This window comes from Antechinus flavipes, chromosome 3, assembly GCF_016432865.1.
Source record: "Antechinus flavipes isolate AdamAnt ecotype Samford, QLD, Australia chromosome 3, AdamAnt_v2, whole genome shotgun sequence".
NCBI lineage: Eukaryota > Metazoa > Chordata > Mammalia > Dasyuromorphia > Dasyuridae > Antechinus > Antechinus flavipes.
In genome coordinates, this window is record NC_067400.1 from 25,830,931 (window position 1) to 25,975,109 (window position 144,179).

General features: G+C 38.1%; 1 protein-coding gene across 5 annotated transcripts; it reads right to left on the bottom strand.

The window, feature by feature from the left end:
* Positions 1-14,518: 14,518 nt before the first annotated feature.
* On the bottom strand, positions 14,519-116,080 carry GOLIM4 (golgi integral membrane protein 4). Of its 5 annotated transcripts, none has more exons than XM_051983130.1 (17): positions 115,819-116,080; positions 51,527-51,601; positions 50,153-50,202; positions 47,949-48,002; positions 46,443-46,593; positions 43,755-43,837; positions 41,015-41,098; positions 36,700-36,861; positions 33,524-33,871; positions 29,416-29,657; positions 28,263-28,345; positions 26,462-26,565; positions 24,407-24,574; positions 24,016-24,084; positions 19,247-19,327; positions 17,882-18,021; positions 14,519-14,950 (listed from the first exon to the last, which is right to left on the bottom strand). In XM_051983130.1, the coding sequence occupies exons 1-17, from the start codon at positions 116,003-116,005 to the stop codon at positions 14,890-14,892; spliced, it is 2,142 nt and encodes a 713-aa protein (XP_051839090.1). In that variant the 5' UTR covers positions 116,006-116,080; the 3' UTR covers positions 14,519-14,889. The 5 variants fall into 5 exon arrangements, with proteins under 5 accessions (XP_051839090.1, XP_051839092.1, XP_051839091.1 ...); XM_051983132.1 differs by having other exon boundaries at positions 17,874-18,021; XM_051983131.1 differs by having other exon boundaries at positions 14,519-18,021.
* Positions 116,081-144,179: the final 28,099 nt, after the last annotated feature.

Genomic DNA, 144,179 nt, shown 5'->3' on the forward strand with positions numbered 1-144,179 from the left:
AAAAACAAAAAAACAACCCACAAAAATCCCCAAACATACCCACACAGAATAGAAGTGAGACTTGCTCCCAGCTCTCTTATTATTAACAACAACAAAAAGGCATAAATATATCCCTTTGTTTCATTCAGGGTCTCAGTTAGCAAGATTTGCAATGCATTGGATGATTATATTCAAATAAAATATGCACAAATAAATCTAACATTGCCATGGAAGACTTGATTTACTTCAATTCCTTTTCAAAATTGAGTATGATGTGGCTTTGAAAATAAAGAACACCACTATATTTTAGCCAACAAAACCGATATCCTGGGCTGCTGCTGTTGTTTTTAAATTATGGGAAATGATATATATTTTTTATATTGGGTATATACTGCATTGGGTATTTTTGTCTCTCAAAGATTTCTACTTCAGGAATATAAATATCCTCCTAGGTTATGATGGGGGAAAAGATCTTACTTGACCTAGTTTGTATGTATTTTTACCTGATGTTCTAACTGCATTACCACAGTGGGAGAAAATGAGTAAAAATTATTCCATCAAAACCTATTCTGAGAGCCCCATTAATCAGATGTTAAAAGCTTCTTTTTAAAAATAAGGATTGTTTTAGTGAGGGAAGAAGGAGATGATGTTTTTTCAAGTTTTTTTGTTTCTAAGAGAAAGTATATTATCTATAAGAACAGCATTTTTTTCTTTAATGTATGGATTTTTAGATTGAAATCAACATCAGGTATGTCCTTTTATTTTGTATTTTACTTAGTCTTAAGATTGAAATAATTAATCAGGATTTGCTATTGTGTTAGTTTAACAAGGATATTGCTGCTACCATTCATTTCAATCTTGTCTTACTCTATGTGACCCCATTTGGGATTTTCTTGGCAAAGATACTTGACAGAGTAATGTCCCTCTCCAGCACATTTTACAGATATAGAAACTGAGGCAAACAGGATAAAGTCACTTGTCCAGAGCCCCAAAGTTAGTGTCTAAAGTAAAGCTGGATTTGAAATCATAAAGAGGAATCTTCCTGATTTCAAGTCCAGTGCTCTATCCACTGCATCACCTAGCTTCCCCCTTGAAAAGAATACAAAACCAAAAATGAAACAATCCCTGGTCTCAAGGAGCTTACATTCTGTGTCAAGAAGAAAACATGTACATATGTGAAGAGTAAAGTTAAAATCTGCCCCAACTCCTCACCTTGGTTCTGGTACCTGATTCTTTATAGATACTAATTATACCTTCCTGCATCAGTCAAAGCCATTGTGTGAAAGGATGGATTCTATCCAAGCAATTTGCAAAAACAAAGAAGGAGGAAGTTGTGCTGATTTTGAAATAAAGAAGATTCTGAGTATCTAGACTTTGAGAGTTTGGAGCAAACATGATTTTTCCAGCCCATCTCTAAGGACCAAAAGGAGGACTGAGCTGTCCTAGAGAAAAGGGATTGCCAGGGGAATTACTAGTATTGCAGACATTTCAAAAACAAGAAGACTCAAAGCTGAAAAAAAAGTCTACAGGTAAATTCACCTTTCCCCTTAGCTTCCCCCTCTTGATGCTTGTCTCTCCAGACATTATAATATAATTTGCTATTTCATTATAGAACATTCCCAGCAAACTGAATTTCCCCTCAACCACAAAGTGCCGGAAGTTAACTGGGAATTGCTATAAATATATGGTTAAGCAGAGAATCTATCCTCTGTCTAGCTGTTAAGTATTTTTCTAACTGGGGGCTCAGAGTAATTGTGAATGAATACATAATTTTTCATGTAAAATAAATCTTAGGAAATCAAAGGAGAATTAAATGGTCATTATATTGCTTGCTTTAAAATAAGCTAATTATTGTAATAGATATACACAAATACAATTATATATGGAATAAATATAAAATAAAGCACTTGTGGAGATGGGAAAATGCTTTTTTTATAAAATATGGAGCTTGAGATCCATTTGTGGGTCATTTAGCATCTTAAACTCTGAGCCTCCCTCCTCTCTGTCAGTCTTAATACATTTTTTTTGAGTTAGGATATTTGGAAAGTGATGATTGTTACAATTAAGTAACTCTCCCATAGTAGTATTCCATCCCTAATTATCATATTATGAGTCAGCATTATGCTATAAATAGCTGTCAAGATCCTCAGTGTCGGATATTGCCAATCTTCAGAACCAACACTTAATACTGTGCCCAGGGTTTAGCACAGAGCTTGACATAGTATATATGCTTTATAAATACTCATTGACTTCCTCAACATGCTTACCAGGAGAATTCTTCCCTCTAGACCTGTTTGAATCAAACATTAAGTTTCTAAAATATACGGACAGATTGTCCACTGCTATCCATAGTCCTCCTTCTTAGACATCCATAGACCACTCTGATCATCTGTCTACTGTAACCTTATAATTAATTGTGGGGGAGCACTCAAAGTTCTCGCTGAAATACCATGATCACAAATCTCTTTCTCTGGGCAGGGGAATATTTCCCTGAAATGCAGGCATTAGGTCATTAGTCCAATTTTACATGGTGGCAAGGGGATTCCATTTCAACTTCACATTCCCAGTGTATTTCTAAAGTAAAGAATTATGGCTATATGAAATTTGTGCATTTTCCCTTGCATTTTATCATGCTTCGATGAAGCCAATTGAATATATTATACCAATGAATCATTTAACCTGTGCTTTAGAACAGTATTTCCAGATGAGTGTGTCAAGGCACATCAGACGAAGGCTTTTTAAATTTCTTCCACTCGTGACCCCTTTTTATCTGAGAAATTTTAACCTGACCTCAGAGATATATAATAAGCATACAAATCAAATATTTACTGATAATAAATCATAAGTTCATGATTCCCCACATTCAATTATGAGACTGCATATGGGGTCACAAAGTACAGTTTAAGAAGCTGTATCAGTATCAGAAAGAGCTAATTGGCTTGTTATTGTAAGTCACGTGGACTTTTATTGTAGTTTTGGCTGCTCACTCTGTTCACACCGGCACTGATAACACTCCTCCTCATACACTCTGAACAACTCTCCTTTTTGTCATCTACACCTCTTCCTTATGCTTCCCAAATATAAGAAGTCAAGATCCAGAGCCATAACTAAGATGGGGCAACAAGGCCTTTGCTCAGACTATGGAAATTTAGATCATTTTGCTTACTCCTTAATTTTTGGTAATAATTACCTAAAATAAAAAAACTAATAGTCTCCTTCCACATTTGGTGATTCCGAAGATGAGAATTTCCTCTTCCTAGAAGATGACAGCATTTCTATTAAATTTCTTGAGGTTTACTTGCATGCTTGCCCCAAGTTCTGTTTTATTTTGCTTTAAAAATTGCTAGTCATATTTTGTTCAGGTCTTTCTGTGACAGTGCAACAGCTTCTTTCTCAATAGCAGAATATTCTCTCCCTCATTTTTCTTTCCTTTCTCTGTTTTTGCAATCAAATATATTATTTTAAAGAGCCTACACTCCCTCCTAAGACCCAATCCATGGCTCTTTTCATTTATGTACACTGGGAGCTCTCAGAAATCTGGGACTTCGTAATCATGCTCTGGTACAAGAGGTTGGCAACTAGTGGTTTAATGTCTAATTGAACATTTCAGAAGGGGAATTGAAGAGTTTATCTCTCAATTCTCTCTTATTCCCCTCCCATACACTTTACCTCAAGACAAACCATAAGGACCTTTGTCTCTAACAACTTGAGAATCATTAATGGATTTGAGACTACAGAAGACCATTCAATTACAATTATCATTTTTTGCAAGACAGGGGACATTCATTCCTAAGTTCTTAGTTCTACAAGAGCAAGAACTCTTTCCATAATGGAAAAATCCATAACTGAACAGGTCTTAAAATCAAATATTTTCTTGAGCTATCAATAAAAGACTGTAGCCAATAGAAATCATCAGGAAGAAAACTCAAATCAAAAAAGCAAAAATAGTGAACATCTTTCAGATGTACTCTAGTTCTGATCTAATTCCTCCCCATGGTATTATAATATCATTAACAAGTTAATGGTATACCAGCCATCCATTAGCACTCCTTCACCTCAAGGATCCAAAATGACATAATTAAAATTCCCTCCATTGATAAGTACACCTTCATTCATCGGTCCTACAATTTATATTCAATTCATTTCCTTTCTTTGGTTCTTCTGTGACAGACTTCCAAAGGGAATAAAGAATAAGATCATCTTTAATGCTTTCAATCATTCTATTCCTTATGCATGGCTATGAAAATCTGACCTTTAGCAAGGGTGTATATAATTTCTAATCCTCCTTTATCTTGAGTTATTGCCTATTAGTGTCAATGACCACCAGCCATAGGCACATATTCCGAAATCAACAGACTGCAAAAATTAGACTTTACTGACATTCACATCTGAACTTTACTACCAGGCAATTAGGAAATATGAAGAGTAATGATGGATGTTAACAATTGCTATGCTTAATTAGGAGGCATATTATTAGGGAGGATCCATGGTAGCTGTGAAGCCATGGGCAAACCACTTCACCTTCAAGTGGTCCCAGACAAGTTACAGATGAATGGCCAATATGCGTCAATAGAGGGCACTTTCATAAGAAGTCTCCATACTATGAAACCTGGATATCCTCCATTCCCAGAAACGTAACATGCAAGGCAATCTATGTACCACTAAGCTAATGTTATAAAGTTAAAAAGAATTTTTGAACAACTTTGATTTCCATATTGTGAATACTGTACTAATGCTCCCCTTCTCAATTCTGACCCCAGCGCCATTTTGAGAGTGTATTGAAGCACAAATTAGGTCATGGATGGAGAGAGAGCCATATGCAATCAGAAAAAAACTGTGGGAACTGAATGTGGATCACAACATAGTATTTTCATATTTTTGTTGTTGTTTGCTTGCTTTTTTTCTCTCATTTTTTCCCTTCCTGATCTGATTTTTCTTGTGTGCATCATGATAAATGTGGGACTATGTAAAGAAGAATTGCACATGTATAACCTATATTGGATTATTTGCCATGTAGGAGAGACAAGTGGGAAGGAAGAGAGGAAGAAACATTTGGAACATACAGATTTGCAAGGGTGAATATTGAAAACTATCTTTATATGTATTTTAATAATAAAAAGCTATTATTAAAAATTTTAAAAATCAAAAAAAAAAATTCTACCAGATCTCAACTGCCTCCAAAATAAGATGTATTTAATGCCTTTTACCTGGATCTAGATTGCCTTTCCAGTGTAATTACACATGATTCCATTTCTCATGTCCTATGCTCCCACCAGCTCCACTGTTTGCTGTTTTCTGACAATAGTGTTCCATCTCCAATCACTAGGCTTTTGTATTTGTTGTACCCCTTGCCTGGAATCAAATACTTCTCCATACTTCTGTCTCTTAAGCATTTTTTTCATTTCTTCTAAAGTTCAACTCAAGTGGTATCTCCTATATGAGGTGCGTTATTTCCATCGTTAATGCAAAGGCAACTAAGTGGAATAATGAACTATCAGAACTCTAGGCCTAGAGTCAGAAAGACCTGAGTAAAAATGTGACCTACTTACTAGAAGTATGATCCCTGGTTAAGTTATTTAAACTTTGTTTATCTCAGTTTCTTTACCTATTAAATACAGATAATAGTATGTACCTTACAGGGTGTTATAAGAATAAAATGGGATATTTGGATAGAGCTTAACACAGTGCCTGGCACATTGCAGATGCTATACTAATACTTATTCCTTTCCTGTTCTCTAGTAACTTTTCCCTTCAAATTACTTGGAGTATGTGCATGCAATTTCCTTACATATGCACATATCTCCCCCAATAAAATGAAGCTATTTGAGTTAACTATCTGTTTTATATTTGTCTGTGTATACCTAACATCATCCTGACACATAGTAGGAATTTAATAAATATCTGTTGATTAATGATTCTAAGAAAAATTTTTTAAAAAGTCCTTCTATCCTGTGGAGTTCCTTTATGTTTGTCTAGCGATGGTCATAAAATCATAGAAAAGAGGGAAGAAGGTATTAAGATCTTCACAGTTCTTGAATAAGCTATAACTGAACCACTGCTATTTTAAATAGAATATCTTTCTCTAGTAACCAGTGTTTAGACAGTCTATGGCAAAATGGCATTATATCCATATTGACATTTTTGCTAGAAGTGAAACCAGAACACAAAAAGAAGTTGCATCTAAATAGAAGGATGTGATGCTGGTTCTTTCTGGGAAGAAAATTACAAGGGATTAATCATTTCCTATTTATCCTGTATATGATTTGGTTTATAATTGTTTGCAAGTTGTCTCTCCTCTTAATTGGAAGCTCCCTGAGGGGAGGAATTGCCTTTTATCTCTCCAGAAGTTGCTAGAGTGCCTGGCACATATGGATAACCTCTAGATGGTTGCATTAAGCTCTGGTTCAAAAGTAGTTTGAACAAGTTCTTCAGCCATTGAAAAGAGTTTGATCTGACCATCCACACAAAAAATAAAATTGATATAGAATAATTATTTTGATAAGGCAAAATCATTTTTGAAAGACAAAGAAACTCAAATGGAGTCTATGACCAAATACAGTTCAAGAAAATTCATACTGGAAGATGCTGACTTCTTCTTGCCAGAGAGGTGACAGATTCACAGTGTAGAAAGAGATATAAGCACTGAGGAGGCAAGGCACATAGGAGAGAAGAATTTTTATTGATTGAGAAAAAAAAATTCCTAAAAGAAGGGGAAGAAAAAAATGAATGCCTATTTTTCTAGATGATGGCCTGAAGTTAGATGGATAACCTAAAGAGCTCATCTACAACATCTTGAAAAGATGCTGAAAATGAACAAGCTGGAGCCAAAAAATCATTTGGTTAAGGGGCAGGGCAGCTAATATTACCTTTGTGAATTGCAAAACTTCTTTAAGTTTCTGTATGAAATAAAAGCCCATCTTCTTAATATTAATCTATTACTAATGATGCTTGTTTATGGCTAATGAGTCACAGAACACCAGTCTCTGAACAAGTTAAAATGAGCAAAGATTGCTTGGAAAATACTAATGAGTCATACAAGTAAGTGTGAGGATGCTTTCAATATAACAAAGAAGGAATTATCAAGATATAGGATAAGATATACTATCAAAGAAATGTATGATGAAAAAAGGCAATTGATGGGTTGGTCATGCTAGGGGAGAGAGGAATTATGTTATCTACTCTCCTGGTATCTTCTTAATGTTATGAGAAATTGAGGAAAGTTCTTAATAAGTTGAGTTGTCCTCAGTACAAACTGATATGATAGGAGGATATGGGCAAGACTCAAAGGATAGAAGGTTATGAGTGGATTGTATCCATTTCCATCAAATCACAGATCCATTTGAGTGTTAAACTGAAATAGGAAAGTTAAATGATATATCCATGGTCTCAGCTAATATTGGAAACAGCATTCAAACCCATGTCTTTGCCGCTTTTGAATCTAGCAATCTTTATACATTCTCTATCTCTGCAGTTTTTCAAACTTTTTAGATTCTGAAACTTTTTCTACTTCTAAAAATTTTTAAGTTCTCTCAAATTTTTGTTCAGTTGGAATATGTCTACTGAGATTTATCATATTGTAAATTAAAATATTTTAGTAGTCAGTCTTGACCCCACCTTAAAAGGGCTGGGGATTACTCTGGAGATCCCTAAACTTCCTTTTGAGAACCACTGTTCTAACTCATGGTGAGACCTTAGGCAAATGACAACATATATTTTAATTATAGGGAAGGAAGAGGGGTGGGAGTGGGACTTGTCTTCAACTCTTTTTCAGGCTGGAAGTACAGCAGCCAGATGTGAGCCCAATCCTTATACTGATTGGCATGGAATCTTTCACCAATTCCATTTTTCTGATAGGTCAATTCACTTCTCTGTGGGCATTTTCATGGCCCTCCATTTCTAGGGATTCATCTCAATGAGCCTAGATATAACAAAGACACACAATAGTCAGGCCTACTGAAGCTCAGAACCCCTGAAGTCAAGCAATTCAATGTCAGCCTCCTGAGCAATAGGATTTATAGGTCTGTGGCAACACATGTAACAATTCATCACCCATTATGAAGTGACTACTAAGTTCAGAGAATACCAAGAGATATACAAAGATCAATAAAACATAACTTTAGTCTCAGCATTCATCGTATTTATTATCTTGTAGGGAAAGCACGAAAAATTAGAATACCAAATATGACAAGATGGATAGCTGGGAGGGAAAGACAAAGACAGTTCTCACTGCCCACCAGATTATCTTCTTGTCATCTGTCCTTTTAGCTAGTGATCCCTCTGGACCATTCCTCTGGATCCTTGGGGATGCCTTGGGGGTCTTAATATACTCAGTTCTGGAACCTCTCAAGATGAATCCTGACATTGCTTCTGGAAAGACTGTGTCAATAGACTCTACTGTGTCAAGTGGCCAGAGAAAACAATCCTTTCTCTGGCCCCAATCCATGAGATATGCTTACACACACACACACACACACACACACACACACACACACACATACACCCTTGCCCTTAGAATGCAATTCCTTTGAGGGCAGGGACTACATTTGTGCCCTTCTTTCTATCCACAGAGCTTAGCATGGAACTTGTTATTCAGTTGTGTCTGGCTCTTCATGACTTCTTTTGGAGTTTTCTTGGCAAAGAAACTGGCATGATTTAACCATATCCTTCTCTAGCTCAGTTTGCATATAAGGAAATTGAAGCAAACCGGATTAAGTGAATTAGCCCAAGTCACACAGATAGTAAGTGTCTCAGGGAATACTCAAGTATTTTTAACTCCAAGACTGACACTCCAGCCACTGTACCACCCAGCTGACCCTAATTGAAACCAAGGTAGTGTTTAATAAATGCTTAACTTTCTCACCTTTTTAGTTGTCCCCCTAGTTTATAGGACAGAGAAAGTAAGCCCTTAATAAATGCTTATTGACTCTCACTTTTAAAAAAAATGTATCATCAGCCCTTAGGCAGAACTTGGTATAGAAAACTCCTAACAAACACTTTTCATTATGTTAGGTACAAAATGCTTAATTTCCTCTTCAGGCAATAGAGAACACTATCTACGTCCCCAGCTGAGAAGGAAACAATAAAAGTGTTCCAAAGATATGGGTATGTGTTAGTATTATTATCCAAGAGGGAACAAACATTTAGAAGAGTGAAGTTAAGAAAAGAAAGGACAATTATGCAAGCAAGAAATGCATATGATACTAGGAGAGCCAAGAGCTGAAACATGGGAGATAAGGAGTATGTGTTAGTACCTTCTGGGGAAAAAAAAAAAAACCCTTAAGTTGGATTTATTACCCCATCATTATAGATTTAAAAACCTTATGGAGGAAGAAAAAGAACACCTCTAAATATCTGCCTACAGAATATAGCATGTTCAACTGGATAAAATGCATGTAGGAACTAAGCCTTTGGGATACAAAGAACACTCAGTAGAGACTAAGAGCTTGATTCAAAGAGGGAGGCCATCAGAGACAAAAAACCTGGTCTGAAGGTTTGGTCATCGATTATCCACCTTTGTCTTTGAGCAAACCACAACTTTTCTGGGATCTGTCCTCATCTATAAAATAAGGGAAAGTGGGGTGGAACTTCTTTTTGGGTTCTAAATCTATAATTTAAGTAGGAGCCAATATGAGCTTATGTTTCCATGAATAGCCTATTTAATCTTGTATGTATATGAACTCTTCTTTTTTAATGATAATTTTTTTTAAAATCCTAGTTGAAAATGGCTCCTTTTCTGGGGTAAATCCATGCTTTTTCACTAACCAATTCTTCAGATGATACTTATTTTAAGCAGAATACTGCATGTGTTAACAAATAAACAGGAATGACATTTAATTTCAAGCTCCATTAGAAACACGTCTAGATGGGTGAGAACAAGGTCTGCCAAGATGTCAAAGGACAAGAGTATTTCATTTCATTTAAAAAGGTTCACAAACATAGCAACTAAGCAACAGGTGATCGATCCTTGTCATTACCTCCTTGAAATAGAAGAGGTCGGGCCAAAACAATTATGTCGTTACCTACACATTTCAAAATGCTCTATTTTCTGCAGAAATAATTGTTTTCTGTAAATGTTAGGTCTATGTAGGTTATGAAAATGTTTGTAAAGGAATGTTTGATATCTTCATTCCAGCAATCTCTCAAATATATAATGCATGGATTATTTCTTAAGCATCTACTATCGATGAGATACTGTGCTAAGAATGGAATATCTAAAGGTAAAATGAAGCATTCCCTGCCCTCAAGAGCTTAAATTCAACTGGGGATGGGGTGGGGAGAAACATAAAGATCTCTTACATGACAATGTCGATAATTGGAGCTAAGGATGAGGAAAGTGAGGTTGAACTGGGCATAGAGAAAGTTGAGTTCAGGGAAATGACATGAGTTATACTTTGGAAGGAAGCTATGGAATATAAAGAGAAATGAAAAGGAAATACACTGAAGATATACAGTCAAATCCACAAGCATTTATGAAGTATCTATTATGTGTTGAGCACTGTGCTAAATATTAGGGCTACAAAGAAATAATAATAAAGAGTAGAAAGTAATTCCTGCTTCCCTCAAGTAAGTCACAACTGAATGGAAAAGAAAACATGGAAACTATGAATATTACCTGAGTTAAGTATGAAGTGTATACTTTGTGTAAAGCAGCATTAGACACTAGGGATGCAAATAGCAAAAAAGAGAGTTCCTAGTCTTAGAGGGCTCCCATCCTAATGAGGGAGAAAACACGTATAATAGGTTTAAGCTGCGAGTTCCACGGAAAAGTCCCCTGGTTCTTAAGGTAAAGTATTAAAGAAGACTGCAATTTCTCTTTCTTATCAGTAAAATAATCCTACTAGTTTCATATGTTGAACCATTTTACAATGCCAAGGATAGGCAGAGGTCAATATACATACATGTTTACTCTCTCTCTCTCTCTCTTTATACACACACACACACATACACACACACACACACACATACATATATATATATATATATATATATATCTTTCTGTATGTACTTATGTAGATCTGTATATCAATAAAGGGAGATCTAACTATCTATGCATATAGATCCAGCTACCTACCTACAAATCTATTTTTCTAAGGAATTATAAAAAAACCACTTGTGATGACCGTGCTAGCACCCAGGATACCTTAGAATCAACTGGAGTCAGGATAAGCAAACGTCCATAGTCTTTATTCTTAGTCTTTAGGGGTAGAAGTGAAGGAGATGGAAGCAGGATCTCTGCAACCTCCTTCTTACTCATCCATCTCCAAAGTGACTCTGGCTAGTCTTACTTCACCCCCTAGTCCCTCCTACAACTCTCTGTATACACCAATTATTGAGCCAGCACAGGATAGTGGTAAGAGCCATTCCCCAAGCACATGCCCATAGAGCACTGTCCAATTGGTAATTAGCCCTAAGTGTTTGAACCAACCTCAGTGCAACAACTCAAGAGTTTCAGCCCTCTACAACCACTGAGGGAAGACATAAGCATTAAGAGAAATCAGCACAGGTTTCTTAGAGAAGATAGGATTTTGGTTGAGACTTAAAGGCTGCAAAGAAAGCCAGGAAGAAAAAAATGAGGTAGGACAGAAATCCAAGCATGGACAAAGCCAGAGAAAATACCCAGAGGCAAGAGATGGAGTGTGAAATGTGTTAGTAGCAGCAAGGAAGTCATTGTTATTAGATTATTGTGGAGTTATGAAGGCTTTTGGAAGTCAAACAGAGGATTTTATATGTGATCTTGGAGGTAACAGGGATCCATTGGATATTACTGAATAGGAAGGAGTGGAGGAGACATGCTCAGAGCTGAGCTTAAAGCAAAGGTATGTAGAAGAAGAGGCATGTGGGGCATTTATGATTAGGGAAACAAAGGAAAATGTGAATTAATGATAATTGGCCCTTCATGCGAGACATATGTATGAAGCTGTCCAATAATACACCGATAGGTGAATGTGGAATTAAAGGGAGTGGGAGTAGTTATGATGGCAATTCAGGATCGAGTTACTGCCAGAGGAAGTTGGAGAAGAAAAGTCCAGACTTTCAACGTATCTAACACAAGTTAACAGAAATACCTCCCCAACATATGGCCACAGTTATAAAATTATCCACATACTACAGAAAGACTAAAATTGCTTGGAGAGCTCTGTCAATACATTCTATTGGGAACCAGTTGTCACAGAATATAATGCTACCTACACATTCACCTGGATTGAACATTGAATCATTAAAAATCCAAGAGTAATACTATTTTTAATCTACACTGCTACACTAGTCAATCTCCAAGCCATATGAAATGAAAAGCTTTCAAAACATAGAGATCAAAACCACATTAGAACATGATGTATGATTTCTCTCCTCTTGTCCACTACCAGAATTGTATTTAAGATGCATTCAACAAGCCTACAGAAGTTGTGTTTATATTCTAATATTTTATTAACCTAAAAAGCTATTATTTCCCCCATCTATGTAATAGTTTACAAAAATAAATATAAGTTAAACTTGTTTTGGAACTATTCTATCTGAATCCCATCGAAAAAGAGAAATGAAGCAATAAGACATTATGGAATATTAGATAGACGGATAGGCAGACAGAAAGTATGGGAGGAGAAAAACAAAGGAAGAGGGGAAAAGAGACAAATAGAAGGAGAGAGAAGGAGAGAGCAGGAGGGAAGGAGATTCATGTACACCCTGTGAGGTAGGTGCTGTTATCATCCTCATTTACAGATGAGGAAACTGAGGCAGAACAGTATCATGCAGCTTGCCCAAGGTCTCACTATGTCTGGGATGGGATGTAAACCCTTGTCTCCATGGTCACAATTGCAGTACTCCATACATTGTACCACTCTAATTTTCAATGTTGGTCACCATTACTTTAGTACTACAACATGACTGTAAAAAAAAAAAATTCATTTTTTCTGCAACATGGTTCTTCCCCACATTAATTGGAGGTTTGGAAAATTAGAAACAGGTGAATTCATAATTGTCTACTGACTGATAAGAGTGCATTTTTTACACAAACCCATTGCACCATGCTCCTTCGGAATATATTTAACTGCTTAGAAGTAATATAACCCTTCCTCAAAGAAAGCCCTTCAAATACTGGCCACACAGCTATCAATATGACTTCTTCCCACTTTCTTCCCCACTTTTCATCCCAGACTTCTCTTCAAGTGATACATGCCCAGTTCCTTCAACTAACTTTCATATAGCATAGACTCTAGATAGGTCCTTGATTGCTCTCCAAACCCTCTCTCCAGCTTATTAATGTCCTCAAATGATGGTCCCCAGGCTGAAGAAAATGTTTTACATGTAGTTTGGTCGGGGTACATTGCAGAAAAGGAATATCATCTCTTTATTCTTGGAACCTAAGCCTTTCTTAAGGGCAGCTCAAAATGGCACCAATACTTTTGACTGCTACAGCGATATACATGCAAATCATGAAAACACCTAGATATTTTTCAGATAAACTGTTAACCGTGCCTCCTCCAACTTGCATTTAATTTTTTTTCTTTAAACCCAAATACCTTTAATTTGATCCCTATTGAATTTTACCTTATTAAATTCAACTAAATCCTAATCTGTCAAAATTGTTTATTTGGATGCCAACTTTCCAGTGGATTATGCTCCCCTACCTCCCAGTTATTTGCTGAACATGCCATCTAGCAATTAGAGCATCTAGGTGGTGGTAGATCTGGTACTACAGGAAAACCTGAATTCAAATCCAGACTCAAGATGCTTCCTAGTTGTGAGATCCTGGGCAAGACACAATTTTTGCCTCAGTTTTTCTTTCTGCTAAATGGGGATAATAACATCTACCTCCTAACGCTATTGTGAGGATAAAATGAAGCAACTGTAAAGCACTTAGCACAATGCTTGGCACATAATAATGCTATTTTGTGATTGCTGTTATTATTCAAATTCCTGATAAAAATTATTAACTTCATGGTGACTTCTTTTGTAGAGGGCCTACAGGTTTGCAATGTTGTACATGTCCAGTTTTTTGTTATACTGATCTGTTTTATTGAAATCTAGCCAATATAAAAACAAAAGATATCAAAATTCTATTAAAAACCCTGCAGAATCCAGGTCTCAGTTGAGATTATTGGGGTACTTCACTGGAGACCTTCATTCTTGGTATCATATCATTAAACAATAACTCAGCCTGAACGTTCAATTTATTATCATCCCATTTTGAAATAGCAGAAATCCTAAGTGGATATGTTACTGCAATAAAGGCTCCTGACAATTATGGGACATTTGGAAGATTATTTATACATAAGCTAATAAACGGATTGATAATTTAATCAGGGATAAATTCCTGTGGTGGGAACTCCGATTCCCAACCCAAATTCAAACCTGTCCATGAGTAGATAAACCCTAGAGTTAGAAACCACGATTAGGGGACTTGGCCAAAGTCACAGAATTGGCAAGTTTCAGATGTTGTATTTCAATTGTTTTCCTGACTCCAAGCCTAGCTCAATATACCAAACCATCTCTTTAATTGTACCTGCTCTGTAAATATGTCAGCTAATTCATACTTTAGTACTTGAATGAATGAATAGGCATTTATTAAGTGCTCCACATCAAATGGGCTAAGCACCGATGATACACATAGAAAAACGAGATTGTCCTTGCTCTCACAGAGCTCACACTCTAATCGGGGGAGACAACACAGAGGGAGGGGAGTACGGCAGCAGGGTGGATGGAAAGAACCCAAAGTCTAAGGGTATGGTGGTGAAAGAAACGGCCAGGTCCACAGCTCCTTAGTACACTGGTAGGCCAGTTGGCAGTGTCTAGCATCTATCTGTTCAACAGCATAATTCAGGATAGGTGGTAAAGCCCAGTGATCCTCCATTTAGATGTATCATTTGATGGGACACTCCTTCCAGTGGTAAAGATTTGTTACCCATCCTTTCTTCATCCCATGAAGTTCTTGTGCACATTCTTCCTTATAACCTCCATTGTGGTTTGCAGACTCCTAGAATATAAATTCAAATGGAATTCTTACTTTTCTAACTACTCTTTAGAGAGTTGGTACCCCAGGGGCTTTTTGGCTCCAATCTGTCCTCAAAGAACATATCCTATGGTGGTGGTGTGATAATGGAGAATAGACATAACAGTCAAGTAGATTCACGATCCTCTGAGAAGAAAGGGAAGATAAGTTGGGAGAGAACTGAAAACCAGGGGCCTTTCCAAAGTATGTTGCTTGCTACTAGGGTCCTTAACGAAATCATTTTTCTTTGCTCCTTTGGGATAAAATTAGAATACTGTGGCTTTGTCTATGTCATAACGGTAGAATTTTACAGAAGCTCTTTCACCATCAACATAGAACTGAACCAACAAATGGTGGCCCGAAGAGAAGTGAACCTTCAGTTTCTGATAACCACAGAAATGTGACCATAGATTTCAGGCGTCTGGTTCTGTTACCAATTTGCTGCCAGATAGCAGATGGAGTCTGGGTCTTGCTGTGGTTGTGACACAGTTTAATGGTTATGAAAATTAAGCCCCTTCTTAGACATATCACACTTCAGAAAGATGTACCATCTGTCTTTTGATTTTATTATCTGTAACCAAATTCTATTACGCCTCAAATAATTAAATATTGCCACTGGGACATTAAAATACAAACTAATTTACCAAAATAATTGTATTCTGAAGATTATGTACAATATTATACATTTTACATTACACAGAGTTTTTATACATAAGGTAAAAGTTGATTTATGATTCCTAGAAAACCTCAAAATACATTTGAATGAAACCTTTCTATGCATAATTATAAAAACACTCAGCCAGGAATAGTCAAAACTAGAAATGAACATAAAGTTAGGCTTGATTGTTTCTTAAAAAGGATAAATTACATTAATATAAAAATTGTAAGAACAGAACATTTTTCGTACTTTGAAAGGATTAATACAAATTATAAAAGTATATGTTTTTTTTTAATTTTTTTATGCTTTAACCCCTTATTGCTGGTGGCGTTCATGTCCAGCATCCAGCATTGAAACAAATATAGTCCTCTATGGAAGAGAAAACTTAATAGGAAATGAATTGGGAAGAGGCTCTTAAATAGACGGTTAATTTTTTTTTTCTTTTCTGAACTAAGTCAACATTACCATTAATATGTCACTAATAGTTGACAATCGTCCAGGAGGAAAATAATAGCTCTCAAGCCTCCCTCCCTTTGGCAATTTTTCCCTCTTAGAAAGTGCCTTCTTTTCAATCCTCTTGGAAAAAAAAAAATCTCCACAGCCATTGGGCATAGCCCACAACCAAATTCAGGAAACACTGACCCATGCATCCTAAAAGGATGATTCATTTTATGGCAGGATGTATGTGTTGAATGTATAAAACACTCAATTTCCAAAACCTAGAACATTCTGGGAAATTCTGACTTTTTTAATGGGCTTCATTAATTCAGAATTACCATCATTCCTTATGTATGGGGGTCAGAGGGAAGAGAGAAAGCAGACCTAATTGTTGCCAACAAAAGTCATGAGTGTATTATATCTGAATATATAATGCTTTGCTATATATAGTTCCATGCAAAATGATTATGTTAAATGGTCTGCTTAGGGAAATCTATCTTCAATGTGATGGACTACATTTTGACAATGGGTTCTTAAGGAAGTGATAGCAAAGCGGTTTTAAAAGTGGCCAACATAGAGTGATGAGCACAACCTTGATGATCCTGATGCTACCCGCTAACTCCAAAAAGAACGAAGTCAAAATGCTTAATGTGAATACTGGAACAAAAGAAAGCTGTGGTAAAGAAATGCATTAAGCAATTTTCTAAAAAAAAAACAAAAGAAAAGAAAACAAAAATCTCTAAAGTGCTGTTTGACTCTGCCTCACCTGACCATTGAAATCACTTAGGTCAGTGGTCTACAGCGATCTCCCAGCAGTCTAGTGCTGGGATACTCCTGCTGTTTGGCCCAATTGCTCCTCAGGTAATTTTAGCGTTGCACATTCTCCAGAAGAAACAAGGGGAAATCACATACACATACACATACATACACACACAGAATATGAATCTGATTGTCCAAAACCCACATTGGCCACATACAGGAATTAAAGACTTGGTAAAAATGTATACTACCATGCACGGGCATCTGTTATTCGAATGAGACAAGAGCTAAATAAAATATTCTGAAAAGATTAAAGTAAAATAATACAGATGTCATTGGTGTATGGATTCCCAGTAGACCAAATACTCTTTACCAGTAGAGGCCAGCAGCTTCCTTATAACTTAGAAGAGTCTTCAAATTCTTGCCTAGTTGTACAGAGGAACTTGGCGACATGATTACTAAGTTGACCGTCTATGATCTACGTGCCACAGAGACACACTAGTTTTTCTTATAGATTGCTTGTTGGAATGGAATACATGTTAGAAGAAAGATGCCTGGAAAATAATTTGACAAAAAAAAAGTACAGAATTGAAGCAGCTAGTGGGTAGAGCACCAGCCCTGAAGTCAGGAGGACCTGAGTTCAAATCTGGTCTCGGACACAACCCTTCCTAGCTCTGTGACCCTGGGCAAGTCACATGACTCTAATTGCCTTGGCAAAAAAAAAAAAAAAAAGAGTACAACATTAACAAGCTTGACAGTGTCACCCACCCCTACTGACCACCCAACAAAGAAAGCAAGGAAAACTTGAGTCAGAGCCCTATGCTTTTATCTTGAATGTGTTTCTCTTTCTTTGTGTTTAGCTTGAATACAAAAGAAGCACTAAAACCTAGAATATCAAAATATTATATTCGTATAAAGGAATGAGGGCATCTAATACAAAAGTTAAAAAAAGTTGCAGCTCTGAATTGTCATTAAATACCCTAGAGTTCAGTAGGCATATCATTTGTGAGCAGCTTAAAGAGGAACCCTCGGCCGAAGTCTCCCCAGAGCTACCAAATCACATTTCTGCTCGTCCATGAGCCTTCTCCACAGCCCCGCCTTCCTCTTCCTCCTCTTCCTCCTCATAGTTTTCTTCGTGGTCTTTTCGGGGGTTTACTTCTCGAGCTGCCTGTTCTTGAGCATCATTGTTTTTATCATCCATCTGAAAGTTTCAAACAAACAGATAAAAAAGGAGTGGGAACAGAAATATAGATGGTAAGGTAAGCAAACTCCTTGGTAAGCTTTTAAAAAGGAAACACTAAGTGCTACTAATAATTAGAATAATCTGTTCACCCTGAGGAGAAAATAAAGAAATGAAGTGGGTAGTAACTGAGGACCCACCATTAAGTTAACAAAAAAATAAGTAAAAGCCACCAAATTCAAGTTTATAATTTTTTTTTGACAGCAATCTGGTACTATTTGGTAAGTTATCAGAAAGATCATATGCTTTGATCAAATAATCCCCCCTTGCTAAGACCTAATCTGAAAGTGTTACCAAAAAAATAAAAACAAAAACAAAACATAAATAAATAATACAAATAAAAATAAATAAATAATAAATAAAAATAAGCTGTTTGTTCAAAGATTCTCATAGCAACTTTATATGTAATTGCGACAAAATTGATAACTACTCACAATAGTGGAAAGTGAGCTGAGTTGGGATACGCCACTCTAATGCGCTAATGGCCAACATATATAAGGATCACAAGTATTATGGAAATAGCAATGGGAAATAATAAAGGAATTCTAAGATCCTTGGTATGGACATCTCCCTGGAGAGCAAATACTCTCCACCAAAGCATATCAGCACCTTCTCCATAAGCTCTAGTCCTTGAAAGTTCCCTGGAGCACTGAGGCAAAGGACTGATTTGACCACCAGCTGGCATATGGAAATAAGAGCAAGTGGTGAAAAGTGAGACAATGAAAAAAAAAAAAAAAAGAGTATACACTTCTTGTGAATATGAAAGGAATCCTAATGGGAACTTAGAATAAGGGATGGAAAAGTTGATAGGCTTACTTTTCCTTTGAAATTAGTTAGTTTGTTAAACAGTAGTAATAAAGAACTTAAATTTAAAAATTACTCCTCAAAGAGAAAGGCAAAGGCAACAAGAGAGTAGGGAGGATTTCAAGATAGGATTTGCTATGGTCCTCATCTATCCCCTATCATTTCTCTTGATGCTGCTCTTCTTTTCCAAGATGATGATCAATCTGTTAAAACATGACAAGGCAATAGAGGCATTCTAGACAGCCATGAGCAGCCAAATTGCATCTCGCTGAAGCTATGCTGGCTCTTGATTAAAATGAAAAATGAATTTTTCATATTCATAATTCAAAATTCATAAAAATGAAAAAAAGATTATTATAAAAATGAAACATGTGAAACATACATTTTCATCATTTTCCCCATATGGCTCTTCGGCATTATGCTCCAGCTCTTGTTTCTTCTCTTCAGTCAAGTCTTCTTGACCCTAAAACAAACAAATTAAAAATACAAATCCAGTATGACTGTTCTCATTTTAAAGCAAACCAAAGAATATGATGCACCTCCCTATGACCCTAAAAACCCAATGAGACCTAGAGGGATCAAGTGTTACCTGTCCCAGACCACAGAGATTTGCAAGTGACAGTAGTGAGCCGTCCATTGGATCACACTACCTCTAACTGGACCACTTACAAGATATGATGTAGAGGCAGATCTGAATGGCAGTCACTTTAGGCACTTGGGGATTTTCACTTGACTAACGGACGTTTATCACTGTGCCATCTTGGTTCAACCAAAGTCCGTTAGTCAAGTGAAAATCCCCAAGTGCCTAGATTGACTGCCATTCAGGTCTGCCTCTACAGCATATCTTGTAAGGGGTGATGGACTTTGGTTGAACCAAGATGGCACAGTGATAAAATGCTAAGCTTTCAATCTGTAAGATTCCTTCTTGAGTTCAAATCCAGCTTCAGACAGTTTACTCGCTATATGATCCTTAGCAAGTCACTTAACCTGTTTGTTTCAATTGCTCATTTGAAAAACAATCTGGAGAAGAAAACCACCTCAGTATCTCTGCCAAGAAAACCCCAAATGGGGTTATGAAAAATCTGAAATGACTCAACAATAAATGGATCTCATGAAATCCACCTTAAGGCAAACTATAAGCCAGAAATGGTAAAATATTTCTTTGTCAATCTTCAACTCCCAAATGAGGGTAAAGAAAAGGATTTCTTCCTTTTTTTTTTTTTTATTCCAGACCAATTCTCAGTCTTCATTTATAATAACCAACTACAAAAAATGTATTTATCTGGGAAGGTAACTAAGCCTAAGGCCTTGCTAGTTTTAAATATATATATATATATATATATAAAATTATAGAAATTAGAAACAAATTTGTTGGAAAGGCAGATGTGGATTAAACCCCCAGGCTGATTAAACTGGCATGAAGAGCCAGGTGTGAAATAAATGATTTAATAAAAATTAAATTATAAATGAAATAGCTTATGTAACAAATTTCTTTTGTAAATCTGTGCAAGAAGCAGTCACCAAGTTCTAGTGTGGTTAGTTCCTAGGTGGCTGAGGGCAAGCTTTTCCAGCCCTGCAATCACACATTCATGCCATTTCAGGGATGAATAGGGGCTAAGAACCTTAACTATCTTTGTTCATGGACCCTCTTTCATAGTTGATAAAGTCTAAGGTGAAACTTCTTTTCAGAAAATTTTTAAATGAGTAAAATAGATGAGAATAAAATGAAATCAACTATAACATAATTATCAAAAGTTTTTTTTTTTTTTAAACCCCACAAGTTCACAGTCCCCAAGGTTAAAAACTCAGACCTAAAGGACAATTTTAAAAAGCCTTAAAATAAGAAATGAGCTGAGTCAAACTCCTACATTTTAGTGGGCAGCTGGTCAATATTTGAGGCACGATTTCAATCCAAATCTTAATTCCAAATACCACACTCTATCCACTAGATTAGGTTACCTATAATTTCCCCAGTGTAGGGACAAGGAGGCAAGGATTCATGAGTTGCTGTGGTCTCTCTGAATTCTTCACCCAGCATCACCCATCTGAGTGAGTCAGTCTCTGTATAGACAAGATTTCAGAGGGCTTTGGAAAATAGACATACAGCCTACCAATGGATCCATATTGGAAGCCATTCCAGCTTGGAGATACCTGTCAGAACTTGTGCCTCCCTGGCCTGGCCATCAAGAAACCAGAATGCTTTCTGTGCTTCACTGAGATGTTACAGGAAAATGATGGTGGAGGAGGCCAAAGTTCATAGTCACTTTAAAAAATCCAGTACAATCTACTCATACAAAATCTTACTTCTCTGAACTTGTCCCATGTGTGAAAGGCATGGATGATATACTCCTTAATTTTTTTTTTTTTAAAGAATGGAATCACTGAAAATCTCTTAATAAAATTTCAAAATGACAAACTAATTGGGAAATTGAGAGGTTAGGAGAATGATTAAAAATATAAAATTGGAAGAGCATATGAAGGAAGAAAAAACAGAGTGATGAATAGAGGAACTAACCTTGGAGTTGGGAAGAGCTGGCACAATATCCTGATTGCCCCCCATTCATTTTAGCATAAAAATGACCTTCTGTGACTATTTCTCTTTTGCTCTATTGCCACCATCTTGGTGCAGGCCTTCATTACCTCATGCTAGACTAGTCTTGTTACCTCAACTCCCTCCCACTCCAGTCCATTTTTCATTCAGCTGTCAAACTCATCTTCCTAAAGGAAGCATGGGTCTGACCCCCTGTCAGGGATCTAGAAAACTACAGTGTCTTCCTATCATTCCCAATATCAAAATCAAAATCCACATTTGGTCTTAAAATCCTCCATAATCCATCTTCTTCTCCACATTTTCAGTTTTTTTTTTAACAAAAATCCACATTTAGCTCTTAAAATTCTTTATAATCTGTGCTCTTCCCTACATTTTGACTCTTTTTTACATCATAGTCTCCCCCACCTACTCTGCAATCTAATGACACTGGCCCACTTGCCAATCCACAAACACAATCTACTATCTTTTTATCCTGTGCATTTTCTTCAGCTCTTTTCCAGGATGTATATGGACGAACTAGAATTTGAACACAGATTCTCTATCCATTTTTTTTCTATTTTTATAGAAATGTTTTTATATAAATAAATTTTTACATAAATAAATGTTATGTATACATGCATACCTATTTACATTTGCACAAACTATACATATTGTACATATATATTTTATATATGTATTTATACCATTTTTAAACTAAGAGCTTAATAACTTGAGGACCTCCAATGTTCATTATTAATTATATATTTCAAAGACTTGATTACAGACCAAACTTGTCAAGAACTGTTGGGCCATTTTTTCCATTTTTCAGATCTTTAGTACTTAGCACAGAGCCTTGCACATAAGTGATTAATAAATGTGTCTTTATTTGACTTGACTGACTTTATAATGACTAACAGAGTAATCAAATAAAAACTGGGTCATAGCAGACATGTAGATTTAAGCTAAAGTACATTTGACTGGCGATTCCCTGTGAATGACTATGAGGACTTGTGTTATTTTCTCTTTTCAGAAGCTCTGATAAATTTTTAAATACATATAAATATTATATTAAATATGAGCATATGGCCTATAAATTTATATGCATGTTATTTTATATTTACATTTTATGCATATATTTACTTGTATAACATATATATATACATATATATATATACACATACATATATATATATATATTCTAAACTCAGATTAAGCTGTGCAACATTACCAAATGAAGTAATATAACCAGTGGAGTTGTGAACACTCCAAAAGAATGAGTGCTTGTAAAAATTATGACAAATAACTTTTATCCAAATAAAAAAATAAGGAAATTAATCTTTTTGTTTTAAATCTGGACCCATCTAATTGTTTCTCTTTATATTTAAGTTTAGTTGTATCAATGATTTCTTCTGTATGGGGGGATAAGTTTCAACTGAAAGGATAGGAATTTAAAAATGTCACTTAAGGGACTATTCAAGACCTCCTTCCTTATTAAACTAGATTGTATTTTATTTTATTTTTTTCTTTCTCTTCTTTTACTTTTTCCTTTATTTTCTTGGAGAGGGAAATAGACACACACCCTCTTCATCAATATGGCTACTCCCATATAACACATCATAATATATAATACAATACATTATATTTTACATATATCTATCTAATATATCAATCTAATTTTTTACATTTTAAGGTTTGCAAAGGCCTTTTTAAGCCTTACTTTCATTTAAGCCTCACAAAATCTTGGGAAGTAGGTATAATAACCCCATGTTCAGGGATATTACATGAATTAATAAGAAAGAATATATAGTATTATAAAATCTGCAAAACATTTGGCAAACACAACCTCATCTGAACTTCACAATACTTCAATGAAAGGGAGGTTCTAGGTACATTCATTTCAGAGATGAGGAAGTCAAGGAGAATGCTAGTCCATGGAAACAGAAGCAGGAAATCTGAGGGGTGGGATCCAAACCTTAGTTTTTCTGCCTCCACCTAGTAACTTTCACTGTTTATTGAGGACTTTAAGCCCTTCTCTAAACTTTCCCAGATATTCTCACTCTCTCCCAGGATTGCTAAGAGTTTATTGGATTTCTAAGGGTTAGAAAGGACCTGGATTTGGGATTCCAATGGGAGAGGATACCCTTCTTCCCAATGCAGATCAGGCCCATCTTTCTTTATGTGTTACCTCTCCCAATTAAAAGTATAAGCTCCTCGAGAACAGGGACTCTTTTTTCTCTAGCATAATAAGCACTCAACAAATCCTCTTCCATCCCTCTTCCCTTTATACCCTCCCCTCTCCCCATTTGTTCTCTTCAAATTATGAGTCTTGGAGTTGCAGCTCAGAGAGGCTGACACCTTTCCAGAGTCACAAAGATATGTGTCCCAACGTCCCTGGAACTTGGGTCTTTCTGGTCAGCTCTATTCACTGTGCCTTGTTGCAGAATGAAAGCTGAAGCCACCATATGACTGCACACTCTCTGAATTGTTCATGGTTTTCTCGCCCATCCCTTAGGATGTGCGTGAAATCTCTACAAATATGTCCAGAGCTTTTGGCTTCAGCAACACCTGACATCCTCATAAACTCAATCCTCTGACCCAAACCTGGCTCAGAACATTCCTACCTCCTCTTCTCCTTCTTCCTGGTACTGCTCATCAACATTATCTTCCTGCTGGTCTGGATTTCCTGCCATCTGTTAAAACAAAATGGGGCGGCTAGAGCAACTGTCCATTTCAGATGCATCCTTTAGTACTGTGGGATCTCAAGCTGAGCCCTCCATCCCTAGGAGAGAGCGTTTTTAATGGCTCAGTGACCATGAAATGATGAACAATAATTTATAACAAGAAACACTGAATGCCAGTATCTCTTATGGTCCTCAGGCAGCTAAGTGAATATTGCAAAGCCAAGCTGAGACCCTTCTGAATGTGTGGCTGACTCCTCCCCCTTTGGCCTCTACCCATCATCCACTACAAAATGCGGGTTCCAACAAGACTCAGTCCCTGGGAGCTCCTCACCACCAAATGCTCCTCCACCTCAGCATTTCCTTGCTTCTGACTGCTCTGCTTGGGCACCTCGTTCTCCTCAGCCAAGTTCTCTTCCCTTACTTGCTCTGCTTCCTCAAACTCATCCTCTCCTTGATTGTTTGGATCGTCTGCAGGATTGACATCCTCACCAGCTGCTTGCTGTTATTCCAAAGAAAAATAAAGAAGTAACATTTTAAAAATTCTCAGGTCAAAAGGAATTATGATTGAGAAACTATATTTTTCCCTCAGTTACATTCAAAATATATATATTTTTTACATTTGTTGTTAAAATTTTTGAGTTTTAGGTTCTCTCCCTTATCTCCACCCACAATTAAGAAACCACATGTGAAGTTACACGAAATATTTCCACAAAATTCAAGTTGTGAAAGAAAACACAGGTCTCCCACCTTAATGAAAATAAAAATGTTCAAGAAAAATTAAGTTGAGAGAGAGACAGACAGACAGACAATGAGAATGAGAATGTTTCAATTTTATGTTCAGACATAATCAGTTCCTTCTCTGGATAAGGATGGGATTATTTTTATCAGAAGTCCTTCAGAGTAGCTGTGGATGATTGTACTACTGAGAATAGCAAAGTCATTTACATCTGGACATCCTAGAACATTGCTATTACTCTGTATATACTATATTTCATTTTGTTTGAGTTCATGGAGGACTTTCCAAGGGTTTTTCTTTTTTCTTTTTTTTTTTTTTCTGAGAGCATCCTGTTCATCATTTCCCACAGAATAACATTTCATCACAAACACATACCAGTTTATTGAGCCATTCCCCAATTGATGAGCGCCCCCTCAATTTCCATTTTTTTTGCCCTGAGAAGAGAGTTGCAATGAATAATTTTTGTACATATGGGTTATTTTCCTTTCCTTTGTTTTTGAATCTCTTTTGGTATTCATGCCTAATAGGAATATTAGAGAGATCATAGTTTTTAAGAGAGAAAGGTCTCTAAATGACCATTCTGTCAGCACAACTTTGCCCTAGACAGCAAACTTAAATGTGTATCACAGAGATCCAGCTGCCTGGAGAACTTTTCTCCCTGCTTCACTCCCCAAACGGAGATGAATCAGGCTGAGGTGAAAACAATGTTTGACTATATTCAATTTTTTATACAGCTCGTTCAGTCATGTCGAATTCTTTGAGGCCTTGTGGAACACATCATACTAATGTTGTCCATGGGGTTTTCTTGGCAAAGATACTGAAATGTTTTGACATTTCTGCCTCCAATGGATTAAGTGAATTTCCCATGCTCACACTAGACTGGTAAGTGTCTGAGGCCAAATATGAACTGAGTTCAACTTAAGAGAGTTAGGCTGAAAGGAAAAGGAAGGAGGAACTCCATTTAATGACTGAGTATAGAAGAGCAGCTAGAGGAAAGGGGAAGGAAGGGGAACTGAGCTGGATCTCTGGAAACTCTGTCCTATCATTCACTAATTTAGGCTCATGTGACTACACATCTTGGTTTATAATCCAGTTCCTTTTCCTCCAGTTGCTATCTAGGAAAACGACAACATTTGTGTCAATGACTTGATATCCTGACTTCCCATTTCTTTGAACTTCTGGCACTGAGACCATCTTCAAAACTGATCTGTCAGCTCCTCCTGCAGCTGGATATCTTCACTCCCTCTTATCTTTTCTTCTTGATGATTAAACTTCCAACTCAGTTTCCCAATCTTCCAGGCTTCAAGTCCTGGAGTCATTTTGAACACCAGGACCTGCCTCCTTTTTTCCAATAACTAATAAACTTTCAAGTCCTATTATGGCAATCTCTATAAAATCTCGTGCTACTCTGGCTTCCTTTGGGGATCTTCTAGGTAAGGTCTTATCAGCTATCACCTGGTAGTTTCCTAAATAGCCTTCCTTCTCCTTCTTCAAGCCATCTGTTCCACCAATGTCTCATTGTCTCACTGGGAATATATCTTGATCTCATCCGGGGCACGGATCAGTTGATTTCCCACTTGTCTCCCTAGGATCTTCCTAGGGTTCTGCAGCTCTGCCTGTGGGACAGAAATGGACAAAGAGGGTACTCACGTCTGGTTCAGGGTTATCTGCTTGCTGTACTTGTCCTTGGGGCTCATTCTCTTTATGTGTATCATCTTCAGTTTCATCTTGGTGCTGGTTGTCTCTTTCATAGGCTGGAAAGTGAAACAAATTACAAGATTTCTCAAACAGTCAGCCTAATTTTTCCTGGTGAGCCTTCAAGAATGGTAACGCTCTCCTTCGTGTAATAGTGCTGCCCACAATCCTCCATCAAGTCTATGGGATCATAAATAACAATGTTTCCTCTTGTCTAGCTTCTTTTCTAACCACAACACTTTTCAGGCTTGGTAGCATGAGAAACAGAAAAGGAGAAAGGGATGGAGAAAAAAGGAGAAAGACAGAATGCAAAACAGGTATGGCATAGAAAAACAGGAGAGAAGAGAAAGAAAGAAAAAAAGTGGAAGGAGAAGGAAAAAAGAAAAGAAGAAAGAGTAAATTAATTTATCTTCCTTCTTTAAATAAAGATATTTGAGAAAGACAAAATTTTCTTTCCAAGTTTTTTTTTTTTTCACTCCAGAAGACCAATAAAAACTGGAAATGAATAAAATTTAAATTTAAAAGTGACAATTAATGAAATTGGCAAAAATAACAGTTTAGTTTTTCCCCCTATCGAAAGAAATACCAAGAAACCCAGAAAGCTAAAAATGTCTCACAAAAATCAAAGATTAAACCTCATTTTAGGGGGTTAGGGACCAATTTATATATCCGGAACATGTTCTATGATGTGATGATAAAGACGCTGGCAACTTATGGCATAAAATGGGATTGAAGAAGATTTCTCCTAGATCTCAGGCTTAGTGAATATAAAGAAAAGATATAAGAGGATTAAGACATCTGGGGATTAGTTAAGCTTGAGGAACAGAGAACTATGGGATAACAACATTAGTCTTCAAAGTACATAAAATGATGGGTTGATCAGAGGGGGGTAATCAACTCTCCCCTATTCCCAATGATTTAAGAACAAAGGGACTTCTAATATCAGAGAAGGATCAGAAGGAAAATCATTCTTAACTATAAATAACAAATTCTCAAATACTGAAATATATTGATGAGACAATTTCCTTTCAAGGTGCAGGAGATTAGCTTACACAGCAAAATTAATGCCATTTGAAGACTAAGGGACAGAAGAGCTGAGAGGCTACTCTACGGTCACTTTAAGGCAATGTGGAATTGGCTATGTTCTAGAATGCTATCTTACTAATAACTAAAAAGGAAGAAAAAAATAACTAAAAATGACTTAATCATATTTTTTTTTCATATACCCAACCAGAAAAAGGCTACCTTGAAATGCATATGAAAATTTTCTAAAAGTACAATTTTTTTTAATAAAACTTTCCATAAATAATTAATTTAGAGAATAACCTAAAAGTTGTGAAGGGAAGAGATTTCTGAATAATTGATTGCTAATATCTATTAGAGAAATATATAGATATAAATATAGATACATATATACATCTAGATATATATGTACACACACACATATATAAAATATGACTTAGTGCCTAGTATCTAACTAGGGCCCTGCTTCTTATATTGTGGATTGTAATACCATATGGAATCTTGTTACTGAATGTGGGGGAGTTACAAAATTATGATTTATTATCAGTGAATATTTGATTTATATACCTATTATAAATACCTACATACCCAGAATTACATCAAAATTTCTCAAGTGAAAAGGGGTTGTAAGTAGAAAATGGTTAAGAGGCCACAACCTAAGATTTAGTCCTATTGGAATCTAGTCTTTTAGCAGGGTGATACAAAAAGACATTGGCCATCTATGAGTCCTCACCACCACCTTCTTCCTCTTGGATACCCTGTTCCTCTGCTCCTTGGACGATATCATTATCCATCGCATCATAACGTGCTTGCTGCCTGTGGGGGAGACAAGAATACATTTTTTCAGTAACTTCAATAGAAAACTCAAATTTGACACAGACTATTTTTCAAAGCAGACAAGCCTTAAACGAGGTTTGTCAACAAGTATAAAAAACTAATAAATGAAACCAGACAAAACGCATGTAGTGGGGTCTGATAAATATAGACTCCCCTAGGCCAGGGCATATCTAAAAAAAAAAAAATTCATAACAAAGAAATGTAGCCAATCAGAAGGAAAGGCTAACCAGTATTACATGGCTACCATGAGGCCTGCCAGAAAATTTAAAAAGATCTAAGGTACAATCTTTCAAAATATAATTCCAATTAGATCGCAAATCCCTACGATGGATAGTCTTGACACCAAAGGGTGAGGAAACAGACTTGCCTTTTTCTCAGGGCTGGGGGTAAACTGCAAGCATTCATTAAGGTGCATATCATCAGTTCTGGTCAATGTGTTCATTTGTTTTGCTTAACTATACCTTGTTACAAAGGAGGATTCTAGTGGGGGTCCATAATGGGATATTGGGAAATAACAGCAATGTAAAAAAAAAAAAAAGTAGTAATATCTAAGCATGGTTCTGATGGAGACAATTAAGATAGAGACATTTTTTTCCTGGCTGTGGCTCCCTAATTTGAAAATATGCAAAGGACCCTGCATTTTCATCAGTGTGTGGAAAACCCAGTGTGAGATCTCTCTCTGCAAATGCAGATCATAACCCACCCAGGCCATAGGAGGATGCCTCAGGTGTTGACCTGAGGCATACAAAAATTAAATGGCTTGCCCCAAGTTACACAGTCAGTGGCAGAAGTGTGTCTGCACTCAGGTGTTACTGAGTCCAAACCCATCTCCTTATCCACTATGCCACTGGAATTGTTCTTTCAAAAATAAAAAAAATAAAAAATGATGTATATAGGTGGGAAAAAAAAAAGATTTGGGAAATTGACTTTTCACTTTTAAATTCAATGCGTATATCTCTGCTCCAAGCTAAGTATCATTATTCTCCTGACTAATGGGCAGCAGGCACACAGTGACTGTCCCTCCCTGCTCCTCACGCTAGAATACCAACCGTAGGCGTTTTTGACGATGATGCTCCTCTTCGAGCTCGGCCTGCCGGTGCAAAGCCAATTCTCTTTCCTGAAGTCGCTGCTGCCTTAACAAGTGCTCTTGCAGCCTTTGCTTATGCAAAGACTCTTGTCGTTCTCTTAGCTGTTGGGCTTCTTCAGCCCTCCTGGCGGCCAATCGTTGCTGCTCTAGCTGTTCCTCATAAGCTGATTTAACCTTTGTCACAGCCTTTTCTGAAGGAAGTGCCTACAAAAAGCACAAGGTTATTTGGATGATGGAACACATTAACCATATTCTTTGTATTTTTCTATTTCCCTATCTATTGCACTTGTAACTCCCAATAAGGCGGCCTTGGCAATTTCATGATAATACCATTAATTTGTGATTCATAAAACTCCTAATGCCAGGCAAAAGGCCAAGATAGCAATCAGATAACCCAGATGGCGACAAGTTAAGCTAGCTTTAGTAATTTAAGAAGGATTTCAGATGACTTCTTATGCTGGCCATTTTGTACAATGTTTCTACATAAACTTAGCCCCTAATTGATCCTGGCAATATTGTTTCACTTATTAGCAACTTTTTTTTTTTCAGAAATAATGAATAATATTTGGTAAGTTATGTATCAAGCTATTTGGAGATACTCTGTTTCCCAGGGCTAAAGTAAGCAAGCAGATTGTACCCTGAGTTTGCATAAACAAAAATCCTTTACAACCCAGAACAATCTCACTCCTTGGCAAAGTATCACTAAGGAATTTAGCTCCCCTTATTTGTGAGGATTGTTCACAATCCCTGTTGCTTGTCACTGGCAGATATTACATTCCTGTTCCCATCACCCTACTTCTGTGTTCTGTGTCCTGTGTCTCCCAGGGTGGCCATGACCCTTAAGACTTGATTTGATGGCTGTTTCCACAAGATCCAAGAACACCTGTGTTGTTCCAAGAATTGTAACCATGAGACTTATTTCAAGATCTAAGAATGACTGGGTAGTTGATCGACTACTTCACGTATATGAGTGGTTCTAGCATCAGAAATATTAAGCCTTCCTTTCTGGAGAAGGGGGGACTTCCATTTGTAAATGACATTTTCCTCACTTGGAAATTAATAATACTTCTGTTTGTGTCCTAAATCTCTTGTTTCTTGCCTGCTTTGTGAAGTTCCTGTCACTCGCACATTAAAATCCAGTTCCAGTCCAGCTGACATATGCCTGCATTCAATTCAGAGAAACTCTGATGTGGGCCGGAAAGGTCAAGGAAAGCATTAAGAGTATCCATCTTATAAGTAGGCAAGTAAGAGGGATTTTACATGTTAAACAAAAATCATCATAGAAAGAGTTCTGTCTTCTAAATTATTCTGGGGCAAATATATTTTCATCTATCGTGAGGCTTATTTTCAGAATTTCCCTGAAATTTTTCCACATGATCATTTTAATGGGAGGTCCATTTACTTCAAAAGGAAATGTAGAGTTTAAAATCCTATCAAAAAAAATAATAAAAGAAGTTTTGTGAGCAGAAGCTATTGTTGGTCCTCAAGATGGCTGTGTATTAGGGAATGCTAATTAATTCTATTATTGGCCATAAAAATTAGGGCATAATCAGCTAAAAAAAAAAGTCAACTAGCAGTTATGTCTTGGAAGGAGAGAAGAAGAAAAGCAATCTTTTTTTCCCAAAAAAATAGGGAGGGGGAGATGATTACCTTCTACTATTTAAAAACAACACACAAAAGATCATCTTAATGTACCACTTTAAAGCTATTTCTCATTTCCCTCAGTAGAAAGAGAATGACTAAAGTCTTTTTAAAAGACTATTTAAAAATACCAGAAAAGTTGAAAAATCATAAGAAATTACTCCTGACTTAGTCTTTGAAGGAAGACAGTCATAGCAAAGATCTTTCAAAGCCAGGGACCGAAGACTCAAATTGTAGGTTATGAATCCCAGAAGGATAAGGAGTTATTACTAGGGGCTTATAAATCTATTACTATGAAAATATCACTTTGCTAAATGTAAGTATGTCACATATATAGGTATTGTTATTTTCCAAGTATATAAAGAATTTATTTTCATAAACATAATAGAAAGCTACTAAAAAAAAACCTGTATGGAGGTCACTCGCAGTAGCTTTTTATCAGTACTTATTTTTTTTTTTTTTTAAATAATGGATCTTCACAGTTCAACTACATTTGTGTAAGGCTGTCTGAATTTTTTTTTTAAAGAAGGATTCTCTTTTCTAATGTTATAACCCCATTAGTCAAGGGAAGAAGTCAACAAGAACTTTGCCCCCTAATCCAGATGAGTACACTTAGGGGTAGGCAAGTTACATCTTAGACATACTCATCTTACAGGCGAGAAAAGAGAGGTATGGGGCTTTTAAATGTTTTACCTAAGGTTACAAAGGATTAGAATCCTTATCTCCAGAGCTGTGCCTTGGTTCTGTTTAGTTTGATTATCAACTGTGATCTGAGTGCTTACTTGATTTATCTAAACTGCAAATAAGTCACAGAATGTTTCAGACACTACTGTGACAGATCAGTCTGAGTGAGAAGAGGGGATTGATAATCATTAAGGATTAGTGAGAAAGGTTAACTCAAAAGTTCTTATAGAATAGCATCTTTAAAAACCGAACAGCTACCATTGAAATTCAGGTGTTTTCAAAGTTATATTTTTTTACTACAGAAATTGATGAACCATTTAATCCTTTGGGAATGTCAATAAGCTGCCACCCATGAGTCTCGGGCAAATGCCTTTGCAGGTTATACTGCACTGATTCAAACTACATGCTCAGGGCCCCCCACCTGGTGGTGACAAAGCACAACAGCAATCTCAGCTCACAGAAAGCTTAAGTCATGATGGACAAAATAAACACACTGACAGCAAATGTTATTGGAAGAAAAGAAAAATTCGACCACATATTCAGTGATTTTTTGGATGATTTTACTGTTGGTGCGGATGATGGGAAATCATGCTATATCACTGGATTGTATGAGTATATGTAGGCTGACTTTGTAACAAGATGTAGGGCACTGATAGTCTGTGAATGCTGGCATAAACTAGAACAGAATTAGGCTACTAAGAAAGAGATCTAGGTACTATTTAATTGCTTAAGTAGATCACTAAGGCACAGAGAAATTTAATTTCCTCATCCATAAAGTGAAAGTAGCCCTTTCCATGTTCCCTTGAAGAGATAAAAGGGTAGATTTATGTGTTTAATGCAAAATGGGCTATTTCTTGCCTTTGTGTTCTCTTCCATACCTTCCTTCCATATCTCCTCTGGTAAGAAGCTCTGGTTTTCTTGGGTTTTTTCTTTTTCTTTTTATAAGAAGCTCTGATTTTCTTCAAAGCTCATCTGAAGTATCTTATTCACAAAACCTTTTGGGATCCCCTCAGCTGCTAAGGCTTCTTTCCTCCCAATGTCCTTGTATCTGTCTATCCAGGTATATGTTGGTGACTCCAGTCAGCCATAAGCAGGAGCTACCCCCGAATGGAGTCCTGACTCCCTGGTGTACCTGGCATGAAATTTGTGCTTATATATGCTTGTTCATGGATGGATCAGCAGCCAGAAGATGAAATTACAAATTGCATCTTTGCTACTTTGGCCCTCACTTTCCAAATCTTTAGAAAGAATGACTTTGACATACAAGTTCATTCCTACTTCCAATAATTGAAAAAGACCCCGATGTTGGGAAAGATTAATAGCAAAAGGACATGGGGATGGCAGAGGATGAGGCAGACAGAGAGTGGTGAGGAAACAATGAACATGAGCTTGGATAGATTTTGGGAGACAGGGAAGGCTAGAAGAGCATGGTGCACCAAGGTCCATGGGTCATGAAGACTCAGATACAGCTGACCAACCAAGCCTTTAAAAATAAAACTAAAAATAAAACTTCTGAAGATAAGCAATGTTTGCAGGCCAACATACTGTACCTCCCCCCTTCTCTGTAGAACAGCCTCCATCAATGCAAAACTGCAACAGACAGAGCTGCCCCGAGAAGAAAATGACTTGGCTAGGCTCACAGAGCCAAGATGAGACAGAAGCTGAACATAAACCCTGGGTTTCTGGGCTCCCACTACTTCTAATGCTGCCTCCCAAAGCAGATGGTCCAGAACAGAGGCTCTTACCTCCACATGAGCATGCTCTGTCAGCACATTGGTTTCCTCTTCTTGTTGTTCCTGTTGCTCCTTCCATGCCCGGTCCTGCTCATCTGCAGCCTGATCCTGTTCTTCCACCAGATGCTCAGCCTGCCCTACCTGCTCCATCGCCTCCTCTTCAAGCTCCCTCTTATTCTCTTCCTCCACCTGATGCTCCTGTTCTTCTTGTCTTCTGGGATCTTCCTCATGTGGCTGGTTCGGTGCATCTCCAGGGTGAAATTCCATCTCTTTTGGGGTGGGATGCAAGGGTTTGGTCTCTGCTATCCTCTCCCCAACAGCCTGCTCCTGGGCTTGCCATTTTTCATTACTGTGGGGACCCTAAGCCAAAGAAAATATGAAAAAGAAAACCATGCTGATTTTATAAAGCTATATTATGGTGGACACCACCATCCTCAAATTTACTCAATCAAATGAAGACACGTGCCCCGGGAAAGCCAAAACATCTACCGCATAGTTCTGCTGGGAAATTTCAAGGAAGTCAGAACACAGGGACTATGTAGCATAAGCAGAGTTCAACTCTCCCTAATCCTACTTATTAATCATGTGCTTTGGGCAAATTCTTGGGCCTCAGGCTTTTTTTTTTTTCTTGTTTTTCAATCTGTAAATTGAAGATCTTATATTCAATGACTTTGAAAGTCTCTTCCAAGTCTAGATCTATAAGCCTATAATTCTCATTAACCTCCTCATAAGCAAAATGGGGACACTTTGAAGATAAAATGCCCACTTCAGAAAACTATCTGACTGATGATAGAGGTCTAGTCCAAATGCCCCACATGACAGGGCTACTTTCATTTTATTTTGCAAAGTGAGTATTTCTTTACTCGCTTCCCCCTGAGATAAAAACAAAACAGCAAATTCTGAGAACAAAAAAGTCCTTTTTGTGTCTTTTTGTTCAATCCATTTTTTAAAAGGTTCTCAAATAATTAATGTTAAAGGAAATAATAAAAATTAAATGGAAGACACACTGATTCTCATCTAATGCGCTGGCTTAAAGAAAATAACAGCATTAGCAAAAATTTCAAGTATGAAATGAGATCAGCCCAGCTGCTTAAAAATCGTGGCTAAAAAAAAAACAATGGAAACAGTGAAATATCAATTCAATGTCAATGATTTCAAAGCACAATGTCCTTTTGTCTGTAGTGTTTGTTAGCTATAGCCAATTAGCTAGAGACTTTCCAGAATAATACACACTTTTAATCTGAAAAGGTTCAGGAAATGTGGAATTTGAAGTGGAAATGTGGTCCCTGTGGTTCCCATCCCTTCAGAAATGGCTTCATTTGAAGCAGACAGAGGTGAAACAGACATCTTTCATCAAAAGGGAGGAAAAAGGAAGAGAAAAAGGAACCAAAAAAACTTCTCATCACTCCCTCCTCTGCCAAGGATTCACTTTGCACATCTCTTCCCACACAGGAACAGCTAGATCATGTGCTTTGCTCTCTGGCTATTAAAGAGAATTTCTCCTCTGCCAACGTAAAGCCAATTTTCTCTTAAATCTAACAAGTTTTAAATGAACACAATTTAATCCCATTTGTGAAACCATAGAAATGTGTGAGGAAGGTATTTTGATACAGTTTCCTAAGAAGAAAGGAAGAAGACAAACTTTGGAAGATTCTCCCTCTTCACACCTAGTCTAGCTCTGACATCAGAATACCCTGGATTTATGGTGTTTTTTCCTTCTCTGAGCTCCAAGTGCTTTCACAAATATCTCATTTATCTTCACAAAATCCCCATGAAGTGGTTCTGAACAGATAATACTATCTCCACTTTACAGATGGAGAAGCTGAAGAATTGGATGGTTAAGTGATTGAACCAAGGTTAAATGGCAAATGGGGCCCAGCCTCCTGACCCCTATTTTGTCTCTATTTACTGAACTGAGTTGCCTTAAATAAGAAGGGGGCGAGGGGATGACAGAAAGCTAGACAATAATAATTGGGGTGAAGTGAACTATGTAGCTGGAAGAAAACTGTTTACTTCTAGTGCAGAGACAGACACATTCCCAAGGGAATCAATTACCCAGAGCACAGACTGACCTCTAGGGCCAATCCTGACCTCTGTGGATCTGCCAGGCACAAGCCCAGCTCATGTACTCTGGTAGAATAGAGGCTCCTTGAAGACAATGAAGGCAATTTTTGTCTGTTTTTTTTTTTTAATTTCATTTATTTATTTATATTTCTTCAAGCTAGCACATGGCTGTACATAATATCATAGGATCACAGATTGGAGTGAAAGATAATTCCAAAGCCATGAAGGCTAATCTTCCCATTTTATAAGAAGCAAATGGGGCACAGAGACAGTGAATTACTGCAAGGTCACAAAGACAATAAGTACCCAAGTAGGATTTAAACTCAGGTCTGTCCACTCCATCACTTTAGGATGTTAAATTTTAATTTTATTAAGATTAGTCCCTAATTAATACCCTTGAATGGTTGCTATACACCAATCCAAACAAGATTGCTAAAATCAATAGGGTAAACATCAATAATGACTACCATAAAAACTGCATCTCAAGAAATAAAAATATAAACATTGAGGATCAGCTCAAAGACCAACTGGATCACTCTCATGCATTACTTAATTATATTTTAGATAACTTTAAATCATGGCAAATTGATAGGAACAAAGGTAAAATCAATGGATAAAGATGAAACATTCTAAGAAACTATTCTTTTACCTTGTCATTGAAATATTAGTTTTGTTTTTGTTTTTTTTAACTTTTAGCTTGCTGGATTGGAAATGATAGGCAAACTTGGCAAAACTGATCACCTCACTCAGATGGCAACTTGATTGGTCAAAGATGGAACAAAAATCCATACATTAAGCATTTACCATTGAGGAGAACAATTTATATAAAAACCAGCAATATTGGAAAGAAAATCAAGTTGATAACTATGATCAAGGCAATGGCCAGGCAGGATTACAGTGTGATGAAAGATGCTACTTATCTCCTCAAAGGAATCAGAATGACACATGTATTTTTGGACACGATCAATGCAGGAACTTGTTTTGCTTGACTATGATTATTTGTTATGAGGATTTGGTTTTTCTTTTTCAAGAGTGGTAAGGAGAAGGAGATGGATGTAAGACAGAAAAAAAATAAATAAATGTTCACTAAAAAAATAGAATTCTTCAGGGTTCATCATTATTACCTCCTTTGGTTCCTCAATCATTTTCTTCTCCTTGGCAGTGAAATCACCTTGGCGAGAAGGTGCTTCCTGGATGACATTTTGTTCTTCGACCCTATCAGGCTTTCGGAAGCTCGGAATCTTATTCAGCGTATCTTTCAGTTGCTTATATTCAGCCACTTGGGTCTGGATGCAAATTGTAGAATTTGAGAGGAGGAAAAAATATGTCATTTAGAGGCAGCTTATTATGAATCTGAGTTCTCGGCATCACACACATAGCATAACTAGACTCCAGTTTGGCAAAATATGCAGATGGTTTCCATGCATTAGACAGTCTTATTTTGACATGCTTCACCATTATAGAGTACATGCAAATTAGAAATTAGAACTCTAAGGAAAACATGGAAAAATTATTGAAGACAGATGTTAATTTCCCAAGCTATATACAAAAGAAGCCAGAATTCTTGCTATTTTTCTCGATTTTCTAATAAACACCACTTTTATAAATGAGCCAGCTGTATAATTCTTATACTACTACATAAAAATCTACTGAAAAGATGCTTAGCCAAATGCCGATCCATTTCTATCATCCATAATGGTCTTTTCCTCAATTGAAAACAATCAGGTATTTTAAAATGTGAATACATTTTATGATATCAAGTCAACTTGTGCTGAAAGGAGGTGGAGAAGGGATGAGAGACACAGTTGGGAACATAGGCAAAAGGAGACAATGAACCTTAGCCTTAGGATCTTAAAAACCTAGTTCCTGCCCATTTTCTCCTTTTTTTTTTCCCTTTTACTGTTCCTGAGTCACTGTCAATTATATATATGCCCTTAATTCCCTTTCCTTCTCACCTATTCTGTGAGCATGAGCCTTAGATGATCTCCTCTCTTTATAAACTCCAACCCCTCTTTTAACCACTGGCTCCTATTCTGTTGTCTGTAAACATACCCAGAACATCTCCATTTCTTGACCTTGACATTCCCTCAAGTTACCCTCCTCTTTTAGCTTTCATAGTCAAACTTCCTAGAAAAAGCTTAACTATATTCATTTTTTCATTCTTCTCGCTTCCCACTCACTGCTCAACACCTTGCATCAGCCTCTGAATTAACCACCCTAAGGTGATTCATCATCTCTTCATTGCTAAATTCAGTGATCTTTCCTCATACTCCATTCTCTTAGAAATCTTCCCCTGGGTTTATGCGATAGTGCTTTCTCCTGGTTCTCCTCTTGTCTGTCCAGATGCCTCTTCTAGTTTTCTTCTCCCCCCCCCCCCCCGAGGCAATTAGGGTTAAGTGACTTGCCCAGGGTCACACAGCCAGGAAGTGTTAAGTGTCTGAGACCAGATTTGAATTCAGGTCCTCCTGATTTCAGGGCTGGTGCTCTATCCACTACACCAACTAGCTGCCCCCTCTTTTCACTTTCTTAACTAGAACGCCATCTTCATTTGACTCTTTATATATGAATGTACCTAACCAAGGGCTCTGTCCTGCACCCCCTCTTCTCTTTCTTTCACTATGCTCACCTATCATGACTTAAATTATTCTATATGTCTATTCCAAATCTACCTAACCAGCCCTGGTCTCTCTCCTGAGCTCTGGTCCCCATTACCAAGAACCTGCCAGATATCCCCAACTGTATGCCATGTCAGTATTTCAAACTCATCACGGTCAAAAGAAAATTCATTACTTTCCCTTCCTGAAACACACTGTATCCTGACTTTGAAATTTCTGTGAAGCAGTCCACCAATCTTCAATCATTCACTTTCCTAAGTTTTGCCCTCCACATCTAATCAGTTTTCAAATTCTGTCACCTCTGCCTCCATAACACCTATTGCCTTTTCTCCTATTTCAAACTCCTATTGCCTCATCCCTGGACTAAAGTGATCATCTCCCTTCCTCTAATCTCTCATCACACCAACATAGCTTCTACACGAGGGCCAAAGCAAGGGTATAACCCCTACCCTCTTCTTTTTATGAGGTTTCTGGAGTCCTTATTTCCTTTTAGGATAAAGTACAAACTCCATTCTTGGCTTTGCATAACATTACTATATATTGAATGTTTATGACCCCCAAATGAATATAAGCTCTTGGAGGTTGGGGACTTTTTCATATTTCTCTTTGTACATTCAACAATTATGCGATAGTGCTTTCTCCTGGTTCTCCTCTTGTCTGTCCAGCTGCCTCTTCTAGTTTTCTTCTCTCCCCCCCCACCCCGCCCCCGAGGCAATTGGGGTTAAGTGACTTGCCCAGGGTCACACAGCCAGGAAGTGTTAAGTGTCTGAGACCGGATTTGAATTCAGGTCCTCCTGATTTCAGGGCTGGTGCTCTATCCACTACACCAACTAGCTGCCCCCTCTTTTCACTTTCTTAACTAGAACGCCATCTTCATTTGACTCTTTATATATGAATGTACCTAACCAAGGGCTCTGTCCTGCACCCCCTCTTCTCTTTCTTTCACTATGCTCACCTACCATGACTTAAATTATTCTATATGTCTATTCCAAATCTACCTAACCAGCCCTGGTCTCTCTCCTGAGCTCTGGTCCCCATTACCAAGAACCTGCCAGATATCCCCAACTGTATGCCATGTCAGTATTTCAAACTCATCACGGTCAAAAGAAAATTCATTACTTTCCCCTCCTGAAACACACTGTATCCTGACTTTGAAATTTCTGTGAAGCAGTCCACCAATCTTCAATCATTCACTTTCCTAAGTTTTGCCCTCCACATCTAATCAGTTTTCAAATTCTGTCACCTCTGCCTCCATAACACCTATTGCCTTTTCTCCTATTTCAAACTCCTATTGCCTCATCCCTGGACTAAAGTGATCATCTCCCTTCCTCTAATCTCTCATCACACCAACATAGCTTCTACACGAGGGCCAAAGTAAGGGTATAACCCCGACCCTCTTCTTTTTATGAGGTTTCTGGAGTCCTTATTTCCTTTTAGGATAAAGTACAAACTCCATTCTTGGCTTTGCATAACATTACTATGTATTGAATGTTTATGACCCCAAATGAATATAAGCTCTTGGAGGTTAGGGACTTTTTCATATTTCTCTTTGTACATTCAACAATTAGTACAGTGTCTCGGGCACAGAACAAGTTTTTTAAATGTTGAATTGAAAGAAAGTTTTGAGGAATGAATGTGAAAGGGCTAAAGTGATAGGATGAACAAGCAAAATTTCCATAAGACCCTTTTGTTAGAAAGAAGTATAGGAATAGAAAAGAGAGAAGAAAAGACTAGAAGTTAGTGGGCCTTGGTTTTACACCAAAGATGACATATATCCATCCCTCTCCCATTCCCCACTAGCCTTTGCAAGATTTCCCTTTCTGAGGACTTAAATGAGAGGCCCTTTTCTTAAAGTCAACCTAATTTAACTTTTAAAAATTTCAGCACACCCAGATAATTTCTGGAATGAGAAACCCATTTCATGTAGTAGCATCTTCTGCTTCTCCCTTATCCTGCCTACATTCTGAAAAAAAGTATAAGAAAAGCAAAAAGAAGCCTCTCTACTGTAAGCATGATCTCCATATTTAAAAAAAATATATATTTTTCTAGTCCCTTATCCTTTTGTTGGCTCCTTCCTGCTTCCGAGAGGAGATCAGCTGACACTCCTTCCCCCTGTCCCCAGCCCCAACATTCTGCTTCTTTCTTGAGCTAAGTGGGAGATGCAAAGAAATATTGCCCCTCCATTCAGGTACATTTCTAATTCTTGCCTATTGAGGAGCAGCAGCCTGCCCCTCACTGCTGTACCCCACTTATCTTGCATGGCGACTAACTCAAGCTTTCCTCTCAAAGCTAAGAAGTCTCTGCAGCTCTTGGCTTTTGCTTTCAAAGTTAATAGATTTACGAAGTCAGAACAAAGTACAATCCTTGAATCTAATAACATCAGTGTGCGTATTAATGATCATAAATCATTTCCACAGTAGGGAGAAAGCACCCCTCAAAAGGAGATAATTTCTCAGGTCTCTTGAACATAATAGATCTTAAAAGGGGAGTTAATGAAAATTTCACGTCTTGGAACAAGAAGTCAAGACAAGGGCTTGACCTGCTCCTCCTCCCTATCGATTCAGTGATACCCACAGCACCCCCAGGACAAAGGCACCGCCACGGGGGTTAGCTCCGTTCATTCTGCAGAGAGAGGGAGGCAGTGAAGAAAAGAGAGCTGGAAACCTTTACGCATGCATAATTCTCCAGGATGGGTACAGTGTTGGTCTGGCCCACGCTGCATCTCACCGGAGAGTCGTTGCAAGAGGTTACATGCATACAGGAATTCAGAAAAGGAAGCTGCCTTTGAAAAGAACCCATCAATTAGAGGCTGCCACATCCTAACCTGCGCAGCAGCTAGCGCGCTCTTGTGGTCTTCCAAAGTCACTACTAGTTGTTCGTGCTCGGTGAGTAAATTCTTATGCTGTTGCTACATAAAGAAAGAATTTTTACACATGTTGAGCTTTAAGATCTCAAAGCACATCTTTCTCCAGCTGATCGTACAAGACTGAACATTGTGCTCAACTCGGCAAACCCCAATACCTTCCCATTCCCCCAAAAAATTTCCCCAGTGAAAAAACTAACCTTTCTAGTTCAATCTGCATTGGTCTATACTTTTGTTTTAAGACTTAGAGAGTTCTGAATATAATCGGTGAGACTACTGAATATGAAATCAAAACCAAAATAGAAATGGCTGGGGATCCAGTTAAATGTGAAATGTAAAGACTTTGAGATCTCTCTCTAGTTCAATCTACACTGGTCTATATTCTTAAGATTTAGATTCTGAACACAATCAGTAAGACTACAGAAAATGAAATCAAAAAACAAAACAGAAATAGTTGGGGATATCAGTTAAATGTGAAATGTGAAGACTTTGAGTTCAAATCTCAACTTCACCATTTTATTAGCTGTGTGACCTCATCACTCACTTTGCCTCTGAGCTCCCTTATCCATAAAAACTAGAGATGGGTCTAGAGACGGGCTAACCTAGAGCTTCATGGAAGATCTATGGATGGATTTCTGAGGGGTTGATGAATTTCTATGGGGGGGGGGGATTATATCCTTCTTTTCACCAACTTCTGACTGAAATTCAGCATTTCCTTTAATGATGAATAATATGTTTTTTTTAAAGCAAGAGTCTGAGAAAAGATGCGTCAACATCATCAGATGCGCTCCATGACTCCTTAAAATTTAAGAACCTTGGACAAGATGGTCTTTAAAGTTCTTTCTCATATGTTGAACCCAGGAGCTTGTGATCTCTCATGAACAACTCTGGCTTGTTCTTAGGTTACTAACATAATACACTCCTAAAAAGCAAAGGACACATCAGGACCAAAGGACACATCCTTGGAGATATGTCCAAATGTAGGAGGATAATTTTGAGGTGAAGTTTCAAGCTGTCTGTGCTTTCTTCCTGAAGAAGTGCAGTGTAATGATCTAGATTTCTTGTAACATAGACCACGCACCTAGAACTCAATTCTGATTATTTTCACTGATGCTGAATTTTTCAGAATTTTTTTTTAAATATATAAAGCAAGGCAAGTCTGCATAAAACAGAATCATGTCTTTTTCTTGAATGGTCATGCATGGAGGACAAAGAGCTTTCCCCACCTCAGGATGTGGATATAAGCTATTGCTTTTACAAGAAGCTATTGCCACGCTCCCTTTATGCAATGCCTTCTCTCTGGCAGTAATCACGTTGATCACATTTACAGCTTGTTTCTACCTAGTTATTTGCATGTTGTCTCATCCATTAGACTGAGCTCCTGAAGAACTGCAACCGCCTTTTGCTTATTTTAGTATCCCCAGCACTTAGCACTGTGCCGAGCACAAAAGGTGTTTAATCAATGATTGAACTTAACTTGTAAAGCGTTAAGCAGAGTTCTCAATAATTCTTAGGCATAAAATACTGTGCAAAGTGGTCATAAGCCCCTTCAAAGAAATCCAACCAGTGCCTGCCTATCAACTGTGCTTGGGCACAAGACTTGAAGAATTGTTTCTTCCTTTCTCCCACAAGGACTGATTTGAATCCACCAGTATAACCTCGTCACTTCAGGAATGTTCACACTGATGTTGAATTTCCTGCTTAGGACATTTTTCTTCTGTATAACCAGAAATGACCATTTAGCACGACAAGCTCCCCGAGGCTCTCAAGCAATAAGAAAGCAATGATGAAACTCTACAGCAGAGACGAAAGAACCAAGTGGGTCTTGGCTGTATTGATCTCACCTAACTACAAAGCTCAGCCCCTAAGTCCTGGGATATCTGATGTTTTAGAGCTGAAAAGGACTTCTGCCTTCAACACAACCATCAAGCCAAAGTTACAGCTGAAAAGGAGGTCCCATTATAATATCTTGGATAAGTGGCCCTCCAGCTTTTGCACAAAATAGCAGCCCATGACTTCCTGAATCAGCCCATTCCTCTTGGACACTCCACAGTATAGGGATCAGGGTTGTAGTCAGAAAGACCAGGCCATCCCCACTCTGGACACTTGCCAATCCTATGACCAGGGACAAATTCTTTAGTATCTCTGAATCCAGCTTCTGCATCTGGGAAATAAAAGGCCTGGCCTTAATAGCACTGAAGTCCAACTCTAAAATTATGAGAATACTAATTGGGGGGAGGAGCTTTGTCTTTACATCAAACTTAAATTCGCTTCTTTGCCACTTTTACCCATTGTATCCGGGTTGGCCTCTGTGACTCAAGTGGACAAAAGTTCCAGGCCCGGGTCTGAGGACCTGCTTCTGACTCTCATGACCAATGGAAGGACCAAACTAGGACTTTCTTCTGTTGGGTGTCCTCTTCCTCATCCTCATCTGAGGGGCTGGATTGAGGACTTCTGAGCTCCCTACAACTCTAACCATATGATGACTCTTCATCCCCATGGTGATCCTTCAAGTGGTCACATCCCCCCAGGCAGTTGAGACCTCCCTGGTTCCTTCAGCCCATGATTGTGTAACATGATCTCTTGGGGTGCCTTCCTCTGGAGGATCCTCGGTTATTTAACAGGTGCTTCATGGGCGTATATGCTTGATAATGCTAAGAAGAAAAACAACCAAAAAACTCAAGAGTTTGATTGAACTTACCTTCACATCTTGAAGCTGCGTGTGCATGTCTTGGTGAGCTTTTCTTAGCTGTCTATTCTCTTCTCGCAAATTGTAAACAGTTTCTATTTTAGAAAAAAAAAAAAAAAACATGTACTTAGTGAGTTATGTCATGAAGTTATTTTAACATCTCATATAGCACAAAATTCTGCTAACTTGTTTTAAAATTTGATTTCTTTACAGAACTATTACACAGAGACATAGAAATGCTGCTCTTTACATAAAGATAACTGGCAGAGATTCACCTGGAAACCCAAATTAGGGGATATCTGCTGGTCTTAAATATGTGATCTTTACATTGAAGGAAGCAGCCATATATATTTTGTGAAGGGCATTTCTCACTGTCATCCATATATATTCTCCTTGGTCTCAAAATACAAGTTTCACACAAAGGGCAGCTAATAAACATTACAAAAACCAAAATAAAGGCTATGTTAAAAGATTATTATTCATATCTTGACTAATTAGATGGTCTTTCATTTCCCTTCAGATTCTGAGGTAATCTGATTCTGAGCAGATTCTTTAAGCAATTCTCAGGTCTTCTTCCCCCCCCCCCCCTTTTTTTTTTCTCTTAGTAAATAATCTGTTTTAATAGATATCAATTTATTCACATTTTGAGTTTTACCAAAAAAAAAAAAAAAAAAAAAAAAAAAAAACCTCAACCTGCAATTTCACAGGTAGACAATACTTCTAATGAAGAAATTCTGTCTACCGATACAGTTGGGAACCTGCTTCTCAACATACACAGAGAAAGAATGGCAAGGTGATAGGTCAAGTGCCTGGCTAGGGATGTGTCAGAGGTAGAACCTGAACCCAGACCAGCTTTTATTTACTATATTCCCATGCTGCTTTGCCCCTAATTAAAGCAAATTCTCCATCTCTACCTTTATAGATAAAGGAAAGAATTGTTATCAAGGCAGCCAAGGTCAAGTATTATCTGTCCTTGTAAGGAACTCTCTTAACCAACCTATATATCCCCTTCTAATGTAAAAATCTCTTTTCATGGCTACCTGCAACATGCACTTATGTGAAGACCAAGTTAGCACCCTAGATGCCTTAGAATCAGCCGGAGTCAGGATAAGCAAAAGTCCTTGGTCTTTATTCTTGGTCTTTAGGGGTAGAAGTGAAGGGAATGGACACAAGATCTCCACAATCTCCCTTCTCCTCATCCACCGCAAAAGTGACTCTGGCTTGTCTCACTCCACCCCCTAATCCCTCCTACAATTCTCTGTATACACCAAAAGATTGAGCCAGCACAGAATAATGGGAAGGGCCATTTCCCAAGCATATGCTAATAGAGTATTGTCTAATGGGTAATTAGGCTTAAGTGCTCGGTTGTCTGATTCCAGTGCATCTACTCAAAAGTTTCAGACCTTTACACACAAGAAAGAATTTAGAAATACATCAAGATCAAGTGAAGATGAGAGATAGAATATGAACTTGGCCACCAACAATCTAATCTAATATTAGAAAGGTGGATAGTTCCAGAAACTGATTCACAGGAAATACTCTGGTTCTTGTCTGCCAAAAATGAAAAGATCCTTGATTCAAGTATTTTAAATATATGTGTGTGTGTGTGTGTGTGTGTGTGTGTGTATTACATCATATTTATATACAATTTAAATCTATTTATTTGTACATATATATGTACATTTATATATACTTATGTTTATATATATATAAAACCATCTACATTATACATGTGTACATATATACACACACATATGTACACACACACACACACACACACACACACACTATGCTAGGCTATAGAAGTATATAAAAAAAGGAAGAAGATGTTACATTAAACAGAAGTGACCTAGTAGCAGGGATAATGAAGGCTAAACTTCAGTCTCTTACACAGGATGCTGGCTGTGAAACCATTAACTTTCAATCTCCTAACGATCAAAAATGGAACCTGAAGAGACCCCCAAAATCATCATTTCTAGCTCTCTCATTTTACAGATGACAGAACTGGGGCCAGATGGTTGGCTGAAGCGCCTGAGGTTCTCTAGGCAGGGAGTGAGCCGCACAGACAGGATGGAAAGCCAGAGTCGCTTCCCATGTCTTGCCCTTTTCACTGGACCAGGCTGCCCAGAAAATGCTAAGCTGTAGAAGAGGGGCTCCCCACACCATTGATATTTATCTTAAGGCCAATCAAAAAGGGGGGAAAAGAAGAGGAAAGGGAGAAATACATGGGAGGAAATGATAGGACCAAAGGAAAGAGAAAGTTCTCTAAGAAAATAAGAAGAGGGACAGAACAACTTTCAGCATTGTATTTGTTGTGGAAAGAGGCAACTGAGCTGAGCCAACACTTTTGCTCCCTACACTAATTAAAAATCTCAAGCTCTACTGGGTAACATAACCAACCTGAAAGACCACAGGAGTCAGGGCAGTCAGGTAGCCAGGTGGATAGAATGCCAGACCTAAAGTTAAACCCCAAATTCTAATCCTGTTTCTGATACTAATTCTGTGACCCTCAGTAAAACACTTAGCCTTTTCTCCATCTGTAAAATGTGGATGAGAATAATAGCACTTACTTCATAGGGTTTTTGTGAAGTTCCAATGATATAAATATGTAAAGGGCTATATAAATGCTAGTTATTATTATTATTATTACTAATATTAAAGAGCCCAGAATGAAGCAATTCCTCCTCCACTTTAAAATACCCTTTAGCTTGGACAGCTCCTGCTCCTTCTCTTGCTGAAGCTGGAGGTATCTCTGCTTGTGGTCACTAAAGGTTCGGCTAAAGTCATCGCCTTGTTTTCGATGTTCCTCCTCTAGATCACTGTGTTGCTTCTTCAGCTCCTCATGCTGACTCTGCAAAGACCAAAATGGAACCATGAAAAAATATGATGTGTTGAAAACATGGTGGGTAGAATATGGTGTGTTTCGGAGAACTTGTCCTCTACTGCCTTGGTTCTAGCTCATGGCAAGAGGGAATACAACAAAAACTACCCAGAATCCAATCCTTGGGAGAACAGCCAATGGATAAGGTTTTATCTTTCTGCCCAACCTTTCCCTTCCACATCTCTGAACCAGAAAAATATGTTGGAACTAAGGCCAATGAATAACTGACATGTGAAAACATAATTTTTGCTAAATCTCTGAAGTTCCTAGGGGGTGACTGGGGAAAAGTTAGAATCACTGAGATATATGGGGTACCAGAAAACTATCAATAATATAGAGTGAAGTCTGTGTATCCTCAGTCTCTCTTCATGTTCCACAGTACCTCCATCACCTTACCAATTCACTCTCAAATTCTCCTCCCCAGTCTTCTGCTGTATTTGGCACCACAGATTGTAAATGTCAAGGATGCTTCCCTTGGAGTTCATTTTCACTGGCAACACTGATAGGCTCTACATGTCTGTGAGAGCTTTTACTGCCCCAAGCTCTCAACTGATAGTAATCCCACTGCATTCAGCAATCCTCTCTGAAAGAATGGTGTGACTTAATCCACCTGATATGCCCTCAGGAAAAATACGAGATTTCAGTTTCAATAGTGTTTTTTGTACTTCTTTTCTGACCTTCATCATTCAGGTGAAGAGGAAATCTAATGGCTGCAATTCATGGTTTGTGTGTCACCAAGAATGTCCTTTGGTGGGAAAAAGGTCACTTCTATTGGTTAGATACACACAATTTTCCCTCCTGATGTAAAGGAATGAATTTTGCTAAAGGACTAGAGAAAGGGAATCTCTGAGCACAAATTAAGCATATTAGTAAGCACAAAGTAAGCATATTAATGACTGTGTACCCTGAAGTTCATTTTAACAGACCTCTGCATACTTTGCTAAATGGATGACAATTTTGTCCAGAAGAGTACATTGAAAACCCACCGTGGGGAACAATAAGTGAAAAACAAAAAACCTGAACCGATGCCAAGGACGGTAATAAAAAGGATGAGGGGACTCGATGCTCCAATTATGAGGAAAGATAAAATAAGCTAAATATGGAGAGTTTAGCTCAGCAATGACAGAGAGGAGGCTGAGGAGCGTGCAACATTTCCCACCACGTCCTATTTTATCTACCACAGATTCGTGCCCATTGATCTTCTCCAACTTTCCCTTAATCACTCCATGGACCAGCATCACTAATGATCTTAAGCGGCAGTTAATTCATTCCTTCACCCACTAAGAGGGGCCCTTTTTAAGGGCCATGTTTTATCAAATACTCACTTTCAGCATCTGATGTTGTACGTTCAACGCACTGTATCTACTGTTAGAATCTTGCTGTAAAATTGAAGAAGAAGAAAAAAAAAAGTCAATGCAAAGCCACCAGATCTGCTCATGTGAAACTCAGCCTTGAGCTGTTAAGAGAATGATTTTGCTTCTGAATTGAATTCAGGACTAGAACAGAGTGTCTCTTTATTTCATGCTAGCAGTAAAGCTCAAAGGGTCAGATATGGCTGTCATATTTAAGTGATAATAAAATTGGAGCCAGAGTCAAAGTCAGTATTGGATTTGAAGTCCTCAGAATACTTGGTTTCAATTATAGCCTCCATTGCTTGCTACCTGAATGAGTGACCTTGATAGGCAATGTAACCTTTTTGAGTCTCATTTGTAAAATGAGGAGTTTGGAGGAGTGGACGGCTGAGGTCTCTTGAGCTCAAAATCCATGAACCTGTTTTATGTGTGGAACAGGCCTAACCATTTCATTTCACAAGTGAACCAAATAAGGCTCAGGAGTGAAGAGCCTTTCTCCAGCTGAAAGAAGTGGTAAGAAGAATGACGAGGATTCAAACTCAGTTCAGCAACAAGCAATTATTCAGCACCTGCTGTGTGCCAAGCATTATACTAGACACAAGGAGGATATGAAGACAGGAAACGAACTAAAATTCCTGACCTCAAGGAAATGACATTCTATCAGGATGTACTGGAAACACACTTAATAGACAGTAATGGCCTTGCTAAAAATACACGGAAAAAGCATATGGCGATAATTGGCTCAAGACTCAGGTCAAGATGAGAATGGTGATGCTTGAAATCATTCCATTCTGTTGAGACCAGGGATAGGGAGGGAAGAACTGCCCATGAGCTCAGCCGAACTTATTCCCAGAACTGCCAAGACTTTCACATGATGGAAGTGACCAAGCCAACTTACATCTGGCTTCCACATTAATAGACCCAGAGTCTGAAAATAAAAATTTACAGCCATATAACTAAGATGATTCACACACTAAGTTTCCCCCTTTTCATTAATAAACAGAGATTGGAAACAATCTGACATGTTTTAGGGCTACTCTATCTTTAACAATGTCCAAGAAAATTCACATTTTGTGTTATCCAGGGAGGTTGAGCTTCCAAAATAGAATGATCCCAAATGTGTAAGAGTCAGCATCTGAGACTACCCTGACTAAAAATGGCACCTGAACACATTATCAACTTTCAGAACTTATTTTTTTATCTTGCTTTTTTCTCTCTCTTTAACCTAATTAACTCTAGCCAAAGCCTTTCATAACTACATCAATCAACTAAATCACACATTTCATTTTCCTCTTACAATTATTGCTCTGAGTTTGTTTTGTTTGGTTTTGTTTTTCACTTAATCCAAAGTGGCAGAGTGCATAAAAGGTAAAACCTGGGAGTCAAGAAAACTCGAGTTTAAATCGGCCTTTTAATACCTGTTGGATCATAAGCAAGTCTCTTAGTTTCCCAGAGTGATGAGTCCCCACACCATAAGTTCCTACACTGTGGAAGTCCTGAGCCCATGTTGCACAGAACTACCCATCTTTAATCACAGTCTAGGACAGGGGTCCTCAAACTTTTTAAATAGGGGGCTAATTCATTGTCCCTCAGACTGTTGGACGACCAGACTATAATAAAACCAAAAACTTTGTTTTGTGGGCCTTTAAATAAAGAAACTTCATAGCCCTGCATGAGGGGGTTAAACATCCTCAGCTGCCGCATCTGGCCCGTGGGCCGTAGTTTGAGGACCCCTGGACTCTAGGAAATATAGTTTCATTAGAACATTGGAACTGAGCCAGTTGAGTAACAACAGAGTACCTGGTAGTCTTGGACGGGATACTCCTGTGACTATCATTCAGCCAAACTACTAACTACTCATGAACTTCCAACACAAGTAGTAAACAAAGTTATTATTATTATTATTAATGTTTTTTCTTAGATTCCAAGAAAGTTTTTTTTTTTCCTTTTCCCCAAGGAAATGTTGAATATAAGCTTTTTAAGGGTGTGGACTATTCATTTGGCCACTTACTCATTTTATTTTTGTTATCCCTAGTGCCTTTCATATGGTAGGCACTGGAGAAATCTTTATATGATTGAACTGAAATAATTTTTTTGGCTTTTCCTGTACCAATGGCTGCATACCAAACATTCTTATTAACTGAACCACACACAGACACCCATACTCAAAAACTTACCCTTCCTTTATTTAGTGTTTCTTGTGCTTCTAATTTATAAACCAGAAAATCTAGGAAATAAAAAAAGAAGAGAGACATAGAGATAGGCAATGAGTGCTGGGATGTTTTATGATGCCAGTCTAAGTGGAAAAATGCTCATCTCATAAGACTCTAGAAAAGGTTCTAATTTTTTTTTTTAAATCACTTCCTTAAAGTAGTTTTGTCAAGCTAGCTTTGTTACTAATTTGAAGGAAACTAATTTTTTTTTCTTTTCTACTGACGTAAAAATCTGGGAAAAAAATCAAAACACACTCCAACATTAAAAAAAAAAAAAAAAGCAAATTGCCTCAGGAATTAATTTTCATTTTATTAGAGAAAGTGAAACAAAATGATTTATCAAGAGCCACTAGATGGCACCAAAAAATCATTCAAGATTGGAAGGCCAGCTCAGCCCACCCCACATCAAGCCATCAAAAAGTCCTTAACGGTTCTTAAGCTTTATTGTCCACTAGATGGCTCCATAAAATCATTCAGAATCTGAAAACCAGAAAGCTAGTAGATTGTTTGCCTCAAAAATTTACCGTGCACTTTAAACTTTATATTTAAAATGAAGTGAAGAATAATACCTACCTCCTATTGAGGAGCAAATGCTATTTTTAAACACCTTGAAAAATTTTTTTTAAAAACTGTTAATATTCAGAAGACAACTCGAGGCTTTAATAAACTATTCCAACTAATGACATTTGTCATTTACTGTTCCAAGTTACCAAAGAACAGCAAGGACCTTTGTGACCTTGACTCTTAGGCTGACCATAAGAAAATGGGAAATGCCAAGTGGCTGAAATGGCAAAACTCCCAAAGGGAGATATGCTTTCTGAAAAGTTTTCACTTAAAAAAAAAAGTCATTTATACAATTGCTTCTCATAGCAGAACTGTTTTGTGCATTTGAACAATAATGATCAGATTCAACTAAGGCACATATGCAATCAAAGGACACTCAAACAAAAATGCTTCTGCCAAAGGAAAAACTTATTACTTGTACTAAACATGACAAGTCAATTCTGAGCACAGATGTAATGATGGACTAGATCATCCAAAGGCCTAGCTAACAATGCCTTTGGTTACAAAACTGTCACTCCCTGTTACAGTAAAACTTTGAGAATTAAGTTTAGCCAGAAGGACTATATATTGGACTAGAACCCCACAGTTGTATATTCTAATCCTGATTTCTTAAATTTTTGGTCTAAGAATGAATATAGCAGATCTACTTTCTGACATTGACCTTGGGCCAATTTCAGATATAAGACCCCAAAACAAATGGAAAGCCAACATATCAAGTATTATAATACTCAGCAATACAACATTAGAGTCAAATTTTTAAAAAAGTGCTTTTACCTTCTTTTGCTTTCTTGTGTTCAAGTCTTTCCTTCTGTAAAGATTTTTCTAGTCTTGATCTGTGTTCATATACAACTGCAAAGAAAGAAAGAAAAAGCAATCCCTGTAAGAATAGTCCATTCTCAAACAAATTCAGTATAATTTCTAGAAACAGGAAATGTCCTGGGAAAGAGTGCAGGATTTTATATATTCTATGGAAAGTGTTCCTACTATAGATAGCCTATTAGTCCTCAGCTGAGTAAAGAGCTGTTAGCCATTAAGTTTTCTACTTGCTGTACTCTCACACACCAATAGTCATTCTGTAGGCATCTTGAATCAGAGGGCCCTAGTTCAGATCTGAGCTTTTCTGACTTCTTACCCATTTGTCAAGTCATTGGGCTTGAGTTTCCTCATTGCAAAATGATGGGGCTGGACTAGATCACCTCCATCCCCAAGACCATCCCTTTCCAGGAACAATCAAGACATGAAAAAATGGCAGCAAGACATAAGGGCTCACAAGGTAGAAAGGGAGAGATTGATAATCTATAAATACATATAAAAGCAGTATATTCTGCATTTACTCTGCTTAATAAATTTTCACTTAATTAGAGAATGAGAGCTATAGGACTACAAACAAGCCACTGAGGAGATACCTGAGGATTCTGAAGGGTAAATGATTTATTGGAATAATGAACAAAAGGGGAAACAGCAATTGTTACAGCAAGTGTGGACAGGCACACTAGTGTACTGTTAGTTGTTGCAATTGTGAATTGGTTCATCCATTCTGAAAAATAGCTTGAAACTATTCTCAAAAAATAGCTAGATTGTTTATACTCTTTAATCTAGTAAAACTATTGGCAGCCATAAATCCCCAAAAAGATCAAGAACAAAGGGTATATATATGTATATATATATTTAAAATATATATATATATTTATTTTCTTGATCATTTCATACAGTGTATGAATATATATATATTCATATATATACATATATATATATGTATATATATATATATATACATATATATATATATATATATAGTTACACTGTATGAAATGATCAAGAAAATAAATGCTAAAACCTGGAAAAACATAAATGAACTGATATGAAAAGGAAATTAGAAAAACCAGAAGAGGATTTACATGGTGACCATAACAATGCTATGAAGGAAAACCACTTTGAAACATCTCAGAACTCTGATCAAAGTAGATGATGACTGACTTCAAAACAGACCTCCATCTCTTGGCAAAGAGGTAACAGACAGAGATGTGAAATGAGATATGTATCTTTAGATGTGGCCACTGGGTTGATCTATCTTGATGATCAAAAATATTTACATTTGCCACAAGTGAAGCTTCCTTTTGCTTTTTGCCTTTTTTAAAGACATAGATCTGTCATCAAAAACCCTCAAAAACATTTTTAATGCATAGAACACAAAAATATGAAAGTAGGCACAAATAGACCAGTTTTGATATATTCTCTTTTAAATGCAATGTATGAATCTTAAAAATAATAAGTCTAGTTTCTGATTCAATCTTCTTTCTTGTTCTACTCTGTATGCTAAATTACTGGTTTGTTGATTTTGCTGCAAATTTCACCAAAAAATTAAAATGTTTTCAAAAAATAGTTATTGCTTCAATATCTTCAGCAATTTTTGCTGAGGTATTCAGGACTAACTAGAGAAAAAGCAGAATGTTTAAGAAGCTATCAGTAATTTCTGGTGATAATCACAGGTAATTCGACCGTCATTTTGATATCAGAGTTGGGCCCTGGAAAACCAGTGAGACCATAATTACTCTTAGGGAAGATAAGGCTCCATCAATCTTATTGTTATTTGGGTTCATAAGACACACACTTGACTTTTATTTTTAAACCATGTGCACAGATTCCCAGACCCTGAGATAGTTACATACAACTCGGACCATAAGCCACTCCAATACTCTTTGAAAAGATACATGTTTAGTGAGACTAAATGTGGACCAAATGGCATTATACCTGGTCTGATGTTAGATGTCTCATTTTTCTGTTACTATGATCTATCAGAAGTAGAGCAGACAGGTAAACTGGGTGAGATTTCCATGATGATGACTGTTTTATGTGGCAGAAACAATATTCTAGCCTATCCCTACTGGAGAAATATATTTTCCTGGACCTGAAAGAAACCACCGGGAAGCTGTTGGGGAAAAGGAACTGTATTCTGGTAGCAGCCCCGTCTAGGTATAGCTGAAGAAAAGGATAGAGGGGAGGGAAGAGTAGGAGATAATATCTGTGAAGTTTTTAGCACAGTGCCTGGCACACAAAGCAGATGCTTAATAAATATATATCCTCCTTCCCTTCCGGCTCTGAGAAGAACAAGGCACTGGGTACGGCAGCTTGGTTTCAGCAAGGGCAAAGCCTATCAGAGTAATCTAATCTTCATTGAGAGAGTGGAAGCTAATAGCTCTGAGAGGAAGAAATCCCTGCAATCTACCTTAAGTGAGGCTTTCTGATTCACTCCAATCTGGCACACTCAAAGGTACTAAATAACTGGAAAGACATATTCTACCCAAGTGGGTCAATACCCTCTTCCCTTCCCTCCCCCGACTAGGTGAAATGACTAGGGAAAGCGAGCTGGGTCTGGAGTCAGGAAGAGCTGCTAGTAAAATTGGTCTTAGTAGTCCTATGATGCTGGGTAAGTCACCTTGCATGTCTGCCTCAGTCTCCTCAACTGTCGAATCAAGAGTAGCCCTTACCTCCCAGGTTGTGAGGATCAGATGAGATGATGTTTGCATAGTGTTAAATAGATGCTTGTTTGCTTCCTGTTCTTTCTAGCCTCCCTCCTTAAACCAAAATATCCTTCTAGCCAACCCAAAATGTGCTGACTATATATTGGATTCTTTTCTAGTCTTCAAACACCTATCTAGGATGACAGACGCAAGTAAAACAGGGGGGAAAGACATGATAAATAGGAATAGTAGTTTTTTTGCTACTGTTTATTGCTTCTTGATATTAATGTCACTGAGGTTATTTCTGATGATTTCTCCAGAGTCTGAATTTTGAATTTGGCCTTAATGCAGAAGGAGAATGCCGCTGTGGAGTTGATTTGGGCAAACAAGGCTAGAATATAGGAATGGCATTTTGTAGCTGATGCCTTGTGCGCTTTAGTGCTAACTCCTCCCAGGGGGGTGCTGAAGATCGGCCTCCATATGGTCTTTGGCACTCAGAAACAGTCCCAATGCCCGACCTCACTCAGTAACCAATAAGTGTGTGAAACATGCTCAGCTATCTCTGTGCCCATTTTGCAAATGAAAACAAAACAAAACAAAACAACCGAGGCCTGCAGAAGTTCAACGATTCAATGGCAGCCACACATTAGTGAATGCCAGAATTGATGGTACTGCAGTCTTATATTCTATCCTCCTCCCCCCTCCACATCGTCTGACATAGGATCTCCAAGTCTACAAGCAGTTCTGTGTCTCCCTATGCTTTAGTTAGTTGAAAGCAGGTATAAATTACCTGTGAGGATAGCATGAGTCAGACACACACACACACACACACACACACACACACACACACACAAACACACACACACACACAAACACCCCACCACCACCATTGGAAACTATCCTTGGGCCAGACCACAAGGGCCACTCCTAGGCCGGGCTGTTTGCATAAATAAACTGGCCAAGGAATGGGCCAGTCTTTCCCAGAGAGACTAGCACAGCTGTAAGACAAGAGTGAAATTCAGAAGTGCCTCGGCAAATGGGAGCCACCATCCAAGCCAAAACCTCAGTGACATCAACAGTAAAAGGCAAGAAATACAAAACAGAGGATAACTATCTGCACATGAATTCCTCAGTAAAACAATAACAACTAACATTTTTTCAGTGCTTACTATGTGTCTAGCACTGTGCTAAGCAAGCTTTTCTAATTATTATATCTCATTTGATCCTCACAACAGTCCTGGCAGGAGGTGCTTACTATTATCAGTATTTTACAGATTAGGAAACTGAGGCAAACAGGGTTACGTGACTTGGTCAGGTTCACACAGCCAGTAAGCATCTGAGGCCAGATTTGAACTTGTCCTGACTCCAGATCTGGTGCTCTCTGCTGGGGCACGTAGCTGCCCTAATCTGAGGTGCCTCTGACATAGAGAGTAGTGACAGTCAGTCTACATCTCAAATCAGGAAAACAATCAAACAAACAAACAAACAAACAAAATAACACCTGAACAAGTTTAAAGTATCGATTTTAAAAGCACTTAATACGCGTGTCTGGTGCCAGATGTTCTTGATGGGTTTATGTTCCATTGGGGAGAAATGGCGCAACAGAGAAGTAAACACAACAGCTACAGAAAGAGACTACTTACTTTTTCAAATCTAAGCTTATCTAAAAAATGGGGGATTTGAATTAGCTGGTTTCTAGGGTCTCTTCTAGTTTCCGTTCCATAATATTATATCTAGAAACAGAGAGATATCTAAGCGAGTCTAGCAGCTGGGGCTATGGGGATGAAGGGACTGCCCCTGAGCTGAGACCCAATGGGACTTTGGGTCTCGCCAAGAAAACAGAAGGAAAATGTTCCTACTAGCAAGGAGGTTTGGGAAATTCTTTCTCCAGGAACCTTGAAAAACCCCACAGATTTCCATCTGTTTGCAGTGGGTTAAATGCAATCCCACCTGATGCCAGAGCAATGATCCAGCCAACCTCTCCTGATCCCTCCCAAAGCCCATGATTATAGTACAACCACCAAGATTAACTGAGCCCTTGCTAAGTGCACCAAGAGCAAAGCTGAGGCGGCCTGCTTTGGGCTAGATCATAGTTTCTTTTTCCTGGATTTTTAATACTCTTGAAATGGAAATCTGTTTTAAAAAAAAAAAATCACAAAAGTAAATGACTGTCCTCATTTTCCAGGCAGACGATAAAGAGATTTTTTTTTTTTTTTTTTTTTTTTTTTACAAAACTTGAGCAAGGGGCAGAACAGCAGATCAAAAACCCAGCCGCTTTGCGTCAATGTTTCCATCTGCTGTTCTAGAGAATAGCTCTGTGGCCATTAAAAAAATCAAAAATGGATTTTTGAAAAATCATTCTTAATTCTAACAGAACTGGGCTTTTTAGCTAGTGATTTTTCTCCAGAGAAGAAAGACTGATAGCCAACCTTTGTCATATCCACTTTTCTATTTATATTTGAAAGACAAAGGCATCTGTCAGGACCAAGTGATGCTACAAGAATCCCTGTACCCAAAAGCAGTCCCTAATGACTATTCTTCAATCATCAAAAAAGCTTCCCAGGAAATGAGGACAATAGTGATAAGGGTTCGATTGTGAACCTTCGAGATTTAGAACGCCAGAACCACACTCCAGTGCGTGCTCTGCTCACATCCTCGGAAATCAGGAGCAAAGATGAAAGCCAGAATGCTCATCTCCTCTCCTGCTTACTGAAACATAGCTGAATGTTTTCTGTGCATTCAGGAGTGGAAGCAGACTTCTACTTTTCCAAGTACTTGAGGGTTTTTGTTGTTGTTTTTTAATGTACCAGCTTCTTAAAGCAATATTTTTTCATTTTATCTCTTTGACTCACATCATAAAATCTCAAGAGATCAATTAAATGCACTATACTTACTCAATCAGCAAAACATAGATCAGTTTTGAAAACAAAAAGCAGTCCAGCCCATCAATTCTGCCTAGGGAGGACGAGTTCAAAGACTGCATTTAGTCTATAGCTCTCTAAACATTACACACACAAATTTTCTTATAGGGTTTTTAAAAAATGTTAGAAGAGGGCAACGGTTCTTTCATCTACAGCAACAAGCCAGGATCAATTCCCCCATGGGATTCTCTGACTGGCATAATTTTGCCTATATCATTTAAAAATATATTTGCAGTGAAATTTGGGACTCTGCATGAAACAAACTTCAGTGCTGTTTGCAAAAACAAAGAGCTCTGAAAATACATACATTTTCCCCCTGCATGTGTCAAAAATATTCATCAGCTTTATTATCAGTAAATTTTAGAAGACCTGTGATCTCGAAGATGTAAGTATTCCCTCGACTGATACTGCTATCTGCCTCATCCATGCCCTTGCCATGTCCATATTTCAAAAAATCTTCCTAAAAAGACATTGTGCTCTGGAGGTCTTCCTATAGCATTTGTTACCTTTTGTAGGTACCAAGAGATGATACAATTATTCACCCAGTACCACCTTAGTCTTATCATGATATCCATATACATTTTATGATCATGGATTTCCTTGGTATCATATATCCCAGGGCTTCTGAAATCTTTCCCACTTTCAACCCCTTTTCACTTGAGAAATTTTACATGGTCCCAAATATACAGGTATATAAAATAGGCATACAAATCAAACATTTACTGATAATAAAGCATAGAGATTTTAATTTCAAAACAATTCTTATATGTGTGTGTGTCTACACACACACACACACACACACACACATATAAGGACTTTACCATTTACGATAAAAGTAAGTTTGCACATTAATGAAAGGGATGGCTTTGTTTATTTTTGTATAAAGCATTAAATCTTGGCAGGTTTGATACCTTTTAATGTTGCTAAAATTATCAAAATACCCCACATTCAACTGTGACACTATATAGAGTCGTAACCCACAGTTTAAACAGCTTTGATATATTCCCCTTCTTGAGAGGAAATTGTGACTGGAAACATGGTACCAATCACTTGAGCCTACCATGGAATTACTCCATCATTCTCTTAGTTACCCCCAATTTTGACTTCTCGGAGCTTTGGTTTTCCAAGATGTCCAACGCTACATATTCACTAGGAGAGAATTTCTGTTGAAAAGATAGATCAAAAGCATTTATTATCATGTGTTAAATGCTAGAAAGATAAACATGATATTGCTACCCAGAAGGCTAGTAATAAATAAGCATTTATTGCTATGAGCCAGAGCATAAATGCTGTCAAGTACTAAAGAGACAGAGAAAGTCAAAAATCACTGCCTTCAAGGAGCTTACCCTAGATAACAGAACACCCACCATGGCTAATTCAGACTTTGTCCTTTTTACAAAACCTGTGGATAAAGAATGATCCACTATATTCAGAGAAACCTCCATGAGGTTTCTCACAACTGATTCATTCAACTGTTAACTGTCATCCTTTCCTTGACAAGCAAGCTATGAGGCAGTGTAGACATGCTTTAAAAATCCTTCTTTATGATAGATCACACACCCTTGCAATTAACACAATTGCTGAAGAGATACCAAATTCCATTTTGTTGGTTTAGGAAGGAAGAAAGGAAGGAAGGAAGGAAGGAAGGAAGGAAGGAAGGAAGGAAGGAAGGAAGGAGGGAGGGAGGGAGGGGGGAAGGAAGAAGGGAGGGAGGGAGGGAGGGAGGGAAGAAGGAAGGAGGGAGGGAAGAAGGAAGGGAGGGAGGGAAAGAGGGAGAGAGGGAGGAAGGGAGGAAGAGAGGGAGGGAGGAAGGAGGGAAAAAGGAAAGGAGGAAGGGAGAGAGGGAAGGAGGAGGGAGGAAGGAGGGAAAAAGGAAGGGAGGAAGGAGGGAAGAAGGAAGGAAGAAGGAAGGAAGGAGGGAAAAAGGAAGGGAGGAAGGGAGGGAGGGAGGGAGGAAGGAGGGAGGGAGGGAGGAAGGAAGGGAGGAAGGAGGGAATAAGGAGGGAGGAAGGAGGGGAGGAGGGAGGGAGGGAGGAAGAGAGGAGGGAGGGAGGAAGGAAGAGGGAGGGAGGGAGGAAGGAGGGAGGAAGGGAGGAAGGAGGGAGAGAAAGAGGAAGGGAGGAAGGAGGGAGGGAGTGAGGGAGGAAGGAAGGAAGGAAGGAAGAAGGAAGGGAGGGAGAAGGGAGGGAGGGAGGGAGGGAGGGAGGAGGGAGGGAGGAAGAAGGAAGGGAGTAAGGGAGGGAGGGAGGAAGGAAGGAAGGAAGAGAGGGAGGGAGGAAGGGAGGGAGGAGGGAGGGAGGAAGAGAGAGAAGAAGGAAGGGAGGAGGGAGGGAGGGAGGGAGGGAGGAAGGAAGAAAGGAAGGGAGGGAGGGGGGAGGGAGGGAGGAAGGAAGGAAGAAAGGAAGAGAGGGAGGGAGGAAGGAAGGAAGGAGAGAGGGAGGGAGGGAGGAAGGAAGGAAGAAAGGAAGACAGGGAGGGAGGAAGGAAGGAAGGAAGAGAGGGAGGGAGGAGGGAGGGAGGGAGGGAGGAAGAGAGGGAGGGAGGGAGGAAGGAAGAGAGGGAGGGAGGGAGGAAGGAAGGAAGGGAAAAGAACAGAACAGAACAGAAAAGAAAAGAAAAAGCATTTGACTTGGTAAAAACAAAATTCAGCCTGAAAGGCTCTCCTCCAACAAGGAGTCTCTCATGCATGTTAAGATCAGATAAGAATCCCTGATAAATGAAACCACAGAGATAGCTGTTCAACAAACCATTAGTTGTTACAGTGGGGAAAAACATGCTTGCCAAAGGCTTTTACATGACTGTGTCCGGGATGTCTTGCATGGCAGCATTCATTCACTAATAATATTATTAAGTATTGTTATTAAACACAGGATTTATGTATGTATATTGCCTATATTTTGGCACTATGGTATGATAATATTCAATGGTAAAACTTGGAAAAACTACTCAGGCAAGTCAAAAAGGAAGAAATTTATCTCAACAAAGGGGTCCATGTGTTCTTTTGTTTTTCTCATCTTCCCCTTTTTAAATGTTTATTTTTAAGGTCTTAGTGATAACTATCCCTATTTGTTTCTCTGTGTGTGTATCACATTGCTAAAGTGCATAGGAGTTTTGCTACCCTGTTTTTAAAAACACAGGAGGAGGCAGGAAGGCAGGCATTCTTTACTAAAGACCTAAAATGACAGCTGGCATTGGTAAATGGAAAAAAAAAAACCCACACAGATGCACTTTTGCAAGTACCTTTCCTTCTTCTTCCATCATCTTACCTTCGAAGGTACATTGGAAAACAGTATTTCATTGTTCTAGAGGACACAAGAGCTCCCCAGATACAAAATCATACAAAGCAAATCTGGGCAAGAAGCAGCTAATTGTACCCAGCCAACCTTTAAGGCTTCTTTGGATCCTCACCACTGGACCTACTAAGTCCCTGGATTCCCTCCCTCTTCTCTCTCCTCCCTGCAAGAGCTCATCCATTTTCAGGATTCATAGCACCTCTCCATCCAACCCTTTCTTTCCAAGGACAGGGTTCAGGCCCCCGTCACCTCTGCCCACATTGCTATCTCCTATTGGATCTCTCCTCAAGCCTCTTCCCGTTCCACTCTACTCCATCCAGAGATGTCAAAGTGAATGTGTTTAAGTGCACATGTGACTCCCCTTTCTAACCAACTCTAATGGCTCTCTGTGACTTCTAAAAGGTTTCCCCAAAGTTTTAGTGAAGCTTAAAACTATTTATGCTTGGCTGAAACCTGCTGTAAGATTGTTGGGATGCCCTATGGAAACGCTCTGTTAAACAGCTTTTTGCAACCTCATTGGATATGCTTCTTCTTGATCCCTTTTTGATCCAGACAACCTAGCCTGCCCTCTGTGTTCCTCTATCACAGCGCTCTATCCCCCATGTCCATGTCCCTTTCCCCAGCCCTTCCACATACCTGAAAAGCACTCCCTCCCCACTTTTACCTAACAGAAGAGCCGCTCTTTTCCTTCAGGGTGCAGCTCAGGCACAATCTTCTGCATGAAGTCTTTTCTGATTTGCTCAATTGTTTGTACCGTCCCTTCTTCCAACAACTTTGCATAACATATATAAAGAGATCATTAAAAACCTTAACAAGCTACAGAAATGCTAGTCACTAATTGTCATATGGGCCATCAAGTGGCGCAGTGGTTAGAGCACCAGATGGAGGCAGAAAGATGCTTCCAAGGTTCAAATCTGGCATCGACACTAACTAGCTAGGTGATCCTGGGCAGGTCACTTCACCCTGTTTACCTCAGTTTCTTCTTCTGTCAAATGAGCTGGAGAAGGAAATGGTGAACCACTTCAGTTAGTAAGTATATTTGCCAACAAAACCTCAAATGGGGTCACAAAAAGTTGAACATGACCAAATCAACTAACAAAAACAAATATTATTATTTATTAATTTGATGCTTCCACTGTGGACTTTTACATGTGCTTGTTGTCTTCCTTGTTAAAATACAGACTCCATTTGGGTAGATTTTATTCCCTTCTTTGTAAATGTATCCCTAGGACCTGGCCCATGATCCATATTTCTATATGCCCGTGGATCAATTTTGAGTAGTACCTCTGTATGAATGGCCCTCTAAGCTGATGCCCTGAGCTCTTATGCAAGAGTCTCCTCTGTCCAAATGATGATTCAGAAATTCTACTTCATACTCAAGTACAAACTCCAACCACTAAATGGTTCACTTTTCTAACTTCCTCATTTCTATTAATGGCGCCAACATCTCAGAGCTTAACTCTGAGCCATCTTTGACTTCCGGTTCTTCTGTGAAATTCAAGGTAGGTACTCAACAAACGTTCATCAACAGTAACTTCTCTCTCCTCCTCACCCAGGGTATTTTCCAACCCATCACACACCAAGAACAGTTATTGCTACTTCAAAAGGGCTTTCAACTCCATCCCCTCATCCCCTCACTTCCCATTCCTACTGCTGCCATCCTCCTAATTAGTCTTGGGTCCCTGAATCCATTTTTACATTATAAGTCACTACCAAATTATTCTTCCTGAAATACTGATTCATCAGCTTCCTCACCTCTCAAAAATGTCTACTAGCTCTCTATTTCCAGGGAGAAAGGCCAAACTCAGCCAGACTTTCAGGATTCTCTAGCTTTCTAACGTGTCATTCGATGCTGACCCACAAAAAGTCTCTGTTCTAAACCAGACTGGTTGAGTTGCACCGTTACTCCCATTTTATATTCAACTGAATGTACTTCCCATTCTATCTTCATCTCTGCAACATGGTACAATGGTTAGATTACCTTCCGAATTTACTCACTACAGTTGTCTGTCCCTAAGCAAGTCCTAACTTCTCTCAGCCTCAGTTACCTCATTTGGGAAAAAAAAAAGGGGGGGGAGGAATGTCAGTACCTGCCTCAATGGTTTTAATGACTGAAATGCCAAACATAAGATGCTTTGGATCTAAAACATTTCATAAATGAATTATTCCTCCCTCCTCTATAAAATGTAAACTCCATTTGGACGGAGCCAATTTTCTTTTTATTTTGTAAGTAGGTGCTTAAATAAATGCTTACTGACACTCTAGCCATGCTACTTCCTTTTTGAAGCTTTCTGCATCTATAGTGATCTCTCCCTCTCTCAGGGGTCCTCAAACTTTTTAAATAGGGGGCCAGTTCACTGTCCCTCAGATTGTAGGAGGCCCGACTATAGTAAAAACAAAAACTTTGTTTTGTGGGCCTTTAAATAAAGAAACTCCATAGTCCTGGGTGAGGGGGATAATCATCCTCAGCTGCCACATCTGGCCCGCGGGCCATAGTTTGAGGACCCTTGCAACTCTTAGAATGTTGGTTGTACTGTCTTCTGGGTCAGAGATTTACAACTGGTGAAACTTCAAAGTCTAAAGTCCTCAGTTGATAGATGAGGCAATTGAGGACCTAAAAAAGTAAGTCATTTAGTGACAGAAACAGAATTTGAACTGAAATCACCCAAATCTATAACCCATGCTCACTCCACTGTGTCCCACTACAGACTGCCTTCTTTTGCTAATGTCAATGTTTCATGAGTGCCTACCTGGGGGTGGGGTAGGGTGGGTGGGCAAGGGAGGCAAAGGTTAACTTGCTTCGTTAGGCAGAACTCTTATCTCCCAAAGGGTTAGGGACATGCCTGTTAAACTAATAAGGCAGTCAGTGACCCTTCTGCCATTTTCTCCACCTGCCTGCCCACCCTTTGACCACATGTACATCCACTGACATTGCCCTTCAGGATATGGGCCCAGGATGTGCAGGTTACCTTTCAGTTAATCCTTTCTGATGGGCTGGGGCTTCCTGCGACCAGTGTTAATCACTAAGCATTCTACCCCCAATCCCAGGTGCTACCCAGTTTCAAGACTTTTAGAGGGCTCACTGGAAAAGAAAATAATATTCTCCTGGAGTAGGTCTCCATTTCTCAGAAACATAACAGCGATTCTCTAATCATTTACACCACTATCTATTTATGCATTTGCAGATAAATCCAGCTCCCTCAGAAGATTTAAACAGAAATTTTCATGGAGCTCTGAATTGGGGCTGACAGCCTTTTCTAGCTTTGACTCTGAGAAATACACACCCAGTCTTTTCCTCATGACACTGACTGAGACTTGGCAATATTTTTAAATCCACTCTGGCCTACGCCACTCATTCCTTACACTGAGGGTTTTCTTTTTTGGCATATTTTCAAGTGCACTATTGCTTATATCTTAAAATATGAATCCAATTTAATATTGAAAAACAAGATAAAGCAATTAAAAAAACATCTCTTTTTCATCTGGATTTAAAATTACTTGATTCAACTAAATTTTTATTCTTTAATAGGTCAAAGAGTAACAGACCTGCTGTGCCTTTTTTTTCATTTATGCAAACAGATCTTTATTTAAAAATCCCCCTTACCCTGATGTACAATGAGATAACTTGTTATTTCCAATGCCTCTATTGCTCTAGCTGGAAGCAAAGGGTGGTCTATTGTTCTGAATTCACAGTGGAAAGTGACAACACATTTTGAACCTGCCAAAGGCCAGAATCCTGCTGAGCTTCCTCTTCCCACTTGTTTCTGGCCATTGTAAGAAAGTTGAACAAACTGATGCTTGGACTCTTGGTAATGACAGAATTCCACAATCAGAGGGGCTACTTATGGGCAAATCTCCTCAGCAGTATTAAGAATTGAGAATGCAGGGGCTGCTAGTTGGTGCAATGGATAGAGCACCAGCCTTGAAGTCAGGAGAACCTGGATTCAAATTTGGCCTCAGAAACTTAACACTTCCTAGCTGTGTGATCCAGGGCAAGTCACTTAACCCAATTGCCTCAGCAAAAAAAAAAAAAAAAAAAAAAAAAGAGTTGAGAATATAAAACCTTTCTAGGATTGAAGGAAAGAATGCAGGGAAGACTAGAAATCAGGAATAATAGTGAACATAAAATGCTTGAACAATGTCAAGGAAAGTGGCCAATCTGGAAATAGAGGGTCTGGACTAGGTAGTAAGAAAAATGAACAAAAATGGATATGGAGAGTGGATCCAAACTGAAATCTTGAGTTGTAGAGAGGCCTCTGAACTCAAATCCCTGGAATATAAATTCATAACAATATGATAAAAGCAGAGTTTTAAGCTGGTTAATTTGGAGGATGTGTATAGAATGGACTGAGGAGAAAGATCCAAAAGGCAAGGTCACTGCTACTATCTAGTTGGGAGTGAATGATGAAGACCACCGACTGTGAAAAAAAGGAGGAGACATTATAAAGGGAAAAAATGACAGAAGTTGATGGCAGATGAAATGTAAGGGATGAAAATGATTTTAGTGTTCTCATTCTGAAAGAAGGAGTGGGATTATCACCCACAGAAAGGAGACTGTTAGCAAGTAGAGGAGACAAGCGTAATTTGGCAAAGATTGAGTTTGAGGTAAGAGTGGATAATCCAAGTGAGAATGTGTGCTATGTATTCAGAAATGTCCACTCTCCAATCCGTGAATCTAGGACAGCTGGTGGCGGCATGATGCACAGACCACCAGCTCTGGAGTCACAAAGATTTATCTTCCCGAGTTCGAATCCAGTCTCAGATACTTAGCTCAGATGCAAGCTGGGTGACTCAGGGCAATATGATTTGCCTCAATGTCCACATCTGTGAAATAAGCTGGAAAAGGAAATGGCGAACCATTCTAGTATCTTTGCCAAGAAAATCCCAAATGAAGAATTGGACACAACTGAAAAAACAATTCAACAACAAAAAACAAAAATCTGGGTCTATGCCTTAAGTTTAGGCACTCACTTCAACTGATGCCTCTTTGAGTCCTTATCATCCTTAGGTTTCTGCCTAGATGCCACCTTCTAGGACATCTTCTCTACTACCTCTTCTCTTCATGGCTACTCTTTTCTCTTGGTCCAAGTGTCCAGGTATCTATGGCCTGTTCCTCATCTCCAATTGCTGAGCTGAATACTATCTATGTCTTAACCTGGAATAGAAGATAAGATCCTTGAGGGCAGGGCTTATCATTTGTGTTTATCTTTTTATATCCCCATGCATTGAGTCTTAGAGTTCTGCATCTGGAGGCAGTCACATACCCCTCAGTTTTCTCAATCATAGAACAAAGGCTTTAGATTCAATTACTACTTCTCAATCTAGAGTCTGGGAATAGTTTTTTTAAAACAAAATATGCTGATCACTGTACTCCAATCGAATTGATAATTTATGTGTTATCTTTTGCACATTTAAAAATAGAGTTTTCTTCAGACTGCACAATGGGTTCCTGACAATAAAAGTTAAAGGATTCCTTGGGTGAAATGATCTACAAAGTCTCTTCTCATTCTTCTTCTTCTTCTTCTTCCTTTTTTTTTTTTTAAAGGGGAGATGAGACAATTGGAACTGTGAATTTGCCCAAGGTCATACAGCTAGGTAAGTGCCTGAGACTGGCTATGAAGTCAGGTCCTCCTGACTCCAGAGTGGGTGCACTATCCACTATGCCATCTAGCTGCTCCTATCCTTTTTTTATTTTTATTTTATTTTTTGGAATAAATGCCTTTGAATTACTTATTTTCTGCTTTTCTATGCTTTTTTTTAACATTTGTTTTTTAAATTTTTGAGTTCTAGTTTCTTTGCTTTACTCCCACCCACAATTAAGAAACCACATGGGAAGTTATGCAAAATATTTCTATAAAAGTCAAGTTGTGAAAGAAAACATAGATCTCCCACCCTAATGAAAATAAAAACCCTAAAGAAAATTTAAGCTTAAAAAAAGAGGAGACATACATATATACACACAGAGAGAGATAGAGAAAGAGAGAGAGAAGTTCAAAGAGAGAAAGAAAGAGGAGAGAAAATGAGAGGAAGAAAGAGAGACAGAAAGACAGAGGGGGGGAAGGGAGGGAGAGAAAGAAAGAAATAAAGAAAGAGAGAAAATGAGAGAGGAAGAGAGGGAGAGAAAGAAAGAGAGAGAGGGAGAGAAAGAGAGAAAGAAAGTGAGAGAGAGAAAGAAAGAAAGAGACAGAGAAAATGAGAGAGAGAGGAAGAGGAGAAAGAAAGAAAGAGAGAAGGAGAGAAGGAGAAAAAGAGAAAGAGAAAGAAAGAGAGAAAGAGAGAGAAAGAAAGAGAAAGAAAGAAAGAAAAAAGAAAGAAAAGAAAGAAAGAAAGAAAGAAAGAAAGAAAGAAAGAAAGAAAGAAAGAAAGAAAGAAAGAAAGAAAGAAAGAAAGAAAGAAAGAAAGAAAGAAAGAAAGAGTCATCCATAAGCTGTTCCTTCTCTGGGTATGGGTAGTATGAATAGTCTTTCTTAGTAGTCAGAGATTATTTTATTAATGAGAATAGAAAAGTCATTTACAGCTGGTCATCCCAGAGCAATGTTCTTACTTTGTATACGGTACATTTTACTGTGCTTGAGTTCATGGAGGACTTCAGTATTGTTGTTTTGTTTTGTTTGTTTATTCGTTTTTGTTTTTGTTTCCCGAGAGCATCCTGATCATTTCCCATAGAACAATAATATTCCATCACAAACACACATCGCATTTTACTGAGCCATTTCCCAAGTGATGGCTATCCTCTCAATTGCATTTTTTTTTTGTCCAGAGAAAAGAGTTGCTATAAATATTTTTGTACATATAGATCATTTTCCTTTTTAAAAACATCTCTTTTGGCATTCATGTCTTGTAGTAGGGTTGTTAGGTCAAAGAATATGCACAAATTTATAGCCCTTTAGAATATCTTTTGATCATTTATCAATTGGAGCATGGCTCTTATTTAATTTTTTATAAATATGATCATTATCGAAAAATATTTTTTGAATTTATTTTTTCAATTACTATTGCTAACTGTATTTCTCCCTCCCCCCAATTTATTCTTTCTCCTTTCACCCTCTCTTCAAAAGTGTTTTGGTACTGACTACTGCCTTCCTCAATATGCCTTCTCTTTTATTACCCTCACCCCTTCCCATATCCCATTCCCCTCCTATTTTCCTGCAGGGTAAGATAGATTTCTATACCCATGTTAAGTATACAATATTTATTTCCTCTTTGAGTCAGTTCTGATGAGAATACTCACTTACCCTTCTCTCCTCCCCTCTATCCTGCCACTATAAAAGCTTCTTCTTGTCTCTTTTTTATGACAGATAATTTGTACTGTTTCATTGCTCCTTTTCCCTTTCTCCTAGTACATTCTTCTCTCACCCCTTAATTTCATCATTTTTTTAAAAATATGATATCCCTTCATATTCAACTCACATCTATGCCCTTTGTCTATATATAGTCCTAACAGCCATAATGATGAGACTATTCTAATGAGTTATATACAAGTATCATCTTCCCATATAGAAATGTAAACAGATAAACCTTATTAAGTCCCTAGGATATCACTTTCCTGATTACCTCCTTATGTTTCTTCAGAGTCCTGTATTTGGGAATCAAATTTTCAATTCAACTTTGGTCTTTTCTCATCACGATTGCTTAAAAAGCTTGTATTTCAGTTATCATGTCTTCCTCTGAAGGCTTATTCTCAGTTTTTGGGTTGATGATTCTTGGTTGTAATTGTTACTCCCTTGCTCTCCAGAATATCACTTTCTAAGCCTTCTTAATGTAGAAGCTGCTAAATATTGTGCTATCCTGACTGTGGTTCTACTACACTTGAGTTGTTTCTTTCTGGATGCTTGCAATATTTTCTCCTTGATTTGTGAATTCCAGAATTTGAGTATAATATTCCTGGGAGTTTTCATTTTAGGATTTTTTGGAGGAGATAATTGGTGGATTCTTCTAATTTCTATTTTTCCCTCTGATTCGAGAATATCAGGACAATTTTGTTTGATAATTTCTTGAAAAATGATGTCCAAGCTCTTTTTTTGATCATGGCTTTCAGATAGAGCTATAATTTTTAAATTATTTCACCTTCATCTATTTTCCAGATCAGTTGGTTTTCCAATGAAATCACTTTTTTTCTATTTTACTTTTCACTTTTGGGGGTTTTGTTTTATTTAATTTCTTAATTTCTTATGAAGTCATTAAGTTCCCATTTGCTCAATTCCAATTTTTAAGGAATAATTTTCCTCAGTGAACTTCTATACCTCTTTTCCCAATTGGCCAGTTTTGCTTTTTAAAGCATCTTCTCCTCATTAGTTTTTTTGTATTTCCTTTTGCACCACTCAATTCTGTTCCTAAATTGATTTTCAAAATCGCTTTAGAGCACTTCCATGGCCTGAGTCCAATTCTTATTTTCCTTGGAGGCTTTGGATGGAGGATCTTCAACTTTCTTATCATCTTCTGATTGTGTGTAGTCATCTTCCTTGTCACCATAACAACTTTCAATGGTAAGACACTTTTTCTGTTGTCGGCTCATTTTCCTATTCTATTACTTGGCTTTTAACTCTTTGTTAAAGTTGGGCTCCATTTCCAGGGTCGAGGGGTCACTGTCCCAAGTTTCAGCTGTTTTCAGAGATTTTTCTAGTGACCTTATAACAAACACCCTTTTTTGCCCTGGAGCTATTAGGAGTGTCTCAGTAACTCTCTATCTGTAAGATCTAGTGTGCTAGAGTGTCAAAGTCCTGCTTTGCTATCTCCAGTTTGGGGCTTGGATTGTGCTGGTATGATTTCTACTGAGACTTCCCACTGGACTCTCACCCCAAATCTTTTCTGCTGAGTTTCTAAGTTTTGTTTGGGTGGAAAATGTTCTACTCCATCTTTGGGGGCATTCTGAGGCTCTAAAATTTGTTTAAAGTCATTATTTAAAGGAATTTGGCACAGTTCGGGGGACAGATTAGGCAAGTTCCTGCCTTTATTCCACCATTTTATGTCTTCTTATTTTTAATTGATGACATTCTCATGTATGAGGAAACTAATGCCCAAGAATCCCCAAACAATAAGTAGAAAAGTTCACATCTGAACCCATGGCCTTTGACTCCAGATTTTATGTTTATCCTTACATTTGAAAGATTATTAGTATAGACATTTTGCTGATGAGAGAAAAAAAAAAACAAACATAAAAGAGGCTCAGAAAGTTTATGGATGGGGTAACATAGCAAGTAAGTGATATAAAGATCACCAGACAGCTCTCTTCTGACTCCTCTTGGACATCTACTATTCCATGAGAGCTGTCTTTTAATCAGAAAACATTTCACCAACATTTTAAGACCTAAACTTCAAAATACCTTAGAATAAGCAGTATTGATAAAGAAGCGAAAAAAGGGAAGGAAATATCTGTCCAGGTAAGACAATGCACTATTCACTAGGCTCCAAATTTCTAACACAACAGGTTTTTTCTAGTAGTATATGTTGCAAAATAATTAGCTCAGATAAACATTTATTTTAAAAAAAAAAGGCTCCATGATGCCCCATAATTAAGGAAGTCTGTTCCCCACACTATACTGCACAGAGGACTTCCAGTGGCCCAGGGATTCTCCACCTAAATTCACTTTTTGAAAAAATGCTGGGATTCATCTCTATGGATATTATTATCAAAAACTGCCAGGGGCCTTCAGATGAACAGAGTAACAAACTCTTTAGATGCAATAATTGCAGGTAAGCTGCCTTCTTTTCATGGGCCTCAAGTACTGACACAATAATTATCAGAAGAGGTTCATTTTTAATCGCATTTATTGACACAACATCATCATTTGTATGTGCAATGGGACCTGAGTAGAATTCAATGGGATCCCTCCTAGGATCCCACCCCATGTTTCTAGAATGCATTACATCCACATCCTTGCCTCTTAGCATCCCAAATCTCCTTCAAAGCTCAGCTGATGGACAAAATCACTTCCTGGGGGAATCCCTTCCCAAGGTCTCTGAGATAACACTGCTCTCCTAGCCTCAAATCATCATGTATACTGTATATCTATCATTAATTTTCCCCAAGCAAATGGAAGCTCTTTGAAGATAGGGACTATTATTTCTATCCAGAATACCTTTCTTAATTCATGAGGAACTGGTCATTAATAAATACTTGTTCTTAGTTTCACTCTTGTATATGAAGTACTTAGCAAAATAGTAGTGGTAGTAGTAGTGGGGGGGGGGGTGGCAGTAGTAGGAGTAATAGCAGAGTGGTGGTGGTAGTAATAATGACTTCAGATTTCCAAAGCCTATCAGATATATTGTTTAATTTGAATTCCACAATAATCTTGCAAAATAAATAATATTATTATCTGTTTTACAGATGAGGAAACTGAGGCTAGGCAAGGTTAAATGATTTATCCAGATTCACTCAAGCTAGGCAGTATAGAGTGAGAGGGGATTTGAACTCTGACTCTTAAGGCCAGCATTTTATCCAATGCCCCACCTATGTTGGCACTGGGAACCTATAGAATTAGTGATGATGACTGGCTTGGAAAGAAGTTCTATAAGGTTCTCTGGGCACAGAGCATAGGAGAAGGGGCTAGCATCATCCCAAGGTCTGAACCCAGCTTAGCCCTCCGATAGCTGTGAGATCTTGGAGAAGTCATCCAACTTCTATGAAACATCTTCATTATGCATAAACAGGATTTATCAATCAATCTCTGCCCATCTCCCTGGAGGGCGATGAAGATCATGTTGGGCTCCAACTTAAAAATGTATTTTTAAGGTTATTTTGTACAAAGCATCCATTTCTTCCTTCTCCCTACCCAGGGAAACAGCAGCGAGTGTTTAGGTGAAAGTGCTTCAGCCAGTTCCCAATCCCAAACACCAAGACAAGTTCCAGGAGGTAAACAGAATCTGAAGAAAGAATAAATCCAACCATAGATTTGAAAAGGAACAGTTGCAGGAGGAGGAACCTGTGTAGATGGCTGGTGCTCTACCCCCTCCTCCCTTAACAACCAAGTGTAGACAAGCCCGGACATGGCTGTAATTTGCTGTGCCCTCCTGCATCTACTCAAATGTGGCCAAGTGTTTAAGAGATGCTGTCCAGCTCCAAGACGGCACTCACATGCAGAGTTGGGATCCTGAACTGTCTAAGGATGAACCACACAAAATGGGCTGGGGGTCAGGCAATAGTCATGGACACCAGGGGTTAAAGCAGTGGAAGGGAGTGTACACTAGGGGCTCTTACCATCATAAAAGAAGAGGATGCTGAGTCTGAATAATTCAGGATTCAGAAAGAACAGACAAGGGGGTTGAGGTTCTAATACTGATGCCAACGAAATGGAACAGGGGGAGAAGCTATAGCAACTTACTTGTAAACCATACAAAGGCCAAGTCTGACAATGTGACCAGAATCCGTTTTAAATAATTGTACTGATAGTGTTTGGCACATAGCAGGGTTTGGGGGAGGGGGAAAAGGGGACACAGAAGTGTACAGGCTAAAGGTAAAGGCTTGAGAAATGTTGGGGGCGCTTGACCTTTCAAGTATTTATAAATTTCATTTTGAAAATGTTTGGGCAGCATTCCTGGAAAGCGTTTTGTGACATAACAGTGAAAAGAAGGAAAATGAAAGAGGGACAGAGAGAGACACTGAAACAGAGACACTGAAACACAGAGACAGAAGGAGGGAGGGGAAGAGAGAGACAGAGACAGACACAGAGATACAGAGACAGAGAAAGAGAGATAGAGAAAGAGAGACAGACAGAGAGAAGAGAGAGAAAATGAATGAGAATGAAGAAAGACTCTGAGAAAGGATATAGAAGAGATGCATAAGGATCTGGGGGGAGGGCAGTAATGACCAATCTATTCTGCCTATCTTCCCCCCAACTTTGAGAAATAAAGCTATGCTCGGAAAAGTTCTTGAGATCTACTCTTCACCACAAAGTCATTGGAGAAGAAATCAGCCTCAGAGAAGAGCACTGGTACCAAGAATCTAGAAGTCCTGATTCTTTCAAGAACAAGTTAATAGTGTGAGAGTTGGCTTTCTGAACTAAGTGCTGCTTTTAAAGAAGTCTCCTTAAATGTGTGGGCAACAGTGGTGGCTAACAAAGCTCCCTCTAAGAGAAGGGAAAGAAACTGACATTATCCACACTGTCTGAGCAACAAAGAATGAACCATTTGCTGCAAAAGTCATGAAAAATCAATCCACTGTTCCCATCAGGGCTCAGGCTCTGTGCTACACAAAGATTCTCTTTTTAAAAATTATTTTTTCTTATTAAACACACAAAAACCCAATTTCAACACTTTAAAAAAAATGAATTCCAAATTCTCTGTCTTCTCCACTCTCTGAGACGGTAGGCATTCTGCTACAGCTTATACATTAGCTATCATACAAACCATTTCCATATTTGTAACGTACTGAAAGAAAACAGACCAAAACCAAAAGCTACACAAAAAAAATAAATAAAATAAAAAATAGTATCTTTGGATCTGCATGTGTACTCCACCAGTTCTTTCTCTGGAGGTGGATAGCATTTTTCATCATGAGTCCTTTGGAAATGTCTTGAATCATTTTTGGAATTGTCTTGGATCAGAGTCTCACAAAATTCTTAAGAGCTTCCCCATCCCACTCTCTGCAAAATGTTTGTTAAAATCAGTGAGCTAAGGGTAAAAAGCACGGGGATCAAGCAGCCAGGGGTGGCTGATGAGGACAGCAGAGGAACAAATGAACAAAGGCTACAGAACTTGGTGTTGATCACCTTTCATACATCTACTTTAATGTGGAGTGATCTGATATAAGTCATCTAATTATTATAAATGTCTTTCTAAGACATTCAAGTACTAACAAATAAATAAGTGAAGAGATGGGAACGGGAGCTGATAATGGAAAATTTGGCTCACAATTCAGGGAGACTTAATAGGAAGTGATATCATATGCAACCGTGGGCTTACGAAGGGATTCTGGCTCAAAATAAAATGTCCAAGTTTAACACAGTCACATAGTTTCAGAGCCGGAATGGATCTAAGTGACCATCTTGTCCAAATGGCTTCCAAATAAGAATCTTCCCTACTCTAAGGCCAGAAAATGGTCTTGGTACATTTCTGCTTGAAGATCTCCAGGACTAGGGAACTCACTACCTTTCAAAACAACCCATTCCACAATGGGTTAGTTCTATAGCTTAGGAAAAATTTCCTGACTTCATACCTAAATACTTATGTAATTTGTACTCACTGCTCCTAACTCCGCCTTTAGGGGCCATGAGGTTCAAGTTTAATCATATTTTTTTCTTGTGTGGTAGCTATTGAAAGGAAAGTCTGTTTCCATGACTCCTTCCTAAATTCACCTTTGGAATCACAAATCCCCAATTCCTTCATCTTATCCTCTCTATTCTCAACTAAATGGGCAGCTAGGTGGCCTAGCAGATAGACTTCTATGCCTGGAGTCACCAACATTCATGTTCCCAAGTTCAAATCTGACCTCAGAGCACTTATCATCTGTGTGATCCTGAGCAAGTCACTTCATCCTGTTTGCCTTAATTTCCTCATTTGTAAAATGATCTGGAGAAGGAAATGGACAATAACTCCTAGTATCTTTGCCAAGAAAACTCCAAATAAAGCCAGGAAGTTAGACACGACTAAACAACAACATCTCTCAACTAAGCAACATTCATTTAATTTCAGTCATGTTAACCAGTGAATGATAATTAGTTGTTGGCTGATCACATGATGCTTGTTTATAAATTGTTAGTATAAGAATTAGTTTCCTTAGGGTCCTCCAAGGCTCTCAGAAGAAGGGACAATGCAAACATATTACTACTTACTCCAGAAAATCTAACTAAGAACACTTAGTTCAGCAAATAATTGGTTTTCTTAGGCAATGTAAACAGAGCTCTTTAATGAATGTGCTTAGTTGTTTTTCCCTGAGCTATAAATATGAGACCTTGTTTGTTCTTCACACTAAAGAACTATCTACTATCCACTGGTAAATATCTAACTGGTTCTTAGGTGATGGGGTCTGGACATAGAGGCAGAAGGGACAGCTGGGTAAAGAACTCAAGAAGAAATAAGATCTCTGATGATATCAAAAAATCATGGAGAGAGGGAGGGAGAGAGGGAGGGAAGAAGGGAGGAAGGGATGGAGGAAGGAAAGGAAGAAAGGGAGGGAAGAAGAGAGGGAGGGAAGAAGGGAGAAAGAGAGGGAGAGAGAGAGGGAGGGAAGAAAAGAAGAAGGGATGGATGGAGGGAGGGAAAGAAGGGAGGGAGGAAGGAATTAATTTATGTGATAACTAAGAGCAAGTTGTACATGGTAGGTTTACAGTCTCATGTGCAATCATATTTTTTAGTGTATTCTGTAATGGGAATGCTCATTTTGTTTTATGAATTTTTTTTAAGTAACCCTGCCCAGTGGAAAGGGGAAAAGAGGGGAGCAAGGAACAAGACCTGAATTATTATAATTCTGCCACTAATGTAGATGAGTCACATGACCTCCCTAACACCTGTTTCCTCATCTTTAAAATGATAGGGGTTGTCCTAAGCCAAGTTTCCTTCCTGTTCCACAAGTCTATAATGGTTAATTAGCTGTGGGGGCTTGGCAAGGAAGGTCATTTCAGAGATGAATGAGGAGACAGAAAGGCAAAGTGAGGGCCAGCATTTAGCTAGATAGAACAATACAACATTCTTGCCTTTATCATCTATACCTGGCAGCAGCAAAAGTGAAAAACAGCCAGCAAACAAAAAAATGCAATCCCTTCTAAAACCCTGATTTCTTTGCTGTATTCTGTCTACTTTCCTTCATAGGACAAGGAGGCCCCTTGAGAGAAGCAGGAATAGAGTATGTATAGGCAGACACCTCAAAAAAACAAAGCCCAACCAACCGTTCTTCCTATTGTTTCATTCTTGACAGCACCAAGTGATTCTGGTGCCAGATACTCCATACATATTGGCTGATTGAATGACTGTTAGATAAGGGAAGACCTGGAAACTTAGAATGAACAGATTTGTGTGTGTGTGAGTGTGTGTACTTGAAGAATTTTCATAAACCAATGGAATATTAGTTTTGCTAGTAACAGGGAGTAAAGAGAGGTTAGAAACAATTAGAACTGGGAGTTTCATTAGTCACTAAAAAAATTCAGAGATCTACTACTTACTTTTTAATTTTCTGAACACGGATTAGACTGACATTCACCCCAGGATTATATGGGATAGGGGAGGGATATGTGCAGGAGTACCATAAAGCCAGATGCCCGGGAAGCTAAAACCAATCATTCCAGGCACTTTGAAATTCCCCTAACAGCACTCATTTAACTACACAGGTGCTAATTACAAATAATTCTTTATATATATTTCTTATCAGTCTTTGCAACCTTTTGTTAGTTCATGTGATTCCATAATCAGGGTATAAAATTTGACTTCTTTTAAAAATCCCAGACAATTCAGAATGGTTTTTCTCTTCAGTTATTCTGAATTCCTGTGAATTTTTTTAGATGGGACCTTCAAAGAGAAGGTAGGATTAAGATAGAAAAGTCCAAACAACAGGATTGAGGCGGTAGGTTTCTCTATCTCATCTCCTTAGAGAAAGACTACCATTGTGGAACTATTGGTGAATACCAGACATTAGAAGTCCATAACCTCCTACTCATGAGTATGGCTTTTTATTCAGGAAACAATGTGAAGCCATTGAATAATATTTAGGGATGACCCAATAAAAGCTTGTTTCTTGAAGAGAAAACTGAAAGAGTTGAGTACAAGAATGACTGGAGAAGAAAAAACAGAGTCCAGATTAAGGCCAGGAAGTAGTTTGATCAATATCACTACTAGTCCTATATTCAAAGATGGACTGGCAAATGTTTAATGATTATCTCTAGGGGGAGGAAGTTTAGGCTTGACACAGTTTTAAATTTAATTTACATTATTAAATTTTCTCTAAACAGTTTCTTAATTTAGTTAAGTTATACACAGTTAAACAACAAAACAATATATCAACTCTTAATTTGTTTCTGGAGTGTAAATGATCACACTGAAAATGTAATTGTTAGCTGATCTGAGTTGGTTCCCCAAACAGCTGTCTATACCCCCAAAAAAATTAAAGAAAGAGGAAAGGGAAAATGAAAGAAAGAAGAAAAGAAAGAAAAGGAAAAAGAGGGCCCAGACATGTCAAAATACCCACAGTAATTCTTACAAAAATCAGAGAAGTGGAAAACAGCTGAATAATTATGGTATGAGAATCTCATGGCATACTACCATTTCTTAGAAATGTATAAGGGATGGTTTCTGCGATACTTTGCAAAATTTCATGTGAACTGATGCGGTGTGAACTGAGCAGAAATAGGAGAATGATTTTCCTAATAACACCACTGTAAAGATGCATAGATAGAAAAGACTTTCAGAATTCTGACTGATGCAATGACCGGCCACAATTTTATAGAACCAATAATAAACTCTGCTATCCATATGTGGACAGAAAGGTAGGTGATAGACTCATGTTGCAGAATGAGAGATGTATTTTTGGGCATAGCCAATGTGGGAATTTGCTTTGCTTAACTGTGCATATTTGATACAAAGATTTGGTTTTATTTTCCACTGGAGGAGAGGGAAGGAGACAAAATAAATCATTGTTAAAGTGGGGGGGAATTAAATGTTAAATAAAGTACAATGACTGATATATATAGAGAGAGGGGGGGAGAGAGAAAAAGGGGGAGAGAGAGAGAGAGAGAGAGAGAGAGAGAGAGAGAGAGAGAGAGAGAGAGAGAGAAAGAGAGAGAGAGAGAGAGAGAGAGAAGACATGAGTATTAAGAGTAATCAGAAAAAGGGAAAACAGTAATTTTGTAAATCCATTTAAAATAGGGGTAAAAGGGAGATAATCCACAGACATGTGTGGAACAGCAACTATGAAGTTTCAAAAGGTAAAGAAATTAGAATCAATAGTGTAAATGGGAATAGGGAAAGAAAAAAGATTAACTTAAGTGAACTAAGCATATTTCAAATTTTTCACTGCAGAAACACAGATAATATTGCTACCATTTTTTAAATTATAGAAAATAGGAATACAAAAGTCGCTTCTCCAACTACACTTGGTGATCTCATCAGTTCCCATAGATTTAATCATGATCTCTACATGGATGATTCTCAAATCTTCTTATCTAGTCCTAACCTCTCTCTCTCCCCCTCAAATCTCCCACTGCTTCTCTATCTTAAACTCAACAATTAGAACTCAGTATCTTTCCAAAAACAACAACAACAACAAAAATAAATAAATAAATAAATGAAAACCTTTCCATCTTCCAAATTTCCCCATTATTTTCTAGGTGAGCATTGTCAAATTAAAATAAATGGGGTCACTGTACTGTAGATAAATATCCCTGTGAAATAATATTGACTTATAAACCACATGTGAAATTTAATCTCTTTTGTGGTGTTTTTATTTATGTCATTAAATATTTCCCAATAACATTTTAGTTGCTTTGAACTGCACGGAGGAGTTTGGTAGATCACATCAGGCCATGTGTCTGACACATCTCAAATCTTATTTTTCCTTATTCTGTTTCCTTATTCAATCTGGTGCCAAAGTCTATTGATTTCACCTCTGAATTTGAAAAGGGGATATGTCCCCTTTTCTCCTTTGACACTGCCACCCTGCTGGTCTGGATCCTCACCTCTTAAGATTTGAACTATAGCAACTGCCTGTCAGTTGCTCTTCCTGTCTCAGATCTCTTCAGTCCATCCTCCATATAACTGTTAAAATAATTTTCCTAAAGGCCAAGTCTGACTCGAACTCAAATTCTAGTAGCTCCATCACCTCCAGATTCCTCTTCCTTGATTATTTCTCATTTTTTTTTACTTTTCCTCCTCTTCTCTTACACTGACCCTGGCCTTCTTGGCATTTCCTGAACAAGATACTTGATCTCTTGGATGCCAGATGTTGAAGCATTTTTGCCTATTCAGCCTTTATCACCTTCTTCAAATATATTTTGATGTAGTAACCAAAAAAAAAAAATCCATTGAAATGTGCTGACTTTTAGTTACTATTTTTAAAGAAGGCATTTTTGTGATTACTTCCTTAACTTGTCTAAAATAAGATGGAGTAATTAATCCTTGTTACTAACAAACTGTATATGTGAATTAACAATTTTACTACTTTATACAAATATTAAATTTTTTTCTTACATCGGTTTCCTTAATGAGGATAGCACCGAGTGCTCACTAACAGTATCTTCGAATCCAAAACTTCTCTCATCAACACTTTCTCTCTGAGGCTCCAAAATACCATCTTGGGGCTAAAAGTAAATGCCAGCAGTGATTTTGGCAGAGCCCAGTAAATCATCCCCACACACGAGGTGTCAAAGTATCCAGCTCTGTGACTGGAGGGATAAAATTAGGGCCAAGACTTATGTCAAAGTCTCAGAGATTTGTATGACAAATAATGCCCTCAAAATTAAAAGGCTCAAGAAAATACTTCACCTTAACACCTTTATATCTAGAAAAGAGTTCTGAGAATGTTCTGTCCTGTTCCACAACTTCAAATAATAGCTCCAAATGAAAAGTGTCCCAGAACCAGCCCTGAATTAAAAGCTGGGAAAATAGACTCTAGTCACTCATCTCTTATAGACTGGGGGGTTGACTTTGAACAAGCTTTGAACATTCTATTTCAGACTCAATTTCCTTATATGTAAAATACATAAGTATGTGTGTATGTATACATGTGGAGAGAGAGAAGAGAGAAAGAAAAAGACCCAAAGAGAAAGAGAAAGAGAGAGAAACAGACAGAAAAAGAGAGAGAGCAAAGGGAGCAAAGGGAGCAGGGAGCAGGGTGATATAAAGGTCACTTTCAAATCTAACTAGCATTCTCTGAGCTGGAATTTTAAGTCATTTCTAGACCTATTTATAATTTGATTTTTCATCCAAAAAGTTGGTGTCATTACTGGAGACCAAGGGAAAGAGACAAGCATGGTGGCAAGGGGCAGCAAGGTCATGCCATAGGAGGTCTGACTAGAAGGGAGGATTTTCAACATAGAGGAGAGAAGATCTAAGGTGGAAAGGACATAAGCCCTGTCTTTAAGTGCAGGAAAATGATGAAGTGAAAGGGGATTAGATGTGTTTTACTTGGCCCTGAGGAGGCAGAACTTAGAGCAGGAGGGTGAAAGGAAACCTTGTTTAACAATTTGAGCTGTTCCCAAGTGGAATGGATTGCCTCAGGGGACAAGAGGCGGTTGGCCTCCTTTGGGGATCCTCAAGCCAAGGCTGGCTGACCTCTTGTCTGGGATGTTACAGAAGGGGTTCCTTCCAGCTTAAGTTAGGGAAATGGTTACAGCAAGGCCCTCTCTAATTTTATCTTTAATATGGGGGCACCAGGCTGCCTAATAAGGGGCACATCATCAGAAACTGATTAGGTTAAAGCTTGCTGCACATTAGAATGGGGCTGGACTATAAGAAGGTCTTGCTGAGGGAGGAAGGAGGAAGAGAGAAAGAAAAAAACAACAACAACAACAACAGACATAGAGAGAGATAGAAAAAGGGAATCAGAGAGGGGGAGAGATCAAGATTAAAAATCAGAAAGAGACAGAGATATGGAGATATGGCAGGGAGAGAGTACACACTATGAGGGGAAGGGATTGGGAAAGAATATGCATGGAAGAATTTTTGTTTAAAGTTAGCTTTCTTTATTTTGATAAAATTGCTCTCTTATAACTACAAGTAAGAAAACAGAGCAACCCAAAAGGCCCCTCTCCAAAGCCTGGGTTCTAAAATGATTTCCTTTTCAGAGCCATATTGTTTTCTGAACAGACATTCTGAAAATAGGTCTGTGCTTCCCTTTACTATTCCCATATCCACTGCTGGTAAAGGAACGTTTCCAAAATACTTTGCTGCTTTTCTTGCCCAAACCCAAGGGGGCCCCTTGCCATATTGCTTAATGTAAAAAGACAGAAGGCTTCTTTTTGCCAGCGTAAGAAGCAGCACACATTAGCCCAGTGCCAGACTGCCCTTGTCATCTGCATTTTCTTGAAGTTGCTTTGAGAATTTGAAATTTGAATGCATAAGGGCAAGAGCAGCTTATGAGTAATACAGAGTGCTTATTCCACTGAAACCTTCACATACTCAATTCTTTAGGTGAAATACATTTCTGCACTACATGATTACAAACGGGTCATCTAATGTTTTGAATTAATTTTGACTGATGAAATTGAAATCGTATGGAAGCTTCCAATCAACTGGAAACCCCCCAAATAATAATAATAATAATAATAATAATTTTCTTCTCTGTTAATTTTTGACTAACCAAAAGATCATACTCTTGCAAGGAGGGAACCTGAGGTGCATCTACTCCTAAGGCTGAGCCCAAGAGAGTCAGTTTCCATCAGAAATTCTATCCAGATGACCACCTCCAGGAGAATGGAAGCAGTGGGAAGGAACTGATTTATTTTTTTCAGTCTTATTTTCCTTTCCATTTTAGATTATTTGTTATTGAGGGAGCAAGAGCTGGGAAATTCTGCACTCTTTGGGATCAGAGACTTTTTTGCCTTTCGTTGTACTTCCATGGCTTATACTGAGCTCAACTAACATTAAGGGTGCAGTAGTGATTGCTCAACTTAGGGAATCCAGGAGGATTTGGGATTCAAGACCAACCTCTGACAGCCTTGGCTCAGTGACTCTGGGAAAATCACTTAATCTCTCCTTCAGGAAGTTATCTAAGTTACAGAGAAGGCAGTGACCTGTATTTAGACAGGGAGTTTCCTCAGATTAATCATTTCTTATATTAATAAATGCAAGAGTTCAATTTTTTAAAATTATCCACCATATCTGAGTTATAACATAAAAATATGTGGACATCAGAAAATCTAGTTACTATAATCATACAGACCATACCATTGCTGGAGAGGGAACAGAATATAATAAACAGATGTTGGGCTAAAGTCAGGAAGATCTTGGATTCAAATTTCATTTCATAGCTGTGTGATCCTGAGTGAGTCACCTAATTTCTTAATGCTTCAGGCAAGTGGGGTCAAACTTAAATAGCCACTGATCCCTGCTGGCTACATACCAGGAATCTACAAATTAAACATTTTTCATGGTTTATTGCACTTTTACTCTGTTAAACAATTTCCCAATTGCATTTTAAGTTTTGATGGGGCTCTCTAGGGCCTATATTTCAAAGTTATATAAAACATACTGACCTCCATCAATAACATATATATGTGTGTATTATATGTGTGTGTATATATATACACATATATCTTAGATACTGACAAATTCAACAAATGCATAATAGTAATAGTCACAGGAGTAGTAGTAATAGTAGCAGCAGCAACAATAGTAGTAGTAGTATTAGTAGTAATTATAGTTAACATTTCTCTGAGCCAGCCACTGTGCTAAGCCATTTACAATGATCTCATTTGATCCTCCCAACAATCCTGGGAGACAGGTGCTATGATTAACATGTATATAGTACTTTAAGGTTGGCAAAACATCATACATCCATTATCTCAATGGATTTCACAACAGCTCTAAAAGATGGTATTATCCCCATTCCACAGATAATGGAAGAGAAAGTGATTTGCCCATGGTCACAGAGACATGATTTGAATTCACATCCTCCCAACTCCAAGTTCAGAATTCCATCTCCCTAGAAGCTCACTGCCCCATACTACTGATGCTCAAATCTCAGAACAAATTCAACTCTATATTGTTAACTCTCCTCCATCATAAAAGGAGAACTGATATTCAAAAAAAATCTCCCTGAGAAGCAGTTGCAGAATTTCAGAAAAGCAGGGATATCTCAGCAACCATTCCCCCAGTCGATACTTCAAAAGAAAACTCTCCTAAGAGATCCCAGACAAGGGGTCAGCCAGCCTTTGCTTGAAGGTCTCAGCACTTCTAGAGGCAGTCCTTTCCACTTGGGACAGGTTCAGTTTTTAGCCAGAGATCTTCCTTCTTACTGAGTTCTGCTTTCTGGAGCCAAATAAAACATATCTAATCCCTTTTCCACATGATTGCCTTTCCATACTTGGAAGACAGCTCTAATGTCTTGTGCTTCCTAAATCTCCTTTCTCCAAACTATACATCCCACCTTCAAGCAGTCATTCTATTGAATGAACTTGATAACCTTGGGGATCCCTGCATGCTCTTTGGCTTTCCAATGTTTATTTTCCTAAAACATGCCCCTTGAAATTAAATGCAATACTTCAGAAGTACAGAACTCAAACTGTCTTTAAAAGGCCCTAAAAGATCTAAACTTTGTTGTCCTCAGTCTCTTCACCTGTAATATGGGATAAGAACAGCACCTTTTTTTTGGGGGGGGGGGTTGTTGTGAAGATCAAATAAGCTAAATCGTGAAAATGCTTAGTATAGTACATAGCACATAGTAAGTGCTATAGAAATGTCAACTATTATTTTTATTTATTCATTATTATTACTTTTCTCAGTCACAAAAGATGTCAGCCTACTATTTCCAAATGCAGGCTCCTTGGGTTTATCTGTCACCAGTAGAGTTGGGATAGAACCTGGGGGCTCTTCCCTCCCAGTGGAATCTCCTTTTTCAGAACAAAAGAGTCAGGGTTCCCATTACTTTCTGTTTCTGTTTTTTTTTTTTTTCTTTTCCCAGAAGGGGAAATTTTTCCTTGCTTCCTCCAGTAAATTTTCAAACTAGAAGAGACATCAGGTATAAATCCCATATTTTATGGAGCCTGTAGGCCTCAGGAAGATGCTCAGCACATGATTGGTAGAGTCCAACCACTTCCAAGAGCAGGACCAGGAAGTCAAAGGTTGCTCTTGTGTGATCAGCAGAGTTCTGTTCATGCAACAAGGAATAAATTTAGGAAGTTATTAAAGTCCTCTGTGGGCCCATTACATACCTCATTTACATTTGGAACTACTCTTCAGAGAACAGTAGTGCTAAAGGCTCAGTGAGCTCCCAGGATAGGTTAATGATTCTCAATAGACCTACCTACTACCTGACTTTTGTGGAACTAAGGAGACATACCTTAGATTCCCTCAAATGCGGATTCTGTGAATTCCCAAGAGGTTTACAAGTACAGTTCCCATTCATAAATGTTTCCATATGTTGAAATGTGAATAAAAAAATTGAGTCAATTGGCCAGCAGTCCTATCACATAAAAATCCACTGGTTTTACTTTGTTCATACACATATTAAGTAAGTTTCTACAATGTGCTAGCTACATAGAGCCACAAGAACAGTCCCTGCCCTCAAGAAAATAGATCCAATTAGAGGAACAAAGCCAAATGAAAACAGAACCAAATTCGACCAAAGTAATAGAGTAAGAATAAAAGAGAACAGGAGTCTCTGGCAGGGAGCCAAGTTAGACTTCACATAGGAAGTGATGCTTCAACCGAGTTATTTTTTTTTCCTTTGTGTATTTTGGTTTTGTTTTTAACTTTTTTTTTGGAAAAAAATAAGTTTTTATTAATGTATTTCAAAAAAATATTTTAAAATAATTTCCTTTAGGATTTCTTTCCCCCCAAGAGCCACCCCATATAATAGTATCTTTTAATAAAAAGAAAAAAAAGCATAATTGATTAATTCACCAAAAATGTGCATTATGCAATACTCGTGGACCTTGCACCTCTACAAAGGAAAAACATGGCAGTATCTTCTCCTATTTCTTCTCATGAGTCATGATGGTTCTTTATAATTTTGTGACATTCACTTCTGATTTATTTTAGGTATGAATGGTTATCCTTTCAGTCTCTATTGTTGTAGTCATTGTCTCCTTAGCTTTGCTTACTTCTCTCTGCATTAGTTCATGTAGATCTTTGCTTGCTTCTCCCTGTTCATTACATAATCATATCTAACACCACAGCAATATTTCCTTATATTTGTGAACCACACTTTCTTTAGCCACACCCAGCAGGTGGTCACCAACTTTGTTTCCAATTCTTTGCTATCACCAATAGATCCACAGCAAACATTTTGATGATTCTGAGGCCTTATTTGTAGCTTTCTTGGGTTATGAATCCAGTAACGGAGTCTCTGCCTCAAAGGGCACGAATGTTTTAGTCACTAGATTTGCGTCACTGCAAATTGTCTAGCCTGATTCACAGCTCAGACAAGGCTCTAATGTATCCATCCCCATTTTTTCCACAGCTCCCTCATCATGAACTGCCCTGATTGTTTGCCATAATTGCCAAGTTGCTGGGGATAGAATGAAACCTCAAGATTTTTGTTTGTTTTACATTTCCCTGGTTAGTAATCTGGAGCATTCTTTCATGTGGCTCTCATTATTTTTCAATTCTTCTTTTGAGAATTATCTGTCCAAGTCTTCAGTCTACTTAACTACTGGAGAATCCCAGAAGCCACTTGGATTGTAGAAGAGAAATCACTGTGTCAGTGTGGATCCATCTGCAGTTTACAAGCAACTACTGTGGAGTCTTGATCACATCACCTTAGCCACACCCCCCAACCTCTGCAAGTAGGTTTTGCTCAGATTAGCTACCTTCCCAACCTCACAGGTCCCTGGCCAATCAAAAGCCAGGAATACACTCCACTTGGTTCCACCTACTCACCTCCCCACATGTAATCCTTAGGTTTCTTTAAGGTTTAGCTCAGGTACTATGTCTCCTGCAAGAAGTCATCCTGCTATCTCCAAGGGGTAATGCTCTGCCACCTCCCAAATTTGTTGGCCATTATTTACATACAGAACATTCTCTTCTCCCACCTCTTGGTAAAATATGAGCTCCTTGGGAAAAAAAAAAAAGCTTTTTATTTTTATCTATCTCTAACACCAAGGATAGTAGGCACTTAACGTTTACTAAATTAATCATTAGAATAATAACACTTAGGAACAATATCTTCTCCCAGCAGAAGGATGTGGAATATTTAAGGCTCTCCAAACATAAGGCCCTAGAAGAGTTAACTAAGGTCATGTGGGAAGAAGGAGAGAGCATTTCATTTCTGTCATTTAGCCTGCCCTGGAATCATTCCAGAGGCACTCTCAGGGAGACTACAGATTTGAGCGTACATCCTCATACTTTTATTCAGCTTCACAAAGGCAACAGTGAACCTACCTTGGCAAGAGACACAGATCATTAAACTGAAAAGAAGAACAGAACAACATCCTGTCCTTAGGACTATTTCTATCTGAACTTCACTGATAAGAATGTGAAGGAATGGATGAAGGAATAAACATTTATTAAATACTGATGGTGTGATAAGCACTATGCTATGTGCTGGGGATAAAAATACTGAAAGCAATTCAGTCAGCCAACTACAATTTATTAAGTGGGTACCATATACCAGGTGTCATATGCTAAGAGGTTCACATTCTCATTAAGAAAGGCAATAAATATGAAAGTGGAGGCCCAGGAGAAGGAGATCATGGAAAAACAGAGGGACAGTGAGAAGGTCCTCAAAGTTCATCTAATGTGGGATCTCATTTTAAACTTAGGCCTATCATGCCCAAAGATTTCTAAAACTGTATGTTTTACCTAGCAATACCACCATTAGGTCTGGTTCCCAAAGTGAGCAGAAAAAAAGCAAAAGAACATGAATGTTCTAAAATATTTACTGTGACTCTGTTAAAAGGAGGCCCATCAATTGGGAAATGGCTGATCGTATTGTAGCATATGATCACGATGGAATATTAGTAAGAATATACTGTAAGAAATAATGAGCAAGTTGGTTTTAGAAAAACATTGAAATACATGAAATATTGAAATAAACACGATGAAGAAAATGTTGTATAGAGTAACAGCAATATTGTTCCAAGAACAACTGTAAATGACTAAAGTTGTTCTGAGTATTATAAATATTCCAATAACTACAAAAGACTTATGAAGGAAGATGCTATCCACATTTAGAGAAAGAAGTGATTAAGTATGGATATGAAGCTTTTACATACATATTTAGATGTATCTGCATCTAAGTCTGCCTATGTATGTATGTATCTATCTATCTACCTATCTATCTCTCGTGTCAACTGGTGACAAGTGACCAGTGAAAGAAGAAAGGAAGAAGATAGTTTGGAACTTAAAATGTGATTGATGTTTTTAATAAATAAATGAATGAATAGGTTTAGGGATTTCAAAGATCACAGAGGAAGTAAGTGACAGAGCTGAAATTCAAATTCAATCCCCGTGATTCCCACGATTCCCAAATTCAGCACTCATGCCATTATTCCAAGGTCTCCTAGGAAGTCAAAGGGATAAGTAGAATCATAAGACAATGGATGGTCATGTTCTTTCAAAAAGTGTTAGTGTGGAGTTTTTATTAATGATTAAAGAGAGAAACATGGACAAGGAGAAAGGGGAAGAGTATAACAGTGAGCCATAGCAAGAAGGTAGGAGGACAGAAACATGGTGAATTGGGAACAGGCTAACTAGGGTGGATTCTGACTGCCTTTGCAAGGCATAAAGAAAAACAATAATAATGTGATAGTATTAATAACCCTCTCCTAAAGTTTTGCCCGATTGTCTCATCATGGCAGATAGGTGATTCCCAGTTTTGAAGGTCGCAAGCTCTGACAACTATCCCAAAACTACAAAACCCACAGATAAGAGCCCACAAATATACAGTGTGTAAAAGAGAGGCATAGTTAAAATCACAGACACTCCACATCAGGAGATTGACCAATGTGTCCATTAAGAAGGGTATTAATCTACAACAAGCCTCCCAGGGCAAGGGGATTTCTGCTGATGGCTACTTGAAAATCATTCACATTTACAGAGTCCTCTGCCCTCTCCTCTGAGAAGACTCACAAGCACTCAGTCATGTGGGAGGCACAGATATTATTCTTCCTGGTTTTTGGATGAAGAACCTAAAATGGAGGGAAGTAATGGGAGTTGCCCAATGTCACACAACTGGTAAATTTCAGGGACAGGATTTGGGACCAGATCTTTTCACTGTGACTCCAATGCTTTTTCTAATATCCTACACCAGCCAGCCTTTCCAGACGGAATGAGTTTATAGTAAATCACTGGACTGGGGAACATCACTATCAAATTTTTCTACAATGTCATTTCAGAGTATTTTAATGGAATAAGGGCAGCTCCTTTTGGTAACAAAGATTTTATGCAATGACCCAAGATGGAGCTTCATGGCTATTTCCTTCAATACTCTTGATGAACATTATCAAGGGGATTGCTTTCCTTCTAAATAATCAATAATCACATAACCAGAGCTGATCTTGGGCCATTGGACATTCTCCTGGTGAGTGAGGTACGTTATAGCCTGCTTTTCCAAGAAAATGTTTATAAGGAGCCCTTGTTAGAATTTCACAGCTGGGCATTAACTGCTTCATGTTAAACCTGCAATAATAGAAGCATAAAGACAGAAGGTAATTAAGTCTCAGGCCATCTCTTAGGCTCATTTTTGCATCTCTCCTTTGAACTGAATCATAGAATCTCAGAGCTTACAGGACTTTTTTTTAATAGGTCATCAAATCCAATCTTTCATTTTCTAGATGAGGAAACTGAGGCATATATATCTTCCCAAAGCTCACAAGGGTACTTTGGTGGCTGACTTTGACTAGGCCACAGACTATGACTCCAATAAAGTGAATCCAATTTTAGTGAAATGATCTATAATGAAAATTTTCGACCATTTGTCAAAATCCAGTTTGATTTACAACATCTCATTTAAAGTTTTCTTTGTGTCCGATTCTTTTTGTATAGCAAAATAAGCGTTTGGACATGTATACATATATTGTATTTAACTTATACTTTAACATATTTAACATGTATTGGTCAATCTGCCATCTGGGGGAGGGAATGGGGGGAAGGAGGGGAAAAGTTGGGACAAAAGGTTTTGCAATTGTCAATGCTGAAAAATTACCCATGCATATATCTTGTAAATAAAAAGCTATAATAAAAACAAAACAAAAAAAAATAAAGTTTTCTTTGTAAATAATAAGTGGGTGTGTTTCTATATTTACATAGGGCAGAATCATGTTGGAGTTCACTCATCTCCCATTAACTTTTTGATGGCTCTTGCACATATTCATGACAAACCATTCTAGTACTACTTTCCAAAGAATTAGGACAGAACTTGAAGAAACTTCAGATTCTCTAATCCAGTCTCATTATACAGATGTTGGAATGGGGCCCAAAGCAGCTGTTATGAGAGCAAGGCATGGATTTAACACTCCTGGTCCCCCGTGTTGACAATGTGTGCTGCCCGCGAGATCAGGAAAAACCAAAGTCTAAATTTGCCCTCTGCTGCTCAGATGGGATCATGGACAAGACCTTTAATAACCATATTCTTCATCTGCAATGACACTAAGACCTGAAGTACCTACCTCAGAGGTTTTTTGAGAAACAGTCGACGTTCACAGTCTGTAAAAATGCACATAAATGCCAGATGTTATTTATTGCAGACTACCCAGACTCCCTATCATTTGGTTAGGGAAAGTTAAATCACCAATTTTTAGAGTCATTCAACAAATAAAATCATTTTTAAATGTCTACAAATAACATGTGGTAAGTTTCTCAATACTATAATGAAGGAAATCTAACTACAATCATTTATATATTCAATGTTAACATAAGTGTAGCTCCTTCATTTTTTTTTAATTTAAAAAAAAATAAAAAAAAAAAAAAACAACAACAACAAAACAAAAACAAAACCAAAAATGCTTCTCCAAGATTCTGATTCCATTGACCAATGAATGGTTTCTTTCCCATATGAATAAGTCAGTTTTCAGTATCTTTTCCTTTGGCACCTCAGTATCCTAAATTGTAAAATGGGAGAGATAAAGTATGGCATAATGAAAAGAAGATAAGCTCAAGAATCAGTAAGACCTGGATTCAAGTGTTTTTTCTGCCATTAACTGACTCTGTCAGCCTGGACAAGCCACTTAATATTTGTAGGCCCTAGCTAAGGTACAAAGGCTTCCAGCCACCAGAAAGGCCATCCACACATATAAGGAAGTTTCACAAAGGACGAAATCACTGGTCTCCCCACAAAATGAGAGGTTTGAACAGGATGATCCAGAAAGGCGCTTCCCTACCCCAATACTAGAAAAATTTATCTTTTATATATGCCATTGTCCAATTGATAAATGGTCAAAGGTTATGAAGACAATTTGCAGATGAAGAAATTATAACCATTTCTAGTTAGGTAAAAAATGTTCTAAAATCACTATTGAGCAGAGAAATGCAAATTAAGACAACTCTGAGTTACCACTATACACCTCTCAGATTGGCTAAGATGATAGGAAAGGATAATGATGAATTTTGGAGGGGAGGTGGGAAAACTGAGACACTAATACATTGTTGGTGGAATTGTGAAATGATCCAACCATTCTGGAGAACAATATGGAACTATACCCAAAGGGCTCTCAAACTGTGCATACCCCTTGATCCAGCCATATATCTATTGGACTAGTATCCCCAAAGAGATCATAAAAAAAGGGGACAAGGACCCAAATGTGCAAAAGTATTTGTAGGAGTCCACTTTGTAGTAGCAAGGAAATGGAAACTGAGTGGACACTCATCAGCTGGAGAATGGCTGAATAAATTGTGGTATATGAATGTTATAGACTATTATTGTTCTGTAAGAAATGATCAGCAGGATGATTTCAAAAAGGTCTGGAGAAACTTACATGAACTAATACAAAGTAAAGGGAATAGAACCAAGTGAACACTGTACACAGCAACAGGATGATCAATTCTAATGGATGTAGCTCTTTTCAATAGCGAGGTGATTCAGGCCAATTCCAGTGATCTTGTGAAGAAGAGAACCATCTGTACCCAGAGAGAGAACTGAGGGAACTAAAATGTGGATCACAACATAATATTTTCACTTTTTTGTTGTTGTTTGCTTGTATTTTGTTTTTTTTTTCTCATTTTTTTTTATTTTTTTACTTGACTTTTCTTGTGCATCATGATAATTGTGGAAAGCTGTGTAGAAGAATTGTACATGTTTAAACATATAATTGCTACTTGCCATCTAGGCAAAGGGGGTGAAGGAAAGGGAGGGAGAAAAAAAGTAGAACACAAGGTTTTGCAAGGGTAAATGTTGAAAACCATCTATGCATATATTTTGAAAATAAAAAGCTTTATTTTAAAAAAGGAAAAAAAAGAAAAGTCTATCTTTTTTTTTTTTTATTCCCAGTAAACATTTTGGTTGGCTCTCTGCCAAACTACTCAGGCATTCACCCACAATGTCTGTAACTACAACAAAAACGCAAAAGCCTTATAAATTATAAATATGAAATAAAAGGGCGGATGTGGGAGAAACAAAACAAAACAAAACAGGATACACAATAAAGTCTCAATTCTCCCCAAAGTAGCTCGTCTTCACTCTGGTCCCTAGCAAATCCAGCTGTCCGGCAAGGCTAAATTGTAAAAAAGCTAAATAAATCCAGTCATTATTTGGGAACACACACACACACACACACACACACCCTTCAGTTATATTTGTTCTTACAAAATAAAGAATCCTTTTGTAGCATGAACAATCACGTTCACATATCCATTATCTGAATTGGAACTTTGGACTAAGATTTTTTTGGTTGTTTACTGTTTTTATTTTAAGTAGAATTGCAGTGAGGAGGCATCAGGATTGAATTCTTGAATTATGATAAATCATTCTAGGGCTACTTTGGGACTCTGTGACTTTGCTGTAAAATGTGAGGCTACAACTTGATGGCCTTTTACCTGCAAATCCACGACCTGGTGTTCCTTCTTCCTTTTTCTGCTGCCCTCTGATGGAGCATATATTGCTATTCTGTAGGTAAAAAGGTTGTCCTCTGTGTCTCATAACATTTAACAAGTTTCTTCCCTGGGGAATGTTAAGAAGAATAGACTTTCTTGGAAAGCTGGGAAAAGATCACTAATTTTAGCATACTCTGTATTCCTTGTGAAAACAGAAAAGGAAGAAACTCCACAGCTTGCCTCCCTGTTCCTCTCCAGACTTTGTCTTTTTGCTGGGGCTGTTTTCTTTATATTAATTTTGTAGAATAAAATAATAACAGTGATTAATAATAATTCAATAACATATAGTAATTATATAATAAGTGATAATAATAATTCAATTATTATAGATTATTCTCATAGGATCCTCTCAACAAGCCTGGAAGACAAATGTTGTTATTTTCCCCATTGTACAGATAAGAAAACTTAGCTACAAAGAGGTGTGATGATGTGGCCCAGGCCCACAGAACTAGGAAGTAGCTGATCATAGAACTGGAACCTGGGATCTTTCTAATTCTGAATCAGGGATTTTATTCATATTCTATCTACTTGGATACCTATGAGACACACCCACATTAAATAACAACCGTAGCAAACAATATTTCCAAACTCAATATCAATGATTTAAATAATCTAGGGCTTTAAGACATCTCTGTTTGATTTTCTAAGGATAAATAAAAGTCTCCCCTTAGTAAAAATTCAGGATCCTTTCTCCCCCTCCCCTTCCCACCTTCCACCACCTTCTTTCTCATTAGGTAATCCTGTGGTAGTGACTGGCATAGTATCTAAAGTCTGTCACATTATCTAGGAATTATCATGTAGAAAGACAAGATTTGGGTCAATTGGCTATGGGATTTGTAATGGAAATATTTAGTAAATTTGGTACCATTCAAATATTCTTGCTCTTCTTTGCCCATTCCCCAAAGCATTTATAGGGCACTTACTACATGCATGGCCCTGTGTGCTGGCAACACAAAGGAAAAAGAAAAAGCAATGAATGACACCCGTAGAGAAATCTGGATTCGTTTTACTGTGCTCTGGACACATTGAGTCCCATGTGTCTAACAAGGAAATTGGGTCTTCCCGGCAGCTGGTGGTATGGGCTAGAACTAAAGATTCAGGTGAGATTTCAGATATGTCAAGATAAGTCATCTGCATGGGGATTTTTGATCCCATGGGGACTGATATCATCCTTAAAGGAAAAAGGATAGGGAGAGAAGAGGGTATGGAAAGAAGCTGCTCAGGATTAAGGAGAGAAATAATAGCAGGAACCCAAAGTGATAACTAAGCAAAGGACACTGAGAAATGACATGCAAGTAGGATAAAATGAGAAACCATGAAAATCAAAGGAGTATGGGTGTGGGGGGATATATGTATGTGGGGATATTGTGGAATGGAAGTGGAGATTGCATATAAAGGCAAGATGGCAAAGAAAAGGGGAAGGGAGAAGGAAAGGAGAGCTGAGGGATGACAAAGGGAAGGGCAGCTGAAGGATGGGGCTGGGGAGGGAGAAAGGAAGGAGAGCTAGGGGAGGGAGAAGGAATTGTAAAGGATGTTCAAAACATGTTTACAAGCAACAGCAAAGAAACTAATGGCTGAGAAAAGGCACACATTACAATCCAGAGCATGTTTACAGGTTATAGTAAAGAAATAACTCAGCAATTAAAAAAGCCCCATGTTACAGAGGAAACACGAAGGACTGGAGATTAAAGGTGCTAAGCTGGCACTGGTGAAAAACAAGAAAAATGAGGAAAGAAAAAGTCAACAGTGAAATGAAGAGAACATGAACTGTTCTGAGCCTCAGTTGCCTTATTAGTAAAATGGAGATACTGCTTCTTCTCACTCACGGATTATCACTGTTATTGCTGTTATTATTAATGCTAATATTTAGCATGTTAAGGTTTTACAAACACTAGATATTATCTCATCTGGTCCTCACAGCAACTCTGGGAGGTAAATACTATATTAGCCCACTTTACAGATAATGAAGCTGAGGCAGGCATTGACTTGTGCCAATTCATATAGGGAGTAAATGTTTGACACCAAGTTTACATTCATATCATTCTGACTGCAAGTCCACTGCTCTACCATCTTGCTTGGAAAACCATTACGAGACAGCAAGTTGAGCCACATTATTTACAATTAGTCTGAGAAAGTCTTAACTTGCCAGAAGGTAAATAAGTTTATATTTAACAAGCATGTTAATGTCCATGGAGCTTATTTTTGTACTAAGGGAATCACAGGGTTGAGTAGACAAGCAGCATATATACTGAAGGGCAAACTCTGGGAGCTTTTTCATAAGACTGTCTTTGTGGGCTCCATCTTGGGTTTTTTTTTTTTTTTAATTAAGAAATAGCTTCCACTGAACATAGTTTGGTCAGGTTACCCATAGAGGGCTATTCATTACATCTCTCTTCTCTCTTTGATCTCACCACTTATCACGACTTCACAAATAATCTCTAAAGAAATAATTTCCCAAACTCCACATCCAGTCCTCATCTCCACCTTGAGCTAAGCCTTTCCATCCCCATCTCCTGGACATGTCCACTTGGAGGTCCTGTGAACATCTCAAATTCAGCATCCCTCACTTAGAACTTTTCACCCATTTCCATCAATGGAATCACCATCTCTGCAGTCTATCTTACACACATTCTTGCCTCTTCTTTTCTTTCACCCATTGTATCCAATAAATTGTCAAATGTTGAATTTCCCCTCCAAAACATCTCTTGATATATTACTTATCCACACACACACACACACACACACACACACACACACACACACACTATGTAATCCAGGCTCGCCTCATCTCACACATCAGAAGAGTATCCCAGGCTGACATTTTGACTCCCAGTGGCCAGCAGCTCCTCTGTCTCACTTATCTTTCCCATGGGTACTAATGTAATGTGTCTAGAGCTCTAACCATATAATGCCCCTCTTAGGGAAGCTCACTGGATCCCTAATGCCTTTAACACAAAACAAAACCTCAGACTTGGCATTTAAATCTCTTCTCAATATTGCTGCAGCTGAATACTCTTTTATTCCACATTCATCCACTCTCTCTTCCAGCCAAACTGAATTCAGCATTCCATTTCCCACCTATATGCCTTTGCCCAGGTTGTTCCCCAAGACCGGAATGGATTGTCTCCTTAACCTGCACTTCTTGGGAACCTTGGGGCCTTTCCAGGATTAGCTCCTGTGCAATTTGCCTTCCTGGTCTTCCCTGGCTCACAGCTCAGTGTCTGAATATTGTTCTCTCTTCCCCTCTCCCTCCTCTTATCACTTATATTCTTGTTTTTGTTTTTTAAATATTTTCATAACTGCACTTCAATAGGAATTGTTTCCTTGGCATCCTACATGTTTGTTTTGTGCATTTAAAAGCAGTACTCTGAAAAAGAGCTCCATAAGCTTCATCAGAGTGCCAGAGGCACCCAGGGTACCAGAGATGACAGGGCTCCCTTCTTTCAAGGGCTATCTCTGCTTAAGCTACAATCGCTACACCAAAATAAACCTGGAGGTGCTGAAGCACCTTTTCTTGGGACAAAATAGGACTCCAGATGAACTCTGGCTTTTAGTTTTGAGCCCTGTTTCTTAAGAACACATTTTAGGGAAAAATTCAATCTGATAAGCTCCCAAACCCATACCCCGGGCAAATGAGTCAGCCTGAATGAAGTGAAAGGGCACCTGAGGCAACAGAACCATCACCACCTTCTTTTCCTTGACCATCCTCGGCTTTCACAAAAGCAGCCTGGGACCCTAATCCACTAAAGAGAGGAATACCGGTTTCTCCCAAATCACTGCTTCCTGCCCACCTTCCCACTGTCATGTCCGAGGAAAGAAATTATTATGGAGAAGCAGCCCCATCTTTTTCATTACCGGTAGCAACAAAAGTTGTCCAAGTGCTACCAGCAGATGGTGGGGGTGACTCTAATTGCCTGGCATATGTCGCCTCCAGCCTACCCCTTCAGGCTGTCCTATCACTTCACTTAGGCTGGGATAGTTCATGATGTTGTCACACAAAAACAAAATAGAGGCAGCTGGTTGACATCACAGAGCACTGAGTGCTGGATGTGGAGCCAGGAACACCCAAGTTCAAATCTAACCTTAGACCCTTCTCAGCTTTGTAATCCTGGGCAAGTCCTTATGAATCCTTAGGTCCCTCAATTGTAAAATGTCAATAATAATTAGCACCTATCTTGCAGAGGTGAGATGAGGATCTAATGAGACCTAGCACTGTTTAACAAATGGTGCTTAATAAATGCTCATTTCATTCCATCCCAAATTAGAAGTGTATATCAGAAGAAAAAAAAAAAAAAGAGGAAAGTAGAAGTCAATTTAGAGACACATCCCCTATTAAAGACTGGCAGCCTACAAACATAGCTAAGCAGGAAGTTGCCAAGACAGCCACTTACTCACAAAAAAATCACTGAGGCCTTCCCTCAGGCTCTCGTGATTCTTACTTTGCATAAATTATACTAAACTTTATTCGGTTTGTAAAACCACAGTAGATTACAAATGAGGATTGAATGGATGATTTTATTGCTAGAGAAGACTCCCAAATGAAGAAAACTTTCTGCCAAGGTAGAGTAACACTGCTTTCTCTGAAAAGTAGAGTCTCAGAGAAGAGAGGGGCCTCGGGCACAGAGAACTCAGGAAGATATGCCCAGAGTCACAGAACTGATCTATAAAAAATCAGATTGGAACAGGGCTTCCCTAGCTTGGAGGCCCACTCCAGGCAGTCACACTGCTGTTTCTGCCAGAGTAGATCAGAAGCAGCTAATTTGAAGGGGCTGTTCTGAGGAGATCCCATCACAGAATCAAGAAAGGGCAGATGACAGCCCGAAGAAGAAAGGAAAATGCATTTTAAAAAATCAGCCGAACATTTGTCTAGGCCCAAATTGTCCCAGCCCTATCTGATGTCTTGTGTCCAGGATAGAATATAAGCTCCTTTGGAGGGAGGAGGGAGATTGCTTCATTTTTGTCTTTGCAGGAAAGATGCTGTCTGGCACCCAAATGCTTAATAAAGGCATTGATTGATAATAATTATTATTAATAAGGACAGTCATTGATAATGACTCAAGCTGCATGAGAAAAAGGGGAAACAAGAACTAACTTTCATTTTGTACGTTTAAGAGACAGCAGGAAAATGCAGCACATTTTGAAATGACAGAAATTCTAAGCTGGAAAAATCAAAACCAGTCTTGGTGCTCAATGTACAGAAAGTTTCTAAATTGCTAAACTTGGGCAATCCAGAGCCATTCATTCCCCAAAAGCTCCTCGGAGGCAGTTTCAGTTTACTCAGCTCTTACTCCTGGTGACTTGGCTTAACATAGGGTTTCAATCCCAAAAACAGACCCAGACACTGAACAATAGAGAAAGTAGATATGGTCAAGTCTCCACTGAGAATTACCTCTGGGCCTGAAAAATCTATGAAACGATTAGGTGATACGAAAGTCTGGCGGAAAAAAAAATGCCTTTCCCAGAAAAGGAGAGTGAGAGGAGAGTGAGAAGATAGAGAGGAAGAGAGAATGGGCAAGAAGAGGGGAGGGAGGGGGGGAGGAAGACAGAGAGAAAGACAGAGAGAAAAACAAGAGACAGAGACAGAAACGGACAGAGAGACAAAGATAGACACAGAGAGAAACAGAGGCAGAGAGGCAGCTTGATAGATAGACATATAGACACAGAGAGAAAGAAGGAGGGAGACAGTGAAACAGAGAGATAGAGAGTGGGACAGACAGAAACAGAAAGAGAAAGAGACAGATAAAAACACAGGGAGAGAGAGACAGAGAGACAAAGACAGGCACACAGAGAGACAAAGAAACAGAAAGAGACAGAAAGACAAAAAGACAAAGAAACAGAGAGACAGAAACAGACAGAGAGACACAGAGAAACAGAGAAAGAGAGAAGAGAGAGAGAGGGAGGGAAACAGGAATACACAGACAGACAGACAGAGAGAAGACACAAAGACAAACACACAGAAAGAAAAAGAAACAGAGAGACAGCCACATAGAGAGGGGAACAGAGACAGACAGAGAAAGAGAGAGAGAGAGAGAGAGAGAGAGAGAGATTAAAAAAGCAAACAGAGCTCAGAGGGGAATACAGATAGCAATTTTTTTACCTCATTAAATTTGATCTATACTTCTTAAACAAATTATACCGTAACAGAAGTTACAGCTTCATATGTAATCCTCTTTTTTGTCCTCCTGTTTGTTGATGATTAAGATGAAAATTAAAACAAGCTGACACCTCTACCTAATGGAATTGCTTAGGGCAATAAGGAGAATCAGCCCAGCTCCAGTCTTGGCAATTAGCAAACAGTTTTATCTTTTCCAGGTTCCAAAATCTGCAAATATTTTTAAAGTATTTGACTTCATTTAAGCTTTTTTTTTTTTTTAACTCAGGAATTAAAACAAGAGACAAAGAAGGTCCTAACTGCTAATAATTAGCTCCTCTTTAAAGATGATCTTTGAAACATGTCTCTCTCTAAAGGAGAGAGGTGGTCAGCTTCCTTTGGCCCAGGGCCCTGAATGACTGACCGTGGAAGAACCAGGCTGTTCACTAATTTTCTCACCTGACCCTACCTTTCCCCTCACCAAGAACATCTCTACAAAAATCTACACACTTAGATATGAAAACTATTCCTAACCAGTTCTTAGCAGAAATGAAGGCATGATTTTGCTACAATTTACCCAATGAGCGGTTTATTATAAAATGCATAAATAAACACATGTAAACACCATTTACTAGAACTGTAGATTTTTAATATAAGGAAATAGTTTTCCTTCACTTTTGGCAGAATCCAAAAAGGAGGCACTGTTGATTCAATTTCGTTCCAATTTATGAGGATAGCAGATCCAAAGCCTGCCAAGGAAGTCCTTGGAGGTGACTTGGGCATCTCAAAGCAAATAGATCTTTCTTACCCTGTGAGCTAATCAGAAGGGCTCTGGGCTGGGAGTTAGAAGCCCCAGGTTCCAATCTTGCTGCTGACATTTTACTAGCTGCGTGATCAAGTCCCATAGCTCAGTATCTTCATCTTCAAAATATAGATTCCATTAAAATACCTAGAGGACTCACTCAGAGGATGCTCTGGAAAGGCTCAGAAGATACTGTAGCAAGAGCTCAGTAAATCTTCAAAAGCTACATAAACAGCGGCTACTAACTATCCCCATTAAGCTTTACAGCTCCACAGTAAATAAAGATCCAGAGAGATACAAAAACAGATCAGTATCAGTCCTGGGAGGAAATGCCTGGAGGCTAGTGAATGAGAAGAGGAAGCTTCTCACCAGCTGGCTGGCTATTAGATAGATGATCAGCATGATTTGGCCAAGCGCTAGCTACTCAAATATAGGAGTAATAAACATTGATTAAGTGCCTGGGATGCGCCCCGGACCATGCTAAGGGCTGGCGAGCCAAAACAGAGCCAAAACATAAACCCTGCCCTCAAGAAGCCAACAAATAGGAGCAGGAGATCAATAACTGGAAGTAAATAAAAGAGGGGAAGGCACTAGAATAAAGAAGGCCTCCTATAGAAGACAGGATTTTAGTTGAGACCTAAGAAAGAGAAATGAAAAGGAGAAAAATCATTTCAGACATGGGGGACAGCCTGAGAAAAGCCAAGGGGGGGGGGGGGGGGGGGGGGGAGATGGAGTATCTTGTTCATGGAATGACCAGGCTCCCGCAATCCAAGAGTGTGTGTAAAAAGACTGGAAAGGGAAGGAAGGCTAGCTTTGAATGTCAAATCAAGCAATTCGTAATTTAATCCCAGAAGTGATAAGGAGCCCCTGGAGCTTATTAAGTGGGGTAAGGGGTACCATGGTCACACTACTACTTTAGAAAAATCACTTTGGGGGCTGAATGGAGGATGGGATAGAGGGGAAAGACTTGAGGCACAAAGCTAATGCAATAATTTAAGATGGAGACTCTACCTGGGTAGTGACTGTGTGAGAAAAGATGGGGTTATGTTAAAAGGCAAAATAGCCAAGCCACAGCAACAGACTGGCCAGGGGAAGTGGTGAGGGGTGGGAGAGAATGATGGAATGGTGTCCTGATGCCCCAAGCAGCTAGTACAGCACCCATTTAATAAATGCTTGATGGCTAGAATATAAACTCCTTAAGGACAGGGGCTTAAAAAAAAAAAAAAAAACTCTTTATTCTTAGTATGCTCTGCCTGGCACACAGTAGGCCCATAACAGAGATCTATTTGATTGAATTTTTAAGTCATGGCCAAAAGAATCCAATAAAAGGGATGAACCCAAGACCAGTAATACACATTCACTGCAATCTTCATAATGAGCCTGCAATGGGCAGGGTAGAATCACAGAAACAAAAAGCTGTTAGTTCTAAAAATATATTTCCAAGCTCAAGTTCCTACAAAAGAGGGACAAGCTTATGGTCCCCAAGAATTTTTGATTAGCCTTCTTGTTATCAGAATTCAAAATGTACTTATTGCCTGGGAATGGTTATCAGTACCTTTACTTACCTTCCTGGTAGTATAAAGTTACTTTACTTCCCATGAAAAAATCTAATTATGCAACCAAAGGGAAAAAATCCAAGCCCTGCATGTGACTGTTAATAAGTACTGGCATTTTATTTTCCCATTTTTCTCTCTTCCCACCTCCTTCACCAGACCTTATAATTAATGTCAGGCCTTAATTTCTACCATTTCATCTCCTTCTTTAGTAGTTTAAGAGACACATTAAGGCCTTTTTAAAGAAATGTCAAAACCTTTATAATTTTATATAAAAAAGCTGCGACACAAAAACATTCATTTTATAATCCTCGTTTCCAAGGCTCAAAGCAGTATCCCAAGGTTCCCTGAGCCCTTTAATAGAAAACTCCACCCACACAAATGTAATTTTAAAAATCTGAATCATAAAGATTCTATGGGATGGCATTTAGCTTTAAATGTTCACTTCAATTAAAATCAAAAGTACTTCCTGAAGACCCAGGGCCCGAGTCCATAGTCACTTATTGAATGAGAAAAAATGTAGAGGTGGAGGGATAGTAGAAAATCTAACCCAGCCCCTTCATTTTACAGGGGAGGAAATTAAGTTTTAGAAAGGGGAAGTCTTATGGGAACTAAACAGCAGAATCCAAATCAATGATTCTGACTCCAAAGCCCAAAGCTGATACAAAATTGGTCCACTGTATCACAACTCCCATCTTAAGAAACTAATCATTGAATCCAAAGTAGCTCCCAGAGGCAGTTGGGGGCCGGAGGAGAGAAGGGAGAGGAAGGCACCTTGGAAGGAATGAGAACTTTGGGTTTCACTCTCAGCTCTGCCATCAGAAACTTGGAAAATGTTGCTTCATGCATCTTAATCTCAGTTTCCTCAATTGGAAAATTGGGCTGGATAGTCTTTAAGGACCCTTCCAGCTCCACAATCCTAGGAAATGAGTAAAATATTATAGAGTCCATTTCTTAATGATTTAAAAAATAAATTCTTGATTTCAGAATAAAGGAAGCAATTGATCCATAAGCACCTGTTAATCTTCTATGTGTTGGGTATAGGAATGATATAAGGACAATAAATTTCCTGCCCTCAAGAAGTCTACATTTGAATTAAATCTCTTAAAATGAACTTGCCTGGCTTTTTTTTTTTTTTTTTGGTAGCTTTGAACTGGTCTTTATTTTATCAGTTTCCCCTGGAAAAACAAATAAAAGAAACTAACATTTTACTTAGGTATGATACATTTTTAAAAAGGGAGTCTCTACACTCTACATTGTGGCAAGTGAGCCAGCCAAAACTCCAGGAAACAGGAGGGAGCCTTCTAGCTCATCAAGTACATCTCTGGCTTTATCATCTACCAGAGATACTTCTTTCCTGAAGTCTGCCCTCCAAACAACCCCTACGGGAAGGCCCCAGACATTCTCATCTCAAAGGAGCTTTACCTGGTTTCAGGGCACCCCTACCTCCTCACCACTAGCTTTTGCCTTTACTTTGTTAATCACTTCCCAAAATCTCTTGCAAAAATAAATACACTTAAAAGGAAAAGTATTAGAAACCCAACCTAACACTATAATTTCAAAGCAATGCAAATATCAGGTCTCTAAAGGATGAATGTCAATATTAATAAGAGTATCAATAATTATAACTAATGATATTTGTAATTATTAATAGAATTAATAAGTTAGCACCTAAATGATCACGTTGTTTACTCAGAATCTTCACTAGACTGAGAGTAAGGTAGAGCTTCAAAAGCACCCAACATGACCACAGGAAAGGGATTCTTACCCCTTAACCTTCTTGTGCCATGGGCCCATCTGGTAGTCTGAGGAAGTCTGGACTGACCTTGTGGCTAAATGATGGTTTTAAATGCATAAATTAAAATATATAGGGATGTAAAGGAAAGAGTTATCAAAAACAAACTTTTTTTTTCAAAGTTCAGATTCCTCTAAAATCTATCCATGAACTCCGGACTAAGGAATTTTTTCTACAGGGGAATTTATTCCATCAAGAGGATCGGGCCAGCTTCTCAGAAGATCTCATTCATTTAAAGTAACAAAGGGGAAGGGAAATCTGAATTAAGGAAAACTCCAAGTTTTGGTTTAAATTGAAATCCCTCTCCTTAACCCAGTAATAAAAATACAATTGAGACTATAATGTTAATTTTGATAATTGAATAGCAATTGATTTGGGTGACAAAATTCTTCATTGCCACTCTTTTTGGGTATAGGAGTGATATAAAGTGCTCTTCTGCAGAGGTCGTCCCAGATGTTTAAATGGCCAAAGTCTTCCAATTCATCCAGAGCCATCTCCAGTCATCTTGTTCTATGTCTGGTGATTGGACCCAGATGGCTCTAGAGGGAAAGTGAGGCAGGTAACCTTGCACAGCCCTCCTCCAGTTCAATTGCATGTCATGGTACCACCTACCTCCCAGATGTTATGGTCCTCTTAGAGAACAAAGGACAAACAATAACAACAATAAGCAAGATCAACTGTAAAGTAGCACCTTTTTGAGCATAAGCAGTTAATAGGAGACAATAATGTTAAAAGTTTGTTATTGTCTCCTCCAGGAGACTCAAACACAAGTTGGCCGGTTTATGATAGCCGGAGTCATGGCATCCCATGGTCAGCTCAGCTAAGGTAGAAATGGCTCAGTACTGGATGGCTGGTCTCTAGATCACCAGAACATTCTGGCTACACCAGCCAAGGGATTACAATCGACACCAAAGAAGTCTCCATTTTCCTTGCTAGCAAGTCACCTGAAAAGATGATTTAGTTAGAAGCTGTATCCAAGTCCAGCTCCCTTTCTTTATCCAACCCCACAAGAACTAAAGCTACAAAAGTAAATGAAAAAGGTGACTACCCATTTGATTAAACCATATTGTGGGAAATACCTCAAAGGCCAGTTTTTTTTAAAGTCAATTTTATTCAATAATATTCAATGTTATTCTATTTTATTCAATAATGATGATGATAATGACTAATGATGAAGATAACAATTAGCACTTATAAAATATACAAAGCACTTTTCACAGATTATCTCATTTGATATTCACAACAACTCTGGGAGGTGGGTCCTATTATTATTCCCATTTTATAGATGAGAAAACAGAAGCAATAGCTTGCCCAGGGTCAGTTATCTAGTGTGTATCTGAGAAGGGATGCAAACTCAGATTTTCCTGACTCCAAGCCCAGTATGCTACTCACTGTGTGACCCAAATACAGGGAACTGCACCGACCACTGAGAATATAGAGAGGAAAAACAAGATAATCCTTAACCTCAAAGAACTCATGTATTAACATTCATTCTATGAATCACCTACCCAAACAAAGACAGAACACACTTTGCTTCTGGAATGTTTACTAGATGTCAATATCCTCCATACAAAGATAGGTGGGAAATCAGAATTAACAGCAATGGGAAATTACATGAGGGACCCTTCCGACTTGGTCCTCAGCTTTTCAGAGATGCCCATTTTGTAAAGTAGGGTCAGACTACTTCCATCAATGCTCCTCAGATAGCATCACTCACAATTACCCAGAATTTGAAGCAGCATGGCCTAGTGGATGAACTGCTGGATTTAAAATCAAGAAGACCTGGATTCAAATCTCACTTTTGACACTGGCTGGCTATGTGCCACTAACAAGTTACTTTGGGTCTTGATTTCAGTTTCTTCATCTTTTTTAAAAATAAAAAAGGGAGAGGGCTTAAATGAGAGAGTCTTCAGAGTTTTCCAATTCCTAATCTGTCATCTTCTGATGTTCCACATTCTTTTCCATTTATTATATTGTAACCTCAATATTTTCCAGGGGGATAGGAAGTAGGTGGTAGAGGATGTTAATATTTCAAAAGTTCTATTTTGATTTTATAGATTGACTGAATGATATAAATTTTCTACATGGGGTAGACACAAGTCATCGATCATTGGTTAAACACCCGTGTTCCTTGACCAATAGCTCTCAATCTTTTAAAAACAGTGGTATCCTATCAAAATTAGTTAAGACTGCATGTAATTTTTCTAATCTATTCAAATGTGCCTCCAGGATTAAAGTTGTCCCAGGTTCCATATTCAGTGTCAGAGAGAAGTGGACCTAGACCCAAGTCTCTGTTTCCTCTCCCATAAAATCACTGCTTTACAAAACTCCTTAATGAAATATCACCCACTGATCAGAGTGGCAGTGAGGAATTTTGTCACTCATGATCAATTGCTATTCAATTATCAAAATTAACACTATAGTCTCAACTGTTTACTTATAACTTTAACAGTTTTTATTACTGGGTTGAGGAGAGGGATTTCAATTGAAACCAAAAACCACATTGATACTGACCAAATTACTATCTAACTGAATCCTCATATCTTCATGTATAAAGGTAAATAAAAGTCTCTAGTTTATTCTAAACTATAATTTGTCATGAATTTTGGCTAAATGTGGTACCTGCTTTGTCAAGAATTATGCTATTCTAAAAAGAGAGAGTCAAAAACAATCATTCTACTTCCTGCTCTCAAGTAGGGTGGGCACATGCCCAATGCTACTCTTACAGGACTAGAGCAGCCTTGGCATGGACATTCCCAACAAAATTATCATCATTTCAACATCAAGTGCTTAAAGGATATTTTGCATTTAAATCCAGGTTGTCAACAGATCATAAACGACTACAGCTAGGTAACACAGCAGATGGAGCTTTGGGCTTAGAAATCAAGATGACATCTTCTTAAGTTCAAATCTGGTCTCAAGCACTTACTAATTGTGTGACTCTAGGCAACTCACTGAATCCTGTTTGCCTCAGTTTCCTTATCTGTAAAATGAACTGGAGAATGAAATGGCAAACTACTTTAGTATCTCTGGCAAGAAAAGCCCAAATGGGGTAATGAAGAATCGAACATAATCGAAAACAAATGAACAGCTTATACAAATGAAAAATTGTTATAATGTTTATCCTCATTAATAAAAGTCCATCTCAGATGGCTGACCTTCCACTGAGAGGTTCAGTCAGAAAGCCATGGATTAGAAATTGGCCTTACATATCTGTTCCTAGGTAAACCCTATAGGGTCCCGGTGCCCTCAGCCAACCCTCAGGAATCCTATCTGATGCCAAGTAGGTGCCAATCTCTACTGGAAGAGGGAAATTTCCTTAACTAAATGAAGTCACAAGCCTAGCTTAGAGTAGAGTAACAACAAGAAGATATAACTACTGACAGCTAGTGTCATCTATTGTATTACTAAGTGACATGGTCAAGAGGAGGTCTGCCTTGGAGTAAGGGATCAAGTCTTCTCTTTTGCCCATACTGGCTTTGTGGTCCTGGACAAGTCACCTCTCAGTATCCAGGTGACCAGTAACTACAAATCACAGAGAAGCTATTGAGAGCTATCACACTAGAATTTTCCTCATACCAAATAGATCACAAAACTAGATCCAAAAAGACAAGTACTTTAAAATTCTGTGATTCACAAGAGTTGTTACACCTCAACCCACACACAGATCACAACCCCTTAACACCTTAGAAGGTGGTCAGAAATCACAGCAGCAATGTTCTCACTTGAAGCTGCCCTTCTAGAGATAAGCTTTTCAAAGCTGAATGAGGTTTCATATAGACACTATGGAGAACCTTTCATAGTCTGAGCACCCTAAAGATGTTTTGTAAGCAGAGACTTTGAGAAATCAGAGTGGTGCCAAAAACCAGAGGCAGCCAACTGGAAGGAAAGGATCTCAGAAGCTGTCAAGGCCAACCCCCCACTTCACAGATGAGAAAACTGAGGCACAAAGAGAATAATTGACTGGTTATTCTGACTCCAAGTAAGACTGACTCTAAATCCAGCAATTTACTCACTGTATTATGACACACAAGCCAAGTGTTTCTTGATTGGGGGCTAAAGTTCCTAAAAAGTAAATGCACTTCATCATTTGGTATCTTGGACCCTTTTGCCAGGCTAATGAAACCTATGTTCCTGTTCTCAGAAGATGGTTTATAAATGCATAAGATAAACCACTTAGGATTACAAGGGAAGCCAACTAGGTTGAAATAAAATTATCAAGTATTTTAAAAGAAATATACAAGTTCATAGACCTCCGCTTAAGAACCAGTGCTACAGAGAAAGCTAATATTATTCTATCATATAGTAGCTAAGGCTGCACAGTAGAAGGAGATCCCAGCAGACCTTGGGCTGAAGTAAAGATCCGTGGATAGTAAGCCATTATCGTAACATCATTGACTAATATTTCCCAAGTACTGACGTGCTTATTATTGAAGAGAATACATAAACAGGCACTGCCTGCTCTCTGGAGACACAGCAGTAGCTTTAAGAAAATGCAAAAGCCTTGATATCAGGTACTTCTATTACAGAGATAGCCAGTTACAATTTACCCTCAATAACTGATGTGTAAAAGATATGCAGCGTGTTCCATTTCCAGTCTGCAGCAATACAAGTTGGTACAGTGCCTCATCAACTCAGAGATTTGTTTTGTTTTCTATTGAAAAAAAAATACGTTTTTGGTAAAATTTTGTAAAAGATAACAAAATTTTAAAAATATATAAATAAAAAATACTGTTTTTAAATTAAATACTGTGAGTCTAATCTTCATCCTTTTGTTTAGAAAATATCATTTTGAAAAGGTCTAAAAGAGGATAGTGCTCTTGATAGTTTCATCCACAGCTATTACAATGTAAAAATCTGGCAACAGGAATTACATCCTTCTTGAAGACTTGGACATACACATCTCCCAGTTTGAATATGATATTGGGAATTTACTAGCTGGATGACCCCTGACCTTCAGCCTCAACTTCTTCCTGTGTTAAAATAGGGATAATAATGACATCTACCTCTTAGGATTGTGTGAGGATAACATAAGCTATTATTTGTAAAGCATTTTGCAAACCTTAAAAATGATACAGATGTTATCTATTTTTGTATTCCTATCCCTAAAGCAGTCCTTGGCCCACAATTAGGCCACATTGGGGGAAGCACAAGATCCTTCTTGTGTATACTTCCCACAATACTTTGCAAATAGTTCACCCTCAATATAAAGAATTCAGGGCAGATGATGGAGAAGGAGACACAGGAAAAAAAAAAAAAAAAAGAGTAGAAGGAGGAGAATAATTCACACTGGTGACCACAAGAGAGATAAGGAATACAAAGCCATCAGAACACTGAGTGTTCATTCAGTGACTAATCCTGCCTTTGGCAAACTTATGATAGGAGGCCATGGGTGTGGGATAGGGCACAAACACATTGATTTGTTTGGTTTGATGATACTTAAGTATTATGGGAGGAGTCACTGGGAAGTGAAAGTCATGAAAAAGAAAAGTATTAAAATTTACCAAAAAAATAGTTTATCTCAGCACATGTGAGAAAAAAATAAGAAGGACTACTATGTGGCTAATCCCTCCCCTCTTTATCCTCAAAGGAAAAAAAAATGTAAGGGTCAATGCACATTCTTTTCTTAAAGAGATGGATAATCCAAAGTACTAAGTTCAAAGCAGTGATTAAATATCACAAATAGCAGTACTCAAATAAGGACTATTTGGTTCTGAGCAATACAGAAACCATCTTAGAAATTATCAGTCAGAGTAAGAGAATCTTAGGACTACCACCTCCTACACTGCTGCCCCCAAGGAGAAGAGTCTAGTGGAGTTGTTTTTATGCAGGGTGTGGGATTTTACTGGAGACTAATGCTGAGCCTAATGAGGCAGCAGAACTGAGACAAGATGGGGGGCGGGGGGAGAGTGATCTGTCTGCTAACAGGAGCACAGAGCATGGCAAGCAAGAGACTTAGTTTCAGGTCTAATAAAATTTGCTTGTGTGTGTGTGTGTGTGTGTGTGTGTGTGTGCTGAAGATGCTCCAAGGAGGCTCCAAATAGAAGGGTTCAGGTCCCAGTTTTAAAGAAAATTGAAGAAAATGTCTGCTGCTTTTGAGGATTGAGCTTCCTGACCTAGTAAGCACTTTTTTGGCACTCAAATTGTCTTGATGATGCTGATGAAAAAGACTTCAAAAAAAAAAAAAAGACTAGAAAAGGATAAAAGCCAACAACAAATCTATGTGAACTTAAATTAACACTAAGAGACCAAGCTGTATCAGATGATACAATGCATATGTTTTTATCTTGAGGCAAAGAAAATAAAGATAGCAGATAAAAATATTCATTTCTAAATAAAATTATATATTATAATGATTATAAATATGTTATATTATGCTTATCACTATATTAATAATAATTATATTTTGCAAAGTATGAGATGTTATACAAAATATATATTTCAAGGTAAATTAAATATTTTTTATAAACAATACATATGTAAACATACTATATCTGTGTGTACATACATATGGGTATATACATTCACACACATACTTAATAGATATATATGATATATATTCATATCTATTGGTGGTTTAGCTAGGACAGATAAATAAGACAAATCTCTTCAACTGCTGAATCTGGCCCTTTCAGTGCTGAGTTCTTAGAACATGGTCCAGCAGATAAAGCTAGTGGTCAGTTAAGATGTGAATCTGATTCCTTCCTTAGACACACTGGCAGCTTCATGCTGGACAGATCATTTACCATCACCCACTACCACCCCTGCCCCAAGACTCAGTTTCATCTATAAAATGGAATAATCAAAGCACCTTTACCTCATAGGATTGAAGTAGAAATTAAATGAGTAGTGAAACATTGTAAAAATTTTAAAGCTATAAAAATGTGAATTATTAGTTTTAATAATTATATAACAGCAACAGTATATCTAAATTGCAGAGGAAATATGAAGTAACTCAGAGCTTTGGGAGCCCTAATATTTACAACACAGTATTGCAAGCATATTACCCACAATGACCTGCAAGCAAGCAAGAAGAAGGAAATCACTCAGTTACAAAAAAAAAAAAAAGAAAGAAAGAAAGAAAGAAAAAAAGAAAAAAAGAAAAGGAAAAAAAAAGAAAAACAACTGATTCTGGAATCAGCTTTTCTGGTTCAAATCCCATCTCTGACACATATTCCCCGTGTGATCTCAGTATTATCACTTTTCTCATCTGTAACATTTAAGAGGCTGGACCAGATGGCCTCTATAGTCTGTTTTCAGCCCCACACGTGAGATCCTAAGGAGAGGGAGGATTATGAAAGGAAGTGAGCTGACCCTGGATTCAGAGGGATGAAAGATATGCAACATGAATGAGGCACTGGTACCCACAGAATTACAAAAGGCCAAGGGAAAGGCCAGTAGCATATTGGGTGGAGCCTCTTGAGAGGGTTTCACAGGAGAACACAGCTGCAATGGGTACTGATGAATGGAGTAGCAATATAGACATCCAACAGATAAATATCATGGGACAGATTTAACCCAATGAGTATTTACTGAATTTTCGTACTGGATTCAGTATTGTCTTAGACTGTCTGGGTTAGGATTCACAGCCTTAAGAAGGTCACAGTCTTTGGATAAAAAAAGTGGAAGGAACACTTTGGCCAAGGACAAGGTAACAAATTGTTAGGATTTCAATGAAGTTAGAATTAAATCAGATTCTCTTTAGAACAGAGAACAAAGAGGAAAATGTTACAAGGAATATGGGGCCAAATACGAAGGGCTTTGGATAATAAGATGAACAGCCTGGACTTGGGAAAGGAAAAGACAGCCACTACTGGGTTTTCAAGCAGGTAATTAGCATGATACAGATCTGGAAGAAGTGCATCCGGGATCCTTTATGATTTTTATACTTTAGGGCTCCTATCTACTCTTTGTTTCTTGTTCACACAAGGTGGGATGGAAAAGGAAAGAAATGAAAAGCAGACACTTTTAGAGTACTGAGGACCATTACGGCCAGGATTTCAGAATTAGAAGAAAACCTGGCCTCTGAAAACCAGAGATACCAAGAGCTAGTTCCAAAGAGCTCCTCATATCCACTTTGGATTTCAGTGTGTAGTACCTGGTACATCAAAAAGGCTGTTTTGAAGGGGACTCAAGGCCATCATAGTCCTAAACCCCAGAATCCCAGTGTTACATTGGACTGGAATAAACTCTGCTCTCAAAGAGCCTAAGATGAGATGCCTGGGCCTTTTCCTCACATAGGGTATCTCCTGAGTGTGCCTCATGACACTGCCATCTTAGGCTGTGACTCCAAGAAGACAGCCCTGAGATCAAAATCACCACTTTAAAAAGCTTCAGTGCTTACTAGGTGCCAATCACTTAGCTAAAAGCTAGGGAAACAAATACAAACAAACCAGATGGGCCCTGCCCTCAAGCAGCTTACATTTTGATAGAGAAGGCAACCAATTTAGGGAAGTGGTAGCTAGGGAAAGATATATAAAGAGAGGGAAGTCAGGAGAGTGATTGGATTAATAGGACAACTCCCTGAGAAGGTCTTGCCAGGAAAGGTAATATTGATTTAATTACTGCTTTCAGAGTTACAGTTGGAAGTTGGACAGAGGAGAAAAGAGGTAAAATGCTTACCAGAAGCCACATCACTTTATCTCCCTGACTCAGAGTCAATAACTGCTCAAGCAGAAACCAACCCCCACTCTCCATCTCTCCCGGCACACCTGGATATTCCCATCCACCTCAGTTCTAATTCTGAAAGCTCCTGACCTCCTAAACCCTCCTCTTCTTTTGGATCCCCTGGATAATCTACCCCCCTCCCCATTATCAACAAGCACCCTTCATCCTGAATCTCAAGCTTATACTATTGCAATGACGTTTGAATTTGTAGGGCATACTCTCATGCTTTTTAACTTTTGTGTATGTTAACATCTATTCATATGTTAATATCACACCTATGACAGATACACTGTTCTCTACATTCTCACAATCTAAAACAAGTATAAAACAAAACGAATCACAAAACTGCTTGCTAAGTTAACTGATAAATATGTAGACATATATTGGATTTAACATATATTTGAACATATTCAACATGTCCTGGCTTACCTGCCATCCGGGGAAAGCGGTAGGGGAAAGGAGGAGAAAATTTGGAATACAAGGTTTTGCAAGGGTCAGTATTGAAAAATTGCTCGTGCATATGTTTTGTAAATAAAAAGCTTTAATAAAAATATTAAAATGGGTATACTGATAGTAGAATTTGAGCCCCTTTAGAAAAAGAAATATCTTTTTGGCAGATGTTTGAAGGATGAAGTGGAGATGGGAGAAATTGGTGTCAGAGAGACCTTTTAGGAGGCTATCAAAATAGTTTGGATAAAAGATGGATCAATGTATTAGCCATGTGAACTGAAAGAAGGGAATGGAGAAATGGTATATTGTGAAAGTAGAATGAAAAAAAAGAAACTGATTAGATTTGGGGATTGAGAATAAAGAAAAAGTCAAAGATAATTCTCAAAGTGCAAACATGAGTGTTAACTTGAAAAATGTCAGTACTTTTAACAGAAATGGGAAAGTTTAAATAAAAGGAGATTTTTTGCGGGGGAGGGGGAACAAAACTGCTTTCTAGATAAATGAGTAATGGAGAAATTGACAATAGAGACATTTGAGGACACTTGAGGCAAAAATTATGGCAGAGATGGGTAATGAAGGGGAATATTTTACTACCAGACACATCCATGACATGCTTCTTATTTCAGCACATAGAGAAATACAAAATGTAATGAAGGCACAGTCCCTGCTTTCAAAGGAGCTAATGGAGAATGGATGGGAGACAATGAAGATAGAACATTCCAAGCACAGACAAATATTTTTTCCCCATTTCTTCCTTTCCTTCTTTTTTTGCTGAGGCAATTGGGGTTAAGTGATTTGCCCAGGATCACACAGCTAGGAAGTCTTAAGTGTCTGAGACCAGATTTGGACTCGGGTTCTCCTCAATTCAGGGCTGGTGCTCTATCCACTGCATCACCTTAGCTGCCCCCTATACAAATAATTAAAGCCAAGGACAAGAACAGAATAAAGACTGGATCCTTGAGTTAGGTCATTTATATTGGAAACTCCAAGATAAGAGATATTCTTGATCCATGCAGCTCAGCACCTTCTCTGTAACATATAGTATTAGATAGTCATCTAGAACACTTAAATAACTTGATCTAGGTCACACAGCTAGTATGGGTCAAAGGCAGGATCTAGATTCAGGTCTTCCTATCTCCAATGCAAACTCTCAATTATGCTACTCTGTTTCTAGAAAAAAAAATTGCTAGAATGCAAAAATCAAATATATTAAGTGCCTGAAAGAGGTTCAATAGAATATTCTATATTAAAGGTATCTTTAGACTAGTGGGAACCCACTCTACAAGTCTCTTACCCAATCTCCCAATGATACTTTGCTTTTCAAGTACCAAATTTCTGACTTTTACTACTTCATACACCAAACCCCTAATGGGGTTTTTAATGGCCCTAAGACTCAAATACAAAAACTCAAACCCAGAGCTGGGAATTTAGAAAGTACTTCATATAATCTCCTCATTTACAGAAGAGGAAACTCAGACCCAGAGAGATAGCGTGATTTGTCCAAAATTGCACAGGTAGTAGCAGATGGGCCAAATTTCTATCCAGGTTATCTGCCTGGAAATCCAAGTGTTCCTTCCACTATAATAGGATTCCAATCGAATTTTGTTCCAAAAGTACAGTGTGTATAAGGGATTGACTATAATCCTATTGGCTGAAAAACAAACTAGCACCATTTTTTCAGACTGAATTTTTCCGTATTTTTTAAAAGAGAGTTTATACAATTATCTCCCTTTACTTCATCTAGTCAAACCACAAAAGAAAGATTAAATTTAAACTACAGAAAAGCTTGAGAGCATTATGCACCAAGGATCCTCCTGGGTAGTTCCTTATTGACTCCTCTTGACAGAATGCATTTTTACAGAGGCAGAGAAAAACCAAGGCATAATCTACTGAAAACACATAAACCAGGTTGTTCACAAATCTAAATAAATAAACGAATGAAAAATAAACAAGAAGCACTGTTCCAGAATTGCAGCTAACAGTGAGCTAGCTGCACATGGGCTACCCAAACACTTTGGCCTAATTTTGCAATGCTGCTTCCATTGCCCTGTTGTAACTATTACAATATCCCAATTCAGGAGGAAATAACAGATTCAATGAAAGGCTGGGCTTTAAGTCCACCTAACTCAAAACTTTTTCAAGATCTATTTCTTCCCCTTCTGCTCCCATTTCTGTCCTACAAATCCCCCCCAATACCAGTCTGCATCATGCTAAGTTCCCCTATCTCGCTTCACAAATGAAGGAACAAAGATGAGAAAGAAAATCAAATCTATATTCAAAAATCCAATAGTGCAAACAGGAAGAAAGCACCAATTCATTAATTAAGAGCTCAGTCATCAAATTCTGGCAGCAGCTGTTAAGGAGATTTAGTTAGCTGGGCAGAGGGAGGAACTGGGGTCCCTCCTTGGTTGGTTGGTTTTGCTTTCAAAGCTAAATCAGATCCAGAGTGTTGAGGAGGAACCCACAGAAGAGTGCTTATGAGTGTCCTCACTTGAGTTCAGAATTTTTAATGGGGTGAGGAGAGGGGGAGAAAGAGGGCTCACTTTGCTCGATCGAGGAACTCAGCCAAGGAATCCAAGAGCACCTACAGCCCTCCCCTTTCCTTCCTCTTCTATACTTTTATGAAAATCTATTTCTAAAGCACCAGTTGGACTTCTAAGATAAGTTTGGTGCAACCTGATATGCGGAAGCAAGCCGGAAAGAAGCTGGTGACTAATAAATCCCCACCCCTCATACCAACAATAACTCATGGGTCAATTCACCCAGTTAAAAAAGAAAGGGGGGGAAAAACCAGTCAAAAGCCAGAATGCAAAAAGCAAGATCTCTTCAGAGTCCAGCCGAGCCCACAGATGGATGGTGCCTATAGCTATGAAGTTTCTATTTGCAAAAAATACCTTATTTTCTTCTAATTTGGTCATCGCAAACACGTAGGCAAATGGGTGGGTTTAATTTTCTCTTCAGCCTCTCTCTCTCTATATATATATATATATATTAATTAGAAAAAGCATCCAAAAGAACTAAAGTGATCTAAAGGCATTGCTTTAATGTGTCTCCATAACAATCTTCAATAAGATTCAAGCCAATATTTATTAAGCAACTAGTTGGTGTGAAAACTGGGACAGGGGAGATGAGGACATTAACCAAAACAATCCCTGCCCAGGGAGGCAATATACTTAAGGTATATTAGACAGATTTTCAGTCAACAAATTCTTTACAGTCAACAAACTATCTGTGCCCAGATACTATAGAAATCCTGGAAATAAAAACAGAAGGGAAAATTCAACCCAGACATTCAAATTAGGAAACAATGCGTAATTATCTAGATGCATACAAGCTATAGCCAGAGTATGCAAGGGTAATTTGACAGTTATTTTGCAGGAAACACTATCTCAAAAGATTCCAGACAAATTCTAGACTCCTTAGTTTAAGTAACACTAGATATGAAACAGCTAAAAAGTAACTATAGTTTAAGACTTTCAAAGTCTCCAAAGGTTAAATGACTTTCCCAATAGGACTATTTACCATACATAGTGTTTATTTTGAATCCATGCATTATTTATGTGATTTTGACACTTCCATTAGATATATTGATAGATAGAAGCTGAGTGAATCTATGGTGTGGCTGGGATTGGTATTTGCTGAGGCTGGAAAAGTGATCAATTGCACTGAGTCCAGAAGAAACATTTTTTGAAAATAAGCCATATGGGATGCACCAAATGCAACCAGTGAAGGTAAACAAGTCATTAAGTGTCGTCTGGCATATACACTGTGAACATTCCAAGCTTCTCCAATCCATCTGCACTGACACAATCCACAGCTGATTCCCTGTTTGCTTAGACCAGGGGATCAGGACTTCATTTTGAAAATTTCAACTACTAGCTAGATCAGTTTCCATCAACTTTGTGGCAATGACCTCTTTCTACTCCCCCAAATTTCCTTAACATCACTCTTGAAAATACTGATCCTATCTGAGAGGGTATGAGTAGACAGAGTCTTTTGGAAAGGGCACTTCTATGAATGAGAACTCAACCTCTTCCTCACCTACTGCATGCAAACCACTAGGTTCCCTTTTCAAGGCTCAACTCAAAGGTGACCTTCAACAAGGGGACATACTCCCCTTGGCCAGATGTTAGTACTCCTTCTGCTTGTTCGTTTTTTTTTTCTTTAATTTGTATATAACTCAAATTTTTATATATGGAGTATTTACCTATCTGTATACCTAGTTATCTCCTCATTCCCCCAAAGTAGATAGAATGGAAGGTCCTACTGGGCAGGCAGGGACTGCTTGTTTTTGCTCTTCATATACTCAGAATATAGTAAACATCTCATAGCATTAAAAATAAAGAACTGGAAGAGATTAAGAGGTTATGTGAGTCCAACATCCCCATTTACAGATGAAAAAAAAAAACTGAGTTTAAGTTAAAGTTAAGTTAAAAATAGTTTAAGTCACTTGCTGGTAAATGTGGAAGGTAAGAAGATTTTAGTCTAGCTCTTCCTGACTGCAAGTCCAGGAACTCCACAATATCATAGTAACAAATGTTTGTTAAACTGATAAAACTTGGAATTCAACTAGGAAAGCATAATATGGTATTATGAACCCTTCTCCCCCCTCCAAGAATTTCAAGTTAATCAATCCAAGCAGTCAAATCCTGGTAGAGCCACTTCCAAATCTCACATAGGTCAAGCCACTTCATGTCTCTAAAGCTCAGTTTCCCTACTGGGCCAGATAATCTCTCAGACCCCTGCCAGCTTTAGATCTCTGCTTATGATATAATGTAAAGGGCAAAGTATCTCAAGTCCAGGGCAGAAACTCAAATCTGCTTACCCTCTGCTTAAAATCTGCTTACTCTCTCTGGCTTGAAAAAGATAAGGGGCTTGAACTAACTTGATCTTTAAGGAAAGACCTTTCCAGCTTCAGATCAAAAATCCCATTAGAACCCACAGACGGACTTTGTAAGTAACCTGCCAATGACAATATCCGAAGCTACTTGAAATACAGGAATGCTGGGAGGGATGGTCCCATTTCTTAACAGGTAAAAGAGGGCAAGGAGATATGACAGGAGAGTGAGTTATATTGATGCTGAAGGTCAAAGGCGGTGCCTCGGTCACCAACACACCCATGACTGTGTCCTAAATCGGAGGCAGAAAGGCAAAATTTGATCGGGGACTGTGCTCGCAGGCGGTCGGGCTGGATGTGTGCTCCTGTGCCGGACAGAAAGAGACAGAGACAGAAAGAGAGACAGACAGACAGACAGAGTCAGAGAGAGACAGAGTCAGAGAAAAAGTCAAAGACAGAGGCAGAGAGAGAGAGAGAGAGAGACAGAGAGACAGAGAGACAGAGACACACAGAGAGAGTGTGTGTACATTCCGCAAATTCGCTGCCTCCCAGGCCGGCCCCGCTCCGCCCCCGGGGCCCCCAGGTACCTTGTAGCTGGGCGGAGAGGGCCTCCTGGTGCTGCTGGTACTTGAGCGCCACCGCCTCGGCTTTGCGCAGCTGGCTCTGCAGCTCGTAGTAGAGCATGGCCCCGTAGAGGACGCCGAACACCACGGTGAGCAGCAGCAGCGTTTGGAAGATCCGTTTCTGTTTTCGGGAGCACATCCCGTTTCCCATAGTCCCCGCTTTGGCCCCCCGAGCCTCCTTCTCCTCCACCTCCTTCTCTTCTGCGCCCCAAGCGCTTCAACAGCTGCAGCCGCCGCAGCAGGAGGGGGCTGCAGCACCCGGCAGCAGAAGCAGCATCGGGCACGGGTCCGAGAGAAGGGAGGAGGCGCAGGCGGCGCAGGACCCCCAGGCACAGCGGCGCGCGATCGCTTCAGCCCCCTGGCACTGAGGGGCGGGCTGCCATCTACGTCGCCACCGCTACCGCCGCGACCGCTCCAACTCCAACTCCTTGGGGCAGCGGCGGAGCAGCAAACTTTTCCTGAGTGCGCTCTCCCCGAGTGCTGTCGCCCGCGCGGGGCCCCTTCGCATGCTTCGGTGCCGGCTGCCCAGCCTGCTTCGGTCTCTGGTCCGGCGGAGCCGAGGGGGCGGCCAACCGCCGCTTCCCTGCACCCGCGGGATCCGGCCGAAGCGGGTTGCTGGCAGGTTGGGCTGGGCTGGCCGGCAGCACACAGGTCAGGGTCCGGACAGGCCGGCTCGGACTCCGGGCGCTACTTTGTTGCCACCTAAAGGAGGGTGAGAGTAGGACAAAGAGAAGCGAGGCTGGTCCCGGTCCGCTGGCCGGCTCCTTAGCCCGGGCGCATCGCTGCTGGGCTAGGCTAGAATGCGGGGCACGGCGCGCCTGGGCCAGGAGGGGGTGACCACTGCCGCTTCGACCGCTGCCTCTGGCCGGGCCGGGGCCACCATAGCCTCCCACTCAACTTACGTGTCACCCACCAGCCCCGCTCCTCCGGCCAACGGGATTCCGGGAGGAAGTCCCGCGCGCGGCTCGGCGCTCATTGGGCTGGTCCGAGCGGCCACTCCCTCCCTTTGGGGAGGCAGGGCCCAGCTCCATTGGGCGCCCGCTTTGTCTGTCTGGCCGGAGGGCTCTGGCGGCCCGCCCCCCGCGCTGGCTGGAGGGGGGCTACTTCGCTTGGAGAGGTGGAAAAAAGCTGGAACTGCGGGGTGCCCACGTGGAGCCTGTCCCGGGTGGGAGGAGGAGGGCGAACAGAGGGGACTTTTAGCTGTCGCTGGACAGGGGCATGGAACTAAGCGCACGTGTGTGACCGTGTGGGTGTGTAATTGTGTTTATTATGTTTGTGGTCCAGACGCCGACACATGAACCGCGGGCACTGTGAATGAGTGTGCGCATCCCAAGTGTGAGCACACGTGGAAGGGAAGGAGGGGCAGAGGGCGTGTGGCAGACACCCAAGTGCCCAGAGGACACTGGCTGGGGAATGCAGGGCCCTCTCTGCCTTCTACACACAGTGTGTAAATGCTGCACTCACACGTGGAGTGCGATATCTTCGGAACCTACATCCTCAGATGGGATCTGGCGTGTGATACACACATGCGGATTATGTACTACATAAGTCTAGGTGTGTGCATCCCCGGATCCAGGTGAACTGGAAGTGCCGTGTCAGCTATCTACAGAGGCCCTTGGAAATCAGCCTGTTAGTGAAGAGAGGATTGAAAAAAAATGAGAGAGAGAGAGAGAGAGAGAGAGTCTGAGAAGAGACAGAGAGATTGTGAGACAAGAGTATGAGAGAGAGAGAGACAGAGTCAGAGGCAAATTGTATGAATGTAGGTGTGTGTGTGTGAGAGGGAGGGAGGGAGGAAGGGAGAGAGAGAGAGGAGAGAGAGAGAGAGAGAGAGAGAGAGAGAGAGAGAGAGAGAGGAGAGAGAGAGAGAGAGAGAGAGAGAGAGAGAGAGAGAGAGAGAGAGAGAGAGAGTGAGTGCTCTTGTTACCCAGAGCTTCCCCACCCCCAATAGAACGATTTTTAAAACAAACTTCACTGGCTGAAATGAGTTTATATTCCCTTCCTCATGTATATTTATTTTATTAGTGGTGAGAAAAGCAAGTCATTGAAACATTTCTAAATTACATTGTAAAGGAGAGGAGTATCTATTTAGATAAAAATAATTGAAACATTAGCAAAACTGGGAAGCATTCACTACTTCAAAAAGAAAATCAAATCTGCAGTGCAGGCATATTTTGAGATGTATATGGGGAAGGGGAATTCAGGTTATGCATACCTATAAAATGATAATTATGTTTCTGCCCTTGACCTAAATTCTAAGGAAAGTGAGCTATTTCCCAGATGCTTCCTTATTATTAGTGAAATTCATTATATGCCCCATCATTTTAATTACACTCTGGCAGGATTTTACTATTTATCATTAATTGTTTGTTGTGAGCACTAGGAAACTGTTTGGAACACAAAGGCAATTTGTTGTCATTGTTGGATTGTGTTTGACTGTGACCCATTTGGAGTTTTCTTGGCAAAGATAGTAGAGTGATGTGCCATTTCCTTCTCCAGCTCATTTTACGGATGAAGAAACTGAGGTAAACTTGATTAAGTGATTTGCCACAGGGTCACAGCTAGTAAGTGTCAGGCTGGGTTGAATTCAGGAAAAGTCTTCCTGATTCCAAGCCTAGTGTTCTAACCACTGTGAAAGCTATCTGCCAAATATTTTTTTTTAAGTGTCTACTTAATAAACAAACAAATAAAACACTAAGTGTGCAGTGTTAAGCACTGGAGATGCAATGAATTAAAGGAAAATGGAATCTTGCCTTCAAGGAATTTACAATCTAAAGGGAGAGACAGAAGTCAGAAGAATGGCAGTGACTGGATTCTAAAAAGTACCCAATGCCGGAGCATTTTGCTCTGTATTTGTAACTAGGAAAAGCAGCAAATGCAAAGTGGAGTGAACTGAGAATCCAGGTTCTGCCCTTTATAAAGGAAGGAATTAGGAGCCCTCCTGAACTCCATGCTTCAGACCTCCAGAAAGGAAAGGAAGCTGAAGAGGTGGTGGCAATTAAGTTAATCAAGTTGAATTAGGGTCATGGGAATGAGACTAGTTAAGTGATGAGTTTATCCTGGGAGGAATGGAGTTGAAAACAGGGCAGTAGGTGCAAAGAAAAGTAAATTGAGAATCTGGTTTCTGCCCTCTGTGAAGGAAGGCATTGGGAGGACTATGAATGAAATCCTATGTTAGATGCTAGAAATAAAAAGACCAAAAATTAAAAAGAAGAAGAAGTCCCTTTCTTCAAAGAGCTTACATTCTCCTTTGTGGAAGAGAACATGTAAACAGGTAAATGTAAAGTAACATACCGTTATCTCAAGAGAGGGGGAGTAGTAATAACTGGAAAGGTCAGCCAATCAATTAACAAAAATTTATTAAGTTCTATGTACTAATAATTAGGCCCAGATTTGGAACAGGAAAACTCTTGTGTATAATACAATACTTGAGTAAAGCTTTGAAGGAAGTTAAGGACATCAAAAGATGCACTGAAGAGAAAGAGCTTATAGAAGACATAAAATGTGGGGACCTAGCACGGCATGACCTTTTTGTCTGAAATGTACAGTGGATGAAATGGAGAAACTTGAGGTAATTTGGAAAAGTACGCTGGGGCTGGACTGAGTTTTAATGTACTAATGGATATGTTTGCATGTTATTCTAGAATCAATAGGCAATTACTGAAGCATCTTTGAACTTTGAGAAGTTTCTTTTGGCAGCAATGTGGAGGAGGGGATTGGAAAGGAAAGAGACTAGATGCAGAAAGACCAAGATTCTATGGCAATAATCTAGATGAGAGGTGATACAGTCCTGAATAAGATCAAAGATTTAATAAAGGGAAAAAGAGTAAATTTGAGAGATATAAACAGAGAATTAATAAGACTTGTCAACTGATTATATGTGGGAGAGGAAAGGGTCAAGGAAGAGTTTCAGTTTGCAAACATGGTTGACTGAAAAATAGCGGTATCTTCAATAGAATCAGGTCTAGAGGTTAAGGGGCTAGCTCAAGGTTACACATTAATTTGTGATGAAATCAGGACCTGAACCCTATCCACCTATACTTTCTCTTATACCGTTTATGGTATTTATGGCTAGAATAGTAGTTTTCATTAGCCTAGTAAACTAGTTAAATTAACAAAAAAAAATTCTGATATCTTGAATTGACAATATGATAGAAGAAAGATCTTGTCCTAAATAAATCTTCTACTTAAAAATAAAGAAATATTAACTATTTTCTGTAAACTTTCCCTATCCCCAGATGCCAATATACCCCAAGATCTCCTTATATTTGTTTTGCACATACATACATACATACATATGTATATATTGTGACATTTAAAAAGTTCAAGAGACATAATTTCTGAATAATTATTTTGTTAATAATGCTAGATTTTATTAATAAAAAGAGTAGTGGTACTTTTGAATGCCAAATGCCCCTCAAAATAGTGAACTTAGTTGATATGCACCTGGAAGAGTCTGAGTTTGGGTGGCAAACAACTCTGATTGGTTAACAAATAATGAGAAAATGAATATTACAATAAGAAGTAGGCTCACTCCAACGAGGGAAGTCTGAGTTTGGGTGGCAAACAACTCTGATTGGTTAACAAATAATGAGAAAATGAATATTACAATAAGAAGTAGGCTCACTCCAACGAGGGACTGAGAGAGTAATATCATGTCACTTGGCAAAGAGACTGTCTCTAGTTCCAGACTTTGAGCAATCTAGATAAAGGAAGGCATTCCCCCAAAGTTACCTATGGGCAGGAATTTACTTTGGATAAAATAATCCAGGCGGGGCAAATTTTTGGCAAAGGTTGGTAATCTTCTTCAAAGGTTGCTCTTTGAACAAAGAAATAAGACAGAGAAAAAGCCTGGATCTCCCTCACAGTTGATCATTAATAATCACTTCTCTCAGAATGCATATCTGCCTATCTATGTCTATCTGCATTGTCTGTCTAAATATAGATTAAAATACATACTATATATATTTACACATAAAACAATGTAGAACTATAGATATAGTTTGTGTCTCTTGATAGAATGTAAACCTTTTGTGGCCAGGAAGTGTTTTAGTTTTATCTTTGTATAACCAGTGACTAGCTCAATGGCCTGGCACATAGTAGGGCCATAATGTGTCTGTTAATTGAATAATTGCTATGACCTATCACTTTATTTAGATTATCTCTTATTTAGGTTTTGTTTGAAATCTGTCAGATGATATCTAAATTCTTCTTTGCTTCTCCCTAATGAATTACTTTTTATTGCTAAATGAAAATAGTGACAAGTAATTCCAATCACAAGCAGCCTGAGAATCCTGAGGGAGCTGGCATCTGACACTAGCAGATATAAGGCATATCAGAAAGGAAAAAAAAAAAAGAAAAGAAAAAACAACAAACTAAGAAACATTATCTCTAATAGCATTGTGCTATACAGTCTTCATTTTAAGCAACAAAATCTCTGAAAAATCCTGATATTTAATAAACATATGATTACTCATAGTAAACCTCTGGTTCCTTAGCCACCAGTCCTGAGCTCAGTAATGTTGGTTGCCTAGAGCTGACTATCTGACTATGCAGAATGGAATTGACAGGTGGTAAAATTCCATTCAATATTTTAGTCATAAAATTTGAAAGAGAATAAAAATTATTACCTGAGGAATCCCATTATTTCAAATGTAAGAAATATTTAAACTTGCCTATGGCAATCTCAGAATATTAAAACTCAAAGGTGAAGCGTGCTGTTAGGTTCTTGAATTTTTTAAAAGAGTTTTTTGGAGACTGAAGGAGGGAGCCAAGATATTATGAAAGGTAGTAATTGTGTGTATACACCTGTGCTTTGGGGTGGGGACCTGAACCATATTTTATGATTTCTTCTGAGCTTATTATTATTCATGCTAAGAATATTTCTATTTTTGATACTATTTCTCCTTCCTTTATAATATGGTAAATAATAGAATATTTGCATTTATTTATTCTTTCAAGAAATATTAAGGATCTGTTATATGTGAGGCATTCTGCTGGGTACTGGGTTTCTTGCCTTTAAGACAATATCTATATGGATTATAAGATGTCCATGTAAATCTATTTAAATGAGAATAAATGAAATATACAAAATATGACAAAAACTATATAAATACATATTGACGAATATAACCTATTAACGTTCTACATAGAGGCCACTTATGGATGAAGATGGATATGTAGATTCAATAAGCTACACTATTGCTGATAGATTTGCTGTCTGAGGTATCCATCCAATTACATATCATAGTCTGGATGATAGGTATTCTTCACTCATTTGTGGTGACGGCAATGTTTTTCTTTATCTGTTTGGTTCGGTTCCTTTTGGTTTGGCTTTCCCCCTCTGGAAGGTTTCTGGATAGTTTAATCAAACCATTTTAAGTGATTATAGATATCATTTTGGAAATTCTTCATTGGTTTAGCACTTGGCACAGATATCATGTTAGCTTTACACAGAAGCATTGTGTGTGTGTGGAGGGGGAGGGGGGTTATTTTGGAGTCCATGAATCTTCATTAAATCTGTAAACAGATTTTCAAAGGATAAATCAGTCCCCTGGCTAAGGAACGAGAGGTTTACTATGAGTAATCATATGTTTATTAAATATCAGGATTTTTCAGCACATTTGTTGCTTAAGACTAAGACTATATAGGATAACGCTGTTAGAGACAATGTTCCTTAGTTATTGTTTTTTTTTTTTTTTTCCTTTCTGGTATGATTTTTGTTTGCTAGTGTCAGTACCTATATATCAAGTATTGTGCTAAATGTTGGGTATACAAAAAAAAAAAGGTAAAAAACAGTCCCTATTATACAGAAGCTCACAGTCATTTGAGGGACAATATGCAAACAATTATTTGCAAACAAGATTTGCACAGGATGAATTAAATATAATTACAAGAAAGTTAATTACAAGGAGGGGGAGTCTGTGAACTGGCATAAAGAAAAATAAATCTTCATTCTCACCTACCACTAGCTAAAATTTCCCTAGTTTTTTTAAGTGAAAAAGGGATCCATAGGATTCATCAGTGCCAAAAGAATCCAAGACAAAAGGTTAAAAACCACTGACCTATAGGAATCACCCTTCTATTGAACTTTGTTGGAAATCCTTCATGTAGATAACAAACATCTTAATTGAGCATGCATATTCCTTGTTTATTTCTCATTTGATATTGATATTTTGAGAGGTCACCAGAATTATTTCTTTTGAGACATTAAGTTTGAGACCCCCTTGGCAAAGGAAAGGGTCATGTGGATGAGACATCCTGTAACACATTGCAAACAAAGGTCTGAGAGAAGTGAATAAAGAATAACATCAGAGTCATGATTTACCAATTATATTTTGAATGTATGGAATGGTCACTCCATGTACTTTCTATCATAATTTTTTTCCTTTTTTTCTTCCTTCCTTTCTTCTTTCCTTCCTTCCTTCCTTCTTTCCTTCCTTCCTTCCTTCTTCCCTCCTTCTCTCCTCCCTCTTTTCCTTCCTTCTTTTCTCTCTCCCTCCCTCTCTCCTTCCCTCCCTTCCTTTCTTCCTTTCTCCCTCCCTTCCTTTCTCCCTTCCTTCCATTCTTCCATCCTTCTTTCCTTCCTTCCTTCCTTCCTTCCTTCCTTCCTTCCTTCCTTCCTTCCTTCCTTCCTTCCTTCCTTCCTTCCTTCCTTCCATCCTTCCTTTTTTCTTTCTTTTTCAAGACAATCAGGGTTGGTTCTGCAAATATGTATTGTATCTAGGATATACTGCAACATATTTAACATATATAGGACTGCTTGCCATCTTGGGGGGGGGTGGAGGGAGGGAGGGGAAAAAACGAAACATAAGCGATTGCAAGGGATAATGTTGTATAAAAATTATCCTGGCATGGATTCTGTCAATACAAAGTTATTATTAAATAAAATAAAATTAAAAAAAATCAATACAATCAGGGTTAAGTGATTTTCCCAGGGTCACACAGTTAGTAAATGTCAAGTGTTTGGGGCCATATTTGAATTCAGATTCTCTTGATTCAAGGTTCACTGCTTGTCTATAGAATTTCAAGAGAAACAGATAAAATGTTTGCTTTCAAAAAGTTCAACATCTAATGTATGAAGTGAATTTAAAGACATATACATCACTATACTTAAAATGACAACTTGACATGGTAGAGAGAGTGATAGACTTGCATTCAAAGATGATAAAAAGATGAAAAAGGTCAATGTTGGAGGGAGTACAGAAAGACACACACACTCTTACACTGTTGGTGGATCTGTTAATTGGTCCAGCCATTTTGGAAAACAATTTGGAATTATGCAAAAAATGAAAAAGTGCTTAATACATGTTGACTACTGAATTGAAAACCTTCCTGAATCTCCTAAATTAGTACAACTTCTCTAAAGAGTCATTTTTTATGTCGCTGCACTGATATGTTGTTTCTTCTTCTAAGCAATAAAGTTACCTACCTTGCCATGAAAGGACTACCTGTGTGAATTTGGACAAACCACAACTTACCCTACCCAGAATGGGTATACTCTACAAAAGGAGGGTTTTAGGGGAATCCTGATACCAGCACCCTGTTCAGTTTCAAATGGACAAATCCACCAAAATCTTCGTGGTATCCCTTTTTTGTGGAAACAAAAAACAGGAAATAAAGTGGATACTCTATTTAACATTTATTGGTTTACCTTCCATCTGGAGGAGGGGGTGGGGGTAAAGAAGGGAAAAATCGGAACAGAAGGTTTTGCAAGGGTCAGTGCTGAAAAATTACCCATGTGTATATCTTGTATAAAGCTATAATAATAATAATAATAATAAAAGGGACACATTAAAAGGAAGAAAAAATAAGTAAAGTGGATGCTCATCAAGTGGGGAATGGGTGAACTTCTTCCTTTACAGAGGTAAGGACTATTAGTATGGAATTGTTTTTCTTCCCCTAAAGAATTTTATTTTTGTGGGATTCCCATCTTTTGTGAGCTGGCTTCCTCTGGGAATTGTAGGCCACAGAATCCTGTCTATCCTGCATTTCAAATAGCATGGCACAGACTGTACTTGTAAATGATTGCTTCCCTCACAGGTTCTTATCATTCACATTCTAGGAACCAGCTTTTGTCTGTTGTAAGTAGGCCATTTTGTTGTTCATCAGTGTTTCAGTTGTGTTCAATGTTTCATAACCCCATTTGAAATTTTCTTGGCAAAAATACTGCCATTTCATTCTTCAGCTCATTTTACAGTTGAGGAAACTGAGGCAAACGGGGTAAAGTGCCCAGAAGCTTGTTTGAGGTTCCATTGAACACAAAATTCCCAGATTCCACTGCACTACCTAATCATCCTAGAAGCAAAGAGAAATCGGTAAGAATTTTCTTTCATTGGTGCCTCCATCTTTAATAAATCAAGAAGTTATTGGCTCCTCTGCTTTGTACAGAAAGAGAGCTCCAGCAGATGTCTAGATAATTGGCGCTTGCCATCATTACATATTATAATTATAGATCAGGCATTTTGGTCTGTTTCTTAAACTGGTCATCTGTTCCCTCTTTCAGTATAGGTGGTCTATAGTGTACTCTAAAGACAATGATGTTTTTCTTACTACTTCCTTTGATCTTCAATCAAGTATTCTCTATCATATTTCTTCCTTTTCTATATAAATTTCCTAACATAAGTATTTATTTGAAAGTTAATTGTATTCATATCTTTCATTTTTATCTAACAACTTTGTTAATATATTCCTTCCCCTAACTGAAAATCATCTCTCTGCTCACACACGCATACACTCACACACTTTTCTCCTGTATCTTAGCCCTTTGACCATCTTTGCTACCTATTTAATCTTAACTCTTTCTTTTTTCCACTGGCTCTTTCAGTGATACCAACAAATATGCCCAGATTTCCCCTTTAAAAAACCCACTATACCTTTAAATCCTCTCAGTATATTATCCCATATTTGTCTCCCCCCTCTTTCCTTTTCTTATATAGCCAAACTCTTAGAGAGATTGAGAACATCTTATCTCTGTTTCCTCAGCTCCCACTTTGAGCTCTGGCTTATGAGTTCACCTTCTTGATTGAAACTGTTCTCTGTACAGTTACAATGATCTTTTAATTGCTAAATCAATACCTTTTCCTTTCATCTTCTTTTTGAGTCTTGCTTAACTTTGTTGGCCACTTGCTACTTGTGGATGCTGTTCTTTGTGTTTTAACAAATGTATTTTTCCCAGTGTCCTCATATCCCTCTGATGGCTACTTTTCAATTTCCTTTCCTGTGTCATCATCCTTGTTTAACCCCTTCTGCGTGAAAACACAAAGCTCTATTCTAAGCCCTCCCTTTGTAAATCAACCTTTATTAGCAATGAGTAAGAAGATTTATACAACCTTTTAAGTTTTGCAGTGTGCTTTATACACATTACCTCATTTAATCTCTACAAAATGCTTGTGAGCTAAGTAAAGTGGTTATCATTGTCCTCGTTTCATAGATCACAGTCTTGTAGTTGAGATAGTTTAAATTAATTCCCTGGGTCCATATAACTACTAGGATTCAGAGGCAGGTTTGAACCCAGGTCCCTGCTGCTCCAAAATCTAATATTTCTTCTATTAAACTAAAGATAGTTTGTCTTTACGATCTCCTTCTTTGGATTCAGATTCCTCAGATCTTACTTTCCCCTTTTTAGGATGCCTCGGCGTGCTATTCATTTATCTTACCCTTACAACTTAAAATCTTACAGCATATAATCTTTTTCCTATCCCATGCCCAGCTAAAATAAGACTGCATCTCCAATCCACACACAATTTCTTTTTTTAAATAGTATTTTTTCCCAGTTATATGTCAAGAAAATTTATAGCATTCATTTTACAAGTTTCTGAGTCCCAAATTTTTCCCCTCTCTCCCTCCTTTCCCTTCTTCTGAAGATGGTAGGCAGTTTGATATAGTTTATACATGTGTTATCATATAAATGATATTTCCATATTAATCATAATTCTGAAAGAAGAAATAGATCAAAAGTGAAAAAAACATGAGAAAGTATAAGATAAATGAAAAAAAATGTTTCAATCTATAATCAGGGTTCATCAATTCTTTATCTGGTAATGGATAACATTTTCCTTTGTGAGTCCTTGTACTTGTCTTAGATCATTGTGTTACTGAGAAAATTTGAGTTGTTTATAGTAGATTATCATACAATGTTGCTGGTATGGTATACAATCCAGCATAATTTTTTATCTGAATTATCTATAGATGGGATGCTCTGATTTCAAAACACATTATATCCCTCATTCCTCTACTCTCTCCAGGATATTTTTAAAAATTCCAATGCCTATGACTTTTATTTATTTCTTCCCTCAATGATCCATAGATAAAATGGGACTTCCAAAAGACGATGTTTATTTTCTCCTGGCTTTAAGTAATCCCCAAATCATCATCTAAGACTTTCAGGTTATTTGGATTTATTTATTCTTCTCACATTTCTTCTTTATATCATTTTTTTGCATTTCAAAGATTCTGCTAAACTGGTTTTCTCAAAAGTAAAGATTGGGAAATGAGTGTATTAAAATTTCAGTTTGGGATAAAATTATGCTCAAATATTAATGTAAGCTGTTTTTCTTTGCTTTAATTATATCATTCTCCAAGGATTTATTTCATTTATTATTGTTAATAAAAAGATTTATGCAATCCAGATTGTCATTCTTGCCAAATAATTTTCCTTCTAGCTGCTTAGATGAATTCCAAAAATTCTAGATTAATGACTACATTTTGGAGTGAGTTAAAGATTTCTCTCTGCTAGTGTCATATGGATTCCTATCAGCTCTTACCTTCTTACTTAGTTGCCATACTTCTGGGCAATATTCTTTTATGATTTTCAAAACCATAGCATTCAAGGATTATAATGGAAGGCAAAAGATTACCATGTTCTGTTTTGAAGATCAGTTACTGTGGGTTGTAGACACCACATGTACTCCTAATTTTTCAGTCTTTTGATTTTATTCAAAAATAGTTTTATCTCTGCATTTTTTAGCTTTGTTTCTTACATTATTTTTGGAAGGGTATAGACTACCTAGTTATAATTTCCCACCTATTTCAGATTCTCAGTTCTCTTATTAAGTTTTAAAGAAAACGTTTTTTTTTTTTTTAGCACTTTTAAAAATAAAATTATTCAAACATTCATGTGGATCATTTTTTCTCCACCTCCATTTATTCTTCTGTAGGCCTACTTGTAATTATTGTAGAATTATATTTTTCTTGTAAAGATTTGTTCATTGTACTATTTTACCCTATATTTCATCATTGTATTGGGAATTCTATGTTAACAACAACTTACCCATTCTTCAAGAACTGACATTAATTCTACCTCCTTCAAAAGGAAGTGTAGGATAGAGGGTAAAGTGTTAACCTAGAATCAGGAAGACATTATACTTCAGATGCTTCAACCTCTTGAAGACCTCAGCTTCAAAATGCCAACGCCTCCCATTTCATGCAAGGCCATTTCCATCTTGATCTTGATCTTGATCTTGCCACTAGACCTAGATGTTTCTGGAGGGAAAGGGGAGGCAGGTAACATTGCACAGCCCTCCCTCACTTAAATCCAATTAGCTTGTATGTCATGGTATCACTTCCCTGATGTCATAGTCCTCCTTGAGAATGAAGGACCAATAATAACCTCAGATGCTTATTACTGAGCAAGTCACTCAGCTTCTCTTAACTGTACCTTATATGTAAGAGAATAAAAGTAGTATCTACTTATGATAATAAAATGAAATGATGTGTGTAAAAGTTTTTTTCAAACCTTAAAGTGATATATATATATATATATGTGTGTGTGTGTGTGTGTGTGTGTGTGTGTGTGTGTATGTATACATGTCAACTATTATACTATAAATTATGCTGGATGCCCCTTTAAAATCTAAGTGTCTTTTTTATAATTTAACAGCTTTAATAGTTCAAAACTACATTAAGACTTTTGGAATACCCCTTATTCTCACCTCTGAGTGAAATACCACAACCAATCTTTTTATGTATCTATACAATTTTATTTTGATTATGGTATTTGTGGATACACCTCATTCTTAAAGATTCAAAACTTTGATGAGTTTAGGGGCAGTGTTTTACTTATCTTTTTGTCTTAGCACCAAATGAGAAGTAAGAAGAGTCCAAGATTGGAATCCAGAAGACTTGAGTTAAAATCCCACATCAAATATTCATATGGCCCTGGACAACTTCCTAGATCTGTGCCTCCGTTTCCTCATCTGTAAAATGAATGTTTGCAAACAATAGCCTCTAAAGTTCATTATAATTTTAAACCTATGATTCTATAGCCTTATAGAACTCTGCATTCATTTGATAGTTAATGTTTGTTGAATTTTAATTACTAAAAGGAATTTATTTGGGGAAATTGAATTATTAAACAAAAATATTATTGGGGGAAAGGAAGCCAAAACTCAAATCTCCTTAGTTAGTTTAGACCATCAAACCAGCCACCATAATCTATATCATAGGTTAAAAAGGCAAAGTCTTCATCAAATGTGAAATGTTTACAATAGATGCTATATTAGTTTTAAGTAAAATTTATGACATAAGTTAAAATTGTGTGTGTTATATGTATATTTCCTAGTTATCTGAACAGAGTTTATTTATCCACATGGTTTTGTACTTGGAACATACTTATACCATTCAAAATGATTTAGAAACAGAGAATGGTTTCATTATGCTTATAACACTTTGCCAGTCATGGCTTTAATTTATTCAATTTCTGGTCCTTGGTCAGTAATATAACCCTTCTTCCCCAAATAATTTCATTATCCTTATGGGAAAATCTGTTCTACTTTACAGAGGACCTCCTTATAGAAAGCTTCTAAGATCATATTATTGCTAACCCTTGGGGTGCTTAAACTTATGTTTAGAATTAAAGTGGGTAAAATTTAAGGCAAAAGAAAAATCAAATGGTCTTTCACAAAATTGTCATCAAAATCCCAAAGCTCTTCAGAATTGAGCAGTATTAAAGTCATCTCTAGACAAAACTATGAATCTTGCAAAACATCTTAGTGATCTCCTCCTTTCTCTTTCTCCCTTTCATCTATTTCTCCATATCTTAATTTTCTACCTAACATTTCATTTCTCAAGGCCGTATGTCATAATCAAGATGGATTCTTCTTTCAACTCCTGATTCTCAATTTTTTCACTCCAACTCCCAAATGATCTCCTTTCCTTTTCTTAGCTAGTTGTTTAATTAGAGGAAATAATTAATTATACTCAGGTGGTAATGATATATAACATATTATCACTTCTAAAGATATTTGTTTGGAGTTGGCAATATGTTAATATCTCTCTCCAATGTCATAATTTTTGTAATTGGTGTAGACACATAATGGAGATATATGATATTTGGGGGGATAGTGGCCTGTTGATCACAGTGTATTCATTCTAATTGTAAAAGTGGCTTTGCACAAAGAAATGCTAGAAGTGTCTGTGGTTTTGTCAGTGTGGAGAACTTCTTATTGGGAATTCCCTCAGTCATAGTAGAATTCAAGAAACAAGTTCCAGAGAGCTCCCTGAGGCAACAAGGTCCCATAGCTAAGGTTCTCAAAGATAGGATATGAACTCAAGCCCTCTTGACTTGTATCTACTTTGCCATATGCAGCAGCCAAAATTTGATGGGACTGGATTTGTATTGTATTAGAATTTTCTTTCAAATAGCTTTATTTTCTCTCCTTTAATATTTCAATTGATTCAAGATGATTAAATCATCATCAAAATTAAACTGATTTTCTATTCCAGATTTAAATCTGTTTTGTTGTTGTTTGTTTTTGTTTTTGTTTTTGTTCTGTTTTATTTGAAGTAGAGTATAGAAATGGGAAAAAGCTAATTGGTGTAGTGAATAGAGCACCAGCCCTGAAATCTGAAGGACCTGAGTTCAAATCTGGTCTCAGACACTGATCTTGGCTAGGAGTCAGGAAGACTTGAGTTCAAATGTGATCTTGGACACTTCTCCTTGACGCAGTTTCCTTAACTGTAAAATGGTAGCTCCAACTTCCCAGGGTTATGGTGAGGATAAAAAGAGAAAATATTTGCACTTACTAAAATTTTCCACTTTTTTTCTTTCATTTTTTCCTTTCCTCTTCCTTTCCTGCCTCTTTTTCCTTCCCTTCCTTCCTCTCCTCTCTCCTTTCCCCCTCTTTCCTTCCTTCCTCACTCTCTTCCTCTCTTCCTCCCTCCTTCCTCCCTTCCCTATCCTTCCTCCTCCCTTTCTCTCTTACCTTCCTCCTTTCCCTCCCTTCTTTCTCCAGTCCCTCTCTTCCTTTATTCCTTTCCACCTTCCTAAAATACTGCTTTCTAATGGAAGCCTTTCCTGACTAGTACTCCTCTGTTGATTATTCTCAATTGTTCCAGCATATAAATCATTTGTATGTAGTTGTTTGTTAGCATATTGTCTTCTTCTTCAAATTGTGAGACTGCTCCTTATTTCTGTATGGCTTGTTTGCTTTTCTTTGAATCACCAGTACTTAGCACAGTGCCCGGCACATGATAAACACTTAATAATTGCTTGTTGACTGACTGTACCTGATTGCAAACCACTCTATAACTGATTTACGATTAGACGATTTTTTATCCTGTCATATTTAATCCAGATTTCCATTCCTTTGATTGTAATAACAAAAAAGTTTTTCTGATGCATTTATTTAAATAAAGATGGATAGGAAGCAAAAGAAGTGGTATTAGATTGTGAATGGGAACACGCCAATCTCCTGTGTTGATGTACTTATCAGACAATAGACTATACATGCACGGGCTTTGTGAACTCTAAAGGCCTGTACACGTGCAATGCATTGTTCTTTTAAATTATTATATGTTATGGGTACAATGCCCGGGAAGTTTCCTACTGCAGCTGCTGCAGAACAGAATGTTAACTCAATTACTTGGGTAATTCAGGCAAGATAACATTTTTGCTTGGACATTTGGCTCAGAGTATCTCTTTGATCTGCCTGTCGAGCCTGGACAAATGGATATTGTTGTGTCACATCCCCAGATGGACAGTCTGCTGGCATTACCTGGCTAAAAGTAAGCGTCAAAGTGGACAGGCTAGCTGTGTCGGAAAAAGACGAATTAATTCAGGTTTGGCAAATTGTTTCTTTCCCAGCTGGTAAATTTTAGCAAATGGGTTGAAGAGAAAAATACCTTCAGACTAGAGTAAACACAACATTTTTAAAGAGCCACAGATGGCCTCTTATTCTACTCTGAATGCTTCTGATGGGAAACTTTTATTCCTCTTCCAATTTGTGATGTTACTGAAAGTCTCTCTGACTGGAACATTTAGAGAATATAAAGAGGGTTTTTGTTAGGAAAATGTTGATGTCCATTCATTCTTAACAGAGTTGTAACTAGAGAAAAAAATAGTTGTTGGATGAAGTGAGGCAGGCAAAGATATAACATCCAGAGGTTTGGCTGATAAGAATATATGCATTCTGGGAAAGGGATCTTCTGGAAAGGGATCCTCAATCCCTGGAGATATATGCTGGTTTTGGTGGTGTAGCATGGGAAAGGGTATCATAATGATGGAACTATGGGGGTGGGTGGTTGTACTCCATAATGATATAGACCTGCATAAGATGGTAGTTACCATAGGGAGGAAATGAACCCCCTTTGATGGCAATACTTTGGAGCAACATCCCATTTGCCTTTAGCTGGTTCAATCTCCTAACTTTTAATTTTCCTTATACATTACCAATTTATACTTGAAGCAGTTTAGAAAATATAAAAGGTAGTACTTTCTATTTTACAAATGTCCCTGCCTTCCATTTCCCTTTAAAGATGTATACGCATTATGGAAACAAAAGTGGGAATGACAGGAAAGGCCATCTAATCTGATCTCAGTTTTTATATGAGGAGCCTGAGGCTTGAGGAGATCACCTAAGTAATCCAAGGTCATGAAGGCAATAAGTAACAGAGCCATGATTTCTACCTAGACCCTCTGACTTCCAGTTTGGCCCTCTTTGGACTTGACAGATACATGATTCAGTACATCTTCTCCATATAGGCCTTGTTTAGCCTACTTGAATTTTATCATTAGTCATGTTTCTGCCCTCTTGATCATAAAGGATTCTTTATAATTTTTCTCATTTATCTCTTCATTCAGAATATCCTGGCTGAATCCTACCTGTCCAGAGACCATACAGGGGAATTCTAGACTTATCGACTCTTTCCTCAGTCTCATCCCAAACTTTGCCCTCTCACATCCCACTGTAATCTCTCCTTCCCAAAAGTATACCCCAAGGTCCAGGGGACCCATTCATCCACCTATCAGCTGAACTCTCTTAATGTGTTTTCTCCTTAAATTAAAATATGAGATTTTAAAAGTAAAACCCTATATGGCAGATCCTACCTGACCTATGCCTACTATACCCATTGTCTCACTTCTTATTTTCTATTCACAATGTTTAGCAAGGTGCTTATTTCATAAGAAATGCTTAAGAAATGATTACTGTATAATTCCATTACTTTCTGTTCCCATCATTGGCAACCAAGTCTATGATACTTCATCCTAAAGCATTATAACTTTCTCTTAACAGATTCCTTTAACTTCAGACTCTTCTTCACTATTCCATCTAAGCTGCCATACATTTTTTTACCTAAAATAATATTTTGAGCATTCTTCTCTCCTCAACCCCTCAGCCAAAATTTTCAATCACTTTTGATTTCCTATAGAATTCTTAGTTCTTTTTTTTTTAGTCTTTTTCTCAAGAAATTCCACAATCTCATCTCAACTTGCCTTTTTAGCTATACCAGCCATCATTCTTTTCAAAAACAAAAAAAAAAAAAAAAAACAAACAAAAAAAAAAAACCTTTCATTCCAATCAAAAAGGTATATCTTGTGCTTTCCAGACTCAGAACCTTTATCCAAACTGCTGCTTCCTTTCTTTCAATATCCTTTCTCGATATCTACACTTATCTAATTTTGATATCTTCCTTCAAAATATCAGTTAAAAATACAGTTCTTGAGTAACCCAACGTCACAAAGGCAATAAGTGCCAGAAAACTTTGGAGAACCTGTCCAAAACACATAATTTGAGAAATACAGAATTTCAGAGTTTCAAGAAAAAGGGGAAGATAGAGAATGAGATGGAAAGTTTAGTGGAAACAACAGACATGAATTTGGACAGATCTTGTTAGTCTGGAGGATAGAAGGGCCTGCCTGGTGTGCTATGTTCCACGAGGTCACAAAGAGTAGGACATAACTGAACAGGGAAATTTAAGATCATCCTAGCCCAATCTACACCAGAAAGGAATGTCTACTATAATAAAGATGATGAATGATTGGACAACCTCTTCTTAAAGATCACGATTTAGGAAGAACTTACTCTTTTTCAAGGTCACTATTTTGCTTTTAAATTTGTATAAGTCAGCAATAATTTTCCCCTTTATATCTCTTCATTTCTACCCTTTGTTCCTGGTTCTGCCCTATGGAGCCAAACTCAATTTCCCTAATATCTCTTTCCATGATAGCCATTCAAATACTTGAAGGCAATTATCATAACCACCTACCTGTCTTCTCTTCTCCATTAAGAAGTCCTTATGTAGCATAAACTGGAAAGGCAAGTGGGTAGATGCAGTGAACAGAGCACTCAATTTGAAATTAGGAAGAACTGAATTTAAATTCTTTCTCTTGAATATATCTGAGCAAGTCTCTTAACCTCTCAGCCTCAGTTTACTCTTTTGTAAAGTGAAGATCATGATAGAAACAGAATTTGTAAAGTGCTTTATAAGCATTAAAGTACTACCTAAATGCTACTAGCTACAATTAACATTACAAAATAAAGACCCTCTCCTGTATGATTTCCAGTTTTTGCTAAGCTGTGGCATCTAGAATTGAACACAATGTTTTGGATATGGTATGATCAGGTATATATATTAAATGAACTATTAAGAACTTATTCCTGAAAGTTGAGTGTCTCTTAATGTGACCTAAAATATCATGAGTGTGTTTTGGCTTCTACTTTTATTTTGATGAATTTGCAAGCTTCTAGCATGGGTGTGGATCCCTATATGGAAATCTAGGAAGGAATCTAGGTGAAGATACTTTACTCTACCTCCCAAAGTAGCCTGAAGATAAACTTTGCTACTTGGTCAGGGCCACCTTGAAGCATTTCCATACTTGCTGTGGTTTGCATAATACAGACACAGCCTTTGAAAACCCAGGTCTTGCCCAGCCAACAATGAGTCATCAAAGGAATTGCATATGAATCAATTTTTAATGAACCATTATAAAATAATTCAGAGAAAGCCTATTGAATCAAGTCCAAACCTAACCCTTATTCAGTTAATTCTATTTTTTATTTAAAAAATATTTTCCCCTAGCTGTGTGACCCTGGGCAACTCCCTTAACCCCAATTGCCTTAGCAAAAAGTAAAATAAATAAATATTTCCCCAAATTATAGATAAAAACAATTTAATTTTCAAAATTTTGAATTCCATTTTTTTCTCTCTCTCTCCGCAGCAGCCTTATTTAGAAGACAAGCATTTTGATATAGATTGTACATATGGAGTCATGCAAAACATATTTCCACATAAGTCATGTTGTAAAAGAAATTATAAACCAAAACAAACAAGAAAGAAGAAAAATAAAGTTTTTAAAAGTATGCTTCAATCTTTAACAGTTTCCATAGTTCTTTCTCTGATGGTGGATAGAAAATTTTCATCATGAGTCCTTTGGAATTGTCATGGGCTATTTTTACTAAGTCATTCATAGTTGGTCATCATTCAGTATTGCTGTTTCTGGGTATGATGTTCTCCTGGTTCTGTTCACTTCACTTTGTACCAGTTCAGAAAAATTTTTCCAGGATTTTTTTCTGAGAGGATCCTGCTTGTCATTTGTCATAGCATAAAAGGATACTCTATCCCAATCACATACCACAACTCATTCAGGCATTTCTCAATTGGTGGTCATTACTTCACTTTCCAATTCTTTGCTACCTCAAAAGAGTTGCTATAAATATTTTTTGTACATATAGGTCTTTTTCTTTTTTAAAAATCTCTTTGGAATATAGATCTAGTACTGATATTACTGGGTCAAAAATGGTTTTACAGCCCTTTGGGTATAGTTCCTAATTGCCCTCCAGAATGGTTGAATCACTTCACAATTCCTCCAATAATGCATCAAATATCTCAATTTCCCCATATCCCTTTCAACGTTTGACTTTTTCTTTTTCTGTCACATTGGCCAACTTGATAGGTATAGAGTGGTGCTTCAGAATTGTTTAAAATTGCATTTCTCAATTCAATCGTTATTTAGAGCATTTTTTATAGAGATATAGTTTTGATCACTTTGTCTGAAAACTACCTGTTTATGTCATCTGCCCATTTATCAATTAGAGAATGACTTGTATTTGTATAAATTTGACTCAGTTCTCTATAAACTTGAGAAATGAGGCCTTTATCAGAGAAACTTTCTATGCATTTTTCTGCAATTATGGTTACTATTTATTTCCTTCCATCCTACCAAATCGTAGAGGGTCTTAGATGCCAAGGAAACAGTTCATATTTGATAGTATTGGCAATGGGAAGCATTAATGAATTTTCAGGAAGTGACATGGCCAAAACTTTGCCTTAGGGAAATTATTTTGATAGCTTTTTGGAAGACGAATTGGACATCAAAGATATAGGAAGCCAACCACACTATTATTATCTAACCCCAATCTATCCTTTTCCCACAATAAGCTCATGAGACAGACTAATGTGGAAATATATTTAACATGGTTGATTTTTCTTGCACAATATGACAAACATGGAAATACATTTAAAAGGATTGCACATATTCACCACTTTCTAATCTTGCCAAAAAAGGAAATAAGATTTGTCTGACATGCTCTCAAAGGAATCATTCTTGTTCTTCATTGTTGGAATTCACAGGAGCTACCTGACAGTGGCTGCTTGAGATCCAACCCAGACCTGCAGAATGGATCTCCTCTTATGAGAGGATGATACAAGGAGACTGAGAGGCAGTTGTGTTGTCTGACCTTTCTTCTCTTCTTTCTGCTTCCAATTTATTTCATTCCCAGTCTGCAACTCCTGTGTCAGCAAAGGCTGCCTTGCAGCTCCTTCAGATGTTATGATTCCCAGCTGTGGAGGCTCTCCAAGAATTGATCTGCCCCTTAACACTTCATGATCAGTGTTCTTCTCTCTATTTTGTCAGGAATTCAAGTCAAGCTCACTAGTCTTTTATTTTGCAGCTTTTTCTTCCCTTTTTTGAGATCTAGACCAATTTTTTTTTTTTTTTTTTTTTTTTGGTTCTCCCATTCCTCTTGATTTTTCAACAATGATTTCCCATGGATCAACAGTCATACCTGTCACTTCTGTTGATGCCCAAGAACATATAATTCTTCTAGCTGGTGCATGAGTGTAATTTGTGTCAGTTAAACTTCTCAAGAGATTGCCCTTCATAGATTCCTCCCACAATTCTTCTATTACTTAAAATTTTTAGAAAATACCCTGAAATCTGAAGGAGTTAAATGACTTGCAAATGTCACAAAACTAGGATGTCTCAAAAATAGGACTTGAACCCAGATCTCCCTGATGTCAAGGTTAGTTTTCTCCCCACTCTGCTGTGTTGACTTTCACCATGACAGGTTAGGCAGGCAATATATCAAAGCTTCTGAGAGGCAGATAGGATTGGTAATATCAGAAGCCATGTCAGGCAATGAAAAAATTAAGGGTCTGGGCAGAGTTATTATAGAAGGAAAAAAAGAAAATGAGAGAGATGTAGTCTTAATTTCTTCACATTCTAGTTGAGGAAATTGAGGATCTAATACAGGATATAATTTGCTGAAAACACATAAGTAATAAGTAGATTTGGATGCCCTGAAAATAAGTAGGTTGTTTTTTCACATCAGACATTATCAGGCAAAGTCTTGTTAACTGACATCAAAACAATCCTGACACATAGCAAGTGCTTATTAAATGCTTGTTGATTTGATCACTCATTGGGTACATTATAGAGGGGAGATTTTTTCCTGACATAGATGGTGCCTTCTGCAGTCCCTTCCGATGGTGTCTTCTTCACTATATAAATGGAAGGACTGAAATTCAAAGCCACTTCATCTTAACTGCAAATCTAAAGGCCTTTCCATTAATCCTCAGTGTCTAGAGTCCATAAGCCAAGAGTCAGAGATAGTTCTCATTAGCTGGAGATCCAGACTATGTTTCATTGCTAGGCAGGAAGCTATTTGCACTGTGCCCTATTTTAAAACCTTTGCTGTAAATGGGCAAGCCAGGGCATGTAGAGGTGTGCTGCTAAACAGAGAAACAGGAGGAACCCCCAAAGGGCAGCTTTCTCCTAATTAAGGCAAAGGCGAGCAGAGGAGGCCTCCTGAGAGGTTCTTATGTAATGAGTGGAATGGATGGGGTCAGTACAGGCTTGCTCACTCAGGTCTAGGATACCAGAGCTAGGGGTTGCTCTTTGGAAGTTTGAGAGAGAGGCTTAAAGCCAATAAAAAGGAAGAACTATTTCTCTTTTGGGGGAAGGAGGGAGGGAGTGACCACGTCAGTGATTTCATGTATGTTGAGAACTCCCAGAGTGGAATTTTCCAGTGCTGATGAAGGTCGGCAATTCATCTAACAGTCTTAGAAAATTGCTTGGGACATTTAAAAGTGAAGTGACTTGTTCAATCACAGCTTAATGAAAATCAGAGACCGGTCTTGAACCCACATCATGCTGACCTTCCAACTAACTCTATTACTTTGTCAGATTACCTTTCATTGCTTCACATAGCAGGTTCTTAAAAAAAAAAAGGGAGGAATTTATTATTTCAAGACATGATATATGGGTTACACCTCTGGACTCAGTCAAGACAGGTTTAGATAAATGCATGGATGGCAGAGTCATGTTGAAACATTAAAGAAAGCTGGTATATTTTATATACATGTTTAAGATTTGAAGCATTCATAAAGGAAGATAACCATCACAGGTCTTTTACTGTCACTTTCAGAAACAAAATATTGGGTCAATTAATTATATATGAGCATTCTTAAGTCTATTTACTGGATCAATTATCTTTATAGGATGAAGTCTATACTTTCATCTTTATAGGATTATAAGTTTAGAATTTGAAAGGAGAGTGGCTGTCATTTGTTCTAATTTTCTCTTTATGAGGTAAACTAAGACCCATAGAGATGAAATGATTTATGCAAGATCACATATTCAGCATCTAATTTTGAACTCAGGTACTCTGACTTAAGGGCTGATAGTTTTTAAAAATTCTTCTTCTCTGCTGCTTCCATTTATTATCTCCCTTTTTCATCTAAGGAAAACAATGAAGCTAGGTATCTCAACCATTCAATCCAAGACCTCACCATCACCTGAACTAAATAGTTCCAATTGTTAATCTTTAGCTAAAAAGCTATTTTCTAAGTATTGATTTCTCCCAACCCCAAAAGATGAAATTTGGGATTGAATTTTTTTTTCAATATGCCAAAGGTTGGTGTCAGAATATTCTCATTGGGGGGGGGGGTGTTGCTAATCACAATTCTTCTATGACACAAAGCACAAATTACCTTTACTCAAACATAAAATGAAGGACTTAGACTCAATGGCCTCCAGAGCCCCTTCCAGTAACATATCTGTTGTCCAATGATCACATAGTCATTTCAAGTTAGAAGCTATCTGGAAGCGCATTCCTCCTATCCTCTATGTGAGCTTGAGAACACCCCCCCAATATCTACAATAGTAATATTAAACCTAAATAGAAATAGGAGCCCAAAATTTTATAAAAAGCTGTCCATTGCCTTAATATTAAAATGTGATATTCCCTATGCTTTGTTGTAATTTTATTTTTTTTAATTTTCCAGGTAATAATCTAATTACAGCCTCATTTGGGAGTGTTGTGGGTTGTATGGACCAATGGGCAGCTTGTTTGATACCTCTGCTCTACAATATACCTAAGGCATGATAATCCAACCTTTATTTAGGGACCTTCTATAGCAAAGAAACTATGATACTCCATTAAACTATGGGATGGCTCTAATTATTTTTTAAAAAAAAAGTTTTATACTTTATTTTACATCAAACTGATTTTTTTTTTAAGTTACCTTTATAACTTCCATTTCCCACTCCTCATTCTACTTCAATGAGCCAAACAAAATGAGTCTAATCTTCATTATGGCACCCCTTAAAATACTTGTAAACCACTAATGTGTCCTCCTACTTCAAGGTTTCGCTTTTTAGTGACTTCAGAAAGACCTGAGTTCAATCTGTCCTTAAATACTTACTAGCTCTGTGATCTCTTCTTGCCTCAGGTTCATTGATTGCAAAATTAGGATAATAATAGCACTTCCCTTGTGGGGTTGTTGTGAGGATCAAATGAGATAATAATTGTGAAGGACTCAGCTCAGTGTTGGGTACATAGTGAGTGTTATGTAAATTTTAGCTATTATGTAATAATCCCAGTTTATTCAAATGATCCTCATATGTATAAAGGATTGTTCTGGGGCACTCTTAACCAATAAGAAACTATAGGTTACATATTGTAATATCTGGGCTAACTTTCTTGAGGATCTTTTTGGAATCTGGAGTCTGAGATTGAGCTTGAGCACACTCTCACTGGAGTCTCTCTCCAGTCTGCTTATTTCAAGTCTTCTCAGCCTTTATATACCTTACTACAATTGCATCACTACAGCATACTGAGCATGTGTCAACTGGAGAATCACTACATCACTAAGTACTAAGTATATGTAAACTAGAGAACCATTATCTCATCAATCACACTGAGTAAACACCTTGTTGTAAATATCCTTGTTTCAAGTATACTTTTCCATAGTTCAGGCCTTCTACAATATATGATGTGAACTTTAGACTTTTTCTCCTCATGGTTGCCCTCCTGTAGAGCTTAGATTCTTAAACTATGCTTTGTGACCCTATATAAGAGTCTCATCATTGAATAAAGGGTTTGTGAAATTATGATTTATTAATAAATGTTTGATTTGTATACATATTTCATATGACTCTATATCTGGGTTCACATAAAAATTTCTTGGGCAAAAAAAGAGATCACAAGTGGAAAAAGTTTAAGAAGCCCTGCTCTAGAAAGCATAGAGTGGGTGTTTAATGTTTATTCAATAAGCTTATATAATGTCATTTCCAAAAATTAGTGCTAAAACACAATACTCCATGCATGGCCGGAACAGGATAGTTTATATAAGGATCACTACTTTCCTATCAATCATTTAATAAATATTTATTAAGCATTTGCTGTATGCCAAGCAGTGTGCTATTAAAAAAAAAGTCCTGTTCTGAAGGAGCTTACTTTTGAATTGGGGAAACATGTACATGTACACAAATAAGTACTGTACATATAAAATAGATGGATAGTGACCTCATAGCCAGAGATCAGCCTTGTTTGCTTGATCGCAAAATCTCACTGGTATTAAGGAATCTGTGACTAAAAATTCCTCATTATATGGCCAACCCAATGATGTTGCCACAATGATCTTTGGGCAAGAGACTGACCCTCTCAAATTGGACTCATTCTTGAAGTTCTTCAAGCTTGGTTGGAGCTGCCGAACCTTGACTTCTACAAGAAATCAGAATCAATAGATCTCTACCTGTCAGATTGGCTAAGATGACAGAAAAAAATAATGATGAATGTTGGAGGGGATGCGGGAAAACTGGGACACTAATGCATTGTTGGTGGAGTTGTGAACGAATCCAACCGTTCTGGAGAGCAATCTGGAATTATGCCCAAAAAATTATCAAATTGTGCATACCCTTTGATCCAGCAGTGTTTCTATTGGGCTTATATCCCAAAGAAATACTAAAGAAGGGAAAGGGACCTGTATGTGCCAAAATGTTTGTAGCAGCCCTGTTTGTAGTGGCCAGAAACTGGAAAATGAATGGATGCCCATCAATTGGAGAATGGCTGGGTAAATTGTGGTATATGAATGTTATGGAATATTATTGTTCTGTAAGAAATGACCAGCAGGATGAATACAGAGAGGACTGGCGAGACTTACATGAACTGATGCTAAGTGAAATGAGCAGAACCAGGAGATCATTATACACTTCGACAACAATATTGTATGAGGACATATTTTGATGGAAGTGGATTTCTTTGACAAAGAGACCTGAGTTTCAATTGATAAATGACGGACAAAAGCAGCTACACCCAAAGAAAGAACACTGGGAAACGAATGTGAACTATCTGCATTTTTGTTTTTCTTCCCGGGTTATTTATACCTTCTGAATCCAATTCTCCCTATGCAACAAGAGAACTGTTCGGTTCTGCAAACATATATTGTATCTAGGATATACTGCAACATATCCAACATATAAAGGACTGCTTGCCATCTAGGGGAGGGGGTGGAGGGAGGGAGGGGAAAAAAATCGGAACAGAAACGAGTGTCAATATAAAGTAATTATTAAATAAATATTAAATTAAAAAAAAAAAAGAAATCAGAATCACCTCAAAACCATAATAAGGCAACAAAAATGAACAATTTAGCAGAGTCAAGATGGCAGAGTAAAGGCAAGGGTTTGCTCCAAATTTCCCTTCCAAATTATTTTAAATAATGCCTCAAAATAGATTCTAACGTTGCAGAATCCACAAAAGGACTAGGCAAAACATCTCTTCAGCCTAACACAACTTAAAAGGTCAGCAGAAAAGGTCTTTGGTACCAGAGTGAGAATAAAGCCCAGTCTGTAGCAGGTTGTGCCAGAGTTGATTTTGCCATGGAAAAACAAAAGTAGGGCTTGAGGATGACCAAATAAGGGATGGCAATTGTGTCTTCCAGAGCTTTCAACCTACAGATAATAAGGGGATAAGGCATTGGTCAGAAGGAGATTATACAGGTTCCTTTGCTAGAACTGGATGTAAGACTCTGTTACATTGTCCATATGTGGATTGTGGTCCTGGGTCACAATCCCAGAAAGTGGAGGAGCACAATTACAACAGAGCTGTGGCTGCAGGGGAACTGGGAACTTGGTTAAAGTTTCAGGGGTAGAAATGAATATTTAGGGTTATGCACAGACCAGAGCACAGAACAGGAGAATAGTGACCACACCTCTCCTTAAGTCATTCCATTGGAACAACTATAAACTTACAGATCCACAGAGCTAACTTAGAAAAAACAAAACAAAACAAAACAAAACAAACAAACAAACAACAACAACAACAACAACAAAAAAAAAAAAAAAAAACTTGAAGCTTGGGACAGTGCCCCTTCTACACTGGAAGCAGGGTCCCACTTTAATATGAAATAAAAAGTCAAGAAAAAAGCTGGAAAATGAGCAAACAACAAGAACAATCTAATCATAAAAGTTAGTATAATGACAGAGAAAATTAAAACAGAAACCCAGAAGACAACAACAAAATCAAAACTGCTTCATCCAAAGACTCAAAGTAAAACATGAACTGGTCTCAGACCCCAAAAGATTCCCTGTAAGAACTCAAAAAGAATTTTTCAAAACAGACAGAAAATTGGGAGATAAAAGAAAAGTAGAAGAAAAATTATGAATGCATGTTAAGTGTTAGGGAGGTATAAGAAATACACTATTTTATGTGTAACTGACTTAATAGTTTAATGGCTAAAGTTCATTAACAATTGATTTGGGAGGATGAGGAGGCAGCTTTTAAGTTAGGTTTTATATAGGATCTATGGAATTAATGGTCAGAGAGGAGTAGGAGGGCCTTATAAATATAGAGGGTATACAGAATCAAAGATTTAGTACTTAGAAGATTTAGAGATCATATAGACTTATCCCTCATTTTACAGAAGAACAAAGGCTAGAGAGATTGTAATCTACCCAGTATTACACAGATACTAGTAATTGAGTTCCATCTTATTGATTTTAAATTCATTTTTTGTTCCCATCTTATTTTTTTAACTTACTTCTTACCATTTCAAACTCCATACTCTTTCTACTACAGAGAATTCTCTGCCCTTATTTTCCCAGGGCTTCTGCTTCCCTTCCACTAAGAAAGAGAAAGATCTGAGAATGGGCTGGATCCAGCAATTAATCAAAAGAGCTCGTTTGAACTATCCAGTTAATAGACTGGAAGCAGTTATAGAATGTATACAAAGGTACCCAAAGCTCTCTAAGATACTTTGACTTTTCTGTTCTTCTCTCTCTCTTTTAAACTTTCCTTTTCTTTTCTCTTTACTTCTCTTTCTTTCATGATTCCCCCAGAATACAACTTTCTAGCTTTTCTATATGGCAAGTAGCCTCAGATGCTTTGTGTATATTCAGGCGCTCTTACCTCATGTTACATCAAAAGAAAATATGGGACAATATAGCAAAGGAGGTATTAGGCTATTAAAAACTTTGAAATATTAAGACATTTGATTTTGTTTTATGATCATCCAAAAAGAAATTAAATTAAGCTCAAGATTTTCTTTTG

Bases quoted from the DNA above. Each gene is read 5' to 3' on its own strand.
- GOLIM4 (XM_051983130.1), bottom strand. From the start codon at position 116,005: ATGGGAAACGGGATGTGCTCCCGAAAACAGAAACGGATCTTCCAAACG. The intron at 26,566-28,262 runs GTGAGGACTCAT...TTCACTTTCCAG, and splicing joins CCAAGAGGAAGAAGGTGGTG to CCTATGAAAGAGACAACCAG. The intron at 24,085-24,406 runs GTGAGGAGCTCC...TTGTTTTAACAG, and splicing joins AGGTGGAGGAGCATTTGGTG to ATGGCAGGAAATCCAGACCA.